Here is a 144,179-nt window from a genome sequence, read left to right as displayed (position 1 = left end):
CCATGACCTGGATGACTGAGAATCTCCATAGACACTTCCAACCAATGTTTCCATTTTGGGGTATAGGGTTTTTAAAAGGCAAAACTGATGCCTTAACTCTACCTTACTGTAGATGCATCTACCCATAACTAATTCAGAACTTTCATGTTAAAAGACTTTTCAGAAATCTTTGTCAAAACAAAAGAGGGAAGTGACATAACGCTCGGCATCTGTTTGATTTCATCAAACACAGAAATGGTAGAAAAGCAGGAAATAAATGTAACTTGGAAAAGAAAAATCCTGCTAATTTATGCTGTCTCATTCAATAAATGAATGCTTTATTTAGATATCAATTTAGATATCTTACAGTTTCGACTCTGAGCAGCATAGAACTAAATCAAGACATTTTGCAATATTTGGTCAGCATAAGTACAAGAATGAGTATAGCTACAAATTGTCAGAGCCTTTTCAAAATATTGGAAATTCTGAAAACCAGAATTCCCATTTCTTGTAACACAGTTATTGAAACAGTACATTACAATATCCATATTTCTCTCTCAATGTCTTATAGAACTAACTTACTGGAACTAGATGATAACCCATCCATCCATCCTAGAGTCAGAGCCAAATTCACATGATCACAAACTGAAACTGGATCAGTGAGATTGAATAAACTTTAGTTTCTCAGAGATCAGTTCTTGGGCTATGCATGAAGCAGCAGACTGGCAAAAATGACTGAATCTAAACAGAATTTTATTTCTTTGGTAGGTTTTAAGAAAAATGCAACTCTTTCTATACGAAGCTGAAAAATTGCCAGAGCAACTTCTTGGCCTTTGAATGATGGATAGATTGTCTTTGGCTTCTACAGTGATTTTTTTTTTTATCTTGCCCTCCCTTGCCCTCTCTTTCCTTTTTTTTTTTTTTTTGAGGGGGCGGGGATATTTTCATGATCTCTTTCATTATTATTTTCCCCATTGTCTGATGTTGCAAAAACAGCATGTGTAAGTAAAAAGATAGGCCTGATTAGCAACCTACACTTCTGAATGTGACTCTCTTTCAATGACAGTGTGGAATGTCATTTGTGACAGAGGCCTCACAGACAGAAGATGAAGTTGCTGGACACCTTGTTCCCTCAAGGTAGCAGAAGGCAGGAGTCCATGCTTTTTTAAAGAAAACTTGTTGAAGGGATTTGGAAAATGGTATAATAATTCTGAGTGGTAAGGTGAGGAGGATTTGCACAAGAAAGAGAAAAGGAGAGCAGCTGATTTCCCTTCTTTCTTTGAGAATAAATATTTAGGTGTGAATAAATAATATGCAGAACCATCTTTTATTTGGGATTAAAATATGGCAATTATAGGCATTTCAGTGAGTTCGATCCTAGGTAGAGGCAGATATTTCTCCCTTTGGGCACACTGAGAATCAGAGGTGGGTTTCAGCAGTTGACCAGTTCTGGAGAACCGGTAGCGGAAATGTTGAGTAGGTTGGAGAGCTGGTAGTAAAAATTCTGACTGGCCCTGCCGCCATCTATTCTCTGCCTCCCAAGTCTCACTGATTGGGAGGAAATGGGGATTTTGCAGTAACCTTCCCCTGGAGTGGGGTGGGAATGGAGATTTTACAGTATCCTTCCCCTGCAGGGGAATGGGAATGGAGATTTTACAGTATCCTTCCCCTGCAGGGGAATGGGAATGGAGATTTTACAGTATCCTTCCCCTGCCATGCCCACCATGCCACGCCCACCAAGCCACACTCACAGAACCGATATTAAAAAATTTTGAAATCCACCACTGCTGAGAATATATCTGCTGAAAAAGCTCCACATTGGCGACAGGAAGGGCATCCAGCCATTAAAACACTTTGCTAGCTCCATTCAGTTGCCCAGACTCTACCCCACAAGGGATTATGGGGTTGTTAAATCAAGATGATGATGAATTATAAGCATTTCGGTAAGAATCCTTCTTTGTATGGATTTTTGTGGTTCATCAATACCATATTTTCATTTCTTATTCCAATGTCAGATTTTGGAGGTCACTATAGTTCTGCCACAAATTCTCTTTCATGCCTGCTTAGTGATTTGTGTCCCTGCCAATGAATGGGTCACTTGGCAAGGAAGATTGGGGAGCTGCTTCACTGGTGAACAGACATGAAACCTTCTACAAAACAGGGAATCAACTAAGCTATGACGATGAAGGGATTGAGTTAAATTCATAAAGCAGAAAAGAAATTGTGGCCTGGTTATGACAATATGTAAAAGCATAATGTGGTTTGTTAGATTTTGGCATAGTATATTGAACAAACTCAGCCAAATTTATGGTTTACGGTCATAAACCTGGCCAACTCCAGATATACCAAGGAATGGTTTTATTTATTTTATTCAGTACTGTAGTCAGATTCATATAGCTGCTTATAAATTCACCAGCTTAGAACAGTATGTGAACCAAGCCATGCAAACTCTCCATAAAGTATGTATCTTTATGTAATGGTTAAATACTGCATGTAGGTATCTGCACAACAACCTCCCTCCCTCCCTAAACTGTGTTCAAATTAGAGGAACATTTCATTTTATTCTGCTAAGAAATCTCAGCAAGGACCAAGAGATCCTTCAGTGCAAGAGTTTTGGTGCTAGAAGTGGTTTTTGCATGCCTTTTGCTGACAAGAGCACAATGTGTGTATCAGTCGGCGCATTTTACATTGCCATAGAAACCCCAAATGCCCGTCAAGGCAGCATTCTCCTTCCAATCCATTCTAGGGAAGGCATAATTGCTGACAGCTTGTCAAGCACATCTTTGTTACCTGAACTTTAAAAGAAATAATTGTATTGGCAGGATTTTTTTTTTTAAATATCAGCAGTCAGGTTCATTACCTTGTCAAGTCTTACCACCTTTAAATTAAGAAAAGGATAGTAGTCAATTAATATTTTATTTCTCTTAGCATATGTTTATTTGTAGAAGAGAAGCCTTTTGGAACTTATGAAATATGTTCTGTCAATATTAGCTAAGTATCAAACTGTTCCACTTGATAATATATTTTGAGATGACAAAACGTGTTAAATCTTGGTCTAATTTTTTTTCAAATGGCAGTCCATATTTCTTGCTTACTGTAATTAGCAGCATGAAATTTAACAGAGTCAGCTTCTTACTTAGGAAACAAAATTAAAATGAGGGATGAGGGACTGGGCTTTTTTGAAATGCGTAGTGAGATATTAAAAAGCAGATTTTATGAAAGATGTCTTACATTTTAAACAGGAGAATAAAAAGTTGCAACAAGGTGATCTCTCTGAGTGCATGTATGTGAGAGAGAGTCTTCACAAGGCTTAGGAAGTATTAATTTCTAGTTATGTCCAAAGAGTGCCAAAGTCTAAAAAAAAAAAAGTCATTTGTAAGGATTAACATCATTACCGTGTTTCCCCGAAAATAAAACAGGGTCTTATTTTCTTTTGACACCCCCCCCAAATAGGGGCTTAGCCTTATTATCGGGGGTCTTATTATTTTGGGGGTGCAGGAGGCGGTGAGTGTGGGACTGGATGTCCCGTTGTTGCCGTTGCCTCCCCACCCTGTTCTTCGTGCCAGCCGAGTGGCCCAACATTTCCCGTCCCACCCCAATGGCAACAGCAGCCTGGCTGCTTCCCTTCCCCACCGTCTCTTTATCAAGAGGGGTGGCAGGTAGGGGGGGAAGAAGCAAGACGAGTGGAGCAAGACGTGGCTCCCCTTGCCGTCTCTTCTCCCTCCCCTCACCGGGCATGGCAGGGCTCCTGCCCCTTGCTTAGCCACTCACCCCCTTTAGGGATGCAATTTGGGAGTGGCAGGTGGGGTGGGCATGAAGCGGGACACAGGTCTTACCTTCCAAGCTCCATTACTTCCTTCGCCATTGTGTCCAGGGAAATACACTGTAAAAGAAAGCCTTCTTGTCAGTTTGAGAAGTTTGAGGGGGGGGGAAGAAGAGACGGCAAGGGGAGCCACGTCTTGCTCCACGCATCTTGTTTCTCCCCCACCCCACCTGCCACCCCTCTCAATAAAGAGACGGCGGGGAAGGGAAGCAGCCAGGCTGCTATTGTCATTGGGATGGGGTGGGACATGTTGGGCTGCTTGGCCGGCGCGAAGAACAGGGAGGGGAGGACATGTCCCCCCTCTCCCCGTCCAGCCTCGCCTCCTCAACTCATTTTGGTTGTGTGGCAAGCAACCAGAGGAAATGGTGGGAGCGGCTGCGAAAGCGTGTAAGTAGTTGGTGGGGGGGCTTATTTTGCGGAGGTGGCTTATATTATTGCATGCGCTGAAAAGCCTGATTGGGCTTATTATCCAGACATGCCTTATTTTTGGGGAAACATGGTAATAGAATAAAGGTAAGGAGTCCCTGTGGATTTCACTCTGCTAGTTGTTGCGTATTATAGGGGCCCCTGCTCTTCTCTGTTTCAAGGGCCGTTGAGCCAGCACTGTCTGAAGATGTTTCTGCAGTCATGTGGCCAACATGACATCATGGAGCGCTGTTACGTTCCCACCAAAGTGGCACTTCTTTATCTACCTGCACTTGCATGTTTCGAATTGCTAGGTGGACCAAAGCTGAGGTGAGGAAAGGAGCTCACCCCATCGCATAGCGTTCAGGTCTCAAATCTGGGCTGCCAGATTTCTCGCTGACAAGCCCAGCTAATCACTGAGCCACTTCCGGCCCCCTTAACAGAGTACCTGTACAGCTGGTTCTCGACTTATGACCACAACTGAGCCCAAAATTTCTGTTGCTAAACAAGACAGTTGTTAAATGATTTTACAACTTTTTTTGCTACAGTTGTGTTGGAAGAAACATCCTTCTGGGTTCTGCTCCAAGTGGGGAAAAAGACACTGGAAACATGGAGACTGCTTGGAAAGATGGTTTAATGGTGAACAGGATCACATGGCTTGAGTTCCTGAACAGAAAAAGGGCAGATACAGTAAATCCTCGGGTTTTTATGCTCTCTCTGGCTTTGCATTTCTTGGGGCCCCGAAAGAGTACCTGATTGGTTCATCCAGGGAAATATAATATTCTGCCTTTTTCATATTTTCTAAAATATTTCACTCTTCCAGGAAAGGGGTGGGTGCTAACCCCCTACAGTTGTTAAGTAAATCACTGCAGTTGTTAAGTTAGTAACACGATAGTTTAGTGAATCCAGCTTCCCCATTGACTTAGCTTGTCAGAAATTTGCAAAAGGTAATCACATGACCCTGGGACACTGTGTCTGAATTTTGATCACGTGATTCTGGGAATGCTGCAATGGTTGTAAATGTGAAAAACAGGCATAAGTTACTTTGTTCTGTGTTGTAACTTTGAATGGTCCTTAAATAAATTGTAAGTCAAGCACTACTTGTATTAAATTTCTTATCTGATTCCAGCAATCAGCTTTAGTCCAGCATCTTCAAATCTATGATCTGTAGTCTGTAAATCACTTGATTTGTTATACATTTCTGGGTGTAAAATTTGAAAAGCACATTTTCATCAATTCTATATTATCCACTAGAATGTGTTCTTGAAAATAAAATTTGTTGGAAACTAATGCAATTGAAGAACCAGTTTTTCTTAGACTGGGAAAAGTAAGTTCATATATATGTAGGCCTGAATATGTTTTTTGCAGTTTTTTTGCATAATTTTTATCATGCATGCCAAGAGAGAATTAGCGTCTTCCCCCTTCCCCCATTTATCTTCCTTTCTAATTGTCCATGGCCTCTTTGCCTGTTCAGATATCTGGCAACCCTAACTCACAAACAGTAACAGATTAGGCAGCGATCCATTACAAAATGTGCTAGAGAAAAGAAAGCATTGTATTGTATGATGTATGAATTATAGGAATCTTTTAATTCTGTTTTTAGTTTCCATTTTAGAAGTAGGGCTAAAGGTATTCAAAGTATAGCAAGTTTTATTTCCAAACAAAGTTAAAGTTTGTTTATTTATTTATTTATTTATTTATTTATTTATTTATTTAATTTGTATACCGCCCTTCTCCCAGAAGGGACTCAGGGCGGTGAACAGCCAAAATTAAAAAACATACAAATGCAAAAGTTAAGATAATTAAAAGAATTAAATCATTGGCTACCCAATTTAAAACCCCAAATCCATAAAATTTAAAATCCCAATTAAAAACCATTTAGGCTAGGCCGGCTTGATGAAATAAAACGTCTTCAGGGCTTTACGGAAGGTCCGGAGGTCCGGGATCAATTGTATTCCAGGAGGCAGCTCATTCCACAGGGCGGGTGCCCCCACAGAGAAGGCTCGCCCCCTGGGGGCCACCAGCCGACATTGCCTGACTGACGGCACCCTGAGGAGGCCCTCTCTGTGAGAGCGTATTGGCCGGTGGGAGGTTATTGGTAGCAGCAGGCGGTCTCGCAAATACCCTGGCCCTAAGCCATGGAGCGCTTTAAAGATGAGAACCAACACCTTAAAGCGCACCCGGAAGACCACCGAGAGCCAATGCAGCTCGCGCAGGAGAGGTGTTACGTGCGAGCGCCACGTCGCTCCCATAATCACCCGCGCAGCCGCATTCTGCACCAGTTGAAGCCTCCGGGTGCTCCTCAGGGGGAGCCCCATGTAGAGAGCGTTACAGTAGTCCAGGCGTGACATAACCAAGGCATGAGTGACTGTGCACAAGGAGTCCCGATCCAGAAAGGGGCGCAACTGGCGTATCAGGCGAACCTGATAAAAAGCCCCCCTGGCCACGGCCGTCATATGCTCTTCTAAAGACAGCCGTGTGTCCAGGAGGACGCCCAAGTTGCAAGCCCCCTCTGTGGGGGTCAGTGACTCGCCCCCAATAGCCAGCGATGGCACCAACTGGCTATACCGGGACGCCGGCATCCACAGCCACTCGGTCTTGGAAGGGTTGAGCCGAAGCCTGTTCCTCCCCATCCAGACCCGCACGGCCTCCAGACACTGGGACATCACTTCGAGGGCATCATTGGGGTGGTCTGGGGTGGAAATGTACAGCTGAGTGTCATCAGCGTACAGATGGCATCGCACCCCAAAACCACGGATGATCTCACCCAGCGGCTTCACATAAATGTTGAACAGGAGGGGCGAGAGGACCGACCCTTGCGGCACCCCGCAAGCAAGGCGCCTCGAGGTCGACCTCTGCCCCCCTGCCAACACAGACTGCGACCGGTCAGAGAGATAGGAGGAGAACCACCGCAGCACGGTGCCTCCCACCCCCAATCCCTCCAGCCGGCGCAGCATGATACCATGGTCGATGGTATCAAAAGCCGCTGAGAGATCTAACAGGACCAGAACAGAGGAACAACCCCTGTCCCGAGCCCTCCAGAGATCATCCACCAATGCGACCAATGCCGTCTCCGTGCTGTACCCAGGCCTGAAGCCGGACTGGCACGGATCTAGATAGACGGTTTCATCCAGGAACTGTGGGAGCTGTCGCGCAACCACACTCTCCACAACCTTCGCAACAAAGCGAAGGTTGGAGACCGGACGATAGTTTGCCAAAACGGCCGAGTCCAGAGAAGGCTTCTTGAGGAGGGGCCTCACCACCGCCTCTTTCAAGGCGGGAGGCAAGAAACCCTCTCTCAGAGAAGCATTTATGATCCTCTGGAGCCAGCCTCGTGTTACCTCCCGGGTGGCCAGTACCAGCCAGGAGGGGCACGGGTCCAATAAACATGTGGTTGCGTTTAACCTCCCCAGGATCCTGTCCACGTCCTCAGGAGTCACAGGGTCGAACTCATCCCAGGTAACATTCTCAAGACCAGCCTCAGTAACCCCGCCGGGATCTACCCAGTCAGAGTCCAAGCCTTCCCGGATCTGAGCGATTTTATCATGCAGATACTGTGCAAAATCCTCAGCCTGCCCTTGCAAGGGGTCTTCCCGCGCTCCCTGATGTAGGAGGGAGCGAGTCACCCTAAACAAGGCGGCTGGGCGGTTATCTGCCGATGCAATAAGAGCGGAAAAGTGGTTACGCTTTGCCGCTTTTATCGCCACTAGATAGGTCTTAATATGAGACCTAACTAGTGTTCGGTCGGATTCGGAGCGACTAGCCCTCCAACCACTCTCTAGGCGTCTTTTCCGACGCTTCATCTCCCTCAGCTCCTCGGAAAACCAAGGGGCCGGGCAGGTTCGGCGTCGGGTCAGAGGCCGCAAAGGCACAACTCGGTCCAGAGCACCGGCAGCTGTCCTATCCCAGGCAGCCACCAGATCTTCAGCCGAGTTGTGAGCCAGAGTTTCAGGAACTGGCCCAAGCTCCCTCTGGAACCTATCAGGATCCATCAGGCGCCTGGGGCGGAACCACCTGGTCGGTTCCGCCTCCCTGCAGTGGGGTGCAGCGGTCGAAAGGTCCAGTCTCAGGAGAGAATGGTCCGACCATGACAGGGGTTCAATAACTATATCCCCTATATCCAGACCACTCCGCCACTGACCAGAGATAAAAACCAAGTCCAGAGTGTGTCCTCCCACGTGAGTGGGGCCATGAATTAATTGTGTCAGGTCCATGGCTGTCATGGAAGCCATAAACTCCCGAGCCATCCCAGACGCCTCACCGGTAGATGGCAGGTTGAAATCCCCCATGACCAAAAGTCTGGGGGTATCAACCGCCACCCCGGCAATAACGTTGAGAAGCTCGGGCAGGGCCGCTGTCATGTGGCAGGGAGCCAGGTACGCGATCAGCAGGCCCACCTGCATCCCATGGCCCCACTTCACCAGGAGAGACTCACATCCGGCTATCTGAGGTGCAGTGGCCTCCCTCGGATCAAGACCTTCCTTTATAACGACCGCCACCCCCCCCACCCCTGCCCTGGACCCTTGGCTGATGGAATGCGCGGAAACCTGGTGGGCACATCTCTACGAGGGGGACCCCCCCCCTTGGCCCAGCCAGGTCTCTGTAATACCTGCCAGGTCTGCACCCCCCTCCTGTATTAGCTCACAAATGAGGGGGGCCTTAATTAACCACGGACCTGGCGTTGCACAACATCAGTCTAAGGCCTGGGCTCTGAGACTCTGGACAGCCGGGGAGACGAGAAGAGTCATGGGGGCTGAGGCATGCCACCGCTTGGAGATAGCGGGTGCGTGCCCCCACCACTTGATGTGGCCCCCCTACTCCCGCCATATCTGCCCCTCCCAACCACGGTCCTGATAGAACTGCCCTCCACCCTATCCACACTGAGCTCCTCCACACCCCGCTCCCCGCCTTCCGTTCCATGCCCCTGTAACGAGCCTGACCTATGCCCCTCCCTCCCCACCCCCCGCCCTAAGTCCCTTAAAAGATTACAAAAAGACAATTTTAAAAAACCCCACAACCCCCTCTTTGCGGCATGCCACCTCTCGGGGTTCCAAAGCCCGTCATCGAGGTAGGCCCTCGATAGAGTGGAGGGCCAAGCCTGCGAGAGGGGGGAGTCTCGCAGACCAAGAAGCTCCACTGCGGAATACATCTTGACCACAGAGGATGGGAGCAACCATATCCTAGGGGTCCATATAGAAGGTCCAGGGGAGAGACATGGAGTGGGAGTCTCAAGTTAGTCCTTTCCCTCCTTTTTTCTATTATTATGGGTTTTTATATCAACACGTAGGTTTGAGATTTTTTAAGAACGGCTAAGATTCCAAAATTATGAAAGCAAAGGAATGAAGGAATTGGGGACAGTTTGACAAAGGTTGGAGAAGAAGCAGCTCTGTGGATGAGGAGATTTAAATGAAATTGTACAAAACAAACCACATAACACATGTGGAAATCAGAAAGCAGAAATCAAAATAGTTTTTAAGACTTAGGCTTTTAGGACAAGGAAAGCTTTTTTTCAAGGTATGTTTCAAGCTAGCAGAGTCAGTATGGCCTTTCTTATTTATTTTTCTATCTGTGTTCTCCCCTAAATTCCCGTGGTTTCTAGAACCTGATGCAGCTGTTCATTAACAGATCCCATCTTGTATCAATGTTATTGATTTTACATCACAGTAATCATTGCAATGTTGGTTTTTGCATAAGCAGAACATATTAATTCTTCTCGCAACAAATCCAGGGAACAACCCTGAGGGCTATAGAAAAAAGAACTCTGGTTTATATAAGTAATAAACCTGATAGATGCTCAGTTATGCTCCCATTGGGACATCATAAGGATTATCATCATGATTCTGCTAGAAATGAATATTAAAATTTTCTTGCTCTGTTTTTCTCTGGGGGCCTATTTCTCACTTGCAGGTAAAATAGCAGAAGTGAAAATGGTATTTCTACTTTTATTGCAACCTTAAGGTCTTCCTCATATAAAATTTGTTAGGCCTTGTCACTTATTACATCATCATCATAAGCATATTTTACCTCATTTTCACTGGGGTAGTTTCTTTATCATAGCACTTTGCACTCCTGAACAAAACTGGGGAGTGGGATGACTGCTAGACATACCTCCAAGTTCACTGGATGTGTCCGTAGGCAAGAAAATCAATTACTCAGAACGTATAAATAACTTTGAAGCCTGTCAAGTCTACAGAAAGGCAAGGACACTGTGCATTTTAGCAGCATCCTAAAGGTGGAAAAAGAAGATTTAAATCTTCATCCTAGTTCAAGATTATTTGAATTTTGTTTGCAGTGATATATTGCAGTAAACGACATTGACAGTCTTATATCAAAATGTTGGTTCAGAATTTCTGTATCGTGAAGGAAGAGTAATACTTGTACTATACTACCTACAAATTATCTGTTCGACCAAAGACTGCAGAATTTTTACTTTAGTAATGACAACACCAACTGTGAATGAATTTCAACAATTCTTCTGAGTGAGGGAGCCATTTGTCTTAGACAAATGGTATTTCTTTCACAACTGGAAATATGTTGGTTCTAGTTATTCTCATTGTCAACCTTGGTTAGGCATAAGAATCAATTAGGTAACATTTGGGTTAGTTACTCTTTCAGGCCAGCCTTCCTCCACAAGGTTGTTGTTGTAGGGAAAAGAAAAGCATTCTGTATGGGTTGTACAACATACAAATACACACACTGTATTTTTATCACAGTCACTAATCAGCATGTTGAGTTTTTCAAAACAAGCAGGTAATGATAATAAAGAGAGCCAGTGGTTGATGTAGTGGTTACGGCACCAGGCTAGAAAACAGGAGACAGTGAATTCTGGTCCTGCCTTAGGCAGGAAACAAACTAGGTAGATTTGGGCCTGTCATTCTCAGCTCTAGAAAGAAGTCAATGGGAAACCACTTCTGAATTCTTGAAAAGAAAATTAATTACACTTATACAGTCAGTCACCAGGAGTCAACATGCCAGAGGCTGATGCTGACACCACCAATAATACTAATTTATTTATTTATTTATTTATTTATTTATTTGATTTGTATACCGCCCTACTCCCGAAGGACTCAGGGCGGTGAACAGCCAACAATAAAATACATAAATACACAAAATTTAAAAACCCGATAAAATCAAATTAAACTTTTTGGCCCAGACAAATTAAAATACCCCAATAATTTAAAAACAGATTAAAATTTACATATTTAAAAAGGGAAGAGATCAGGCCAAGCCCGCTTGATGGAATAAAAAGATCTTCACAGCACGGCGGAAGGAGCGCAGATCCGGGATCCTCCGTATCTCCAGGGGGAGCTCATTCCAGATGGTAGGTGCCCCCACAGAGAAGGCTCTCCCCCTAGGGGCCGCCAGTTGACACTGTTTGGCTGACGGCACCCGGAGGAGTCTCTCTCTATGGGAGCGTACTGGCCGGTGGGAGGCTATTGGTGGTAGTAGACGGTCCCGTAAATAACCAGGCCCTAAGCCATGGAGCGCTTTAAAGGTGGTAACCAAAACCTTGAAGCGCACCCGGAAGACCACCGGGAGCCAGTGCAGCTCGCGCAGGAGAGGTGTTACATGGGAGCGCCATGTCGCTCCCATTACCACCCGCGCGGCCGCATTCTGCGCCAGTTGGAGCCTCCGGGTGCTCCTCAAGGGGAGCCCCATGTAGAGAGCATTACAATAGTCCAGGCGGGAGGTGACGAGGGCATGAGTGACCGTGCGTAACGAGTCCCGATCCAGAAAGGGACGCAACTGGCGAATCAGGCGGACCTGATAAAAAATCCTCTACTAGGATTATTACTAATAATAATCTCAGATGGTAAATGCAAACCAGAGGGAGTCAACAGTAGAGGAAGCTGCATAACTATTGAATAATTTTCATTTCCAAACCAGGGAGACTTTCTGCTGTCTTCTTTTCAGAAAGCACAAAGCCCTCTTAGTAAAAAAGAAGACTAGTTGAAACAATGAATAATTGGACACCTAGAACAACACAGCACAACAGAATAAGAGTACCTACATTGAAACATGTTCCAAAGAAATAGCTAGCCCAAATATTAAAAGATGTCAATATTGTAATATCCAATACCAGCTCACTGTAAGAAACAATTAATGAATAGCATGGCTGCTGTTATAACTGATTACCTTGAATGCAAAATCAACAAAGAAGGAAAAAAGTCAAACACTGCATCACCAAAATGAAAAATCAGGCTGGAAAAAAAGACCACAAGCTAAAATCAGATGCACGCAATCTAGAACAGGTGAAAGAAAAAAAAAAACCCTGAAAACAAGAAGACCAAAGAATATCTGATTAAGAGATATCTAGAAACAAGGAAGATTAAGGAAGCAATGGAAATAATAAAGCAGCAAATAGCAATAGCTAAGCAGATCAGCAGATATGAAGCTCAAATTACACATTATAGGTAGAATCTCCAATTTCAGAAATAGTTCTACCAATTCATCAATGGAGAAACTGCAGTGAAACAGTCAACACCTAGCAAAGAGGAAACAGTGCAGTTTTGGGTGCAGCTATGGGAAAACCCAAAGTAATACAACAAGAATGCATCTTGGATAAAGGAGGTAGACAAGGTTTTTTAAAAAGGAAGGAACTGAAAGCACTTTTAATAATAGCAGAAATAGTGAAGAAAAGGGCAAGAATTACTCAGCACTAGGTAAAAATGACTTGCATGGTTTTTGGTTGAAATGTCTGACTGGTTCACGCCTACTCATTGCCCAGCAGTTTCACAACATACAGCAAGAAGATGAAGTTGAAGATTGGTTAACATCTGGCAAAACATATCTGATAATCCAACAACACAGCCAGCACTAGGCAACTATCGATTACTGCAATGCTCTCTACATGGGGCTGCCCCTGAAGACCACTTGGAGACTTCAGCTGGTGCAGAATGCGGCCGTGCGGGTAGTGATGGGAGTGTCCCAGCACTCTCATGTTACACCCCTCCTGCGGGACCTGCATTGGCTACCAGTTGCCCTCCGGGTGAGATTCAAGGTGCTGGTAATTACCTATAAAGCCCTACATGGCTTAGGCCCGGGGTATTTGGCGGACCATCTGCGGCCAGCGACAGTTCCCCATCACCCGGTGTGTTCCCACAGGGAGGGCCTCCTTGAGGTGCTGTCGGCCAGACAATGTCGGCTGGCGACCCCTAGGGAGCGGGCCTTCTCTGTGGGCGCACCTACCCTGTGGAATCAGCTCCCCCTGGGGCTCCAGGTGGCCCCTGACCTTCGCTCTTTCTGCCGTGGCCTTAAAACATGGCTATTTCGCCTGGCTGGCTGGGACTGAAGAGGTTTTAGAGGGGATTTTAATGGTTTTTATAGATTTATAGTTTTATTGGGCATTTTTAAAAGGAAGGATTGGACTGTATGTGTTTTATTGTTGTGAGCCGCCCTGAGTCCTTTTGGAGATAGGGCGGCATAATAAATAAATAAATAAATAAATAAATAAATAAATAAAAAATAAAAAATTAATTAATTAATAAATTAATAAATTAATAAATTAATAAATTAATAAATTAATAAATTAATAAATTAATAAATTAATAAATTAATAAATTAATAAATTAATAAACTATAGGCCAGTTATCAACTTACTAACAACTTTCAAATTGCTAACTGGTGGGGTAGCTGATGCAGTCCAACAGCATCTAGTTGACTATAAGTTCTTTCCATCTGAGCAGAAAGGAAACTGCCCAAATAGCAGAGGAACAAAAGATCAGCTCCTAATTGACAAGATGATTGTAGAAAACTGCAAGAGAAGGAAGATCAACTTGAATGTATCTTGGATTGATTACAAGAAGGCATTTGACTCTCTGCCACATGATTGGATAATCAAGATCTTAGAAATAATAGGAGTCAATAGAAACATTAGGAACTTGGTACAAAGATGGCACAATGGAAGACACATTTGCTAGTCAATGGTGATAGACAGGGAGAGGTTAACATCAAGAGGAGATGCACTATCACTGCTTTGTTTGTCATTCCACTGATTCTTCTTGTCAGCAATACTGAATAATTCAGACTCTGGCTATCAAACATCAAAGGCATCTCCTAGGCTAGCCCACCTCCTTTACATGGACAATCTGAAGCTGTATGGAAAAACGCTATCTGAAATAGTATCGCTCCTCAACACTGTCCATATATATAGCCAAGACATTGCAATGGAGTTTGGATGGGACAAATGTTCCACTCTCAGCATCAATAGAGGAAAACTAATGAAAACTGAAGGAATCGAGATATTCTTTATCTAATTTCTTTATTTTTGATTTATTTATTATTATTATTTCTTTATTTAATATGTTTATCTTTATTTAATAAGGTCAAGAGTTTGGATGAAGATAATCAACGCAAATACCTGGGCAGCCTTCAAGCAGACATGAAAGTGAAGAAGATATTAAAGTCCAAACTCAGTGGAGGAAATACCATCAAGCAATTAAATCCTGGGCAATTCTAGCCATTAGACACACAGCTGAAATAGTGGACTGGACTCAAGCAGAACTGGAGAGGAAGACTGGAAAATAATGACAATGAACCATGCCCTTCATCCACATAGTAATCTTGACAGACTCTACCAAGGAGAATAGGTGGGTGTGGAATGTACACCAGACAACTGACAAAGAAAAAAGACCCTAAGTTTAATATTAATTTTAAGTGGATTATATTTCCTTTGAGAGGGTAAAATATCTAGTATGACTATTATCTTCTTACTACATGAAAATTATTATAAAATTATTAACAGAGGCCTTTGATATTCTCCTATAATGTGAAAACTCAAATTATGGATTTTTGAAACACTATTATTCCATAACATTGCTACTGTCCTCAGAATAGATATGTTTTCTGATGATTTTTAAAATAAAACTTATAAACCATATCATGATTTATTTAATAAAATAAAATTAAAACTTATGTTTGAAATTACATTTTAATGAAAAAAAAGTTATGAGGCCAATCCTAAATCAGATCCTGTGCAATTTACTTACCCTGATCAAAGACTTCAAAAATGTTTTAAGTCTGCATTTTAAAAACAATTTCCCAAAGTTTCACTTTATTTGAAATACAGTTCCTCCAGTTCCCTCTCTCCCATATATCTCAAAACCAACTTCTGAATTATGGTTTCAGTCAGAACAACGGAAGCTACCTACCTTAAACCCAATTTCTTAAAAGTTAAGAATAAGCAAACCTCTGCAAAAAAACAAGATATTCAATATTGAAATATAAGTCCAGATAAATAAATAGTGTTTTATTATTTCCGGTGCTGGTGAAATCCTTCATGAGGAAAAGGGAAAGAAGCATTTGTTAAAAAAATTAAAATACTGAAAAATTTAAAATAGATGCCACCTAATGCCCAAGTAACACTTCTTGTTCCTTTTTTGTGTTTTCATAGACGTCTGAAAGTTTTCAATACCACATGTGGCAGATGCAAGGCTTTATGATACCTTATGCCATGTCAATAGATGATTTGACCCTGTGGTTTCATCCAGGGGTGAAATCTACTTACCTTCCCTACCGGTTCGGAAGTGCTTGCGCTGCACGTGCATCACGTGCGCGCTTGGACCCTCTGCGCATGCGCAAACCCTTCTGCACATGCACAGAGGATAAAAAGCAGGTTACTTCCTGGTTAAAACCAGGAAGTAACGTAGTCTGGGTGGGTGGGTGGAGTCTCGCGCTGCTGCTGCTACTGGTTCTCCAAACCACCTGCCGCTACCGCTACTGGTTCGCCCGAACCAGTGTGAACCAGTAGCATTTCACCCCTGGTTTCATCTAATTGTTAAACTGGAGCAAGATGAGAGTATGGAACTCCACAATCTTATAAGCAAAGCCCTTGGATTTGACCTCCCTCTTATCAACATTGACTGGAGCTTGCCCTGGAGAAAGAAGGGGAAATACCATGCCACTCACTCCCAACCGTGAGCCAATCTAGAAGGATACCATGATTGATGATAGCAAAGACTGTTGAGAGATCAGGGAAGCCTGGAAAGACAGACTAACCCCAACCTGTGCTTACCAGAGGTTATCAATGAACACAATCCATGCTCCTTGTGCTATAAACAGGTCTGAATATCATGGAAGTGAGAACTGAATATATCAAAAAAACAAAAAGTAAGCTCAGTGTAACTGGCATTATTTAAGTGTGTGGTAAGACAAGGAGAGCAATAAATGAGTAATAAACGGATGTGGGTTGAATGCATAAGTGACTCACCAGTAAAGACAGAATTTAACACTAACATATGAGGAATGGTTTGAGAAGAAGGGGAAGCTCAAGAAAATCAGGTCAATGGAGTTGTGTGTCAATGGTCAAAATGGCAGAGATAAGTGGACAATAGAAGCCCTGCCTGTTGTTAACAAGTGTTGCAAACATTGCATGCACATAAAGGGGGTGGGGTATGGTTTCAGTCACCAGGTAGTGTCTGACATTTTCCATCATTGACCATCCACTGCAGAGACTCTTGGGTAAGAAGTTTAAAGTTTACATTTCATTCTTAAACTTGGATGAGAAATTAAAAGGACAAAAGGCAACATATATAACAGTTGCATTGAGGTCACGAAAGCAAAAATCATTGGGCAGGATAGATGCCCAATAAAGGGGTATAATAAACAGTATTGATGTAAGCTAGATTTAATTAATTTTCCTTATCTCTCCTCCGCCCCCCTTTTAGTTCCTCTCTTACACGAGTTCTCACTGGTTTTCCTGCACTTTGCATAATGTTGCTTATCCCAAAAGGAAGAGCATGACGTGTGGCTGTGGCTGTGTTAGAAGCCTAAAAAAATCTTTCCTCAAAAAAAATATATTAAGATGTTAAAAACTGTGGTTGAACAAAATGAAATAATTCTTCACAAAATAATGAGATGACTTGGTTAATCTGCTACAACTGATTTCTGTATGCCAAATTTCACAAATAGGCCCACTTAAGCCCTTTCCCCATATACAGGTAGTCCTCGACTTATAACAGTTCGTTTAGTGACCGTTCAAAGTTACAACGGCACTGAAAAAAGTGACTTAATATGACCTTTCTTCACAGTTACGACCTTTGCAGCACCCCACAATCATGTGATCAAAATTCAGATGCTTGGTGACTGATTCATATTTATGACCGTTGCTGTACACCAAGGTCATGTAATCACCTTTTGCGACCTTCTGACAAGCCAAGTCAATGGGAAAGCCAGATTCTCTTAACAACCAGGTTACTAACTTATCAACTGTAGTGATTCACTTAACAACTGAAGCAAAAAATGTCATTAAATGGGGCAAAACTCACTTAACAATTATCTCATTTAACAAATATATTAACAACAAAAATTTTGGGCTCAATTGTGGTCATAAATTGAGGATTACCTGTAATCTATGATACAAACATTGCCTGGCAACCTCCCCCCACTTCCTGTGTATGATCCCTAGTCATCGTCAGCTAGTGATGTTCAAGTAGTGTTTCCTCCCTTATTCCAACACATCCAAGGGCAGCTTCGAGGTCACCCATTACCTTGAAGGTGAGTCAGATGACTTCAGTGACTTGAAATGGAGGCAATACAATAGAGGCAGGCTAGATGCAGATAGTACAGGTAGTCCTCGACTTACAACAGTCCATTTAGTGACTGTTCAAAGTTACAACCACACTGAAAAAAGTGATTTATGACCATTTTTCTCTGTGGTCGCACTGACCCTCTGGAATGGTTTACCCATTGGGCTCCGGACGGCCCCCGACCTCCGCACCTTCTGCGCCGACCTAAAGACATGGCTCTTTCAGCAAATTCCCTGATCTGCCGTGCATTTTAATTTGGGGGATTTGGGGTTTTTAAATCGGATTTTAACATTTTAATTCTATTTATTGTTGGGTTGTTTTATTCTGTGAGCCGCCCTGAGTCCCTCGGGAGAAGGACAGCATATAAATATGACAATCAATCAATCAATCAATCAATCAATTTTTCACATTTATGACTGCTGTAGCATCTCCATGGCCACGTGATCAAAATTCAGATGCTTGATAACTGACTCATATTTATGACAGTGTTACAGTGTCCTGGGGTCATGTAATCACCTTTTGCGACCTTCTGACAAGCAAAGTCAATGGGAAAGCTGGATTCATTTAACAACCGTGTTACTAACTTAACCAGTGCAGTGATTCACTTAACAACTGTGGCAAGAAAGGTCATAAAATGAGGCAAAATACACTCAACAAATGTCTCACTTAGTAACATAAATGTTGGGCTCAGTTGTGGTCGTAGGTCGAGGACTACCTGTACTTTCATGTTGGTATGATTTTGAACCAGCACAGGAATGGGTGTGACAAATGCCCTATGTTTATGCCCAGCCAAATGACTACATTCCTAAAGGCTCAATGTTTTAGTGAGAGCTGGCTGAAGCAAATATTCCAACTTTGGTCACTGTTTTGTGAAGCACCAGCAGCATTGCATCAATACAGGTATAATAATAGTTTGTGAGAATGAAAGCGGGAGACTGAGCACAGAGACGCCGGGGAACATTCAGATGAGACACTGCAGAGTTGGCAGCTCGATAGTGGACAGAGAAAGGGGCTCAGAAGACACACACACACACACACACACACACCCTAATTTCTTGGGCTATAAATGAAACAGGTAGAGAATTGCAGACTTGCAAGATTCTGTTAATGTAGCCTACACTAAAATAGAATTAGCTCATCTGGTTTCTGGTCAATCTGGTAAGACTGGTAACAGATTCATTTACCTGCTCCCCCCCCATCCGCCCACAATAATTGTTTTTTTAAAAAATGACAAACTAGCATCTGCACCTGAGTCACTGATGGCTCCTTCCGTAAAGCCATTTTTACTCCAAAACTGGTCCATGCATTTCTTCTGAGGACCACATCAGCTGTAGAGTGCTGCCCTCCAGGATTTCTATTTGAAATCAGTGCTCTGAGCAGGTCCTTGCTCACAATAGTTGAGCTAGAGGCTCATTGGCTCAGGGCCCAGCAGAGACAATGGTGCAGGAGCATAAGAATGTGGAATTAACCCATATACATACAAATGTATAAACAACCTCCCTCCTCTCCCCCCCACATATTCATATCACACTGTTCCTTTTGGGTAAACAATATTAGGCACACCACAGGAAAAAAAGTGAGAAATAGTTGGTGAAATAAATTAAAGACCCAGAATGACGAGCTAAATGCTGTATGTTGAGGTGTCCATATAACAGTCTTGCTGATCGCTGTCATTTTTCTTCAGATATAAAAAGAAAAGAAAATACAGCATATTTGTTCCCTGTTTGCTTTAAGGATAAAAGAATTGGGGGAAAATACTTCCAACAGCATTTTTAATGCCTGCTGAGTGTTTTTATCGGTCAATATGGCACAAAATCATTGCATAATACCACACTGTTGGAGTGGTTGAAACATGTATGAGGCAGCAGGCTGGGGGAAGTTCTTGATTTTCACCAGCTGCTCCAGTATTTATTCACTTTTTTTCATCTTAGTTATATGAACACAATTCGTGAATCTGTTTAAAGGTTTGGCCTTTGCAAAGTTGCTCTAATAAAAACATAGTGGTAGCCCCAAATTCTTAGAATGAAACTATAATTTTCTGGCCTGAAATATTGTCTTTTTGTTATAATTTTAGGAAAAAGGATGATCTGAGGGAGTCTTCTGTAATACATAAAAAAAAAGAAGTCAAGTAGATGTCCAGCTACTATTCTCTAGCGATACCACAAAGAAAACTTTTAACTATCGAATTGACAAACTTTTGTAGGATTCTCCTGTTTGTCTCTTTGTAACCTCCTGTTTGTCTCTTTGTAACCTTCAATTATCCCAAATAGTCCATCATAGTGCAAACATTTTTGAATCAAGGTACCCCAAATTTGCTAACTTTAAAATGTATACAAAATTCGGGACCCATTACTCCTGTATAATTGAAATTTCAAGGATTTTCACATCAATTATATCCATAAAGTTGTGGCCACTGCAACATTGCCACAGTTGGTTATAGTCATCTGAACATATTTCCAACTACACTTTCCACAAACCTGTAAGTTGTGTGGTGGAAGGTAAAATGGAAGGACGTATCCCCACCTTCTTTCCCACCTTCCTCTGGCCCCTGCACCCAATCAGCTGGCAGAAAGTTTTGATGGGCAAGTGATGATTGGCTTGGCTGCTTTGGGATTAGGGCCTAAAACTGAAATTTCTTAATGGTTGTAGGCAGCAAGGCAAGGACAAGAGATTGACTCAGATGCTTGCTGGTGAGATAGGATTGAGAGGCACTGGCATTAAGATTGCAAGTTGTGGTCATATGATAACAACTGTGGGCAATTCACTTAATGAGAGTGTCAGAAGTGAGGTCATATGTCTCTCAAGGTCACATGATCACATCACTTAGTGATGGAGTTTCCAGTCTCAATTGTGGTCATTAGGCAAGGACTACCTAGACATTGTATCACATTCAGCAAACTACTTTCTGATTTATATTCCCACAATATTTAAATCTATTTGCTTTATCATATACTTTCTCTAAATCAACAAGCATACTCTTGTGTCTATTTGAAGGGTAAAAAAGCTGTGAGGTAAATACCTTACATGACATAGTGTCTGCCCACAACCACCACCACACCATCAATTCTAACTATTCCTCTACATCAAGGAATCAAGGAATATTGATAACTGCTTTTGAATGTTTGACAGAATAGAAATGGAACATTTGTTTAGAAGTTTTCTTATTGTCATTGATCTAATGAAAGCTATTGTTGAAGCCATTTTGGCTGAAGATGAAATAAAAGTCCTTTCAGTAAATAAGTACCAGAAATTTCCAGGGAAGAAATGGGAAACTGAAGGCAGTCTGACGATTGCAGTGGAATGGAGAACAACTAATAATTCCTGACCACACAAGAAAAGGACTTAAAATTGCTCCCAAATTCAAGACAGTTGCTCCTCATCTGTGGTGGGTTGCCCCGGGTCGCACCGGTTCTATAGAACCGGTAGTAAAACTGGCGGGAGGCTCTGCCCACCGACCCTGACGTCATTAGAACGCTTCTGCGCATGCGCAGAATAGCATGCGTGCGGGTGAGTGAAGCAAGCGCGTGTGCGCAGCCCCGCTGCAAACCACTAGTAAAGGTAAATACAACCCACCCTGCTCCTCATGTGAGGAGATTGCAGAGCAGTGGTCTCTGGTGGGTTTAGAGTTCTGGGAGACAAGGGAAAACCTTCTTCACTTGCATCATGGTTGCCACATTTTCAAAGGACACTCACTTTGCATACTTCCTTTCCTAATCACTTTTGGAAATTGCTTGTTAACAGCTTTTCAGCTATTAGGAACCCTAGGATTGACAAATTTGAAAGCACTGGGTGAGTTTCCTTCAATCATTAGCAAAAGTTTAGGGTCTTTAAAAATCTTTTGAAATACACAGCAAAAGAGTGATTAGACTTTGATTTTGGAAAGTTACAAACAAAATAAATGTCCATATAGATTTATAATAAATTTTGGAATTAATTATAAGAATCCTACCCATGGGAAAATACTTTTGTTTGGCATTCTTTAAAGAAATATGACAGGAAGGTTCGACACTAGAGGGAAACAGAAGGAACTAAAGATTACAATTAAAGGAGAAGAATGCTTGGATTTAATTTACTAACACAGAATGGAACAAATATTTTAACATTTAACATTTAGCATATTGAAGGGTATTTTTGAACAATGGACCCAGAAGTTCATTTTAAGGGTGCCTGCCATTATACAGGTAGTCCTCAACTTACGATTATAATTGAACCCCAAATTTCCATTGCTAAGTGAGACATTTGTTAAGTGAATTGTACCCCATTTTATGACTTTTATTGCCACAGTTGTTAAGTGAATCATTGCATTGCAGTTCTCAAGTTAGTACATGGTTTTCAAGTGATTCTGGCTTCCCCATTGACTCTGCTTATCAGAAGGTTGCATAAGGGGATCACATGACTCTAGGATGCTGCAATCATCATAAATGTGAGTTAGTTGTCAAGTGTCTGAATTTTAATCATGTAATCATGGGGAGGCTGCAATGGTCGTAAATGTGAAAAATTGTCATAAGTCCCTTTTCTCAGGGCCATTGTAACTTTGAATAGTCACTAAATGAACTGTTGTAGGTTGAGTACTACCTGTAAATATATTATGTTTAAAAATGTTATGGAAGAGGAACAGGTTTTACTAGACAAGACACAATGATCTGAAGGTGGATTTTAAAATGACAGGCTACAAGAATGATATGGAAGAAAATGCTACACTGAATATACAAATGAAACCAATTGATGTCTTAATAGTGTAAAAAATATAGAAATAAAAAACCAGAAGAGTGACTCAGATAACTTTCCCATATTGGATTTACAGACAAGACTTGTTAAAGTCTTGAAAAATTTTGTGAGAAGGGATAAAGAAAAAATTAAAAAATTCAATTATTTGAAGAGATTAAACATCAAGATTGTTAAAAGGAAAAGGAAAGAATATCAAGTTAGTTTATTTGATCAAGGTCAAAATAGATATATTATTATCCCTGGTAATCCTTAATGGACTTTAACTGATCAGGACTGAATGATGAGGTTTATTTATAGATATAGGATACGAGGGGGGGAAGAGATCATTTATTGTATTTTAACAGGTGATAAAATACTAAAACTGTTTATACTTGTGAAGGAGGAAGTCATTTTTTAAATTTATTTCCTTTTTCTTAACTATACTCTTATTTTTTTCTTTTCTAGTTTCCTTTCTATTTTTCCTTTTCTGCATTTTCTAATTTTTCTTTTTATTCCTTTACTTTTATTTTATTTACTTTACTCTTCGTTTTTATCATTTTAATTGCAATTTTTAATAAAAGTTACTGTAAAATAAAGAAGCAAGTTCCCAAAATCCAGGATGGTCCCCTTTCATAATTTTCCATTTATTCCTCTCCATGGAATTCTCTGCAACCTCACTTGGAGCTAACCACAGGACAATCTTTCCTTTTTGTGCCTTGTCCCCAAGAGGATGCCTTGATTTCATCCCTAGTCCATAAATTATGCGGGCTTTGACTGTCCTTAACTGTGCTTGTATTAAGGCACTGCTTTTTCCTTAAGCTTAAGTTGATAGTATTGAGTCATACGACATGTGAAATTTGTTATGCTTTGCCACCAGTGAGTTCAAAACAGAATTTAGTGCCCATTACAGGCTACTGTGACCAAGCCTTCTCCCTCCAGTCTCTAGTCAACCTCATTTCCCCCCGTTCGGCCACCGTCTCTCTGTCAGTGGTCTTTTGGATTTCCAAGAAGCAAAACTACATTTTTTAGCACAGAGTTTGTTTTGCTTTCCCCTGGCAATGCTGCTCTAGCTGTGTGAAAGCACTTCGCTGCCACAAGCACACTTCTATTGTATAGCATCATAAGACAAGTGGATATTGTCATTTTATGTCCTCTGCAGAATGAAAGAAGCAATTGACAGCTGGTAAATTTAGATAGTCTTTTCTTGGAACTGTGCAATAGGAATAGACTATTCTGAGCAATCTTGTAAGTGCTTAAATTCTACAGCTTTTATGGAGTTAGTGCAAGGCTGAAGTGTAGAATAACAGAAGCAGTTCCACCCTTTGCCTCCCAAGTAGAGCATGGAGGAACCTGAAAGCCAGCATTTATGAGCCATACAAAGAAAGGAGAGGTGAGAGAAATTCTAAGTAAAAATGCTGCTTGCAGCTCAACTCTCTTCAAGACTATAATCTGTTTGTTTGTCTTGTACCAGAATGGGGTGTAGGGAGGAGTCACAAGAAGGAGTCTGAAAGACTGATTCCTAAATACTGGATCTACCTCACTCCGCCAGAATCTTATTACAATGCTGTAATTGGCAAATGACTTTCCCACAGGCTGGAGACACAGATTGGATTGCTTTGCTTATCATACATGATATGTGCGCAGTCTGAACTTGTAATGCTATGTGGGAAAGACCTTGGGAGAAAGGGCCCAGAAATGCTGCCAAGGGAACGGGAAGGTCAGATAAGAGACAGCATAGCCTGCAGCTTGATAGGTGGGTAGGGCAAGAGGCTCAGAAGAGACCATCCCTAGTTTCTCAGATTGTAAAGAGAGAATTGTATTGTCAGTCTTGCAAGATTGATGTCAGCCTCGCGGGGTAAACTAAATAGGAATCACAACTAGGTGAGCTAATTCTACTTTATTGTAAAGTTACATGGACAGAATCTTGCAAGTTTGAAAGTACAATTCTCCTTATCCCACTTTTCATTTACAGCTTTTCAGCTCCTCAAGGATGGGTGGAGCTTAACTCAGCACTGAGAAGGGGCCCTTTAATAGCCACAAATCAGATAATACAGGACACTGTTGTATTCCTTGGAGCAGTGTTTGTTGTCCACGGCAACTTTAAGATGTGTGGATTTCAACTCCCAAATTTCTGGGTGGGTAATTTGCAGACTTGAAATCCATACATGTTAAATTTGCTGTGGTTGAGAAACACTGCCTTAGTGGGATTCTTAATGTTTTCTTTGCCTCTTTGAATATGTACTACATTTCCTTCAAGCGTATTTAGAATTTCTCTAGATTAAATTTCATGTCACAAACTTTTCAAGACAATATTGTAACATCAGATCTGGAAGGCCACATCACTTTAGTGTTTTCTCTTTAAAAGAATGGGTTGTTTTTCAGTACAGGAAGGAGGAAATAGACAATTTTTAAGTACAAGAAAACGAAAAGGTCTCAAAAAGGTCTATGGCAGTAATAAGTCTTGTAGTACTTAAAGCAGTATTTCTGAATTTTAACAATATTAAGATGGGTGGACTGCTCCCAGAACTCCCCAGCTTGCAAGGGAAAGGCTGGACAGGGAATTCTGGATATACACACATCTTAAAGTTGCCAAGATTGAGAAACACTGATTTAAAAGTTTTAAAAATGCAAGGGAGATAGTTTTCTGTTTGTTTGCTTTATTCAAGTATGCTTGTGCTATTCTACCAAAACCAAAACTTTTAAAAGATAGATTGTTAAATGAATACAGAGTTAAGCAGGCAATCTATGCACATCACAAACAAAATCCAAAAATATATTGGCTATTTCCAGAATTCATTTCATATTACATTCCAGTACCAATGAATATTTAAAAGCGAAACCATCCTTTTCCAGAAATAAATTGTGAAGGGAAACAACAATATACCAATAAGTGAAATTATGAATGGTAAGTGCATGTTTTTATCAGTATAAAGGGATTTTCTGGGGAAGGAACAGGGATAAAATTAGTCCTCAGGATGTTGGGGGGGGGTTGCTTTTTAGATCTGAAATGTTCTTAATGTTCTACATGTGCTATTTCTGGCAAAGAAGAATGATGATGATTTTTTTTCAATAAATTTGCAGATTTCTTTAATTTATAATAATATAATAAAGGACCGATGATAAGAAAAAAGAAAGATAGAAAGTCTAGGTTACAGTTGCATATTCTTTGACTAGGGAACCCTCATTTGCTTACTCAATGGGCTGGTTTTACATGTTTCCAGAAATAGGTCTCCACTAAGCACAAGTTCAGCTTTATATCCTGTTTACTAGGGACCACACCCTGGCCAATTCACTGTACAGAATGCAGCCAATAACTCCTTGGTCAGCAACAGTGAAACACAAGTGGGCACAACACTAGGTTTGTCCTCATCATTTAAATCCAACCTCTTCCACATATTAAAACTCAGCAGAACAATTTGGAATTGTTAGAACACAGCAGAAAGCAAAAACCTGTAACACAGGTATTCATTTGCTTATTGAATGAAGGACTGAGCAATCCTTTGGCCATGCTTTCATGCTCTCACACAGAGCAGCATTGGAAATGGGTCGGGGTGACCCATTCTGTCAGAATTCATGAGGATTTTGTTATGATAGACCCGGCAGGAGTCACAATACAGACAAACAATCCTTGGCTCAAACCAACAAAGATGAACAGGAACTGCAGGCAGGGGAGACAGAAAAAGGAGGTCACAAGGCATCAGAGGACAGAGATGCATCTCGAAATGGCATTCAGGGAGACTTAGATGGATCTGCAACTAATTAGAATCAAGGGGATCTTAATGGATCTTCATTAGAAAGCCAGAAGAAAAAAGAGTTACAAGAGTCTGGATTAGTCCATGCTGAAATGACAAAATCTTATGGCACATTAACACAAATACCTTTATTAAAATTACAATAAACCATCAGCTGGGTCAAGGCTTAATGATTTATTCATTAAATTCCTAGTGTTATTGCACAATGTAATGTCATAAATTATAGTTAATATACCACAATGACTTCAGACACACTTTACCATTACTCAGAAATCAGCAAGCTATGTCTTAATATGTTGTATGAACCAGCAGATCATACTTTAACTTTCTGAAAGTCGTTTGCCAGTAAGTTATTAACCATTAACTAGGGCTACAGGCTGGTTAGTTTACGTTCAGAATACCTGAGCTTTGGATTATTAACTGGCTATATTAAAACCTAACATGGAAATAGGAGCCATGGTGGTGCAGTAATTAGAATGCAGTATTGCAGGTTAACTCTGCCAACTGCTAGGAGTTCAATCCTCACCAGCTCAAAGTTGACTCAGCTTTTCATCCTTACGAAGTTGGTAAAATAAGAACTCCAGATTGTTGGGGGCAATATGCTGACTCTGCAAACCTCTTACATAGGTTTAGTGCTGTAAAGCACTATGAACAGGTATATAAGTCTAAGTGTTATTGCTATCAAAATGAATTGGTTTATTGATTTAATCCTTTGGCTACATATGGACTAAATATACAGCTATGAAATAACTAGAAAGTCTCCAACAGTGTTAACTTAATCTAGCCTCTCTCTACCCTGTTTCCCCCAAAATAAGACATCCCCTGATAATAAGCCCAATCGGGCTTTTGAGCACATGGCAATAAAGCCAAGCGCTTATTTCAGGATTCAAAAAAATATAAGACAGGGTCTTATTTTTGGGGAAACATGGTAATCTTAAATACCCATAAATTAGAGAAGGTAGAATTTGAACAACTAAAGATATGCACCAGTTACACCCTTTTCTAGATAGGGACGCCCTCCGTACGGTCACTCATGCTCTCATTATCTCTCGGCTGGATTACTGCAATGCCCTCTACATGGGGCTGCCCTTGGGGTGCACCCGGAGGCTCCAACTGGTCCAGAATGCGGCCACCCGAGTAGTTACCGGTGCGTCCCGCTACACCACTATTGCACGAGCTGCACTGGTTGCCAGTGGTCCTCCGGATCTGCTTCAGGGTGCTGGTACTCACCTATAAAGCCCTTCATGGCATGGGCCCGGGGTATTTGCAGGATCACCTCCTACCAGCCTCCCACCACCCAGTGCGCTCACATAGGGCTGCCCTCCTCCAGGTCCCCTCGGCCAGACAGTGTCGGCTGGCGGTCCCCAGGATGAGGGCATTCTCTGTGGTCGCACCGACCCTCTGGAATGGGTTGCCCACCGGGTTCCAGATGGCCCCCGACCTCCGCACCTTCCGCGCCGACCTAAAGACATGGGTCTTTCAGCAACTTCCCTGATCTGCCGTGGATTTTAACTTGGGGATTTGGGGATTTTAATTGGTTTTTAATATTATTTAATTTTTATCTATTGTCGGGTTGTTTTATTGTTGTGAGCCGCCCCGAGTCCTACGGGAGAAGGGCGGCATATAAATCTGACAAATAAATAAATAAATAAATAAATAAATAAATAAATAAATAAATAAATAAATATTCTGGACTACCTTAGCAGCAGGCTGGGAATGAGATGGAGATGTCAGCATTGAAGTCCCTGAGATACAAATCATAAACCTCTTAAGGCCACAGCTTGCACGAATAAGGTCAAAATTCAGCAGTAATAATAGTTGTAAATTGGGACAATCAAACTTTTTGTAGATGAGAGCCACTCATTTTTATTTTCATTTTTTTTTCAACTTCTGGGAGCTATGGTAAGTGGTAAGGTAGCTGGTGAAGTTATGCGATGACATTTTTACTTATTTTGGGTGAAATGGGAGGATTGGAATATGCAGGTGTTTAAGGGGCAACTGGAACAATAAGTATTTCAGAAACATGAGGCAGTTTTTGCCCTTATCTTAACAGAAAGCAGTGCAAAAATTCTACCTTCCTCACATCAGTACTCATGCTGGTGACTTTTAGTGATTTAATCCGAAAGTCTTTGTAAGGCCCCAAAACAAGTGCTGCAAGACAGCCAACTCCAGCTCAAAGATATGTTGGAAGAAATGTCCATCTGGGTCAGGGGTGGGTTCTACTCAGTGGTGAGTTGCCCCTGGTTTGGACCGGTTCTATAGAACTGGTAGTAAAACCAGTGGGAGGCTCCGCCCACTGACCCTGACATCATCAGAAGCGATCTGCGCATGCAGAGAAGCATGGTGTGTGTACGAGCGATCCCGTTGCGAACCGGTAGTAAAGGTAAGTAGAACCCACCCTGGTTCTACTTACCTTTACTACTGGTTCGCAACGGAATCGCGCAGATCACTTGTGATGACGTCAGGGTCAGTGAGCAGAGCCTCCCTCTCTATAGAACCGGTCCAAACCGGGGGCAACCCACCACTGATCTGGGTTCAGTTCCAAGTGAGGAGAAAGACACAGGAAACATGGAGGCTATTTAGAAAAATGGTTTAATGGTGGACAGGACCACATGGTTTGAGGTCCTGGGCAAAATGAGCACATGAGTGAGAGAGAGAGAGAGAGATTTATACCCTCTCTTGGGCCCCACCTTGGAGCTTCCTGTTCCTGTGTAAGAAATGTATTCTGATTGGTTGTCAGACTCCCATGGGGCCATGTAGGGGTAACTTTGTAGATTGTCTTGAGTCCTAGGTTTTGATTGAATCTTGCTGGGTGATGATGTAATGAAGAGAGTTTTGGGCAATTCCTTTTAGGGCTGAGGGCTAATCCTACCTTTGTTGCATCTTGGATGAGGGTATTTGCTTATGAATAGACCTAGCCATCTCTTTATCTCTTAAGTACGGACATCTGCTATGGGCTATTGAGGAGGGTGGAGGCTGTTAAGAGTGAGTTTGCTTCCTGCCTGAAAAAAAAACATTTCTAATCCAGGGAAATATAATATTCTGCCTTTTTAATATTTCCTAAAATATTTCATTCTTCTAGGAAAAGGGTGGGTGCTAACTTTCTACAGATACAAGTCACTTCTTCCATTTTTTAATCTTGTGATTCCCTCATCATTGTTCTAACTGCTGTAATGTTAATAGATACTTCTTCAGTCAAATTGCAACTAGTGCCAAAAAAAAACCCAAACAGGGTTCTCCCAAAATCAGAACATGCAGCCAGACATAGACAATGAGGCCACACAGCTAAATAATGCGATGCTGAACTGTGTATGTTCATTTTCTTTGATAAACTGAATAATAACATTTTAATCCATGATCACAGGACAATATTGTTTTTAAAGCAAAACAGTCAGAACAAAAACACTGTAACTTAAAAGAAACAAACAGCTGTTTAATATCTCATCCTCACATTTAAGCAAGTGGATTGCTTAAATCCACTTCCTTTGTCAAGAGGTTATGCTTCAACATGAAATCCATCTGTCCTTTGTAAAACATGAAATAATGCCATCATACTGAAGAGTCCTTAAACAACTCTAGGAAGTAGGTCATTCAGTAATTTATGTTTGGATTGTTGGAAGAAATCTCCTTCTAGGTTCTGCTCCAAGTGGGGAAAAAAACACTGGAAACATGGAGACTGCTTGGAAAGATGGTTTAATGGTGGACAGGATCACATGGCTTGAGTTCCTGAACAGAAAAGGGGCAGATACAGTAAATCCTCGGGTTTTTATGCTCTCTCTGGCTCTGCCTTTCTTGGGGCCCCAAAAGAGTATCCTGATTGGTTGTCAGACTCCCAGGGGGTGGGGGTCTTAGCTAGCCTTGCTGTCTGATGGTCACATGTGCTTCCCAGGTCACATGCTTCCCAGGTAACATGTGGTGAGTTTCGGTTGCTAGATGGGGCTCATTGTGTTAGTTTCTGTTGCTATTGTGTTGCAAATGTCCTTTGACAAAGGATTGGGTTTCTGCCTCTGATCCATTAACAAAGGGTGGGGGGCAGGAAGGTGGGAGCTGCTTTGTCTGTAAAATATGCTTCTCCATTTCTCATCCAGGGAAATATAATATTCTGCCTTTTTAATATTTCCCAAAATATTTCACTCTTCCAGGAAAGGGGTGGATGCTAACTTCCTACAGGATTATTAGAGAACTGCTAAGGGAAAGAAGTACAGTACTAAGTGGCTGTGAGGTTTGTTAGAGAAAAACTAGAGATTTGCTGAAGAGGCAGAGTGTGAACAACATTTCTAGCTGGGAAGATTTTTTTTTCCCAGACAGAACTTGCAGGGAAGTTCTTTTTTGTTGCTCCCTGTCCTCATGAATTTCAGCTTTTTCCTTTGCAAGAAAGAAGATCAAATATTGGCAGGGAGGATGTTAGGAATAGGCCTTGAACCCCCACCCCCACCCCAAATAAAATGGAGTCGACATTTGAAGAAGTTGTTTATCTGAAACCTTCCTTCCCACTTTAAAGTAAATGGTATTCTTTAAGTTGCAATTTTGACATGCATAAAAATTGGAATTATTTACTGCTCTTTGTCATGACAAAGTTATCTTGAGACCGTCTGTTTGAGAAATAATCTCTAATTTCCTTGTACTCTCTCTTTTCTGGTTGTGCTGTGAGAGTTTTAAACAGGGTGGAATTTACTTGGGAGGCAACAATTCAGATGACCACTAGATGGAGATTCAGAAAAATGAATTCTTTCATGCCATCTAATGGTCAATCAGGGCTTTGAGAGCCAGATATAGTATGGCTAACTCAAGAGTGTTATCTTGATACAAAGCAACATCCTGCTGCCAAAAGGTCAGAATATATTTCTCTGCTCAGAAGCTGCAGATCCAGCATATCAAGAAGTTGCAAAAAGGAACAAAATATCCCATTCCTTTTCATAATGCATTGCTCCTTTGTATCCTCATAGCCATCATTTTGTAATGAGCGTGTTGCTTTATAGGATATCGCACTATAATATCAGTATATGACTGTCTTAGTTTAGAAAATTATTTAAAATGGGCAATAAAACTGATCCCACTGCAAAAACTACGCTGACTATGTAGTGGTCCTTCTGCCAAGTAGAATACAGCCTTTATCAAAACCTGAAAACCTGAAAGATTGACATCTCTATTACTATTTCCTCCTTGAGGTCTGCCACGTTACCCTTTTTTTTTTTTTTTTGCTAAACAGCCATTTGAAATCTGCCCTATGGTTTTTCTACATTGCTTTCACCATCTGCAGATCTCAAATAGTTTCAGCATATAGTACATATTTGCAAAGTGAGCACCTTTAGCCAACCATCATTCAATCCAAGCAGCCATCAGCTGCTCCACTCCTACATAAATCAGCTGGAAAGGAAGCTGGTTTCAGAAATCCATCCCAGATTTCAGCTAGGATTTTGTTTTTCCCTCTTTTTTATACTTGTCAGGAAGAGGTTTATGGTTTGTTTGCTTGCTCCCTTGTGCAAACACATACGTCACTCATGGACAGATTCAGTCCTCTCCTCTTCAATCCTTTCTCCTTTCAGCTTTCTCTTCCCCAGAACTGGCCCCTTCAATCCTCCCTGTCCCATTATTGTTGTCTTGCTTTGGTATCAACTTTGAAGCTGCAATGAATTCAGGTGTTTGAATAATGGCCATGCCTCTCAGCCAAGAGCTGCTCCACCTCCACTCCCTCCATGGGAAAAAGAATGTCTCCCACCAACTGCAGGCAGCTGCTTTCCACCACTCGCTCCATCCCATAGAGATGCAGAAGCAGCTGTTTGGGCTTGTTTAGGGATAGTCCAGAGCCCATGCAACACCATACTTTGTGGTGCCTTTTCACCCTCCCACCAGGTGTCAAGAATGTGCTGCATTCTCCATGATCCTTCCTTGAGTGAGAGAAAGTGAGGTTTTTTTTTCCTTTGGGATTTGGTGACTTTTGAAAACAGACAAGACCCATTATTTATGGGGCTTTATAAAAGGATCAGAGCAATAATTATTGGAGATTGGATAACTCTTAGGTTTCCCTGCATCAAAAACAAACAGAAAGGGGGAGGGGGAGAGGAAGGGGGAGGGGGGAGGGGACCAGGAGAAGAGACGAGAGGAGAGGAGAAGAAGGGAAGGGAAGGGAAGGGAAGGGAAGGGAAGGGAAGATCAGTACACCATTTTTCCAGCAGTGGACTGGGTAAAGGTTAATAATTTCACCAGTCCTTCAGTGCAAAATAAAATAGCCATGAAAGACAGGGACTAGTGACTTCCAGGGAAAGGAACTTTTTTGCCACAACATTTGATGACACTTGCAGAGAAGAGCTTTGAAATGAAGCACAAGGTGGAAAATGCTTCTTTTGACGTATAGTAGGAAAAAACGGGCAGAGATTGCCTTCTTGGGAGATTTAGAACATGTAGAAGACGATGTTGTATTTAGGACATGTAGAGGATGCTGCTGCCCTTGAGAAACAGTTACAGGTAGTCCTCAACTTACATTTAGTGACCGTTCGAAGTTACAATAGCACTGAAAATGTGACTTATGACCATTTTTCACATTTACGATCATTGTAATATACCCACAGTCACATGATCAAAATTTGGACACTTGCAATTGGTTCATATGAATGACGGGTGCAGCATCCCGGGGGTCATGTGATCAACTCCTGTGACCTTCAAACAAGCAAAATCAATGAGGAAGCCAGATTCACTTAATAAACATTGTTACTACCTTAACAACTGCAGTGGTTCACTTAACAACGGTGACAAGAAAAGTTATAAAATGGGGCAAAACCCAATAACAACTGTCTTACTTAACAACAGAAATTATGGGCTCAACTGTGATTGTAAGTTGAGGACTACCTGTAGTGGCTTCTACTTGCCCTGAGAGAACTTTGAAATGGAGATCATCCCAAAATATATTTTTTGCCTCCAGCTTCTAGCGGTCCATGAATTAACAAATACTTCCTTTGGCCTTCAAAAAAATAAATTTAAACCCCAAGTAAATAGTATCCCTTTTCCTGCTATATATAGTTGTGCATTTATCACATATATTTCCCTATATTTGTCTGGTGATTTGCGAAACGTTTCTCTCATTGGGGTAGTTGAAAAAGAAACAAAGATTTTAAAAAGTATTAATAATTATACTTCTCTTCATCAGGGTGCCAGTTTAGGATTGAAAAGAACTCTATGTTTTAGCAGGTCCTATGAAATAAATTGCCCACTAAATCCTTGGAAGGTGTTGTCAGAAAAAGTGCACTTGAGTGGCTTTATCTTTGCAGGAACACTAGCTAGAAAGTGGGAGATGAGAGATAAGGGGGGAGGAGACAGTTCCTCCCCAGGGAACAAGATCCTCATCTGCAATACCTTCACCTTCAAGAAAAAGAAAAAGAAAAACATCAATGAAAACATGTGAAAGCATTATAGATAAACGGCAGCCCTGTGCGAACTTCCTGTATAATAGTTAATGAATTACGACCCTTCGTTTAATGATCATGCAACTTTCCCAGCTGGCTTCCAACAAGCAAGATAAATGAAAAAAAGCAGATTTGCTTAACAATTGTGTGATTTCACTTAGCAACCACAGCAAATCAAAAAAAGAGAGAAAAATCATAAAATTGGGCACGACTCACTTAACAACCACCTCTCTTAGCAACAGATGTTCCGATCCCAATTCTAGTTGTAAGTCAAGGACAACTTGTATGCTGATTCCCCAATAAATCATTTTCTGGAAGCAGCATGGCAAAGTGGAAGTTTTGTTATTACTGAAGGCAGATGGAGGCTAATTATAGTTGAATGGCAGTGAGACCACCTTTTGTACTGAAGTAAATAAATAATCTAGTGGCTAGCTTCTAGCCTGTCATAGGAGTTCTGGATTTATGGTAATTTTAATACAAGCAATACAACTGAATGAAAACCTGCTTTTACCCTATTCATCGCTCCTGAGGGAGCTGCAGATTAAATAAGATTTAGGACCCCCCATTTCTTTAAAAAAAATAGTTTAAACTTTTAAGAATACAGTAATACAACTTATACATATATACAGGTATTGTCTGACGTCCAAGGTAAGTCTAGACAAGAAGCACAATCCATGAGTATTAGCACTGCTTTTATTGTAAATTCACAGTAACAGAATATTTCAAGTCTGAAAGTGTTTATCCCCTCCATAAAACTATAGGGAGGGTCCTTTCTCAGGTGCTTCCCATACCCCATTTCCTTCTGTGGGTTGAGATGCCTTTTGCATGACAGATATATATAAGGGTTTTTTAAAGGGCACATCAATGGCATGCTTTCTTTATTATTCATTTTAGTCTCATTATAATCCGTTTATTTTATTTAAAACAAAAGTTATTTTTAAAAAAGACACTACAATATCTGTGAATGAACAGGGGTTCATACAAGGTATTGCTCGATATAACATTAGTAAAAGATGTCAAGCAGAGTATATTAAATGGTTACTTTGATATACTTTTTTTGAACAATGCTAAAATCTCCACTATATTATTGTTTGTACATGTTAAAAAAGGAAAAGGAAAAAAGAAAAAAAACACCTAAAACTAATATAGGTCTAGTAAATATTTAACTTCTTACTTTTTGCTCAATCTGCGGTACCTGTTGGCATAAGCTTTAGAAACCATGCTCTAAACATTTGCATTTCCCTTGCTGCATATTATATAATATATATGGAAGCCACTCTTGCTTAAATTTAATTAAACTTCTGTTCTGTATATACAGTATATATTGTTAGTTTGGCTATTTATTTATTTATTTATTCAATTTCTATAGTCACCCAACTTAACCAAGTGATTTGCTGTATATTCTCCAGGTTTAAATTCTCAATCTGATATTGCTGGTATTGTGTCTTTTTTCCCCCAAGACCCCTATTTTTTTGATAGTTGATTTTGCACTTGCAAATCCAAGTAAATTTGTAAATGTTGCCTTTTGGATGAAGATGAAGATTAACATGCAGGGAAATCTTGAGGTCAGAAGAGGAGTTACAGCAGTGGTTCTCAACCTTCCTAATGCTGCGACCCTTTAATACAGTTCCTCATGTTGTGGTGACCCCCAACCAGGGGTGGGTTCTAAATTTTTTTTACTACCGGTTATGTGGGTGTGGCTTATTTTGTGGGTGTGGCTTGGAGGTCATGTGACTGGGTGGGCGTGGCTAGCTGGTCATGTGACTGGGTGGCCATGGCTATGTGTATAGGGACCACTCAGAGGGCTGAAAAAAGTCATTTCTGACAGGTCCTTGCACTTTTGACGGGTCCTCACACTTATGACCATCCTCACATTTATGCCTGTGCAGCATTCTTAACAACCATGTCACTCATTTCACAACTGCTTCTCTTCAACATGGTATAAGATAGGGCAAAAAACGTAAAATGTGAGGACAGTCGTAAATTCGAGGACTGGTCAAAAGTGCGAGGACCAGTCAGAAATAACTTTTTCAGCCCTCTGAGTAGTCCATATGCATAAAAGGATACAGCAATAGAGAGGGATGAAGGAAGGGAAGGGAAATTAGAGTAGGAGTGAGGGTAAGAGAGGGAGGAAGAGAGGAGGAGAAGGAGAAAGGAAGAGGAAGTAGGGAGAAGAAGGAGAGGGGGGAAGAGAAAGTAAGAAGGAAAGAAAAGACAGAGGTGGTAGGTTTGAGGAGAAAGATTGCTGTACAATAAAAAAGATGAAAGGGAAGAAAGCCAACCCCAAACAAATATAAAGATATTAAGATAAAGAATGAATTGTTAAACTTTAAAGAATAAAAGAGAACAAATAGGAATAAATAGCAATAATTAAAAACACACATACAAACATACAACGTATTTTCTTTGAACAGAGTATTTGGCCGGTTCACAAATTTAAACAGTTGTAGGAGGTTAGCACCCACCCCTTTCCTAGAAGAATGAAATATTTTGGGAAATATTAAAAAGGCAGAATATTATATTTCCCTGGATGAGAAATGGAGAAGCATATTTTACAGACAAAGCAGCTCCCACCTTCCTGCCCCCCACCCTTTGTTAATGGGCCAGAGGCAGAAAGTCAATCCTTTGTCAAAGGACATTTGCAACACAATAGCAACAGAAACTAACACAATGGGCCCCATCAAGCCATGTGATCCTGTCCACCATTAAAACATCTTTCCAAGCAGTCTCCATGTTTCCAGTGTCTTTTTCCCCACTTGGAGCAGAACCCAGAAGGATATTTCTTCCAACACAGTATTTAGTCATTTCAATTAAATTTACAATTTCTATATTTCCTTTTTACCATATTTATTCCTCATCTATTTTTAAAAAAAACCAATATTACCCTTCATCCTCATCTCTAATCTTAATCAAATTCAATTTTTCCCTTCTATTCTATATTATACCCCTTCGCATTGTCATCTATTTTTATATCCATCCTCACATTGGTTAATTATGTAATGCAGTTGTTTAATACAAATTCAACATTTTAATATAAATCAATTAGTTATATAACTATCTTTTTTGTATATTAATCAATATGAACATGAATATTCCAATTATTTCCATGCAATCCAATTTCTTACAAATCAATTAATTATATTTACCAATAATAATAAACCAAATAATTTCCCCCATATATTCCTCCAAACCACAACTTAACCATTTCTGCTTTCAACACAATATACAATTAATAGTATCTCAATTATTACAATTCCCTAGTTAAATAGAGCTTTTTTTCTTTTGTGTTTTAAAATCTTGAACCTCCTCTTGCCCTAAATTTCCCATTGTTTGCAGTTTTGTACCTACCTTTTTTGGTGAGGAAAAAGAAAAAGAAATCTCTCTGCCTCATTTTGTCACGTTGCAGCAAAGACCCTGCTTTCGCTTTCGCTTTTCAGCATAGCTAGGGGGAAAAAAATTTGCTCCAGGAATTTACCTCTTTGCAGCTAGCTCTTTGAAGTCCCGCAGCAAGAATTTAAAGTTTTTTTTCCCTCTAGCCATCAGCTGGGACTCCGGAGGCAGCAATAGATTGGGAGTGGGCGGGGTAAGCGAACGGCCGGCGATCCAACAGAGGCAGAGGGTGAGGGTGACTGAAGGCATGGGGGGGCGAGAGAGGGCTTTGGCGACCCCTGTAAAATGGCCGTTCGACCCCCAAAGGGGTCGCGACCCCCAGGTTGAGAACCGCTGAGTTACAGGATTCAGTTCTACTCTGCTTTGCTCTCAGCATATTATAATTAAAAAAAATAGATTTTCTTTTCTTTTCCCCCACTGCCTTTATTCCAGCAGGAACTATAGTCTCAAGGCTGCCATCAATACCATTTCAAATAACATGTTGATGTTTTCTCCCATCAGATTTCCTTGATTCTCTTATAACCCTTCTGGCTCTTCAGGTCTCTGGTGTAGCACTTCTTCTATGGTATGCTTGAAGGAGCAGTGCTGACAATCAATATTTGTTTATTAGCACAAGTATGAGGGTTATTTGGTTATTATTCTAAAGAAAGGGCAACTGAAAGCATTGCTTTTAAATGTTGCTTAACAGATCACTTGACAGTGATTTGATTAAGCAATAATGATCTGATCCCTACAATTATTCGTTTTTTGGTGATTAAGAATTAGAAATATTTATTCCATCTGTATCTAGGGAAAATATTAACCTGAAGAGGCATGACCCAAAGACATATAATATCAATGGTTTTCCTCCCATTGTAACAAATGGCTGTAATACCTGGATCAGTGGAGAGGATGATTAAGCAAAATGGAAGCTTTTGAGCTGTGGGTGCTGGAGAAATGGTTGAGAATGTTCTTCTACAAGAACATATCATTTCATAGTGGATAAAATAAAACCAGATTGTGGGTGGGATGTAATAAAGCTGAAGCTTAAATATTCTGGATTCATAAGGTAAAGGCAACAATTCATGGAGAAGAACACCAATGATTGGAAAAAATGAAGGCATACAAAAATAAGGCTGACAAAGCATATAGTGGCTGGATACTGTGATCAGTTTGCAAGAACTCAAAAGGGCCATTACTGACAATCCTGGGAGCATCCGTTTTGTGAAGAATTGGAAGTGTCTAAATGACTGAACAACAAAATCCCCAGGAAAAAAAAGAATATTATAGAATCATAAAGTTGAGAAAGAGAATTTAGGTTATTGAATGTAGTCCTCTAGTCAGTGCAGGAATTAAAGTAACAGCACTCAAGATCAATGGTTTCAATTCAGTTTACATACCTGAAAAAGTGTTCACCACATTTCTGGGTAAATGATTCCAATGTTTTTCTAAATCCAATGAGAATTTACCTGTTTGAAACTTTACCCATAGATTGAGAGAGAATGTCCTTCTTTCAAGTACAGTATTTGAAATGCTCTTTTATCCCTCTTTAGCTGTCTTTTCTCAAGGTTAAACATACACTGATAATTAAATCTCTTTTCATAAAATCTGGTTTCTCTGAAACTTTACCAATTTGTCTAAATCCTTTTTGAAGTATGATCTCCAGAGCACAACACAGTAAGGTTGGTTAAAGCAGAATAAAATGAAACAATTACTTTCTTTGATTGGTTTAGTATATTTAAGTTGGTATAGACTAAAATATTTCTTAAAAATCAACCTCTTATAAGTCAAGTCTAGTTTTTATAAGCCAGACTGGTTCAGTTTGCTCCAATACCAAGAAATTGTGAGGAATAGGATGAAAGGATAATATTCACGAATGAAGGCAAAAAACAAAATGAAGGATAATATTAATTTTATTACTTTTACCCAAATCTCTAACCTATGAAGATCAGTTTGATTTTTTTCCTGTCTGTTAAGGTATTAATTATTCCATTCAGGTTTGATGTCCATAGATTGAAGAAGTATTTCTTCCACCTTTTCACTCAGATTATTAATATTTAAGAATAGAGGGGACATCTCTTCCATTGGAGCTATTGATGAGTGATCTTGGAGTAGATTGTTCAGTCATTAATGTATCCACATTTAATTATGTAGCCCACATTCAATTGCCCTGCTAACCAGCATGCCATGAGGTAGTTCGCCAAATGCTTCACTGAAATCGAGATTTGTTTAGAAAGTTATCAAAATAAAAAAATGAGATACGGTTAGTCTGGCAAGATTTGTTTATTTGTTTATTTATTTATTTATTGGTTCAATTTATATGCCGCCCTTTTCCGGAGACTCAGGGTGGCTTACAATGCGTTAAGCAATAGCTTTCATACTTTTGTATATACCTGCGTAGTAGGGCTTTCGCCCCCCCCCCCCGCCAAGCGGTGTTCTTTTTTATACAAAGTCAGCTTATTGCCCCCGGGTCCTCATTTTACCTACCTCGAAGGATGGAAGGCTGAGTCAACCTTGAGCCTGGTGAGATTTGAACTTGCAGTAATTGCAGGCAGCTGGTGTTACTTAACAGTGCTTTAGTCTGCTGCGCCACCAAGGCTCTTGTTGTTGACAAATCCATATTGGTGTCCAATAATTACCATCTTGCTTTCTATGTACCTTCAGATTGTTCCCTTTATGACAAACTGAACAAACTTGCCAGATGTTGGTGTTAAACAGTTTGCTTGCCCAGGTGTTCTTTCCCCCCTTTTCAAGATATGGAAATTGTTCCCTTTCAGTCATCTGGCACTTCGCTGTTTCTTTAGGATTTCTGAATTCTAATATATAAAGCCAGATGATCAGCTACTTCCTTCAGTGTCCTACTCTATGATTTATCTCATCATGGAGGTCTACATTTATTAAAAGTAAAGACTCAGTTCCTGATTGTTTCTCTTAATCTCAAGCAATAAATACAAATAATAAACCAGGCTCATTTTTTTTTTTTAAAAAAAGCACAATAGTTAATCTAGAATAGATCATGATTTTTTCCTAGGACAGATTATTGTCCTATACATGCATTGGACAACAAATGTAGGTTCTTTTGTTGTCTCAACAAGATAGCATAGTGTCATCCTACTTCCCTGGGAAAGTGTCGCATAATTGGGATATTGTCTGAAATAGAATACTTATTAATCTCTTCTATTGGCTCTTTTTTTTTTTTTTCTTATTCTGGAGGCAGCATCATAAAACCTTAGCAAAAGGACATTGGGGAGAACTTTCTGCCTCCCAGATCATTTTCATATAAGAGATTCTTCCATGCAGGGAAGACAGGGAAGAATAATAGAACATCATAGGGAAACAGTCCTGGGAAGATGGGATCCTGATCAGTAGTGGGTTCGCTCGTGCGCACACTCGTGCTTGCATGCAACACTTCTGCACATGCGCAGAACGTCTGGATTGGTGGGTGGAGCCTCCCGCCCCCGCTGTTACTGGTTCACCCAATCTGACACGAACTGGTAGCAACCCACCACTGATCCTGATCAGGAAATTCTCTCCAAGGAGGTCACAAGCTCTAGTAAAATAGAGTTGTCCAAACAAGTTGCCCTAGGAATATTGCTGTGAGCCTTCTGTTCAAAGCTCTCAAAGGAAGCTGAAAAAAAGAAAAGTTTGTAGGCCAGCTCTACAATATCAGCTCTGGCCTGATATTTAGGACAGAAAAGATGATTCCTGGAATGAGTCCTGTGGATATAGAGAAATAAAATGTTTGGATAACTTACTCAGGAAGTCTCATTTTCTGTACAGGGGTGGTTGAATGCATCCTCTGCCCTGCATTCTTCTTGAATGGACCCATAAACTGAAGCAGTTTTCTCCTTTCCCCCTGGCGTCCCCCTGGGACAAATAAGTAAATGCTACGACTCAATCCAGTGATGTTTTCTTTTTCCTGGTAAGTCAAAGATAGAGTGGAGAGTATTTCTATTCCTGGGGAGAACTTTTGAAGCGCTTTTGGGAAGGGAGAGGATAGCTACTGAAGATGGTAAGGTCTGGCTGGATTGATACCTCTTCTCTGACTTGGGTCATAATCCAATTCAAGGAAGGATGTGGTGGGGATTATTGTTTGCTTTCTTTGTGTATCCATTGGTAGTTTTTAAATTTTTAAATTTAAAATATGCTTCCTATCATTTTCCTTTAATATGAGTTGCTTTAATATCTCGGAGCTCTCACATTAAAAAAAATAAGACAAAGTGTATGTAATTATTTTCTTAAAAAATCAAGATGATAAAAATAAGCATGTCATATTCCATATGCTTGCTTTATCTGTCAGTTTATGTGTGTATACACCTCATTATGAAAGATCAGTTGCCTTATGTGTTAGACAATCTAATAGCATTATCTCAAGCTTGCCTGGCAGTGATTCTTCCAAGTCTTAAGCAAGGTGAATTTTCCCACTGTGCTCCTGAATAACAATGAACAAAAGTTGAGAACTTCTGCATGATAACCATCTGCTGATAATTATTGGGCAAAATATTTGAAGCCTAGTCATATACAGTGTTCCACCAACTGTAAAGGTCTGCAAACTCCTTTGCAACCTTGTCCCTTATAAACTTCAGAATGACCCTTGCCAGAATTTCAACTGCTGAATGAGAAATAAGGCTTTTGTCTTTTCTTTCATAATAGGTTGAGTATGTGTGTGTGTGCGCGCACGATAGAGAGAAAAAGAGAGAGAAACTCACCCTACCAGTAGGAGATCTGCATAGGCTTGTTGTGTAAATGATATTTTGCCATAAGCATCATTTTTAATAAAGTATAAGTCTAGTTAAAAACAGACTGGCCACAAACCCTTGTGGCATATGAAGACCCAGGCTTTCCAACTTCATAATTGGTACTTTAATTTTAACACTTGCCTCTTTTTGTAAGACATTCACCGTCATATCTATCCGTGAAAGAAAATTCATGCTGTTTCATTTCTACTGAATGCCAGATGACATCAAAGCATATAACTTGATAATAGAACACATGTGAGCTAGTTTGTTTCAAGCCTTACAACAATGCTTCCCAAACCTGGATAAATTACCCAACATTGGGTAAAAGTGGCTCTTCTTTGGATAACAACATGGAACACCCATTATCTAATCACCACAGAGACATTTATAAACAAAAACTTTCTAATAAATTGTTAAAAAGGACCTCCCGATAAATGGTTTGGTTTCCTTTGGGGTAACAAAGGGAAAAGTTTGGCAAGCACTACTTTATAGGATTAATACTCTATGCTGTAAAAATTGGACTGATCAGTGCATTAAAAGAATTGATTATTCAGGAAAAACTTAAGCCTCTCAGACCAAATGTTCAATAAGTACATCTTACTGAAGGAGTCAGCACATCCCCCATGTCTTAGAGCAGAGGTCTTCAAACTTGGCAGCTTTAAGACTTGGGGACTTCACCTCCCAGAATTCTCCAGCCAGCTATGTTATGCTGGCTGGAGAATTCTGGGAGTTGAAGTCTACAAGTCTTAAAGCTGTCAAGTTTGAAGACCTCTGTTTTAGAGGCTTAGAGGTTATCATCACCTCCCAAAATCTCCCTGAAGCAATTCTCTTGCAAAAAGGGCTTCTCTACCATTATTGGTAGCTTGGGACCAGAACGGTTCGCCCAGCAGTGATTGTTGTGGCCTGTTGGCCGCTGGCCCCTCCAGCAGCCAAATCAGAGGAGGAGGAGGAGGTGTGGGAGTCAGGGTCAGCATCAAGGCAACCTGAGAGCTCAAGGGGGGGGGAAGGGAATGGAGCTGGCAGAGACAGAGGTGGAGCCTGAACCATCTGTCAGCCCTCAGATAGAGACTCAACAGCCCCCAGGTGTGGAGGTGGTTGATGAAGAAGAGGAGGAATAGCTGGGTCCAGTGCCTGATGCACGGCTGCGCAGAAGGCATAGAAGAGCAGTGGAAAGCCGTGTGCCGATCCTGGAGAAGGAAAAGACACCGCTGCTAGCAAGGTCCCACCCTAGCTCTGGGGATAAAAGGCAGGGGGCGGAGTTGAATAGATGTGGCAGACAACTATTCATCTTCCGGATGGACGGAGTTGTTAGCCTGCAAGAGAAACTTTTTGCCGGGGCTGCCGGCACTCCTAATAAAGGAATCTTTTGAGTTCATGTCAGAGGGTTTGTCGTGTTTGGGGAGTTGGGTCAGAACAGTGATGGAAAAGGAGCCAGCATCTCCTTCCACCTAGAGAATCTGCTCCAAATCATTGTTTCCGCACCACTGCTTACATACTGTGATACGTATCTGCCTGCAGCCTAGCAATAGACTCATCCGCTGAAAATAGATGAGGCTCCCAGGAGCTGTAGCTTAATATGCCAAAGGCTGTGGGAGACCCATTTATGTACTGTAAGTTGTCTACCTCAGGAACGAATGATTCCAGTGGATTTAGGGCAAAGACCCAGAGAAGGAGACTCTTCTTTTCTTACATTATCAGCAGAATTCCCAGTCATACCAGGCTTATTAAGGGGGAGGGGAGAGAAACTGTGCTGTACAAGACAAATATAGGCCTCCAACCCATCTGTGCATCCTAATGGTAGGGGCACTTTCGATAAATAATTGCTGATTGGTTGGTATTTCAAACTTCCCTGAGGGCTGATTCTCTCTAAGAGTTCTTTCCCCTGCAGTTTTGAGGGCAGCCTAAAGCCCTGCATTTGGCCTTATGAAACACATTTCCTCAATATCACTGGCTGGGCACCATAGAGAGAGGAAGGCTTTTTAGGGGCCTCTCAATCCATTTGTTAATAATTTTCTTGCACAGCCCGTCAGGAGGAAAGATGTGCAAAACTATCAGGCAAATGGACACAAAATATATCATAAAATTGTGATAAAATGTATGGGTAGTATAGTATGCTTTTCTTTCGGTGAAGGGAGGCATTATTTGTTAATTCATGAAGCACTGGCAATTCTCTGTGGGGTGAGGTAATAGCTGGCAAGTTAGATGCAGAGATAGTAAGCACTGATTGGCAGCAAGTTCCAGACTTGCAAATATATGGAAAACATTGTGCAAAACACATTTTGAATGTAGTAAGAATGTGTGACCAATGCAAGGTGCTTTTAAAGTGTACTAGGATTTATTTGTAGGTACAACAAATGCAGTTATGGCAATGCTCTCCTTATGAAAACCTCAATGGTTCTTCACTTTGCCTTTTCTTATACACTGGATATGCCACAACTGTTTCTCAATTTAAAGGGAAATTGAATGTTTGCCCTTGAAGGTCTAGTCAGTGCCTCAAGCTAGGCCATAGAGAACTAGATACGTCCAGTTGAAACTTGGGATACTCTCTGAAATATTTGGTTCTATCCAATCTTAGGAATGCAAAATGAAATGCACAAGACAAATAACTCACAACTCTGAGCAGTTAGATGCATTTGTTGGACAAATAGTGCAATTAATAATCTCTTGGGGCCCGATTTAGGCATACATTAACTGAATTCAGACTAAAACAAGAAACAGCTTAACACTGTTCCTCATGGATATTATTCTGATATTAACTAGGAAAGACTAGAAAGCTTTGTAATTTTTCATTTTTCAACCCTGGGCCTTATCTGTTTAGAATATCTGCATCTAGAAATTTAGATGTAACTAAGACCCGAGGAGTCTGAGCAAGTGTTTCTCAACCTAGTGCCCTACTGAAGTTTCAAAACGTAGATCTTGGGATTCACTCTCCTTTTAAATGTGAAAATTTGCATGACTGCCATTAAATGGTGGCCTAGAATAAATGCAGATTGGGAGATGCACATGTTACAGGATTTAAATAACTTGTAGCTGCAATACAGCAATGTTTGTTAATTGATAGCACTCATCTAATATCCCAAGTCTAAACAAAACAAACCACATGGTGGTTTAATGTGGTGTGTGGATCACCTTGAAAGCTACATTGTTCACTTTTGTATTGCCTATGATGACTAGACTATGAACAGACAATCATCATTTAGGAGAAAGAAAGCTTGCATTTCCCCATCATTATTTCTTCTTCTGCAAAGCATTAGTTCCCTTTCAACAGGAACATTTTCCATGACTTCATTCTGTTTCTACACAAAACCTAATATTTTGGGAGCCCTATATTCGTGTTGCAGTTTCCTTCTTTAAATTAGGAAAGATGTAGTTCAACCTCCAGCGAATGTCCAAAAAAACCCTTTGGTGCAAGGAATAGAAATTGCTCAAGACAAAACATATAAGTATGAGAAACTAGGAAATAGCTATAGAAAAATTAAACCTTTTGACTCTTTAACCCAATTCTTTTTGTGTATTCTTTTCCAGATATTTACACATTTTGTGTTCTGTAATATTTGCATTTACAATTTTCTTATTTGTATGGATGCATACTCCTTATTTATTTTTGTTATACTTATTATGTATGATGTTACAAGCATTTACAGCTCCATTTTTAAATAAAGTGTTTCTGGAACTTTATACAATAATCAAAAAGAAAAAAGAAATTGCTCAAGACAATAATAATAATAATAATAATAATAATAATAATAATAATAATAATAATAATAATCCAAAAAGAATTTGACAGTGTGATAAAAATGTAATATAAACCTGAATTATATAATGTGATGTGATGTGATGTGATAATATAATATAATATAATATAATATAATATAATATAATATAATATAATATAATAAAATAATAAACTCCTGAAGTTATTTTGAAGCTAGCCACCAGAAAGCAGGGCATTGAGGAATGCCTCATCCTCTGAGTGCTAGTCCAACCAGCTCTAATGCCAATACTTTTCTGGGCTCCTGACTTCATTGAACAATGAGTAGTCAATTACAAGATTGATTCCTTCATAAATCTAAAGATTCAAACATCAAGGAGAAGTTTCCAAATATCAAGGAACATTGCTATTCTTTTGTTAAGCCTTTGCATGTTTGTTCTTTGGCAAAATATATCAAAGTATTCAAAGTGATTGCTTTATTTATATTATAACTAGACAATCAATGATCTGTTGGGTTATAACTTCAGAGATATTTCCTTATCTAAACAGAAACATGCATTGACTAAGGGCAAAAAAGCATGGGAACAAGAGCAACATCTGACTTCTTGCTGATTGACTACATCTGACTGCCCTTCAGCAGTCTACCAGACCTCCAACAGGGAAGAGCAGGATTGGTCTACTGAATCTCCAAGCAGCAATCTGGCAGCCCAGAAGCACTGAAGTGACCACAAATTTGCCAAATTTTAATCCCATGGGGTCCTGGAGTATGGATGCCTTTTGTAAGTTAACTCATTTGAGGTAATTTGATTCAAAAATTGTTGCCCTGTGATGCACTGTTTCACCCAGTTAAAGGTTAAAGACTAGAGAGTTTTAATAGTGCATAGATGTGTACCAAAAGATACAAGTCAATAGAAATGTGGCTGTGGTCAGAAATTGCTTGCAGAAAGGCAGCCGGCCAAGTTAAAGCTTCTTCCAAACAGATGGCCTTTATATCTCCCAGCCCATTTGAATTCTATTTAAAATGTCCCCACGACTGATCCAATCTGCTTTGAGTATTTTCAGGTTTTGTTTTTTTATGTCTATAAGCATGGGCATGTTCATGAATTTAAAGCTTCTAGGTATCATCAGTCAATCAGCACTTGTCTTTTCTGAGCCCAGAGAACTTTCAGTTTAATCAATGTTCAGTTATTGGACATATATGCCTTGTCATATCTGATCATGACCAGAACTAAGCATACATCTCTTCTTCTCACAGAAAGTAAAACAGAATAAATAGATGTCTGAGCTTCTGTGCTCATCGTGGTTGAAGTTTGTTGTCTTCCAAACTTCTAAGGTTGACAAATCTGTTTGGCACCCACTAAGTACATTCTGACAACACACTGCTGGAATGGTATCCCAGGAGCTGGCAGGTGGGACAATCTCCAAAGCTCCTCCAGTGAGAGAATAGAGTTCCTGTTCAAGCATAAGACACGTGTTGCCCTTCCCAAAACTATATTTTTTGCCTCAACATAGTAATTTCTCTTCCCAGACTACTGGTACAGAGGTATATTGAAATTATTCATAATTGCAAGCCCTTGGTACTGGCATTATGGGCTAAATGGGGAGAAAATTCATTTGACCTACTAACGGTTTTGTGCCATCATGCAATAGAACCCAAAAGTCCAGCAAAACATACTTTTGGCTGAGGTAGATACTTGGTGGGGTGATGATGATTGTGGTTTAGTACTAGCCTAAAAGATCAGTTGGCCTAAAAGAAAATTATGAATAATTTCAATGCTGATCCATCCATGGGGACCTCTCCATTGTATGCAAGTAAAGAGACAATATGGAAAGATGATTTTATACATAGCTATTTCCACATAGCTTAAGGGGAATAAGAGAAGATTAGTATAAAGGTACTCAGATCATGTTTATTAACTCACACTCGGACCAAGATTTAACCTCTTATCTGTCCCTAAAACTCATAGAAATCCTTCAGAATTTTGGGATCTATGACAAATCTCACATCTTCATCCAGAAAGCTTATGCTATATTGAAATTCTTAGACACATTTTCACAATCAGATTCAATTCTGATTCAAGCATACCAGTCTTGTGAGGTTTCATGCTCAAATCAATGTTGATGTTGAAAAGGGGCACACGGAGGTTTTTGTGGATATATCAGCTGCCCTGGTATTAGTATTTGCAATACTTATTTGTATTACTCAAGTTTGCAATAACGAAAAATGAGGTTTGGGAAAATATGGGGTATGCTTGTAGAACTGAATTAACAAGCAATGTCTTTTTGAGTAATGATTTGAGAAAATAGCTTAGAAATGAAAATATTATTATTACTCTATACAGGAAGAAATATTTAAATAATGCAACATAAAGCATTAGGAAACAGCAGCTGAAAGTAGGGAATATTTGGAGGGAGTATCACCCCACCTAGGAATCATGGTTGCCATTTTTTTTCAAGTGCCTGAATAAAGAATGAAGTGATCTTCTGTCTAAATCTAGCGGAGTAGCTTTCATGATAGCCAATGTGGTATATAGTGCTTAAAAGATTGGGCTGGGAATGGGGAGGCCCAGCAACATTTTTTTTTAAAATTTGATTTATATGCCGCCCTTCTCCGGAGACTCAGGGCGGCTTACAATGTGTTAAGCAATAGCCTTCATACTTTTGTATATTTGTACAAAGTCAGCTTATTGCCCCCACAATCTGGGTCCTCAATTTATCTACCTTAGAAAGGATGGAAGGCTGAGTCAACCTTGAGCCTTGGCGAGATTCGAACCTGCAGTAATTGCAGGCAGCTGGTCTTAATAACAGGGTGCTTTAGACCACTGTACTACCAAGGCTCATTTGTCTTCATGCAACTGTAGGTTTAATGATCAAAACATTCTGAGTGAAAATAATTTGGCGAAGAATCTTAGAAGATGACTGTTACTGCTACCACCTGAAAGCCCCTGTGCAGTGTGTGTGTGTGTCCCATCTTTTTTATTTTTACAAATAACTCAAGGTGGCGAATATATACAACACATTTTCCTTTTTCTATTTTCCCCACAACGCTGTGAGGTGGACTGGGGCAGGAAAGAGTGACTGCCCTAAAGTCACCTAACTGACTTTCTAGCCTGGTGCCTTAACTTCTAGACCAAACTGGCTCTTCTAGTCTGGTCTTTATCTCCTGAATAGATTTTTTTTTTTTTTTTAATGGTAAGAAAATAATTTAAAAAATATGTGGGAAATGACAAGGAGAAAAATTTCAAATGAAAGATAGAATCTTTTCCTTACCAGGTGCATGATAAATGCCTTGCGCATCAGCACCAAGGGGAGAGCTTATTTGTTCAAAGGGCAAGTTTTTCATAGATATTACATGCGTAAGTTAAACAGATACTTCCTGGATGGCAAAGACTAAAATTGCACTGTGCTACCACAGCATCAGCTAAAGTTGGGCCAACAGGGCAACAAACAGGAAATGATGAATCCATTGACTTCATAGCTTAATACAGTGGGAATATAAAGGCTCCATTTATACACCCATTACAGTCAGACAGAATCCTTTTGAGATTGTGTATTTTGAAGGAAACATAATATCAGGCGCAAAAGACCAGGTCCACACGTGAAGGTTCAATTAAGCTGATTTATTGCTAAAAGCCTATGCATGGGAATCTTTTCAACTATGGATCAGCACCTGGTCAGGTTTAGATAGGAACCAATGGCAGTAAAACGGGGGTTGGACTTCATTCACTTGCGGTTATGTAGGGATTCTAGACTGATCCCTCTTTTCACTCCACCCTCAGGTTCTGCCATTCCTTCTACACATAAAGTTAAAAAGAGTCTGGGATAACAAGGAGAGTGTCGTGCTTCTTATTCGCGAGATCTACCAGTCAGCAAAGAGGAAATTAAGGAATAGTACCTGAAGAATAAAGGTGTTTAATTGCATATGTCAATTACAGTTTAGCCAGTGTCATACCAGGCCCCTGAAGTATGCTGGAAAAGAGAAGCAAAATTTTAGTCGAGACAGTCTTTCCAAGAGTCAAAAACAAAAAAACAACAACATTGCAGTCAGTCTCATCCTCAGTTTTAACAGCTAATTCACCTACCTGTTTTAGTGTGATGGGTGAACCAATTCTATATGACTTTCCCCAGACATATACACAAAATGTTTCTTGATACTTGGTTTTGTTTCTCTATAGTTCCATCTCCTGGCCATACATACACAGTCTAAATTGTAACATTATGTGTCTCATTAGGATTTAGCATCATATCTTGACTATTAAGTATAACTTCAGAATAATTTACACAGAGACCAAGAAATAATCTCATTCTGTAAATGATTCCTATCTGCTTTTCTCTTACCTTTTAGTTTATTGAAAGCAGATTCACTGAAGCAGTCATTTCTGTTCAATCTGTATGGGCTGAGTACAGTATATACATATATACACAGACATCACTAGCTTTCATCACTGTGCCATATTATATAACTTTCAGTCACCCAAAGAAGAATCAGAGCATCCCTGTGTTTTATGCTGTATTATTTAATATAATATATATTAAATATATTATATTTAATTATATTTAATATATAATTTCGGATGGATAAAGTATAAAATGGTTCAGAGATACATTTTTGTCCATGAACATGCAATTTGGAGTATTTAAAAGCATGGTGGGCAATCTGAACAGCACATACTGCTTTCTCTGTTTGCCTTGATTGTCTGATTCTCCAATGGTTAAGCCTTGACTTTGCCTTAAACAAATGTGGCCTTGAGTCCAACATTCAGTGAATATTTTTGCTACTGCTAGGGCTTTTCCTAAGGAGATACTTGTTTAGGAAACCTTTCTATTTTGTACATAACTGCTAAGTGAAATTTTCTTCCAGAGCAGAATGAAGGCAAGGAACTTGGGACCATTGCAGACCTATGATTTCATGTGTCAGAGGCCAGGGCCGGCTGTGCCATAATCAACAGGCACGTGCAAAATGCCACTTTAATTATTTCATGCACAAAAACCAGAGGGGAATCTCACTGGAGTCAGTATTCTGTGCTAATTACAGCACTCCAAGGTATATGATCTTGCATCCTTTAAAAGCACTTAATATTATCTGCAAGGTTAAGCATGAGATATAGCAAAGTATTCTACATATGAACAAAGTAAGAGAGAAGGCATGCATATACACACACACACAAACTCTCATTTATATGCATAATTGCTGACAGACTTGGGGCATGTGGCTAAATCCCATATCCTGAACTCTTTATATTTGTCTATCTCATGTAAGGTAAAGCATTCAAGGAGCATCACAGATTCAACGGCAGCCAGTGCAGGGCAATTGTATTTCTCAGATGACATTGTTTGTTCTGAGCCTCTTTAGATCTCTTGCATGCTGGATGTTAGATTTTAGCTTTGTGGCCTAAGGTTCACCAGTACTTGAGAACAGCAGCTTTAGGCCAGCCAAGGAAAAGCAAGTCAGCAAAGAGGCTCAGCTCCAAGGCAAAACAGGCCAAATAGTATTTGCCATAATTCCACTATGAATCCTGCAGCTTTCATTTCAGTTCAAGTAATAGCATGCAAATGTTCTTATCTGAAAGCCCCAAGGTCTGGATGCCCTGACTTGAGAAGTGAAAGAACTGGTTATAAAAAAAATTTAACCAGAGATACTCTTCTGCTTTTTTTAAATTCAACGTACTCGTTTGCAGGTGAGGTTTCAATCTTTGTCTGAAATCTAATTTGCACTTGGAAAAAGGAAATAGCAACTGAAAAACAAGTGTGGCCAATTCAGATTTGAATACTTGTATTTTGTATTTCAGTGTAAGTTTCAGAATATCCAAAGCAGTAAAGCAGAGTATAAAAGATAAACAATTAATATCAAATAGGCCCAGTGGAGTCATAATTCACCTACTTAGGAATTAATTAAGGGTTTGGAATGATGGAACTCAGAAGAAGCAGAACAAGGCCAACTTCTATTACTTTGTCTCTGTAACTGTACAGTATTTGGGAATGACCTTGGGAGACAGGAGGGAGAGAGAGAGCCACAAGTATTTCTGCCCAAAGATGGAGGGAGAGCATGGGAAACATTTTTAAAAAGACCCTCCATAGTTTTCTGGAGAGTAAAGGAATTGACAAGAGAAATACTTCTAGTCTAGTAAGCTTCTATCAATATATCCTTACAATAAAAATAGAGCTACTGTCAGCGTTCCGAGTGACGCACCCATTGAAAGCAGAATTCCAAGGCAGGTAGATTCCTCAAAGAACATGTTTATTGGATACATCATATCGGCTCAGCCAGTGAAAACCAACTCTAAAAGTTCCCATGGTTTTCATATAATTAAAAGAGTAACCCCCCCCACCAGGTATCACCTGTCTCATTGTCCAATATCCAATGAATATAGCTGGCAGGATCCTGTTCTCCTTCACCATCCACCTGTTATGATGATCTTGGTTCCCATAGGAAAACTTTTTGTTTTGACTGTTAGCTGGGCTATCTACTTCTCCCCTCCCTTCCCTCTCTCAGGCTTTGTGGCAACTATGAGGCAGCACAAAATGACTTCAGCCAGGTTTGCTTCAGAGTTGACAGCTAGGTTGTGCTTCCTGTGTGGATCACCCGGCAGGGTTAACACCCTCAGTGGCCTTCCAGCAAAACTAGCTGCTCACTTGCCCATTATATGAGAACAGCATCTCCTTATCTTAAATCATGCAAAACTCATTGTTGGGATCTTTCAAGAGGTTATGGAAATAAACTAGGTTTTGGGAAGTTATTTATATCATTAAATGTTAGGGTGGGGAGACAGGGATTTATCTCAATATATAAAATTTAGAAACATAAACATCTTTTTCTCCATAGAACAAGGATGACAGTAAATCCATTGCCTTGGAAAACATTTTTGGTCCAAACAGTTAGCCCTGGGACAAGCCAAGTCATGAGAACGTATCTTGGAGCATAAGACCACATTTTTCTTGTTGCTGAGATTAACAGTTATCTTCATCACCCACTTTGGAATTATTTAAGATTTTCAGAGTGTCTCCAGAGTCTTCTCATTTGATACCACCTATTTAAGCCATAAAACTCTGAAACCAATCCAGAAATATATTTTCTATTCCTCCTGAACACATTTCAAGCTAAATTACAGAATAGGAAAAAGTCCATGTTAGAATAAGATCACAAAGAATAATCCAATGAGGAGTCTGCGTTTTCAAGATAATGGCTTTTGATTTAATTGTGTGATTTAATTGTCAGAACTATGTTTAAGGAAATTTCCTTGAGTGGATGAAGCATTTTGTGTGAGCAAAGCCTTTCAGTATTGCCTTAAATGAGTATTTTCTTGCTGCCAAGTTTTAAAGCTAGTTTTACGGTTTATATGTAATTTACTGTTTTAAGTCAGTGTCAGACTTCTTTCCTGTCCCTTTTTAAAGCAAATTGCACACTGAATGAAAGTAACCAAACCTCTGGAATGTGTTGGTATGTTTTGCAGGCAATTAGGAATTGTATTTGAAACTTTAACAAAAAGCTCATGGGAAGGGCAGGATAAGAGAAACAGTCTTCTCAACTACCAGCATGTTAAAAACCAAGCAAATTTGAAAATCTCAAATGACAAGATGAACAGGTTTCTCCAGTTATTATCTTTTCATATTGCTCATAATTCCATATTTCATTAATAGTTCATGAGTGAGATATTTTAAAAATGTGATGGTTTTAAGAGTCAGTCCAAGAATGAATTTGAACTTTGGATATTTTAATCATGCTTTAAAACATATATAACAAAATTAAAATCCTTTGCAGAATCCTTTGAATTTTAAACCTTTCAAAATATTTTGACCAGGCTAAGAACAGCTCATATTTGCACAGCCTGGCTCTGAAGCCCAATTCTTAAGTAACTGGTGCAGTATAATTGCTGCTGAAAATCACTAGCTGGTAAAATATAACATTTTCTGATCAATAAAATACTTAAATGCTGAGATAAAACACTATTTCCACAAAGCATATAAATAAGTTCTCCAGATCAGCTCAACCTTAAAAGGTAAGTATTTTTTCTAAACTTTCCCAACTGTCTCAATTTTAATAAATATGTTATTTGTTTTGTTTTATTATTTAATTAATTAATTTCAAACCAATTTGCTCTTAGCTTTGCTTTGTGATATCATTATCAGATTAATGATGCAATATCATTGTGACATTCAGAGCGGGATATGAAATATTGCTTTTAGTCTGAACCAGCTTTGTCAAATTATGTTTTAGCCAAGTCTGAACTATGATGTGATGATTTTCTGTTTAGCTTATGTAAAATAGTCTGGAAAAAAACCAGGTAGTTTTAAAGAAGGGTTTTGGGTGTGAATGGAGTAAGAGAACTGAGCAAGAGATGATTTTTTTTTTGTAGAAACCCTTAAACACAATTTAAAATCCCTGAGATGTTACAATTCCTTGATTTTTTTCCACACTAGAAATAATGAAAAGGCTTTGAGGTAGATAATAAATTTGGAAGTTATTACAAAATGCATTTCAAGCTTCCCTTTGCTTCTAAATGCTTCCAATCCTTTCCAATGGGAGCAGCCCGTTCCATTTTACATCCCAGAAGTAAAATACAACAGGTCATCTGTCAAGGCTACTTCTTTATATCCTTAATGCTATGATATGATGTGACTAAGAAAGAGAAGAATTGGCAACTGTACAAGTAGTAACCTCTGCTTGTCCATCCCATCATCTTCCACTTAAGGCAGCTGCTTCATTCTAGCTAATGACAGAGTTGGCCATAATTAGAATATAATTAGACCCAATATTCCTATTGTGTCTTTTCTTCTTTAGTTGTGGTTCTCTTCCTGACCAGTCTTAGGCCTTTCTATTTCACAGTCTCCTTTCTTCCAACCTCTTTTTGAATTTTTCATCAATATTTGCTTCTTCTCAAATAATGGGTTTTTCGTCTACTCCGAAGAACCTAGGGGAGTGATGACGCGTGGAAATGTTGTACGTGTGCACTCGTGTATGCGGCCCAACGATCAGCTGGCCGGCGTGCATACGCAGGCTGGTTTCGGCACTGCTGCACGCGTGAAGGAATCGTGCTCTGGAAAAGCCGAACTTTTGGGTTTTGGCACACATGTGCACCCGACAATCAGCTGGCTGGCATGCATTTGCACACTGGTTTTTGGCACTGCTGCACACATGAAGGACATCTGATTGGCACATGCGCATGTGGGCCACAAACCCAAAAGACAAACAGGCAAGGCCGTGCGTGCCGGGCGACATGGTTTCAAGTGCCACTTTGGGCATGTGTGCCATAGGTTTGCCATCACAAACCTATGGCATGTAAGGCATTATCATAGTATATGTGTGGATCCAAGCAGTGGGGCCTTTTGTAATTGACAAATGGAAATTTTGTCAATTCACAAATGTCAGGAAAATGATGCATGCTGAATAAATGGGTAGGAGCAAAAGTCACCGTGTGGCTTTTGCTCCTACCCTTTTGCAAGAGCCTGGATAGCTCTGCAGACAAGGCATTGTAATTTAACATCAGCTGTCTGCAACTAAAATAAGTTCAAATCTTGCCAGGCTCAAGGTTGACTCAGCCTTCCATCCTTTCTAAGGTAGGTAAATTGAGGACCCAGTTTGTGGGGGCAATGAGTTGACTTTGTATAAAATATACAAAAGTATGAAGGCTATTGCTTTAACGCACTGTAAACCGCCCTGAGTCTCCGGAGAAGGGCGGCATATAAATCAAATTTTTTAAAAAAACCAAAAAAACCCTCCAAACCGTGTACTTTTCTCAGTTGCTGAGGGCAGAATGGCTCCTAGTGTCTTGCTAGTTTTGCCCAGCAAAGAAAGTAAAATAAACCTCATGGTAGTGCCAAGGCTTCTGCAGTTTCATCGAACCTGCCATTCCCTGTAATGGGGCATGAAGGGAGAGGAGAGGATGTGGTATGGGAAAACCCAAGAAGAGCGGCATGGAGAACTGGAGAAGGATTGAGAGACAGAGCTTCCCTCTCTCTGTTGAACTGAAATGGAGAGAGGGATAAAAGAACAGTTTCTACCATCTGGGGGGGAAAAATACAAGCTCCAAATCACCACCAAAGGGAATTCTAAAGAGCTGCAGTATAAAGCTGTCTGAGAATGAGATTTAAAAAATTGAATCTCTTGCACAGATAAACAGATTAACTGGAGAACGGGTTAGTAGGTTAGTGTACTAAAGTAATAATTAACTAATATGCAGTAATAAAATATCTTATTAAGATACTAATATTTTCACCCACAAAATGGCAGCACATGTCCCTTACAGAGTATGAAATTGGAGAATTGCTATACACACCTTCATGAAGGAACAGCAAACCCTCAGATGAAAATATTTGTGACTGAGAATGAAGAAATGGCCAAAATTGACTTTCCGTAGTGTTCAATGTGACAGCCCACTTAAAAACAACAGCAACAACAACACAATGGTCTAAGTCCCACTAACTTCAATGGGAATATGAGTTTTTTTAAAAAATTGAGAATCTGGCGGCCAGCGCAGTGCTTATTAGGCCCACTGTTGCTAGGACACCCCTGTTGCTTGGTTATTCCACCAAGAAATCGTATTATGTTATATCGGGTGGATTTAAAAAAAAATACTTTTAATTAAGTGTTAAGAAAATACATAAAAATCAGAAATTTAATTACATAATCAAATATTCCAAATCAGTGTACTTAGTCCTTTCTAACTTCTGTAAACGGATCACAAAAGGTATGCAAAGTTATACATTTAATATATTGACTGTCACTTTTCAAGTTTGCTGAAACTATGTGTCCCCTTACCGGCCACCGCCTCTTGCACTACTTAGCCAAAAGATAAAGAAGCTAGCTCCTACAATTACAATTCCTGCATGCAATATTACTTCTTGACATTTTGGCTAAGTTTCATAATATTTCTGTGTGTATCACAAATGAAAATATTATCAATATCAATTATAAGGAACCTTGGTGGCGCAGTGGACTAAAGTGCTGTTAAGTAGCACTTAGCTGCCAGCTGCCTGCAATTACTGCAAGTTCAAATCTCACCAGGCTCAAGGTTGACTCAGCCTTCCATCCTTTCAAGGTAGGTAAAATGAGGACCCGGATTCTGGGGGCAATAAGCTGACTTTGTATAAAAAAGAACACCGCTTTTGGGGGGCCCAAAAGCCCTACTAAGCAGGTATATACAAAAGTATGAAGGCTATTGCTTAACACATTGTAAGACGCCCTGAGTCTCCGGAGAAGGGCGGCATATAAATCGAACCAATAAATAAATAAATAAATAAATAAATAAATAAATCAAGTAAGAAAGAATGAAGTGCAATCTTGTGAACCTGACTCTCTTCTGACTCTGATAAATTGGTAAAGCAAGAGGAATACTAAAAAGAAAGAATTATTTTCATGTATCCTTATTCAGTCTTCCTTCAGGCTTAAAGTTTATCTTCCTAAAAGCCTAGAATGCCTTGTAAATAATCCAGATATTTAATTCATTTTCCCTAAATGAATGAAGAAAATCCATTTTAATTTTATGGTGGTTGTATCACATCAATTTATCTTGCTTACACACTCTCTTCCTTGCTTTCTTTCAGAACTTGCCATCCACATACCACATCCCACATTTTCTTGGTGCCGTGCACAATTTTGGGATTTTGAAGTAACTGTTCTCAATTAAATGTTTGAGACCAAGTAAAATTCTCACTCAGGAATTTCCAATTCTAAGTATAGAAAGGATTCAGTTTAAAATAGTGGTGAAAAAATAAGCAGGTTGCCAACTTGAAAAATCATGAAATTAACTTCCAGAGTCTACATTCTTCTCTTTTGTCATTAGATGCCAAAACATTAATGAGACATAATTAGGCATAGATGCAAATAAAATAAATGCTGTGATGGTATGCAACAGCCTCAGAACTATCTGCCATCTTGTCACAAGGCTTGTTGGTTTCACAACAGGTTTTGGAGAAGATAACTAAATAATAATAATAATAATAATAACCTGTGGCTGGGCCTGGATGGCTATCGAGTGTGGTCCCTATGATTATGGGATTGCCGGTCTTCAGATCAGTAGTAGCTTAGCCACCATGAACCAACATTGCCAGGCACCTACCATCACCAATGGTGAGAAGAAAACAACAAAATTACATACTGGATTGGTCATTGCCCGGGTCAACAAGGACCACATCAGATGTTATGGCTCCTGGACATCTGTCGAAAAATGGGCTATAGGGCTTAGTTGCTACTGCTGGGGAACCAGGATGTGCAACTGTAAAGCGACTAGGACAAAAGCGCAAAACTTGGACAACCGAAGAAAATCGAGAAATCATCAAATGTTACTACCAGGCAGAACCAACAGCCAGGGGATTTCAAAAATGAATGATGCAACTGATGCAACTGATGGAAGGAAAAACACCCAGAAAGCGACATAACTGAACAAAGATTATTGGATCAAAAACGTTTCATCATCCGTAATAAAGTTTTTACAGATGTGGAAATGCAACATCTAGAAACATTGGCTAGAAAGAAAACAACAAGTAATGATGAACAGGCTGAAGAAACTGTTCCAACAGCTGAACAAACTGACCAACCAATGGAAGAAATCAATATACAGGATGAAGATCTTCCTGGGCAACAACTCAAAAGTGTAGAGCTAAGTGATCTAGTGAAAATGCTGAAAGAAAAGATTGAAAACCACATCAAAGAAAACACAGAAAGAAAAAGACTGCCTGCCATTTGTGAAGTACATAGCAAATGAGTGAAAGATCTACTAAATACCATGAACAACATTTTAACTTAAAGGGTTTTAAATTTTGGGAAGCCGATTTGATTTAATTCTGTTTTAATTTATTTTAATTTTTATATTGTATGTATTTTAATCTTGGCTGTTCACCACCCTGAGTCCTTTGGGAGAAGGGCGGTATACAAATTTAATAAACCTTAACCTTAACTTCCATCCCATCTAGCACACTATATGAAACAAACCAACTAATGTACAGCACATCCGCTAGTATAACTGCACAATTGGGTTATAAAATACCAAAAAAGAAATCCACTGGAATACCAAAGTGGAAAATTTGACTTGAAAATAAAATTTAAAAAATACGAGGAGATGTCAGCAATTTGAAATACTTGAAAGAAGGAAAACTAAAGAATAAAAAGCTGAAAAATAGTTAACACAAAAACAGACAACCTGGAGGAAAAAACAATAACAGAAATTATGGAAGAACTAAAACAGCGTGTAATAGCAACAGCAAAGAAAATCAAAAGATACGAAGGACAAATAAAACAATATCGTGAAAATGTCCAGTTCAGAAGAAGTCAACACCTCTTCTACCAGACACTTGATGAAAGTTGAGACCATATTAATGTTCACCCATTTAAAGAAAAAACTTTGAACATTTGGAAACAACTGTGGGAAAATCCAGTGGAACATGATAAAACTGCCTCCTGGATCAAAGATACTCAAAACAAGCAACACGAAACAAAATGGATAATATTGTAATAACAACTGATATGGTTGCACAACAAGTAAAGAAGGTTAAGAACTGGGGCATACCTGGCCTGGACGAACTGCATGGATACTGGTTAAAACACCTAAACAGCCTCCATCACCGCATGGCGACTCAATTTGATGAAATGTTTCAAAATGCAACAAGCGAAGAATGGTTAACAGCTGGCCGAACATACTTGATAATGAAAGATCCAGAAAAGGACACAGAACCAAGCAACTATCGCCCAATTACTTGTCTGCCAACAACATTCAAGCTTTTTACAAGAGTATTAGCAAATTCAGTATTCAATCATCTGATGGAAAACAGTGTGTACCAAGTAGAACAAAAAGGAAATTACAAAAAATCAAGAGGAACAAAAGATTAGCTGCTCATTGACAAAATGGTACTAAAAATGCAAAACGAAGAAGAACAAATTTAAATATGGCGTGGATAGATTACAAGAAGGCATTTGACACACTACCCCACAGCTGGATTAACTCCTGTCTGAAAAACTTCGGTATCAGCAAAAATATTTATACATTTTTGAAAGCAAATATGCAAAAATAAAAAACAGTTCTAACAGCAAATGGGGAGAACATTGGCAAAATCAACATCAGATGAGGAATCTTCCAAGGGGACTCACTTTCGCTACTACTGATCAACATCACATTAATTCCATTGTCAATAATCCTACGAAACACAAAACAGGGCTACCAAATCTCAAGCCAACATGGCAAGATAAACCATCATGGGTGACTTAGTACCAGGGGTGAAATGCTCCCAGTTCGGACCGGATCGCCCGATCCGATAGCGATGGCAGCGGGTGGTTTGGAGAACTGGTAGCAGAAATCCTTGCGCCCACCCCCATGCCCAGGCTTTTTTTTTAACTTTTAAAAGCATTTTTTCTACAACATCTTCGGCTGAAAAAATGCTCTTAAAAGTAAAAAAAAAAAAAAAGCCTCTGATGATTGCGCGGCTCAGCTGGGATCATCAGAGGCTTTTAAAAGCATTTTTTCTACAACTTCTTTGGCTGAAGACATTGTAGAAAAAAATGCTTTTAAAAGCCTCTGATGATCCCAGCTGAGTTGCCTGATCATCAGAGGCTTTTAAAAGCATTTTTTTACAACCTCTTCAGCCAAAGAGATTGCATAAAAAAATGCTTTTAAAAGCCTCTGATGATCAGGCAACTCAGCTAGGATCGTCAGAGGCTTTTAAAAGCATTTTTTTAGAACCTCTTTGGCTGAAGAGGTTGTAGAAAAAATGCTTCTAAAAGTAAAAAAAAAAAGTTGGCCACGCCCACCCAGTCACATTACCCCCCCACTAAGCCACGCCCACAGAACCAGTAGTAACAAATTTTACATTTCACCACTGCTTAAAACTATATGCAAAAAGCCCCACTAAACTTGAATCAATACTCAACACAGTTCAACTGTTCAGCAGTGATATCAGAATGAACTTTGGACTTGAAAAATGTGCTATACTATCCATGCAGCGAGGAAAAATGGAAAAAATAGAAGAATAGACCTGGGAAATGGAAGCATGATGAAAGCATTAGCAAAGGATTGCGGTTACAAATACCTAGGCATATTGGAAGTAGATAACATCTTGAATGGAAAAGTCAAAGATTCAACGCAAAAGGAATACATCAGAAGGGTCCGCAAAATATTAAAATCAAAACTGAATGCTGGAAACATAATTAAAGCCATTAATATATGGGCAGTTCCAGTGATATATGGGCAGTCCCAGCTGGAATCATCCCAGCTGGAATCATCAACTGGACTGTGGCTAAACTGGAAAACCTGGACCAGAAAACACGTAAACTTTTGAATATGTACCACGCTTTACATCCATGAAGTGACACCAACAGGTTGTACCTGCCAGGAAGAATAGGGGGCAGAGGGCTATTTCAAATCCATCAAACTGTAGAAGAAGAAAAATGAAGTTTGAATGATTATGTGAACCAATGCACAGAAAGATTGCTGCAGGCTGTGAAAACGGAGAACATTATAAAAACAACAGAAACAAAGGCAGAATATAAGGAAAAACAGTTGGATGACAGATTAAAAGGATGGAAAGCCAAAGCTCTGCATGGACAGCACTTGAAAAACATTGAAGGAAAATGTGATAACAACTTGACATGGGCATGGCTTAAGAGAGGAACCATCAAGAAAGAAACGGAAGGTTTAATACTTGCTGCTCAAGAACAAGCACTACAAACTAATGCCATGAAAGCGAAGATACAAAAATCCACTGACAATCCAAACTGCTGACTTTGCAATGACATAGTTGAAACTGTTTCACACTTAATATGTGAGTGCAGCAAAATCGCGCAAACTGATTACAAAGCTCAAGTTGCTAAAGTAGTCTACTGGTCACTATGTAAAAAATACAACATACCTGTATCTGAAAAGTCATGGGAGCACAAAGTGGAAAAAGTTATCGAAAATGAGATGGTGAAGATCTTGTGGGACTTTTGAATACAGACAGATCGTCATTTGGAACATAATACGCCAGATATTACAGTTGTCGAGCATACAGTTTATTGATATCGCTGTACCAGGAGACGCCAGAATTGAAGAAAAAGAACTGGAAAAAATCATGAAATATTATGATCTGGCCATCGAAACTACATGGCTATGGATGAAACATGTAACAGTGAAACCCATTGTCATTGGGGCACTTGGTACCATGTCCAAGAATTTTACAAAACACATGAAGAAATTGCTGCTTCCTGCAATAACACCAGCGGAACTGCAAAAAACTGTGCTACTTGGAACATCATATTTTTTAAGAAGATACTTCGTTGATACCTAGGATGCTGGCAGCAACCCGTATCAACCATTAGTACCAGTCAATCATATTTGTGACACATTTTTAAATGTTCAGTTGACTGAATTTAATGTTTAATGAATAAAAGACCTGCAAATTGAAGTTGAGTGACTGTGGAAAAAGAAATTGTGTGTTGTCCCGATTGTAATTGGAACCCTTGGAGCAATACCCAAAGGGCTACCCCGCTGTTTAGAAATTCTAAATTTGCCAGATTTGAACATTTTGACTCTACAAAAAACCACTTTACTCGGGACAGCTTACATCCTTTGATGATACCTTAACAGTTCCTAGGTCCTTGGTTAGGAGTCGAGCTGCTGAGCTATTAACCAGCCTCAAAGGCTGTGAATCTCACTAAAGATTAACCAATAAATAACCTTTATTGTCATTGTACTTCATGTATACAATGAAATTGGTTTAGCCTCTACGGGTGCAATCCATAACAGAAAATACAAGAAAATACAATTCTCAATTTATACAAGTAATTGGGGAAAGAATAAAACTAGTCATATGTTTCCATATGTACATGGAGTGATGTGATTGTGTTTAGGAGTCTTTAGGAGTGTTTAGGAGAAGCTGTTTTTAAATCTGTTTGTCTGGCTGGCAATTTTCAATGTCTTCTGCCCGATAGTAAGAGTGAAAAAAGACACTGGCCAGGGTGTGAGTCATCCCTAAGTATCTTCCTTACTCTGCTGAAACAGTGAGACTTGCCGATGTCATCCAGTGGTGTTAGAGGGCAACCAATGGTTTCTTGTGCTGAATTGATCACTCTTGGTAGAGCCTTCCTCTCCGCAGCTGTTAAACCAGCATACCATACTGTTATACAGTATGTGAGGACACTTTCTATTGTGGACCGATAGAAAGAAGTCATCAGCCGTTGTTCCACCTGATTTTTCCACAGGACTCTAAAGAGTTGTTGTTTCAACAGTGTCCCCAAAAGAGGGGGATGGCTGCTGAGAGATATTGTTTAATATCGGACCTTCTTCTGCTGTCTCATGTGCTTCTTCTAAAATTACACCAAAACTATTATTTACTATTTCTTTTTCCTTCCCAGCAACTGCTTGAAAATGTAGCCTGAGACAGAGAAATTCATTGAGCATCAGCTAGCAAAATGACAGCTAAATGCCCTTCCTCCCATCTGCCAATAGTCTCATTCAAATGGTGCTCCACACACACTGGTAACACCTACTGTATTCGTTGAGACCATATGCACTACCCTATCAATTCCCCTATCAGTTCAACTAAATCAGCCTTTGTTTGCTCTCATGACATTGTTTCTATTCAATCCCCACTTGCATAAGCCAACTGCTGACAAACTCTAGAGTCATTTATGGTGATTCCAGCTTGGAACTGAGCTTTACTTCTTCTCCCAACACTATACTTTCCATGCAGACAATTTAAGGTGCCTTAGGGATGAATTTGTGAATGACATATTCATGGATAGTGATCTGCTGGCCCAACAAATATGCTGGAAAAATGGCCCTCCCCATCTGTTTCCTGGGCACTGCCTTTCTGTGGTTTCTTCAGGGACAAGAGAGACTCAATTCAGGACAAGTAATGGCATTTTTCTCTTTATATATTGGAATATTGGAACTTTCAAATGATCGATCGATCTTCAGTCAGAATCTTGTTATTCAATTTAATAGATTGTGTGTGTATTCTCTGTGAAAGTTATAATGTTGAGCAAATATATGAAGCACATACATACAAATACATAGAACAGAGTTGAAACAATGAATTTACTGTATACCTGATCCAAAATGATTTGCAAGAAAATTTGTCTTAAGGGGGAAAAAAGATCCAGTAGCACAATAGCTCTGAGAACTGTTCTAAATAGGCTTCTCTACTTTGTATTTCAAATCAGTTCTTCTCATCACACCTATAAAGTTGAGGAGAGTATTCAAGATAGGCATATCAATGTTATAACTTTATGACAAAAGTATTGATCTCCCAGAGATAATCTGATTAAGTTCTAGGTGACACCATCTATGAAATTATTTCCCAGGACTGTCAACCTCCTGGGTAATAGTGATAAATTATACTATTATAATAAACATTAAAAGTCTAAACAAATCAAAATTAAAGGCAAATAAATAAGAAACATTAAGAGTTGTAGCTTCAAAGCACCAACTATGTGTTTAGCGGAACAACTGGTTCAGTGGTGGGTTACTCCTGGTTTTGTCTGGTTCTATAGAACCGGTAGTAAAATCGGCAGGAGGCTCTGCCCGGACGTCATAAATGATGATCTGCACATGTGCACATGCAGCCCATCAGCGTTCCAGCGCTGACATATTGAAAGGAGAGGAGATAGCATTGAAACCTGACAGCCCCGTTGCGAACCGGTAGTAAAGGTAAGTAGAACCCACCCCTGAACTGGTTCCTGATTTTCTTGCTGGTGGGTGCTGCTAGATGGGAGGAGACAGGATGACAAGGGATCCACCAGGAATTGCCTTGAAACTATTAAATCATGTGAGGCCAACACCCTGCTTAGCCTCCCTGAAGAACAATAAAGACAGACTACAGCAAAAACACAGTTAATATCAATATACCTTCTTCCTAACTCTTGGATGGATGGAAAATATATTAATATGGTGGTAAGGATGATTTATTTGCTCTGTTCTCTATGGACAGCCTTTTAAAAAACATCAGCTATATTTATTTCCAGAGCAGATGCTTCTATTCAGTAGAATTAAGTTAAAGGAAAAAGACATATGCAAAATTTGCAGAGCAATGAACTCAGACTGGAAGCACTCCTACTCCATTCCCTAAAAGCTGGGGATAATCTCTAAAGCAAAGCTCCTCTGGTTTGAAGCAGAAGATTTGGTCAGTGCAGAGTCCCAATTAACTGGCTTTTCTGAAGATAACCAACTGATCTCCCCTCACTTGACAAATTATATCCTTTACAGAATCCTTCTTTAAAACAAATGAGCAAGAGGGAAAATCTACAGGCTAGCAGATAAAATCTCATATGCATAATTAAGAAATAAATATTCTGCGGCTTGAAAACTTTTGAAAAGTATGCTGATTGGGTAGGGGCCAACTGATTATGTAGCCATTGTTAAGTTCATTGCTGTGAAGGCTGCCATTTCATTTGAAAAACTAGGACAGAAATTACACTGGATGTCCTCTCTGCTACCAAAACCATGCTATTTTTTCCACATGAAATTGCTTTTTGGTAACACATTAAGAACAACTATGCTAAAATACCTACTTTGCTACGAACATGAGCATAAACCACACAACAGCATTTTGTGTGCAGCTGTGAGTGAAGAGAAAAAGTATCAGAACAGGGATGTTGCTTCTGATGGAACAAATTGAGGGAATCTCCTGGATCCAGAATTCCATCCAGGTAATCAAGGAATTGATGTGGCTAGAAATACGGTTCTTAAGATTTAGTTGGTCTCCCTGTAATTGTGCCTGCCTTGAGACTACTTTGTATGAGGCTTGTGGGCAGACCCAGGGTTAGCAGGATTTCATCTCAAAGAATCAGAGGATTTCAGCAGGTCTTTGGCAGCAGAGCTTTTGATTCAGCTGCAAGGCAGGAGAACATTCTGCGGCAAAAACATTGGAGCTTCAAGAATAGCTTGTCCTGTCTTCCAGCTGAAGACCAAGTATTGTAGCAATTTGTTCACATTTTTCTCTGCTTTCTAAACTGAAGGAACATTTTCATGCACCCAGTAAAAAAAAGGCAGAGTGTGCCAATGAGGACAGAGGGCAAGGTGCCAACTGGATGCCTATTATCCTGTCCTCTTTCCCATCAGTTAACCAGAGTATAAATCAGCTCACAGAAAGATAATTAAGTCTGCAAGCCTGACAGTAGTGAGTACATTCACCCGAAACTAGAAATGTTTCTAAAAATTTGAGAAATAAAATAGCCATCAGTGGCTATGGAAAAGTGCCTTAAATTACATTTGGAGTATAACATTTTAATGCATTCCACTTAGAGTTGTCTTTCAATGATTTTCAAAAACTAAACTGATATAGGAAGTGATTATGGGAAAGCTCAGAATGAGATCAGACTGATGAGGAATATAAAAATATCATATGGAGAGGATTTGTGGGGTGTGATTGAAATAAAATCTGTCTGTGTTGTATTGCTGTTCATATAGTTTCAATTATATGGTGACCCCTAGGTGACCCCTAGGGGGAGGGCCTTCTCTGTGGGGGCACCTACCCTCAGGAATCAGCTGCCCCCAGAGATAAGGAGAATCCAAGACCTCGGTGCCTTCCGCCGTGCCCTTAAAACTTTCTTTTTTCAGCAAGCCAGGCTGGCTTAACATATTTTTTAACATATTTTTAATTTTTTAATTGGTTTATCTTAAATTGGGGCCAAATTAATATATATCCTTTTAATTGTTCTTTAATGTTTGTATTGTATGTTTTTATCTGGCTGTACACCGCCCTGAGTCCCTGGAGAGAAGGTGCGGTATATAAATTCGAAATAAAATAAAAATAAAAAAAATAAACAGGCAAAAAAACCTCAGTTGATTGGTGAATGGACTGCCCACTAAGTAGTAGCCGAAGTAGATATCTAGTATCTTTTAGCTGCCATCTAGGGGCAGTTGCTGGATAAGTTTGAAAAAGGGATTTGGCTGAGGGGATTGGTATGGAAGTTATAAACTACTCCAAGAATATTACACAAAGAGAGGAAGTGATGAACCAGGCCCCTGGGAGCAATGATCTTCCAGGCAGGTTACAGAAGCACAAGGAATGAATCCTTTCACTTACAATTACAATTATATGCATTAAGCCAGGGGTGAAATCAGCAGGTTCTGACAGGTTCTGGAGAACCGGTAACGGAAATTTTGAGCAGTTCAGAGAACCGGCAAACACCACCTCTGGCTAGCCCCAGAGTGGAGTGGGAATGGAGATTTTGCAATATCCTTCCCCCAGGAGTGGGGAGGGAATGGAGATTTTGCAGTATCCTTCCCCTGGAATGGGGTGGGAACGGAGATTTTGCAATATCCTTCCCCTGTCACGCCCACCAAGCCACGTCCACCAAGCCACACCATGCCCACAGAACCAGTAGTAAAAAATTTGGATTTCACCACTGCATTAAGCCAATTTCAAGGGTTTGCAAACTAGGTTTACCAATGGATTGGCTGACCGATCCATTAAAATAAGGGTGTAAAAGCCAAGATTCCAGTCCTTTCAGAGCCAAAAGAAGATTGAGCAGTAGGGGAAGAGTTTAGGGGCTGCATGGATGGATGGTCCCATCAAGAAACTGGGAGAACCAATCAAAGGTAGAAGTTTGCCAACATCAATACATCTTTCGAAACCACCCTCACATGCTCCATATTGCCTGCATGGAAAGTTTGGGGGTAAGATAAGAGAGAGAAAAAAGTAGAGCACTTAAAGCCAGCCTTCTGTTGCTTCAGCTACATGTGAACAGTAGGATACAGGCAGAGGCAAGGAGGCTGTTTATATTATAGAAGGCACGTTATAGGTCCCGCTACTAAAATGAGGAAGGGAAGCTGATTTGAGGCAAATGAACAATGATGATGCTACAAAGAAGTAGCTGCACACTAATTGCAGTGATATGGTTATAGATCAATGATGGCTAACCTTTTTGCCATCGCGTGCCAGGAAGTTTGGGGGTCGCGCACGTGCGTGCCCACACCCATAATTCTATTGCCCCGCCCCCATGCATGCATGACCCCCTTCCCCCTGCTCCTGGCACGTGATTTATTTATTTATTTTATTTGATCAAATTTGTATACGGCCCTACTCCCGAAGGACTCAGGGTGGTGAACAGGCACAAAATAAAACACATAGATAAAAAAGTTAAGAGCAGAATTAAAACCAAATTAAATATTTGAGCCCAAGACAATTTAAAACATCCCAAAAATTTAGAACAAATTTAAAATTTCAATTTAAATTAAAAAATTAAAAAATTAAAAGGGGGGAAAGGTCAGGCCAGGCCTGCTTGCTGAAATAGAAAGGTCTGTAGAGTGCGGCAGAAAGTGCGCAGGTCCGGGATCCTACGTATCTCCGGGGGGAGCTCATTCCAGATAGTAGGTGCCCCCACAGAGAAGGCCTTCCCCCTGGGGGCTGCCAGTCGACACTGTTTGGCCGACGGCACCCGGAGGAACCCCTCTCTATGAGAGCGTACTGGCCGGTGGGAGGTTGATTGTGGTAGTAGGCGGTCCCGTAAATAGCCAGGTCCTAAGCCATGGAGCGCTCTAAAGGTGGTAACCAGAACCTTGAAGCACACCCAGAAGACCACCGGGAGCCAGTGCAGCTTGCGCAGGAGAGGTGTTACGTGGGAGCGCCATGTCGCTCCCATAACCACCCACGCGGCCGCACTCTGCACCAGTTGGAGCCTCCGGGTGCTCCTCAAGGGGAGCTCCCTGTAGAGAGCGTTGCAATAGTCCAGGCGGGAAGTGACGAGGGCATGAGTGACTGTGTGTAAAGAGTCCTGATCCAGAAAGGGACGCAACTGGCGAATCAGGCGAACCTGATGGAAAACCCTCCCGGTCACAGCTGTCAAATGCTCTTCTAAAGACAGCCATGAATCCAGGACGACGCCTAAGTTGCGAACCCACTCCGTGGGGGCCAGCGATTCGCCAATAGTCAGCAATGGCGTCAACTAACTATATCGGGACGTCGGAAACCACAGCCACTTGGTCTTGGATGGGTTGAGCCTGAGCCTATTCCTCCCCATCCAGATCCGCACAGCCTCCAGGCACAGGGACATCACTTCAAGGGCATCGTTGGGGTGGTCTGGGGTGGAGACATACAGCTGGGTGTCATCAGCGTACTGGTGGTACTTCACCCCAAAACCACGGATGATCTCACCCAGCGGCTTCACATAAATGTTGAACAGGAGGGGCGAGAGGACCGACCCTTGCAGCACCCCACATATGAGGGGCCTCGGGGTTGACCTCTGCCCCCCTGTCAACACAGCCTGCGACCGGTCAGAGAGAAAGGAGGAGAACCACCGCAACACAGTGCCTCCCACCCCTAACTCCTCCAACTGGTGCAGCATGATACCGTGGACGATAGTATCAAAAGCCGCTGAGAGGTCTAACAGGACCAGGACAGAGGAGCACCCCCTGTCCCGAGCTCTCCAGAGATCATCTACCAACGCGACCAATGCCGTTTCCGTGCTGTACCCGGGCCTGAAGCCCGACTGGAATGGATCCAGATACGTCGTTTCATCCAGGAACTGGGAGAACTGTTGCGCAATCACACTCTCAACAACCTTCGCCACAAAACGAAGGTTGGAGACCGGATGATAATTAACCAACATTGCTGGGTCCAGGGAAGACTTCTTGAGGAGAGGCCTCACCACTGCCTCTTTCAAGGCAGCGGGAAAGTCACCCTCACCCAATGAAGCATTTATAATCCCCTGGAGCCAGCCTCGCGTCACCTCCCGGGAAGCCAGTACTAACCAGGAGGGAAACGGGTCCAATAAACAAGTGGTCACATTCAGTCTGTCCAGAATCCTGTCCACGTCCTCAGGGGTCACAGGATCAAACTCATCCCAGATAACATTCTCAAGACCTGCCCCAGTCCCTCCCCCTGAGACTACCTAGTCAGAGTCCAAATCTTCCCGAATCTGAGTGATTTTGTCATACAGATACTGAACAAAATCCTCGGCTCTACCCTCCAAGGGGTCCTCCCGCGCTTCCTGGTGGAGCAGGGAGCGGGTCACCCTAAACAGGGCGGCCGGGCCATTATCTGATGATGCAATAAGAGCAGCAAAATAACTACATTTTGCTGCTTTTATCGCCACTAGGTAAGTCCTAATATGGGATCTTACCAGTGTCCGGTCGGATTCCGAAAGACTGGCCCTCCAACTACTCTCTAGGCGTCTTTTCCGGCGCTTCAACTCCCTCAGCTCCTCAGTAAACCAAGGAGCCAAATGAGATCGGCGCCGGGTCAGAGGCCGCAAAGGCACGACCCGATCCAGAGCTCCAGTGGCCGCCCTTTCTCAGGCGGCCACTAGGTCTCCAGCCGAGGCGTGTGCCAGAGCCTCAGGAAATGGCCCAAGCTTCATCTGGAACCTATCAGGTTCCATCAGGCACCTGGGGCGGAACCATCTTACTGGCTCCGCCTCCCTGCGGCGGGGTGTAGCGGTTTGAAAGTCAAGACGAAGGAGAGAGTGATCTGACCATGACAAGGGCTCGGTAACTATATCCCCTATCTCAAGGTCACTCAGCCACTGTCCAGAGAAAAAAACCAGATCCAGGGTGTTTCCCCCTATGTGGGTAGAGCCATGAATTAACTGGGTCAGGTCCATGGCTGTCATGGAAGCCATGAACTCCCGAGCCACCTCTGACGCCTTGCCCACAGACAGCAGGTTGAAATCCCCCATGACCATAAGCCTAGGGGTATCAACCTCCACCGCGGCAACGACATTGAGTAGCTCAGGCAGGGCTGCTGACACGTGGCAGGGAGCCAGGTACGTAATCAGCAGACCCATCTGAACCCCATGACCCCACTTCACAAGGAGGGATTCACAGCCGGTCGTCTGAGGAACAGTGGCCTCCCTCGGTCTCAGACCACCTTTAATAATAACCGCTACCCCCCCACCCCTACCCTGCAACCTTGGCCGATGGAATGCGCAGAAACCTGGTGGGCACATTTCAACGAGAGGGGCCCCCCCTCTTGGCCCAACCAGTGATGGCCCGGTAGGCCCGTTTTTCTTTTTCACCTGGCTCTAGGGCCTCTCTAGGAGTCTGGGGAGGGTGAAAACAGCCTTTCCCACCCCCCCCGGAGGCCTTCCGGAGGCTGAAAATGGGCCATTTGACAACTTCCGATCCCACCAGAACTGAGCTCGTGTGCCCACTGATATGGCTACACGTGCCACCTGTGGCATATGTGCCATAGGTTCGCCATCACGGCTATAGATTCTCTTCCAACCCCTTTTTAGTTCCCCTTTTCTAATCTATCACTTCAGATGAAGTCATTTTAGGCTTTTACTTATTTTCCATCCAGTTCTATGTTCTCTAGCATAGAACAGAAAGTAATTCTGGATTTCCAGATAGGTGTTAAATTAGGCCAGGGCTAATTGGTCTGCCTTCTGTGACATCACCTTGTCCATCTATCCAAATTGAACAGTTTTTCACCCTAAAGAAAAAAAAAGTGCAAGAAAATGAATAGTATTTATTATTTATTTATTTATTAATTCAATTTGTATGCCGCCCCTCTCTGAAGACTCAGGGCGGCTCATAATGCATTTAAAATCATTATAAAAAACATTTAAAAATTAAAAACATTAAAACTCATTCACACCATTCATGGCCGGATCTCACCGGATCGCAAGAGCGAGATCAACGGCCCCAGGCCTGCCGGAAAAGCCAGGTCTTCACCGCTTTTCAGAAGGCCAATAGGGTGGGGATGGTCCGGACCTCAGGAGGTAACTGGTTTCAGAGACCTGGGGCAGCCACAGAGAAGGCCTTTCCCCGTGGGCCCGCCAGCTGGCATTGTTTAGCTGATGGGACCCGGAGGAGATCAACTCTGTGGGATCTTACCGGTCATTGGGAGTTATGTGGTAGAAGGCGGTCTCAAAAATACTCTGGCCCTGAGCCATGTAGGGCTTTAAAGGTAATAACCAACATCTTGAATTGTGACCGGAGACCAATAGGGAGCCAGTGCAGCTCGCAGAGAATTGGTGTAATGTGGGTGTACCTAGGTGCACCCACGACAGCTTGCGCGGCTGGATTCTGGACCAACTGTAGTCTCCGTACAAATAACCTTGGAGTTGTAATTGTCAATACTGAGGTTAAGTTCCTATGAGTGTTGTTAGAGAATGTAAATTTTATTTATTACTGTTTTGTTTATTGCTTTTATGCTGAAAAGTCACTTTATAGTACAGCAGTACAGAATTGTGATAGACAGATAGATAGGTTACAATTTATAGCACCATAAAAAATAACAAAAGGCATCGTTCTAGAGACAAAAAAAGGAACAAGATTGATGGTTAACGTACTTGCCATAAACACTCTTCCTTTCTTTGTTGTCACCTATTCTTATACTGCTCTACCATCCACATTTCTATTGAAATATTCTAAGCATTTCTAGACTTCAAGCACTAGGTGTCATCAGCATTCAGTTTTATACAACAGTAACTCTAATGTAAAACTGTGGCGTAGATCGTAGATCGTATACAAATACCTTGGAATAAATCTCATAGAATTCAGGCAGAGGTTTTGCTTAGGCAACTTAGGTTGTTTTAGGTTCATGTAGGTTCATCAATAGTTGCAGTTAGCCAGAGTTCTTTCTGAGATCAAGTTGAGGAAATGCTTTCAATGTTTGTGTGTGTGTGTGTTTCTGTGGGTCAGTAGTCCGCATAGCTTCAAAAACTTTTTAGATTTTACTTATGCACGAGTACATAAGTGTCTATGTTTATTGTCACATTTCCCTATATCTTCTTTTCTTGTGGCTTTCCAAGGTATCTGTGCAACAGATTCTTACGGTGAGTTTCACTGAGCTAGTTTTAGTGTCTCAGCTCAAAACTTTGTCGTTTTTCTTGGTCTTTGAAGGTGTACAGGAAGTGAGACACAAGGTAACTACAATATTCTCCATAAGCAAGAAACAGGAAAAACATGTTTGGAACCAACTGATGAGATCTGTATTTCACAAGGATTAGGATATGAGCGGGCAACTTGAGGCCTTCCAGAAGTTACAGAATTATATTTCTCAGCATTGCTAAGAAGTGTATCCAAAGTGAGGAGGAAGAAGAAGATAATAAATGCCAAAACAGTACATTTCATGCATTGCCCTGGACATTCAATATAACACACTGGTCTAATTTCTAGATCAGAAAGTGTCATTTGCATAGAATAATGTTGGCATGCTTGGAATAAAATGGGTCTTTGATGGTGCTGTGGCAGAAAGCAGTGTGAGCTAAAAATGCAATAAGGTTATTGTGACATCTTCAGAACTAACAAAGCATGTCATTTGACATTACTTTTTGTAGCCTTCAGCCATTTCAGCAGAGGCAAGGAATACAATTCTGTGCTACAAGTATATACACTATAGAAAGATGGTGATGAATTATAAACTCTGACATCAGAAGCAAATGAAATGCAGAAAATACAGATCCGGACTAAGGTTTCCTTGCAGAGTTTTGCTGCAACTAAATAGGCTACCTATCTGGAAAGAAAAGTAAATGTTCAAATATTTAAACAGAACACTTACAATGCTAGCCCATAAAGTAAGAATTATGAAACAAACACAATGCAATTCAATAGGACGTATGCTGAATTTATATACTGTAACATACTTCTCCACTATGGCTGGGAACGTTTTAGACTCCAACTCCCATACCACCAATCCAATATAATAAATTGTCAACAATGCTGGAAATGGCCACCTAGTTCTTATGAGGGGGGAAAAACAATTTAAAACAAAAATCTCAAAGCTAAGTTTGCATCCCTTCACAATCTACACTCACATATCTTGGTGAGTGTCACGGCTATTATGGAATTCAATTATATTTAGTCCAGTCATTTCTTTGACACCAAAGGAAATCTTGTACATAGAAATATATGACTTGGTATCCTCTAGTACCTCTTAACCTATTAAGAGATGTATATAAGTAGTGCCTTCTCTTTTCTACCCTGTTTTCCCCGAAAATAAGACCTCCCCGGATAATAAACCCAATCGGGCTTTTGAGTGCATGCACTAAAATAAGCCCTCCTGAAAATAAGCCCACCCTGAAAATATTTAAGCACATGCGCAGCCAGTCCCCACCATTTCCTCGGGTTAGGGTTAGGGAGACAGAGGTGGAAATCAAGTAAGATGGCAAGAGGAGCCCCGTCTTGCTCCATGCACCCCAAAATAATACCTCCCCCAAAAATAAGGCCAAGTGTTTATTTCGGGGTTCAAAAAATAAAAGGCGGGGGCTTATTTTCGGGGAAACATCGTACGTATTTTAGGAGTAGGGTTAACCAAAGAAATATTTCATCAGGATACAATACAATTCCATCCCTTAAATATTGTTTCCTTAGACTTCACTGTCACTAATAGTTAAACTGGAAGAAACTACTCTATGTTTCATATATTTAAATGAAAGAAACCCCATAGCATTATTATGGGTTCTAACCCAATTTGTTTTTCCAAAGTACTAAATAAGCTGAAAAGATTTGAAATGGTTTTCTGCCAAGAAACCAGAGCTTCATCAAAATGCATACCGTGTTTCCCTGAAAATAAGACAGGGTCTTATTTTCTTTTGAACCCCGAATTAAGGGCTTGGCCTTATTATCGGGGGGGGGGCTCTTATTATTTTGGGGGCGGAGGCAGCATCGGCATGAGCTTCATCATACCGGCACAGCTGGCATCCTGCTGCTTGCGGCTGCGCTGGTATGTTGAACTTCACAGCAGTGCTGCCATTCGTGCTTGCAACAGCACAAGCCTTGCAGAGTCCTGCTCCATGAGGCGGCGGCGGGATGAATCTCATAAAGATTCATTTCTGACAGGTGGGGTGGGGGAGAAGCAAGATTTCTCCCCCCCCCTCGCCGGGCATGGCAGGGCTCCTGCCCCTTGCTTAGCCACCCACACCCTTTAAGGATGCAATTTGGGGGTGGCAAGTGGGGCGGGCAAGAAACAGGATGCGCGTCTTACCTTTCAAACTCTGTCGCATTCCTCGCCATTGTGTCCAGGGAAACACGTTGTAAAAAAAAACTTTGCAAGTTCAATCAAACTTCTCGAACTCACGAGAAGTTTATGTTTACAACGTGTTTCCCTGGAAACAATGGCAAGGGACGCCACAGAGCTGGAAAGATAAGATGTGCGTCTCACGGCCCAACCCGTCCAGTCCCACCCCAATGGCAACAGCAGCCTGGCTGCTTCCCTTCCCCACCATCTCTTTATTGAGAGGGGTGGCAGGTGGGGTGGGGAAGAAGTGAGACACGTGGAGCGAGACATGGCTCCCTTTGCTGTCTCTTCCCCGCCCCCCTCACTGGGCATGGCAGAGCTCCTGCCCCTTCCTTAGCCACCCGCCCCCTTTAGGGATGCAATTTGGGGGTGGCAAGTGGGGCGGGTGTCTTAACTTTCAAGCTCCATTGCTTTCCTTGCCGTTGTGTCCAGGGAAACATGTTGAAAAAAAAACCCTTCTTGTGAGTTCAATAAAGTTTTTTTTTTACAAAGTGTTTCCCTGGACACAACGGCGAGGAACTGCCATGCCTGGCAAAGGGGGGGGGGGGAGAAGAGATGGCAAGGGGAGCCATGTCTCGCTCCATGTGTCTCACTTCTCCCCCGCCCCACCTGTAAGAAATGAGTCTTTGTGAGACTCATTGTGCCACCACCGCCACCTCGTGGAGCAGGACTCTGTAAGGCTTGTGCCGTTGTATGCATGAACAGCAGCACTGCTGCAAAGTTTTGACATACCGGCGCAGCCGCGAGTGGCAGGATGCCTGTTGTGACCTAGGCCCACTTGTGACCCAGTTGATATTAAATGCAAAAAACAAACAGATTTTATTAAAACAGCTGAGAATTAACTCATTCTCAGAGTATTCTAAATGAAATGAAAACAAAGTCCTTAAGACACCAGTCTGTAATTTATCTCTGACCTTGGAATAATTAGGCAAACTGCCAAAGCCTTTTCTTGGCAACAGTTCAGGAACAGAAGAAATAATTACAGCCAAACAAGAAGCAATTCTCTCAATAGTTGTTTTCCGGCAAAGAGGCCAAGAGCCATTGCTGGCCTTTTAAGCCTTATGGGATGGGCCAATCATCTCTTGGCCCAACTCCCGAGTTGTCCTCTCTGCTTTAGCTGCTCCTGTCTTCTGGCAGCTCTTCTCATATGTGCACTAGGAACAGGCTTCTCCTGTTCCTCTGCCTCTCTACTGACAGCCTCTGGAGGCTCCGAAGTCCGCACATCACTCCCCGATGGCCCTGGCCCCATCTCTGCCTCCGATGGAGAGCCCTCATCCAGGCCTTCCCCAGCCTCCAGGACTGGCCCATGTTCTTCCTCAGCCTCATTGCTGTCCGACTCCACTGCCAACTCCGCAGGCTGCTGGCAGACCACAACAATGCCAGCTGCCGGTATGATGAAGCTTGCGGAGGTACTGCCATTCGTGTATGCAATGGCACAACAAGCCTTGCAGAGAAACTGCTCCACGAGGCAGTGGCGGCGGCGGCGGCAGCAGGACATGTCAGGGCAGCGGCGGCCAGCCTCTCGGCCAGTGTGAAGAACAGGAAGGGGAGGGCATGTCCCCCCTTCCCCTCTGGTCTCGCCTCCTTACCTCGTGTTGTTTGCGTGACAAGCAACCATAGGAAATGGCGGGACCAGCTGCGCATGCGTATAAGTAGTTGGTGGAGGGCTTATTTTGTTGGGGGGGCTTATTTTAACTCATGCGCTGAAAAGCCCGATTGGGCTTATTATCCACAGGGGTCTTAGTTTCAGGAAAACACAGTATATACCACAATTTTAAAGATCTTATTCTTTTCCTTTGATATCAGATATCAATGCATTTTTAGCAGCTTAATTAACATACACTGAATTATTGGTTTGTTTGGAAAAAATTAGATTTGGATGAGTTTCGCTAACGTTGTGTTAAGGAGAGAATTTATACACAAAAAATTATCAGCTCACTCAGAGCTAAAGATGTCAAGTACTGTAGCCCTAGAATGAGGGAAATGAATGGAAGGGAAGATGAAGATTATCTATTGCTTGCATACCAGCACACTTAAAGAGGGAAGGGAGACGTGATGGGGAATGATCCTAGAGGAGCAAAGCACATCACTTTCAAAAGCTTTAAAACAGATGTAGTTGACTAACTAGCACATTACAGATTTCAGATTGTTTACTTTAAGTCATTCTTTCTAATTTATTTGTCAATATGTGCTTTGAAAAAACCATACATGTCAAACTGTACACTATGAGCAGTTGCCACAAATGAACTTTCCTTCCTCCAAAGGGAATCTCGCTTGTTCAGAACTCTCCCATCACTTTAAGATGCAAGAATACTGAATGGTGTATAGTGAAAAGCAGTAAAATAAGAATACAGCCAATTTACTAGATAAAGCTTAGGTAAAGGTATCAGGAAAGAAACAAATTATCTGGTATAATTAGAGTAGAAGCATAGTAAAGATAAAAGGTTTCTTTGTCCAGTCGTGTCTGACTCCAGGGCACAGTACTCATTTTCTTGCCCGAGGGAGCCAGCATTGTCCGAAGACAATTCCCTGGTCATGTGGCCAGCATGGCTATAGCCAAAGATGCATGGAACACTGTTTCCTTCCCACCAAAGTGGTACCTATTAATCTACTTCAATTTGCCATGCTTTCGAACTGCTAGAGGGGCAGGAGCAGGGGCAAGTAATGGGTGCTCACCCCATTTGTGTGGAGCTCAGGTCTCGAACCTGGGCTGTCAGCTCCAGTTGAGAAGCTGAGCGTCTTTAAGCACTGAGCCATTCCGCCCCTGTAAATAGGCACATCAATAAAATGTACATGGTATAATAAGCTGTGAAGCCATTCAAAAATGTTACAATATTTTATATGCAGACATACAGTGAATTGCTGCTTTTTATCTAGGCATGAACATGTATTCATATTTTTTTTTTCCAGAAAATGAAGCCGGAAAGCCTACTGTGTGGATTAACTTCTGAATCCTTATTGAATCATAGTATTTTTTGAACTAGTATATAGCTTTCATTGGTTTGACATAGCCATACGGTACTGTAAATGTTTCAAAATCATCCAGAATTACGTCTGCTAAAACATCTCTTACACTGACTGACTTGTATATTAAAACCTCATGCTGACATTTACAAGCTAGAAGCTTCCCACCCTAACAGAAAACAAAGGCTGAGTCCTAGGAAAACAAAAGTCCTCTGTTGGCTATTTTACAGAGCACCACATGCCTCTGTGTTTGCTTCCCTGCCCCCAAGTGGAGACAGGGAGTGCTGGCAATGCTTTATACAATCATCAAGAGTGGCATGACACTTTCTGAAAGAAAAAAGCTGCTGCTGTTGCCGCCATTGAAAGACCACTCCACCTTGCCTTTTCCCCATGGAGCCTCTTTTGCTCAAGCCATTCCTGTGAACAGCTTTGACCAGGTCCCTCCATCACTTTCCTGATGCAACTCTGGAACAGGTGGCATTCAAGGAGAATGGAAGATTGTTCAAAATCTAAAATGGCCACTGCACACACATACACATACAAAGCAGAAAAACTCATACATGTGTTGTCTTGAGCATTATCAATCAGATGGTGTTATCCTCCTATTTATAACAATGTAAACTGGGCATCTACACGTTTGGTGTTTTGCATATGCTTTAAGGAAAGGTAAACATCCCAGTTCTGTCTTAAATTAAGCCAAATGCTGAAGGAAAGAAGGGAGGGAGGGAGGGAGATTGGTAGTGTCAATATGCTTAAAACCATACTTATTTTGTATATTTATTTTATTTGTTTTTCCTAAGAGCACTGAAGGAAATACCGGTATGTATTTTTTCATCTATGTCCAGCTTTTAGAAATCTTACTGAAACAATCCTGGTTCCTAAATTTTCATCTTAATAGTTTGTTCAAACTGTTTTTGTGGTAATAAAAACTAGAAATTTTCTAGGAACAAAAATGACCGTTAGGATGCCAAATTATATTCTCAGTAATGCAAGTTGTTTTGTGTCTTCCCAAAATTGATAACTGTTAGCATTCAACCAAATTGAAATGTCCAATTACCACATAAATAGCATGATCCTTCAGATCACCAATTATCTTGCTGACTACCAGCAAACAACAGCTGTAAAGCTTTTGGAGGGAGGACAATTTCCAGACAGGAAGCGGATTGGAAGAAATTATAACTCTCTTGAGAGGTTGTTTGGCGCAGTGATTAAAAGCACAGGGCTAGAAACCAGGACTCTCTGAATATGAGTCCCACTTAGGTGTGAAGTAAGGGGGGGGGGCAGTCCTAGGAAAAAGACAATGGCAAGAAAACTAAAAAGACTTATCTTTTGGGTTGGCACACAAAAGAAAGAAAAACCTCTTAAATTCCACCCTCATGATCCAGACTAATTGGAATTGTTAAATATATAAATTTACATTAGTGGAGGAGGAGAGAATAATGTAAAGTATCTATTCAAAGATGCATTTGACACTGTATCTACTTTGATAATAGCAGCTGGTAAACAAAGCAACTAAAAGAAGGGTCTTTCCCACTTGCAGGGGAACAAACCTCTCTTGTCATTATGTTCTTTTTCCTATGTCTCCCTGGGGTTGCTTTCATCTCACCCCCAATCTGAGTAAAATATCTTATATTATCCTTAGCTACACAGGTTTAAAGTGGCATTTTCGACACCATCCAACAGCAGTCTCAAAGTGTGTCAAGTCTGTTAGATTTTATCTTCCTTTATCTTGGAAGAGGAGTCTGCAATAACACGAAAGAAAGACAAGACAGTTGGAGAAGGAACATCAATGAGAATAGCAAATTTCATGCTAGTATAGGTTTCTGCTGACTCAAGAATGAGCGGAAAACACTTCAACAATGGTGAAAGCCCTATAATAGTTTGGATTATTATTCCATTTAATAAATAGCATACGTCCTCTTGTCTCTAAAATCCTTCTATCTGCTATGTCTAAAGGTATTTAGATCCCAGCTTAATTACTGGCAAATTTAAGGCTTTCCACACTATCATTATTTTCATACACAAATCCCTCAAAAGGCAGTCTGAAGATAACCCATTATAAATGTTCTGGGGAAAGGAGTAGATTGCCTTAATCTACTTAACAGGGAAATAAAATTAATTGCCTTTTAGCCTTCCTTCAAGATTCATATTATTCATTTGTTCCATCATTTACAAGAAGAGAATAAAGCCCAGGAGTTCCTATGAAGAGGATCAAAATGGCCTGAAGCCCTGGAGCTGTGAGGATTGTGAGGAAAAAGTTCCGGCAAATGGAGAAATAGTCCATTTACAAGCTCCACAGTCTCCTGGTCTTTTTTAAGGGCTCATGTTGTTGCAGTTTCAAATACACTGCAGTTAATCCAGAAATAAATCAGTTCAGCTCTCGATCTCAAGCAGAACTGTGGAATCATAGAGACCTGGAACTGTTTTTGAATTGGCCCCAAATCAATCTTACAACAAATTCTGTTTTTCTTATTCTGGGGGGAAAAATCTACTCAGTCAAGTATTTCTATACAGCGATTTACCTCAGTCTCTTCATCATTCTAATGCCAAATGTAGAGAATTGAGCAGCTTTTAAAATTGGCAGAAATGCAGCACAGCAGCTATTCAAAAAACAGGAAAACTATATATAATATCCAAGCTCGATAAAGATCACAATCTACACAGGCTTCACATTTTGGGTAAGCAATTAAAAACAATAGAGAAAGGATGCAAGAGTAGAGGTCAATTTAAACCTATTTGGTGAGTGGAGGTGGAGGTACAGTTTTGAAATTCAAGTAAAAGATATACAGACAAGAGGTATTACTAAGTAATTAACCACTGCTGGCCCACTGTATGCAGGAAGAGGGGAGGAAAACAGTGTTTCCATGTAACTGTCTTGTCTTTCTTGCTGCTTTTCTCTCGATTTTGGGGTGAAAAGCTACTTCAGCATGTGTTCTTCTTAACTTTCCAAGTATATGGCAGATAATTCTGAAAAATAAACCTGAATAAAATGGCTCCACCAGAGCTGTTCTAATCTGGAAAATCCAAACCACAGATTCTAAATGCTCCATTGTGAAGTTAACAAGCACACGCTGTGCTTGTTCTTTTGAATTCAGAAGCCCCCTATAATGCTAATTCCTTCAGACAGCCTGTCTCTCCATAAGAGCTTGCAGAAAGTAGTAATAGCTTCTCCACTTGCCTAGAAAGGTTCTGAGAAAGCCAATTGAATAGCATGTGACACACCAAATCTACTAGAATATTCATAAGGCAACATAAATCAAATCACAACAGCCTCTACCTTAAGAACTACCTGTCACGTTCTTGCCTTCTTGAAACTGTAGCTGGCACAATGTAGAGCTTACCATAAGTAATACCAGTTACAAGGATTTGCAGCATTTGCCTTATTTTACTGCTGCTGGACACAAGAATCAACTTGGTAGCACCTTATTGCTAAGTAAATTAACTTAACTGAAATTAAGTTAGGAAGTTAAATATGATATTCATTGAAATGCCTTGAGCAAGACTTGATCTCTTCGTTTTGTTTCCCATACAACATAGTTGTAGGGAGAATATGAGATAACCCAACATACAGTTCCCTGGTGGAAGAATGGGATATAAAAGTTACAAATTAATAAAAAAAACACCTTGGAAGCATTACTATACTAAAGCTTTAACTGAAAACACTTGCGCAGGAGCTCTTGGAACATTCCAGAATTAGCACTGCATCTCTGGATTCACTTGCTATCATCTGTTTAATAGCTGAGCTCATTTCTTGGTTCAGCTACAATGCAAAATGGAGGAAAAAAGCAATTTTTATGTGTAGTTCAGCAAAATTTGTGGGTGGATGTTTTTGCCCTTGGTAGGAACATCGTTACTTGTCCCAGCTTCTGCCAACCTAGCAGTTTGAAAGGACGTAAAAAATGCAAGTACAAAAATAGGGACCACCTTTGATGGGAAGGTAACAGCGTTCCATGCGCCTTTGGCATTTAGTATGCTGGCCACATGACCACGGAGATGTCTTTGGACAGCGCTGGCTCTTCAGCTTTGAAACAGAGATGAGCACCGCCCCCTAGAGTCGAGACCGACTAGCATGTATGTGCGAGAGGAACCTTTACCTTTTTAGGAACACTTGCATCACTGTCTTCCAGCTTCCAGGTTTCAGCTGACACTGAATTTGGTTCTAATTCTGAAAGGGAAACAATGCACCGAACCGAACAAAACAGAACAGAGAAGGGACCTAGGAGGTCTTCTAGTCCAACCCTCTGCTCAAGCAAGAGACCCTGAATCATATCAGACAAATGGTTGTCCAATCTCTTCTTCAAAGCCTCCAGTATTGGAGTGTCCACAACTTCTGAAGGCAAGCCGTTCCACTGGTTAATTGTTCTCACTGTCAGGAATTTCTCCTTAGTTCTAGGTTGCTTCTCTTGCAATATTCCAAGAGTTGTCTTACCAAGGCATTATGAAACAGTATTAACATTTCACGTGATCTGGATAATATCCCTCTATTAATGCAGACTAGGATTGCATTGTGTTTTTTTGGCGGCTGCAGCACATTACTGCCTCATATTTAAATGACCATTCACTAGGACTCCAAGATCCCTCTCGCAGTTACTGCTGTTGAGCTAAGTTTCACCTAATCTGTACCTGTACAAGTGGTTTTTCTTGCCTTGTTGTAAAACCTTACTTTTCTCTCCACTGAATTTTATTTTGTAAAATAGGGCCCAGTGTTCAAGTCTGTCGAGATCCATCTCAATCTTGTGTCTATCTTCTGGCTATTCCTGTCAGCTTGATGTCACTTGCAAATTTTGACCCTTCTATTCCCTCATCTAAATTGTTTATGAAGATATTGAAGAATACAGGGCCTAAAACAGAACCTTGGGATATCCCACTGCTTACTTCCCACCATGTAGATGTAGTTCCATTAAGGACTATACATTGAGTGTGGTTTGTCAGCCAGTTACAAATCCATCTAGAGGTGATACTGTCTATCCCACATTTTTCTAGTTTACCAAGAGGTAAGCTAGAAAAGTAAGCTTGTGGTCTACTTTGTCAAATGCCTTACTAATATTAGTATACTAATCCAAGTATACTACGTCCACAGCATTTTGCTGGTCCACTAATTTAGTCACTTTGTCAAAGAATGAAATAAGATTTGTTTGGCATGATCTGTTTTTGACAAACCCATGTTGTCTTCTGGTTATAACTTTGCTTCCTTCTAGGTCAGTGATGGAGAACCTCTTCAGCACCAAGTGCCCAAACCGGAATGTGTGTGCACGCATGCGCGCACCGGAGTGCTGGAAACTCGAAGACCAGGTGGCCGGTGCGCACATGCGCACTGGCCAGCTGATCTTTGGGTTTCCAGTGCTCTGGCAGTAGCGAAGACCAGCTGGCCGGCCACCTCTAGCATGCGTGCCATAGGTTTGCCATCACAGTTCTAGGTGTTTGCAGTTTTGTTGCTTATCTTTTCCAGGATCTTCCCAGGCATTGATGCCAGGCTGATTGGTCTGTAGTTTCCTGAATCTGTTTTTCCCCCCTTTTTGGAAGATGGAAACCACACCAGATCTTTTCCACTCCTCTGGTAGTTCCCTGGTGTTCCAAGTTCTTTGAAATATAAGGTTCAATGGTTCCAAGATGACATCTGCCAGCTCCTTCAGAACTCTGGGATGTAATCCATCAGGATCTGGTGATTTGAATTTGTCTAGAGTGGATAGGTTTTCTCTTACTATTTTCTTGCCTATTTTAATTAGCATTCCTAGTCTGTCTTTTACAGTTTTTGGTAGGTTGGGCATTTTTGTTTTGTTTTGTTTCCTACATCTCCTACTTTGTATCTGAGTTTTTCTTTCTTCCCATCACTCTCTACCTCTTTGTTTGATTGATGGTCTTGGCATTTATACTTCGTATTAGGTCCTAAAAATCCTAAAGATTGCTTGTTGATTGCTTGTTACCTTTAGAAATTTCCTCCAGAGCAATTGCTGAGATATTCTTGCATTTACCAGACAAATGCATATTATTATAATACCAAGCAGTTCAGAACTTTTTGAATCATGCTGTCTTACATCTATTATTGCACAATAGCATGTACAAGGAAGCCAGTTTGGTGTAGTAATTAAGGGACCAGGCGAGAAACCAGGAGACTGTGAGTTCAAGTCTCACCTTAGACATGAAAGCTAGCTGGATGACTTTGGGCCAGTCACTCGCTCTCAGCCCAACCACGACACAGGGGGAAAAAGAGGAGGAGGAAGCAGTATTATGTATGTTCGCTACATTGTGTTACTTATAAATAATAAAGGAGGGATAAAAATCTAATCAATAAATAAAATAAGGAAGCTGAAGTGAAATTGACAAGACTCTGTTGATCTGATCTTCAGCGGTGCCCCAGTCCATGATCAAGGAGCAGAGCTAAGCAATTTCTTCTTGCTCTTACATGTGAAGTGGAGAGGGGTGATAATGGAATTATAGTTACTGAAGCAGGGGCGAAATGCTCCCAGTTCGGACCGGATTGCCTGATCTGGTAGCGATGGCGGCGGGTGGTTCGAAGAACTGGTAGCAAAAATCCCTGCGCACCCCCCATGCCCAGCTGAGCCGGGCGATCATCAGAGGCTGTTTTTTTTACTTTTAAAAGCATTTTTTCTACAACCTCTTCTGTCAAAAAAATGCTTTTAAAAGTAAACAAAAAAAGCCTCTGATGATCGCGCGGCTCAACTGGGATCGTTAGAGTCTTTTAAAAGCATTTTTTTCTGCAACCTCTTAAGGTTGTAGAAAAAATGCTTTTAAAAGTAAAAAAAAAAAAAGTTGGCCACGCCCACCATCACATTACCCAAGCCACGCCCACAGAACCGGTAGTAACTAATTTTAAATTAAACTCCTGTACTGAAGTGTTGTCTTTTTTTAGTCTATTTATCTTTTTTATTGCAGTAGCTTACAAATATTGACAAATAAACAAAGAATTAATAAACATTTGCCATCTTGTTTCTAATACATGCCTGGTATCAGGCATTGTTTTAAAACTTCTACTCTTGTGACTTTGGAAGATCTGGGGAAAATGTTTGGCTGAAAGATTAATGACACAATATCATGCTGCCTTCACAGTTCTCAATGGAATTTTTGGTATAGAAGAAATGTTAGCTTAATAGCCTGTCAAGCTTTAACACACACACACGCCCCATAAATGTGGAGGAGAAAAGAAAGGGTTTTTTTTAAAATTGATATTTTTATTGCCAGGTTTCACAAAACCTTCACATTTGTCAGTTGTGGTTTAAGATTAGATGGGATGATTTGATCCTAAAATAAATTGAGGTCTTTATTAACACTTCAAGGAGGGTTGTTTTTATTTATTTTCTTCCTGACATTTGAAAAATCACTTACCCTATATCTGAGGGACTGTAGATGTTGAGACTTTAGAAAGAGTGCAGAGAAGAGCAACAAAGATGATTAGGAGACTAAAACATACAAAGAATGGTTGCAGGAATTGGGTAGGTCTAATTTAATGAATTAATTAATGGATGCGGTGGCTCAGTGGCTAAGACACTGAGCTTGTCAATCAAAAGGTCGGCAGTTCAGCGGTTCAAATCCCTTGTGTCATGTAACGGGGTGAGCTCCTGTTATTTGTCCCAACTTCTGCCAACCTAGCAATTCGAAAGCACGTAAAAAATGCAAGTAGAAAAATAGGGACTACCTTTGGTAGGAAGGTAACAGCGTTCCGTGCGCCTTTGACATTTAGTCATGCCGGCCACATGATCACGGAGAAGTCTTTGGACAGCGCTGGCTCTTCGGGTTTGAAACGGAGATGAGCACCGCCCCCTAGAGTCGGGAACGACTAGCACACATGTGCAAGGGAAACCTTTACCTTTACCTTTAATTTAATGAAAAGGACTAAGGGTGACATGACAGAACTGCAGAAAAAACAATTACTACCAACCTGCCTTTCATTGAGGATCTGTATACTGCACGAGTCAAAAAGAGGGCTGTGAAAATATTTACAGACCCCTCACATCCTGGACATAAACTGTTTCAACTCCTATCCTCAAAACGATGCTATAGAGCACTGCACACCAGAGCAACTAGACACAAGAACAGTTTTTTCTCGAACGCCATCACTCTGCTAAACAAATAATTCCCTCAAACTAGTTATTAAGTCTGCATTACTATTAATCTTCTTATTGTTCCTATCACCCATCTCCTCCCACTTATGACTGTATGACTGTAACCTTGTTGCTGGTATCCTTACAATTTATATTGATATTGTTTCCTGATTGCTTATTTGTACCCTATGACTATCATTAAGTGTTGTGCCTTATGATTCTTGATGAATGTATCTTTTCTTTTATGTACACTGAGAGTGTATGCACCAAGACAAATTCCTTGTGTGTCCAATCACGCTTGGCCAATAAAGAATTCTATTCTATTCTATTCTATTCTATTCTATTCTATTCTATTCTATTCTATTCTATTCTATTCTATTCTATTCTATTTTATTCTATTCTATTCTATTGCAATGTTACAATATCTAAGGGGCTGCCACAAAGAAGAGGGGTAAACATATTCTCCTAAGCATCTGAAGCAGGGGTGGGTTCTACTTACCTTTTCTACCGGTTCGCAATGGGAGCGCACGTGTGTGCTCGCCTTGCACGCGCTTCTGTGCATAAGCTTCTGTGCATGCGCAGATCGTCAATTATGACGTCTGGGCGGGTGGGTGGAGCTTCTTGCCACTTTTACTACTGGTTCTAAAGAACCGGACAGAACCAGGAGCAACCCACCACTGATCTGAAGGCAGAAGCAGCATTGGATGGAAACTAATCAAGGAAAGATCCAACCTAGAACTAAGAATTTTTCTTATAGTTAGAACAATGAATCAGTGGAATGCCTTGCCTCCAAAAGTTATCAGTGCTCCAACACTGGATATTTTTAAAAAGAGACTGGACAACCATTTTTCTGAAATTGTATAGGCCAGGGTTTCCTGCTTGAGCAGAAGCTGGACTAGAACACCTCTATGGTCCCTTCCAACTCTTGTTATTCTGTTATCTCTGCTCATCTGGTGTGCCAGGTCCCATCAATTACACAATGTCATCACATGAGAACCATGAAGCATACCTACTCTGTTGCAATTCCTGCCCTCTGGAATAATCTCCTCCTAAGGGGTTTTTATGGCTCCACCTTGATGTAAGACTAAAACATTTGAAGACCAGGTATTGGGGACTGGGTGACTGTGCAGCCTCCTTTTGTTCTTTTGCCTGTCTAGTTTTATCTTTAGTCTTGTTTTGAACAATTTTCCTGTCAGTTGTATATTGTTACACTGCACATCTATTTCCAGTCATCCATCCATCTATCATATAATTCATATGTAACATTGTGTGTGTGTGTGTGTGTCCTTACGTCACACACTGCGACCGCTGAGACGAGGTTGTTCTTTTCCCCCCATCTGGGAAAGCCAAGGAGAAGCCATAACTTCCGGGCTCCCATCGATGACGTTTTGTTTGAGAAGCGTGGAACGAGGGGCGGAGAGCCAGAGGGAGAGGCTGCGGAGGAAAGGCGGGTCTTTCTGCCAGATGGCGCCGATGCTGAATGGAATCCTGGGCGGAGCTTAAGAAGTCGAGGGGCGTGGCTTTGTGAAGGCATGTGCTGTGGTGGGGGGGCAGCTGTGTTTCTTTCCATTTGCTTTCATAACGCGCGTTCCTTCCCAGCGGGCCCGTCGGACGGAGGTGGGATGCGGCAGACTAACCTGGGGAGGGTGGACTACTTTGCTCGGTGCTTTCTCAGGCTTCCCTTCGGGGGACGCGGTGGGAGTCCCTGGCCTTGCTACCTGTTGGGACTGCTCTGGAGGTGCAGGAAGCGGGCGGGAGGGGGGTTCTTGCGGCTCCTCTGACTTGGGAGTGCGTTTTGTGCTTCCTTAAGGACAAAGCCAATGCTGAGGTTTCTAAACCTTTTGCAGGGAGCTTTGCCTGACTCTTGAGTTAGTGCCTTCCTTCTCCGCTGGCGAAATACCGCAGGCGCCGCGCTGGCCAATTTCTTACCACTCCCCGTCGGCGAGGGATGAGTTGTGACTGGAGTTTGCACAGTTTCATCGTGCGCTGGCAAAGGGCGGGATCTTAAGTTTGGCTTGGCAGGGGCTTCGCCGCTGTTTCGCTTTTTCTAGCCCCGATAAATAGACCGGCCGCTTCTACTTTTTCTCTCTCCCATCCTCCCCCTTAAAATCTAAAGACAAAAGTAGATCTTAAGGCGGCTTTCCCCAGCCTGATGTGCCCCAGATGTATTGGACTATATTCCCCATATTCTCCAGGGCACTGAAGGCAGGACGGCGAGGCTGGGAAAATAGCAAGATCCTAACGATTGGAGTGATCGCCTGGAGCTGCTTAGCTGTTCTCACATTCTGCCTCAAGTGTGTCACTGCAATTCTAAAAGTAGCATTTTAAATCGCGGCTCTGCCTGTTCCTGATGGGATGCTGTTTTATCAAACTGCTTTGATACTATTATATACAGTGCCAATAATAGCACATGGGGGAAGTGTTATTAATTGAAATAAGAAATCTGAGAAAAGAAAATCACTTGCATCGAGTGTGATCCAGGATGAAACAGCAGAGCAAGACAGACATAAAGAATGCATCCCTGGATAATCTCAGTGCTCTTGCCCAATTCAGAAGCCTTTCCCCTTACAATTCAGGAGTTGTTTCAGTCATAATTATGTACTAGAAATCATTCAGAAAATACTGTTGAGAAAACATCCTGACGTTGAGAAATGAATGAGCTATAGTGTGCTGTTTAATAATTTGATACTGGATGCGTTGGCTTTTTTTCCTGGTGCGTTTTGCTTTAAATGTTCTATTTAAAAAAACAGTATACCTAGCAAACCATGCAGAAATGTATTGACATTTATATAACCGTGAGTAATGTATAGATAGGCATGCAGACTTAAAATTTCTATACTAGTTCAGAGCATATTAACAAAAGCTTATCTTCTCCTGACTCCTGTACATTGTGGTCTGTTTGAATTAAATTCATCCACTTTTTGTCCATGCTTTGTTGCATCATTTCCTTGAAGTTATGGCACTTTTAGCTAAGGTCCATTTAGTTATTTTACATGTAGTTATTTTGCTATCAGGAGGATGAGCTCTGAAGAAGATGTTTCTATAGCCTTCTGATGCTGCACTAAAGCCCCTTTGCAATGTATATTAAAGTTCTGAAAAATAAAGGTGTGATACAAATTTAATAAATATTTTTTTGTCTGTATTGGTCATCTAAAAGTAGCATTAAATTCTGCATTGATACTAATGCTTATCCTGGTCATCTAACAGTACAGAGTATCTTCCAGTATTTTTACATGCTGAAGTATAATCTGAATAGACCCTCCTCCCCCAATTTTTTCTTTGATTGTTGCAGTTGGAAAAGGCTGTTGGGACTTGAAATTCCTGCAAGATACTTATATTTGTTTGATGCATTTTTTTATGCATTGTGCTGATAACCAGCTCAGATTGCTTATCTACTTAGAAAATGTTTGAACTGGTAGTAACTGCTGACATAAGCTATCCATTCAGCTATCTAAATTGCAGTACAGATTGAATCTATATAAAGAATGACCCTTGGGCTCATGGCAAATCTGTATGTAGCATAGCAAAGCAAGTGTTCCTGTGTTAACTGGGCACAAAGAGCATACAATTGTATCTTTAAGATGGGCTGTTATGATCTGCCTGTTTTATAATTTGGGCCAGTTCTTAACTAAATCCTGGCTGTTTCAGTTTTACGATCCAAGAACAAGGCATTTTGGTTGCCTCTAGAAGAATTTCTGAGTATTAGATCAGCTATGATTTTCTTAAGAGTACATGGGTTTGTCTGAATTATTTAGCCATGTATAGTATTTGCTATTCGATTGTGGCATGCTTGAGGCCAGATTCCATGTGTTGGATCAGTAGTATGTAATGTTAATATGTTAAGTCATCCTGCATTTCTAAGATGCCATTTTGTAAGGGACTCTACTGTAGATTCTTAATATTCTAAAGGTGCCCATCAGCTAGCAAAGCCATGGATTTCTTTTGTCCTGTCTGAAAGGCACAAAAATCATGGGTTTTTTTTTCTTGAAATAACCATTCTGTATAGCAATAACATAAAGTCCTTTTCTTAAAAACTGATAAATAGTCTTAATGTTTTCTTTCTACTTTTTATTTCAGGCTTTAAAATATTCAGGAATTCTATCAGGCATCCAAAACATCATGTTGTTGCTTGTGATTAATTCTTTGCTTTTTGCTTCTTTTTATCCAGTCTTGGTCTCACAAGGACTGAGCAGCTGATTGTATAACTTTTGAAGACATGCTGTCCCCATTACCTTCTCTTTGCTGAGAGTATGTGTTACAAGGTAAGGAAGAAGGGAGAGCTTCCCCTTCCTTTGGTATAGTATCTTCCTAATACTGCATTTAAAGTCAAAAACATTGGCTTTGAAGACACATTCAAATATTTAACTACCATATTTTTCGGAGTATAAGACGCACTCCCCCCCCCCAAAGTGGGTGAAAATTTCGGTGCGTCTTATAGACCGAATACGGGCCTATTTTTGGCCTCCTGAACCCTCTGCTTGTTTTCGGCCACCCCAGCCCCCAGAAGCACTCTGTAAGCCAAAAATGGGCGCATTTTTTATGAAAACAGGCCTGTTTTTGTTTTTTTTTTAAATTTGATTTATATGCCGCCCTCCTCCGGAGACTCAGGGCGGCTTACAAAGGGTTAAGCAATAGCCTTCATACTTTTGTATATTTATACAAAGTCAGCTTATTGCCCCCATAATCTGGGTCCTCATTTTGGTGAAAACATGCCAGTTTTTGGCCTGTAGAATGCTTCTGGGAGCTGGGGAGGGCGAAAACGCGACATACAGAGACCAAAAACTATTTCTTTTCTTGTTTTCCTCCTGTAAATCTACATGTGTCTTATAGTCTGGTGCGTCTTATAGTCCGAAAAATACAGTATTTAAAATATTTAAATTTCAACCCATCAATGAATCCCAGAACAAATGCAATAATAATCTGCAGGTGGAACTTGAATAATGGCCATGACACTTCACTGAATGTAACTATGGAACTATAGAATTTAGTAAAAAGGATTCTTTTTTTCCCCCCTAATTGGAAATTTTTAAGGCTCACTTAAAATTAGGTCAGGGTAAGGGCCATTCAAACTGTTCCAAGAACAAGGTGGTTATGTGTGTAATTCTTTTTATTCACTATCTACGATATTTTAGGGATTCTCTGGGAATTTTTTGAGAATAAATAAAACCCTTTTAATATACAAGTAGTCCTCAACTTACAACCACAATTAAGCCCAAAATTTCCATTGCTAAGCGAGGCAGTTGTTGAGTGAGTTGCATCTCATTTTACAACCTTTTTTGGCAGTTGTTAAGGGAATTGTGCAGTTGTTAAGCAAATCTGGCTTCCCCCATTGACTTTGCTGGTCAGAAGCCGGCTGGAAAAGTTCCAGGGAGTGATCTCATGACCCTGGGACAGTGCAACTGTCAGAAATACATGCCAGTTGCCAAATGCCCGAATTGTGATCATTTAACCATGGGGATGCTGCAACGGTTGTAAGTGTGAAAAACTGTTATAAGTCGCTTTTTTCAGTGCCGTTATAACTATGAACGATCACAAAATGAATGGCTGTAAATCGAGGGTTACCTGCGGGCCCCTTTCTTGCTCTATTGTTATAGTAGTTTAATGGGGGGTATTTGAAAGCTAGTTGAAAAGCCAACAAGCCTTTCTTGCATGAAGAACTACGTTGTGCCTAACTCATGGTTTCATGGTTACTTTTTCTTCATGGAACAGAATCAGAAAAAAAGAGAGTACAGTGATAGTGTGACTAACAACAGGCTTTTTATTGTTAATATTATTATCCTAGAGAAATTTGGTTTTTCTCTGTACTTCCATTCAAAACAGTTTCTCTCCTCCCACACACATCTGGTGTTTGTAGCTGTGAGGCCTGTTTTTCAGAAGCCAGTTTATTTTTGTATTGAGATATTTGAGAGAGCCTTGCTGAAAATCAATGCTAAGAAAGTAGCAATAGCACTTAGATTTATATACCGCTTCACAGTGCTTTATAGCCCTCTCTAAGCGGTTTACAGAGTCAGCATATTGCCCCCCCAAAATCTGGGTCCTCATTTTACCAACCTCGGAAGGATGGAAGGCTGAGTCAACCTTTATGATTCTTTATCGGATTATTTAAAGTGGTTTTAAACATAAGGGAGCAGGGAGAAATGTTGAAAGGTGTATTGTATATTTTGGTTGCATAATTTACAGTTCAGTCCAACAGTGAAGTTCAGTTTACAATAGTTTTGCAAAATACAATCTTTTTCTTTATTTTTTTGTATATAAAAATTATGACTATTCGTAATTTAACAGAATACTATGGTGGACTGTGTTAGAGGGAGTAGAAGCTGATAGAAAAATTAAGGTATTTGCAAGAAAAGGTGTGAGAAAATGTGGCTAGAGAGGAGCTGCTTGTTGCAATTTGTAGAGGATACAAGGAATGGTCTTGGAGGACCAAAGAGTGGCTGCCCAGACAACAATCAGACAAGAGTGGCTTAAGTCCATTTCAACAAATTAATTTGAGAAAACACCTCAGCCAGGCCCCTTCCTAATTCATATGAAGATAAAATGAGGGAGGAAGAAAGCACATCCAAGATTCTTTTACTATCACTGGTCTAATAAAAGTAGTTTTAGACTTTTATGGCATTGATTTCTTAGTCCGGTGTACCCCTTAGAACTGACAAGTATTTCATTCCGCTAAGGCACATTAAAGGTACTTTCAGAGCATTTTTTCCAAAATCATATTAAAACATTTGATGCATTGCCATAAGAATAAGGAAAACGTTGTGGCCTCCAAAAGCTAACACACCCTTTTTTCAAATATATAAACATAAAACATTTTTGTTAGAAAGTTAATGTCTGTAACAATACTTCCTCTAGTTTGTTTGCATTTTGGTGTGCAAGACTAGAGAAATACAGTGATAGTTCCTCTTCAGAGGGCCAGAAATTATGCTATTCACAAAATAAAGTAATATAAAGTAAAATATTATTCACAAAATAAAGTAATATCTTTATTTTCTGATGACTTCAGGTTAGGAATATGCCTTATAAAATACTGTGAGAAATAGTTTTAAAAAGTGAGAGTTTTATCTTTCTTAGGTTCTCTTATTTTAGTGCTTTGAGATTGTTGCTTCAGTGCTTTTTCTTAGCTTTCCTTATACAGAAGCTCCCTGATTGATCTGAGCCCAATTCTTATCCCACCTGTTTAGATTGGACCACTATATCACTTGTCTTAGACAAATTGGGCTTCCATCTGGTACAAAGAAGAAGCAATAAGGGATGAAATTCTGAGCAAGACGTTATTTTTCATGAGGCCATATTTGTATGCAAAGCACTTCACTGGAATGAAAAAAAAGTGCAGTGGGTGAATGCTCTGAAGTAAAGTCCTACTTTGCATTGCATAAGATTATTGTGTCCCTTCCTTTCATTAGTGTCGATTCCTGCATCACCCAGCCATTTATATCTGAACTGTGTGAGACTTCAGAAACTTTGATTAATCAGTGTGAATTGTGCTTCAAGACAACCATTTATCTATGCATGTGTGTTTATTTCTTCTGGAAATGTTCAACCATGTTTAAGCGTATCTTTGGGCTACACCTGAGACAATTTTTGGAGTATCTCAGGACCTTATTTATCATCTCCATCTCCTTTCCAGTTACCAATGGTTTTTGACACATTCCATATTTATAATATTTCCCTGATATGCCACCTAACTTTAGAGGATATTGGATCAAACTACTTTATAAGGTGGGAATTGCAGTGATAATAAATCCAGCAGCGGTTGCCATGTTGGAGTGTCTGGGCCACACAACATAGCAATTCTGTGAGTGAGCATAAGATCCATAGTTAATTAATGATTGCTTCTCCAATACTCCCACCCAGTATTGTTTTGGTAACTGTCTAGTCATTCAGCTGTGATTCACATTAACGATGCAACTCTGATCTTGGTGGAGCTTAAAGTGATTGGATGTCTAGGCATGCCAGCTCTCTTCTCTGCCTGGCTATGGAATGTCACTTCCCATCCCCCGCCCCCACATGGTTGTCTTTTTTGTTGATGAAAATTAGCAGGGAGGGGGGGCGATTTGTATTTCTTGTATGTAAATTAATGTGTAATTATATATATTCCATTACAAATCTGATATAACTCATTAATGAGGAATCCTTGGTGCTCCCTGAGTTTGCTTGTTTTCTTGCAAATGTTTCATTACCCTAACTAGGTATTATCATCAGTGCTTGTAAGGAGTGTTGTTTGCTGTCAGTTTATATTCTGGTGTCTATAAACTGACAGCAAATAGCACTCTTTACTAGCACTGATGATGTTATCTAGTTAGGGTAATAAAACATTTGCAAGAAAACAAGCAAACTCAGAGAGCACCAAGGACCTTCATTTCAACCCTGAGCTATAAATATTATCCTTTATTGATATCATTATCTATTATAATACAGCTCTGGAATTTATTAGTGTTAGGTTTCCCTCCCATCTCCCCTCCCCTTCTTTTAAAGTAGATTTCCAGAGACTGAAAACCCTCAGTAAAGATAAATTTGCTTGGTTTCTGTTTTTTGTTTTTTGTTCTGATACAGGTTCAATAGCTCCACTGGCAACTGGAAATGCATTTGCATTTTGCAAATGCTGCTACAGTAAAAAAAATTGGTTGTTGTTTCAGTGTGGATTTCTGCAGTAGCGGTTGATTTTGTAAAGAAAGTAACTCAAATGTTGAAACTTAAATTTAGCAGGGAATTTAAACCTGGAAAAGTTTGAAATCAAGCGCGTGATTTCTAGGAACGTTATTCAGGTTTGCTGGCTGGAATAGTTACTTGTCCAGAGAGAAGAAAGATTGTAGTGAAGAAAATAAGTTGTTTCACATCCTGCATATTCAATAGGGCACCACTGACAGCGCTAGTTCTTGGTATGCCACAATGAATTGCATGTGTTCAAATATATGCTGATGTATTGGATTTTACCCACATGTCAATGGAGTCCTTTATTTCTTGAAAGAGACAAGGTTCAGTGGAGGCTTTTCTCTGCAATAAAGGAGCAACGGAGAACATTCTTGCATGGTTTGCAATATTTCTTGGCAACTTCTTCCATACTATTCTGGAAAGCATAGCTCAGTGCACATCTCAGAAGACTGTCTCATTTTCTCCAAGCAGGAGTTTCCTGTGATCTGACTGCTGTTTATAGGAACTCCAGATGTAATGTTATTGGGCCTTACTGTTAGAGTTGAGAGCTTAGATACTTCCCTGTCTAAGTGTAGTGTTGTGTTTTGGACTATAACTTGCATAATTCCCAGCCAGCATGGTCAGCTTGTTACTCTTCTTGTAAGAAGAATTACAAGACATGCTGCCCAATGCATCTCAGAGGCACCAGGTAGAGAAGGCTCATAGATGCCTCATGTCTTGAGTAATTATGTTAATGTCACTAGACCAAAAGGAAATTAGTGGGATCTTCATACTGATTCTATCAAGCTGCCAAACACCAGAATTCACAGTGTTTTGAATTGGCTGCTATAAAGGAATGGAAGGATAGGCTATTACTTTTTAGCAAATATAGCCGGGAAAAGTCCACAATAAATACATGACACTTGATCTTGTGTAAACAGCCTACAAGCAAAGAGTTCAAAGTCCTTATCTGGAGGCTGTTCCTCTGAATCTTCGAAGTTTGTGTAAATCTTAATTGCAATGAATAAGATCAACTATCCAATATCTTTTGTCAGAAACCACAAGGTGATGTTTCTGAACCTCTGCTTAATATCAGCATAAATGCAGTCTAGAAAAGTATCTGTTATGTGATATTAATTCACATGTTCTTGATTCCAGTTTGGTTTGATAAGAAATGTTCTTTGTGCTCTCAAGCCAATTCTATTTTTTTCAACTTGCAAATGGCTAAACTTTCAAATATATTTTCTATTCACATGTAATCCTTTAATTGCAAGTGGTTGCCCCATTTGTAGTTCCCTTGAATAGTTAATTAAATGTGTATCTCTTATTTGGATTTTGTGACCTTTTGGTTTTAATATTTTGCTACACTACTTGTTTTTTTGTGACCTCTTACAGTAATTTCAAGCATTATAATATGCTTATATGTAACACTGGGAGACTTACCTAGATTCCCGAATGTCAAAAACCCGTGGCCTAGTCACGATTGTGTACTGAATTATCTTCTGTTTAAGCAAAAGTCAACTTGCATCTTTACTCCACTCCAATATTATAACTCAAGTCCATCCTCTGTGTTAACAAGCATTATTTGTAGATGAACACCTCATCCTGTTCCTGACACACACGAGTTGAGACTATTGGTGTGTCACAAAAAGAGATTAAATTAAAAAGAACATTTTTGGGACTTCCTGCATCATACTCTGTTTATGCATAACCATGAAAAATAAGCATGTATATTCATGTTAGGTTTTGGTTTTGTTTTGTTTTATGAACAATTACAATCAGCTTGGGTGTAAAGTATGTTGGAACGATGCCATATGCATGAGACTAGCACAATAAAGCCGTTTATATTTTATTAGTATATGACGAGGGCTTAACATAACAGGTCTTTTTTTTAATTGAGAAGCATCCAAATGTAAGTAGCCCTAATCACCTCATGGCTTGATTATTGCAATACATTCTACATGGGACTGCCCTTGAAGACTGTCCAGAATGCAGCAGTATGATTGGCATGTTTTATATGCCCATGTGACATCTTTGCTTTGTGAGCTGTGCTAGCTGTCCAGAGTCAACTGGAGTCAGGTGGTGTTCAATCAGAAAAAGAAAATTCTTGACTGTCTTTTCGTTGGTAAAACCTCTTGCAGCGGAAATCCTTAATAAAAGGATTTTAAAGATAAAAGAGGTGGGGGGATGACTAGCAAGTACAGGTAGTAACCAACTTAGGGGCTTAGGGCCGGGGTACTTACGGGGCCGCCTTCTGCCACCAATTGCCTCCCACCGGCCAGTTCGCTCCTACAGAGAGGGCCTCCTCAGGTGCCGTCGGCCAGACAATGTCGGCTGGTGACCCCCAGGGGGAGAGCCTTCTCTGTGGTGGCACCTACCCTCTGGAACAATCTACCCCCAGAGATACGAGTGATCCCAGACCTCCGGACTTTTCGTCGGGCCCTAAAAACCTATTTTTTTCAGTTAGCCGGGCTGTCCTGATTTTATGGTTGGTTTTAAAATTTGATACGGATTTTAATTGAAATGTTTTAAATTACGGGCCAAATTTATTTAATTATTTTAAACCTATTTTAACTTCTGTGTTTAAATGTTTTATCCTGGCTGTTCACCGCCCTGAGTCTGAAAGGAGAAGGGCGGTATAGAAATCTGAAAAATAAATAAATAAATAAATAAATAAACAAATAAACAAACAAACAAACAAACAAACAAACTAACTAACTAACTAACTAACTAACTAACTTGTTTAGCGACCACTCAGTTACAACGGTAATGATAAAGTACAGTAGTGACCAGTCCTCATGTTTGTGAAAAGATGAAATAAGACCATAAGCACAGTCATGGTTTCACTTAGTGACCAAGTTGCCAGGTCCCAATTGCAATTGCTAAATAAAAACTACTGTACCTGTAATAGAAAGGAAACACTAGACTCTCCAAGATGTAGAGGACCCGCTGAAGCTTATTCTTCCTAAACCTTGAGCATTCAGGGACTGGTTGAAAACAGACTCTTTGGAAATTAGCATGTCAAAGTAGTACGGAAGTAAGTAGATCTGGCAGCAAGAATTTGAGATTTCTTGTCCTGCTGTCACACCAACACACCAATAAGTGCTCCAATCTCAGTCTTTGAGCATATAAGCAACTTCTTGAGTAGTCTCTGGCTGCTGCTTTCTGAGTTAAAGGTCTCCAGTATGAGGAACCAGCTCTCTTCTCTGCCTAAGCAATGAGCTGAATCCTGGCTGGGAGTGGGAAATTTGTTTAAAACGTCTGATAAGGGTAATCCCGCAGATGCTCTTTGTCATCCTCTGACATTTCCTTCAACCTTTTCTAGCCTCCACCTCCCTCTTCTTCTGAGCAGCTTTTATGCTCGGCAGGCATTGAGTCTGCAGGTACTCATGTTTTGCTGCTGTGGCTTTTAACACTAGCAGGCTGGTGTTTTCCCTTCACCACAGACAGATACTTATCCTAGACACTTCCTCCCCCCTCCCCCCCCACATAAGAGATAAGATGGGCTTAATATCACACTATGCTGTAATCTTTGCTTTTGGCTTAGCAAACCCAACCCACAGATTTGAGGTTTATTTAATAAATCGTGATATGGCTGATCTTGTTCTTGAGAAAACCATATTGACTTGTAGTAGTTATATGTTGTGAGGGGACAGTGGACCGGTCCTGTTGAAAATGTTCTTGAAACTCCCATTCCATGTCTCTCCCCTGGACCTTCTATATGGACCCCTAGGATATGGTTGCTCCCACCCTCTGTGGTCAAGATGTATTCCGCAGCGGAGCTTCTTGGTCTGCGAGACTCCCCCCTCTCGCAGGCTTGGCCCTCCACTCTATCGAGGGCCTACCTCGATGACGGGCTTTGGAACCCCGAGAGGTGGCATGCCGCAAAGAGGGGGTTGTGGGGTTTTTTAAAATTGTCTTTTTGTAATCTTTTAAGGGGCTTAGGGCGGGGGGTGGGGAGGGAGGGGCATAGGTCAGGCCCGTTACAGGGGCATGGAACGGAAGGCGGGGAGCGGGGTGTGGAGGAGCTCAGTGTGGATAGGGTGGAGGGCAGTTCTATCAAGACCGTAGTTGGGAGGGGCAGATATGGCGGGAGTAGGGGGCCACATCAGGTGGTGGGGGCACGTACCCGCTATCTTCAAGCGGTGGCATGCCTCGGCCCCCATGACTCTTCTCGTCTCCCCGGCTGTCCAGAGTCTCAGAGCCCAGGCCTTAGACTGATGTTGTGCAATGCCAGGTCCGTGGTTAATAAGGCCCCCCTCATTTGTGAGCTAATACAGGAGGGGGGTGCGGACCTGGCAGGTATTACAGAGACCTGGTTGGGCCAAGAGGGGGGGGTCCTCCTCGTAGAGATGTGCCCACCAGGTTTCCGCGCATTCCATCAGCCAAGGGCCCAGGGCAGGGGTGGGGGGGGTGGCGGTCGTTATAAAGGAAGGTCTTGATCTGAGGGAGGCCACTGTACCTCAGATAGCCGGATGTGAGTCTCTCCTGGTGAAGTGGGGCCATGGGATGCAGGTGGGCCTGCTGATCGTGTACCTGGCTCCCTGCCACGTGACAGCGGCCCTGCCCGAGCTTCTCAACGTTATTGCCGGGGTGGCGGTTGATACCCCCAGACTTTTGGTCATGGGGGATTTCAACCTGCCATCTACCGGTGGGGCGTCTGGGATGGCTCGGGAGTTTATGGCTTCCATGACAGCCATGGACCTGACACAATTAATTCATGGCCCCACTCACGTGGGAGGACACACTCTGGACTTGGTTTTTATCTCTGGTCAGTGGCGGAGTGGTCTGGATATAGGGGATATAGTTATTGAACCCCTGTCATGGTCGGACCATTCTCTCCTGAGACTGGACCTTTTGACCGCTGCACCCCACTGCAGGGAGGCGGAACCGACCAGGTGGTTCCGCCCCAGGCGCCTGATGGATCCTGATAGGTTCCAGAGGGAGCTTGGGCCAGTTCCTGAAACTCTGGCTCACGACTCGGCTGAAGATCTGGTGGCTGCCTGGGATAGGACAGCCGCCGGTGCTCTGGACCGAATCGTGCCTTTGCGGCCTCTGACCCGACGCCGAACCTGCCCGGCCCCTTGGTTCTCCGAGGAGCTGAGGGAGATGAAGTGCCGGAAAAGACGCCTAGAGAGTGGTTGGAGGGCTAGTCGCTCCGAATCCGACCGAACACTAGTTAGGTCTCATATTAAGACCTATCTAGTGGCGATAAAAGCGGCAAAGCGTAACCACTTTTCCGCTCTTATTGCATCGGCAGATAACCGCCCAGCCGCCTTGTTTAGGGTGACCCGCTCCCTCCTATATCAGGGAGCGCGGGAAGATCCCTTGCAAGGGCAGGCTGAGGATTTTGCACAGTATCTGCACGATAAAATCGCTCAGATTCGGGAAGGCTTGGACTCTGACTGGGTAGATCCCGGCGGGGTGACTGAGGCTGGTCTTGAGAATGTTACCTGGGATGAGTTCGACCCTGTGACTCCTGAGGACGTGGACAGGATCCTGGGGAGGTTAAATGCAACCACATGTTTATTGGACCCGTGCCCCTCCTGGCTGGTACTGGCCACCCGGGAGGTAACACGAGGCTGGCTCCAGAGGATTATAAATGCTTCTCTGAGAGAGGGTTTCTTGCCTCCCGCCTTGAAAGAGGCGGTGGTGAGGCCCCTCCTCAAGAAGCCTTCTCTGGACCCGGCCGTTTTGGCAAACTATCGTCCGGTCTCCAACCTTCGCTTTGTTGCGAAGGTTGTGGAGAGTGTGGTTGCGCGACAGCTCCCACAGTTCCTGGATGAAACCGTCTATCTAGATCTGTGCCAGTCCGGCTTCAGGCCTGGGTACAGCACGGAGACGGCATTGGTCGCATTGGTGGATGATCTCTGGAGGGCTCGGGACAGGGGTTGTTCCTCTGTTCTGGTCCTGTTAGACCTCTCAGCGGCTTTTGATACCATCGACCATGGTATCATGCTGCGCCGGCTGGAGGGACTGGGGGTGGGAGGCACCGTGTTGCGGTGGTTCTCCTCCTATCTCTCTGACCGGTCGCAGTCTGTGTTGGCAGGGGGGCAGAGGTCGACCTCGAGGCGCCTTGCTTGCGGGGTGCCGCAAGGGTCGGTCCTCTCGCCGCTCCTGTTCAACATTTATGTGAAGCCGCTGGGTGAGATCATCCGTGGTTTTGGGGTGCGATGCCATCTGTACGCTGATGACACTCAGCTGTACATTTCCACCCCAGACCACCCCAATGATGCCCTCGAAGTGATGTCCCAGTGTCTGGAGGCCGTGCGGGTCTGGATGGGGAGGAACAGGCTTCGGCTTAACCCTTCCAAGACCGAGTGGCTGTGGATGCCGGCGTCCCGGTATAGCCAGCTGGTGCCATCTCTGGCTATTGGGGGCGAGTCACTGACCCCCACAGAGGGGGCTCGCAACTTGGGCGTCCTCCTGGACACACGGCTGTCTTTAGAAGAGCATATGACGGCCGTGGCCAGGGGGGCTTTTTATCAGGTTCGCCTGATACGCCAGTTGCGCCCCTTTCTGGATCGGGACTCCTTGTGCACAGTCACTCATGCCTTGGTTACGTCACGCCTGGACTACTGTAACACTCTCTACATGGGGCTCCCCCTGAGGAGCACCCGGAGGCTCCAGCTGGTGCAGAATGCGGCCGCGCGGGTGATTATGGGAGCGACGTGGCGCTCCCATGTAACATCTCTCCTGCGCGAGCTGCATTGGCTCCCGGTGGTCTTCCAGGTGCGCTTTAAGGTGTTGGTTCTCATCTTTAAAGCGCTCCATGGCTTAGGGCCAGGGTATTTGCGAGACCGCCTGCTGCTACCGATAACCTCCCACCGGCCAATACGCTCTCACAGAGAGGGCCTCCTCGGGGTGCCGTCGGTCAGGCAATGTCGGCTGGCGGCCCCCAGGGGGCGAGCCTTCTCTGTGGGGGCACCCGCCCTGTGGAATGAGCTGCCTCCTGGAATACGATTGATCCCGGACCTCCGGACCTTCCGTAAAGCCCTGAAGACATTTTTATTTCATCAAGCCGGCCTAGCCTAAATGGTTTTTTAATTGGGATTTTAAATTTTATGGATTTGGGGTTTTAAATTTGGGTTGCCAATGATTTAATTCTTTTAATTATCTTAACTTTTGCATTTGTATGTTTTTTAATTTTGGCTGTTCACCGCCCTGAGTCCCTTCTGGGAGAAGGGCGGTATACAAATTAAATTAATAAATAAATAAATAAATAATATCACTTTTCAATGAACCTACAGACTAAATTTTTTGTAACGTGTTCTAAAATCTCCTAGATATTGATGTTTATCTGGTCTGTAATTCTGTGGATCATTTGCCTTATGTCGGTAGTCTTTCAATTCTCTGGCTCCTGTTTCCAGGATTTTCAAATATAACAGGTAGTCAGCAGCTTTAGCACCTGCAATTCTACCACTTCAAGGTGCTCACTGCTTTTCACCTGTTCTGAAAAAAGATTATCCAAATTAGAAATTAAGCAGATCCATTGACCTCATTGTCACCTAGTATTTTCACTAAACAGCTATTTTTATTTTTATTTTGGTTATCTTGCCACCTTAAGCTGATTCTTGGATTTAGAGTTTTGGGGTTTTGTTTGTTTATTTTCATTTGATTTAAACTGTTTGCAGTTGTAAGTTGAGGTGGCCTATAAGTTTGATTAGTAAATAAGCATTGAGGAAATTAAAATTCCTACTAACCATCATGTGAGCCCTGGTGGCACAGTGGTTAGAATGCAGTATTGCAGACTATCTGCCCACAGCCAGGAATTGATTCTGACTGGCTCAAGGTTGACTCGGCTTTCCATCCTTCCGGTTTTGGTAAAATGAAGATCCCAATTGTTGGGGGCGATATGTTGACTCTGTATACCACTTAGAGAGGTATGTAAAGCACTGTGGAGCGGTTTATAAGTTTAAGTGCTCTTGCTATTACTAATTTCATGGTGTGTCACAATTCACTTGTGGAACACATCCATTTATCTTCTCTGTGCTAAGTGGTCAGTAATACATTCTAGCCACAGTACTGTTTTAAATGTCTTTTTCCATTTCTTTCACCTAAACGTTTTCCAGAAGACTTATATTTTTTTATTTATTTATATACAGGTGTGGGCCCTTTTAGCATATGGTGCAACACCTTTTTATTTTTTGTTTAAACAAATTAAATTTAAATTACCATAATTTAAATTATTATATTCTGTTCATGGGTATCATCCTACCAAGTTTGTCTCGAAAATCATGTGAAGTTCTTTAGAAACTTGAGCTCATCCTTTTGATTGCTCTGTACATTCGTATAAAGATGCTGAAAATTGTACAATTTCTGCCCGGTGAAGTCTGTTGTAGGTCTTCCATTGACATTTGACAGTCGGACTCCTCTATTAGGGCCAGGCAATTCTTCATTTTAGTAGTTCAGCGCATTTTTAAGTCTCTTGTCCCTGACAATTATTCCCTTTTTGCTCTTTGATTGGTTGCTCAAAAAACATGTTTCATGTGCGCTATATATTTTATTTTTTTAAATAAGATTTGCTTCCTAATATGCCCAATATACTAATAAGTAAATGCATTCAAAAAAGTGAGAATAAATAATTAAAAACCAAAAGTTACATCTTGAAAATGTTGATTTGTCCTAACGTGGTTCTTGAAATACGTTTGCATTTACTTTTTAGCAGTACAGTGAGAAAGTTGATGCTAAAATAACAGCTTGCTTAAGGTAATATCTTAATAACCTTCATTTTTCAACCATTTGTACCCCTGGAATAAATTAAAGCCACAGGAAAGCCACAAGACTTTTAGAGCATTTCAGCAGAAGCAAGGCAAGCCTGTAAATCATGCCTCAGAAAGAAAGAAAGAAAAATGAGAGGGGGGAGGGGAAACACACCTGTAATTGGGAGATCACTTTCTGCCTGAATGCAGATGTCAACTAGGGGTCCCTCGTGAGCTGAGCTTTGCGTTGTAGCTCTTTCAAGTTCCACAACAGGGTATGAAAAGCAAAGAATTTCTTCCCAGATGGATACTGTGCATTTTAATTTCACTTGTGCTTTTCAGTCTTGTTTAGGCCGTGCAAGACAGTAGTCTGGTTTCAAAGTAGATTTTTATTCCTTGTTGGTGTTTATATTGATAGTTTTATTGTCTAATTCTGCTTATTAGTGTCATTGTGCTTAGCGGTTCATTTTTCTTTATATTAAACGGAATTATTTCAGATATTCCAGACCAAGTCACATCACAAACTGAACTGTACCCCAGGATTTTTTGCTGGAAATTATCAAAGAGCAATGGAGCCTAGAAGCTTCTAGAATGTTTTGGTGAACAAAACAGTTTTGAAATGTGGAGGGTAAATAAAATCTCTCTACTAAGAGGAATGATCCAGTAGACCACGGGTGTCAAACTTGCGACGTCACATCATCACTTGACGTATCACGACTTTTTTCCACTTTGCTAAACGGGGGGTGGGCATGGCCAGTGTGTGACGCATCTGGCCCGTGGGCCGCGAGTTTGACACCCCTGCAATAGACCACAGCTTTTGTACACAGATAGTATGCTTGATTTTGAGCTTGATTTGTGCTCTGGCCTAATAGATATCAGTCATCTAACATTCTGCTACAAGTGTGTTTATTACTCTTTTTTCTGAGATAATCTTCCTTAGGGAAAGATGAGTTTTTCTCAGATGTTTTGTCTCTTGAACTTGGTTTCATAAAAAATAGATAATTTCTCAGATGTGCTTAATCAACTGGAATCGTTTTGATTCCTAGCCATTTTAGCTAGTGATTAGAAATTCTGGAAGTTGTGGCTTTAAAGCACTTCTTAAGGGCACCAGTTAGGGGAAAGCAATTTTAAGATGCAAACTTTGTGAGCTCTTTTTTTTTTTTTTTTATTGCAAAAGTTTTACAATTACATTTTTATCCCCTTTTTCACCCCCCACCTCCCACCCCAAACTTCCCATCCTCCCTAACCCTCCCTAACCCTCCCCCCCCAGACTTCCCTATTACATACTCATAACTAATGACACTAATATATAAGCCTGAACCCGTCCCTCCCCCCTATATAATTTTTCCTCTTTATCTCTTTACATTAAAATATTTCTAATACATTATTTTCAAATAAAAGCTATTTGATACTTTCTAGTTTGGTATTTGTTCTGAACATATTCTATCCACCTTTTCCATTCCCATTCATAAGTCTCTTGTGAACAATCTTTTAAATACGCTGAAATCTTCGCCATCTCTGCAAAACTAGCCATCTTCAAAGTCCATTCCTCGATAGTAGGCAAAGCTTCATTCTTCCAATATTTACCTATCAACAATCTTGCTGCTGTTATCATATACAATATTAGTTTTATTTCACCCCGTGTAAAACCCTTAACTATACCCAATAAGAACAATTGTGGAGAAAATTGAATTTTTTTCTTCAAAACATTCTGCATGACCCACCAAATTTTTATCCAAAAAGCCTTAACTTTCCTACAGGTCCACCAAACATGATAATACGTAGCATCCAAACATTCGCATCTCCAACATTTTGGCTGAACATTAGGGTACATACATGACAACTTTTTGGGATCTAAATGCCATCTATAAAACATTTTATAAAAATTTTCCCTCAAGTTCTGGGACTGTGTAAATTTAACATTCTGAACCCAAATATTTTCCCATGTTTCCAGCATCACTGGTTCTTCAAAATTTTGTGCCCACTTAATCATACAATCTTTAACTAATTCAGTTTCTGAATCCCTTTCTAGCAAAACATTATAAAGCCTTTTAACATGCATTGGGCCTTTCTCTCTTATATGTCTAACCAATTCTTCCTCATGCAACATAATACCAGTTTTTTGGTCCTCTTTCCATCTCAGTTGTAATTGATTATATTGTAACCAAGTTAGATTAAGCCCTTCATCCAACAGTGTCTGTAATGTCTTCAGCTGCCATCTGCCCGCATCTGTAAAAAGAACCTCTTTGTATAAAAACCCCCCGAGTGACATTATATTTGTATTCCACAAAGTATGACCAAGATCCAGCCATAGCGGTATTTTGTAATCCCATTTGAGTCGGTGCTTCTTCCAAACTCTCATCAAGGAATCTCTAAGTATATGACTTTTAAATACTTTATCTACTTTGTCGTCATAAAATAAATAAGCATGCCATCCAAATTCGAGATCAAAACTTTCTGCGTTCAGTATTCCAGTCTTTTTACTTCCAAACCAATCACTTGTTAAAGTTAAAGCTGCAGCATCATAATATAACTGTAGGTTTGGGAGTTTAAGGCCTCCTCTTTCTGGAACATCTTGCATAATTTTCAATTTCACTCTCGGCTTCTTCTCGTTCCAGACAAACTTATTCACACCAGACTGCCAAACTTTCAATTGTTTATCACTTTTAAGCACCGGAATCATTTGAAACAAAAACAGAAGTCTTGGCAAAATGTTCATCTTAACTGCTGCTATTCTTCCAAGTAAAGACAGTTGCAGCTTTTTCCAGGTCTCCATATCTTTCTGGACCTCTCGCCACAACACCTCATAATTATTTTGAAACAATTTCAAATTTGATTCTGCAACCTGAACTCCAAGATATTTTACCTTAGGTACAATTTCAAAACCTGCCCTCCTTTCAAGCTCATATTTACGATCTTGTGTCATATTTTTAACTATCATTTTGGTCTTTTTTGAATTCAATCTAAAACCTGAAACTCTACCATAGTCTTGTATAATGTCATTCATCAAGATTATTGATTCCATTGGTTGTGATAGGGTAACCACCAGATCATCTGCAAATGCCTTTATTCTATAATCCTCTTGCCTTATCATTATGCCTTTCAAAATTTTAGAATCCCGTATTGTGTTTAACAAGACTTCCAATGTTAAAATAAATAAAAGTGGGGACAACGGACATCCCTGTCTTGTTCCTTTTTCAATTTTAAACTCTGTCGTCAAACTTCCATTAATAATAATCTGTGCCTTTTGCTCTTGATAAATTGCTGAGATTGCCTGTATAAATTGGTCCCCAAAGTCCATCTTTTTTAAAGTCTTTAATAGAAAATTCCAATCCACTCTATCAAAGGCCTTCTCTGCGTCCAAAAAAGCCAGCACTGCAGGAATCTGTTTATTCTTGTCAAGATATTCCAATAAGTCTATTACTTGCCTTACATTGTCCTTCATATATCTGCCTTCAATAAATCCCGCTTGGTCCTCATGAATCACCTTTTGAATTACTGGCATCAACCTGTTGGCTAATACCTTCGCATAAATTTTATAGTCTGTATTCAAAAGAGATATTGGTCTATAATTCTCTGGTTTTTTAGGACCAACTTGTTCTTTTGGTATCAAAGATATATAAGCAGTTGTCCAAGATGGGGGTATTTTACCCCCTTGTTGAATGTTACAAAATAAATCTCTAAGTTGTCCCACCATTTCAGCTTGCAAAGTTTTATAATACACTGCAGTCAAACCATCCGTGCCAGGAGCTTTGGCTGTTTTTAACTGTTTAATTGCTGCTGTTATCTCCTCCTCTGTTATGGGATAGTTCATTCTTTCCTTTTGTTGATCAGTAATTTTTGTAACTCTCTTATCATTTAAATATTTTTCTATAAGTCCATTCTGCACCTCTTCTTTAGCATATAATTTAGTATAATAGTCCACAAAAGCTTCTTTAATTAATTTTTGTTGAAAGATTTCTTTCCCGCCAATATCAATACTATCAATAGTCCGTATACTTTGTTTTTTCCTCAATGTGTAAGCCAACCATCTGCCCGGTTTGTTAGCGTTGCAAAATGTATTATGCTTCGCATATTGTAGGCTTGTTGCAACTTGTTCCGCCATAAGCATTTGAAATTGGTCTTTCAGAAGTTTTATAGCACTTCGAATTCTTTCATCTGTTGGATTTTTAATAAGTAACTGTTCTTTATTCTTTATTTCCATTTCCAACTCAATTCTTTTCTTTTGTCGGAACTGTCTATGTTTAAAGTTCATATAGATAAGTACCCCTCTCATATAAGCTTTACTTGCATCCCAAACAATTTCAATTGGAGTACCTTTATTCAAATTTATTTCAAAAAATTCTTTCAAATGCTTTTTAAGTTCTATTGTATTTTTTTCATATCTAAACAAGTTCTCATTTAATCTCCAGGAACGTCTCTCAACCTTATCCATCTCAATTTCTATCCATACAGGGCTATGGTCAGTCAAAGTTCTTGGAAAAATCTTTGTTCTTTTGGTCTTAACAAGTAGATCATTTGACAACAGGATAAAATCAATCCTAGAGAAAGATCTATGTCTATCAGAAAAAAAAGTGTAATCCAATACGTTTGAATTATGTATTCTCCAAACATCTTTTAATTCCATATCTTCTTTCATATCAAAAAAAGTCTGTGGTAGTCTAATTCTAGACTTTGCCAAGCTCTTTTTATCTAGTTTAGAATCAATTACTCCATTCCAGTCTCCCATAATTAAAATAGATCTATAGTCCCATTGCAATATTTTAGTATGTAATATCTTATAAAAATAATCCTGTTGTTGGTTGGGAGCATAAATTCCAATCAGAAGAATTGGTCCATTTGCTGTAAACAATTCAATTGCTACAAACCTACCATCTTGATCTGCTTCTATAACTTTCGCTGTTAATTTTTTATTTACATAAATAACCACACCATTCTTTTTCTGCGAAGTCGAAGATATAAAATGTGCTCCTAATTTTGAATTTATCAAATATTTTTGATCTTGAGTAGTTATATGCGTTTCTTGTAAACATATTATATCATTATTAAATTGTTTCAAATATGTAAATAATTTCTTCCTTTTCTGTGCTGAATTCAACCCATTGACATTCCAAGATAGACACTTAAAGGTCATCAGCCTCTTTCTGGAGCGCGGAGCAATATCTTTGAAGTTCATCCGAAAGCTTCGATCTCGCTCCTCCCATAGCGCCACTCTCTTGTACGGTGCTCTTAACTGCCTTCTTGTCTTGTCTTTCCTGTTGTTGTTGTTGCTGTTGTTTAAATAGCTTAGATTGAGCTCTAGTTATACGTTGATCTTTCACTTCAGCCAACTGAATCAAATCCAAAATTGGAGAAGAATCCAGCAAGGGCTCACTCAGAAAACCTCCTTCTGCACCTTGCACTGTTTCTAATTCCTGCTTAGACTGTTCTTCCAATTGCCTCTCTTCACTCTCCTTAATCTCCAAAACTGTAGATGTACGTGGAGATGGAGTTCTTTCCTTAAGTATAGTACTATAAAAATGTTGTGCCTTCTCCACGGTATTCAACCGATATCCTTCTCCCTTGTATCTAAAAATTATCCCAGCTGGTGCGTCCCACCGGAAGGGTATCTGTAAATTTTTCAATTCCTTAACAAGAAAACCAAATTCTTTTCTAGCTTTCAGCATTTTAGGAGGTAATTCTTTAAAAATTTCAAGTCGTGAACCCCCCACTTGTACAGAGGTGTGAAAAGATTTTTGCAGGATATGATTTCTAATTTCTCTATCAGTGAAATATATCACCACATCTCTAGGCAGTTGTCTTTGTCTGGCCACCCAAGAGTTGACTCTGTAGATTTTATCTATTTTATGAAATACCAAATCAGGATTAGCTTGTAAAATCTTGGCCAAGGCTTCAGAGCAAACTTGTCTCAAGTCCTGTCTCTCCTCCTCTCGAATTCCCCGAAGCCGTATAGCAAATTCCATCGCCCGAAATTGTATCATAACAATCTCATCTTCAATTCTCTGCATTTTATTGTCAACTTCATCAATTTTATAATCATTGTCTTTCATCTTAACATTAACTTCTGATCTAAATTCTTCAACTTTAAAATCAACTTTCCCAATAAATTCTACCAGGCCAGACGCCACTTCTGATATTTTTTTGGTCACCTTTTTTTGATTCTGATTCACCATGTCTTTAACTTCATTAATTTCCTGCATAAATTCCTGATGTGATTTTTGAAGTTTATCATCTATCTCCTGTTGGGATTTTTGAAATTTATCATCCAAAGTTTTAGAAATAAATTCTTTTAAATCTCCCACATCAAATTCTTTTTTCTGAGTTTGTAACTGTTGAGCAGGGGGAGGTTGCTTTTCATGTTTGTGTGTGGGGGATCCCCCCCCTGATGCCTTCCCTTCCTGCTTCTTTGAAGCCATCCTGGCTCGTGATCTAGTTTTTCTAAAGAGGGAGGTTCCTTTTCCTTTCCCTCCTGCACAAAAACTTCTAAAAAAGTCCCCCAGATTTAATCAAATAAAGACTAGAATAAAGCAAAGTCCAGTATTAAAAAGGGAGAAATTGTTGTTTCTCTTATGACAAGCAAGGCAACTTTGTAGCAACTTGGAAACTTTGTAACAAAACAAGATAACTTCACCAATCCACATTCACTGGCTCGTTAACTCTGAGGCTAGGCGCCATGTTTTTTTCTTTTCAAAGCACTTTCACTCACTCGCATTTCTCAAATTGAAAGTCAATAAAGTGCTGATACTTGCGTTTCCAAGTTTCAGGATTCAGGTAGTTTCGCTGTTTATTAAAGCCGGTTCTTTCGCTTTAAGTTTCCTGCAGCCGGCTTGTTCTGCAAAAGCAGAATCGTCCCACGTCGCCCGGAGTTTCAGCAGGCTGGAAGGGAGCCACGCCTGTTCTCTCCCCAGAAACTTCCCTGGGGGGTCACAGGGGCTCAACCAGTGCCCTGCGGTCTCTCTTCTTCAATCCTTTAGGATTTAGAAGTTTTCGAGCCGCTTCTTCGTTTCGAAGCGGCTCTACTTCCGGTTTCCTTGTCTTCGGCGTCGGCGGCGCTCTTTGAAGCTCCGCCAGCCCCGCCGCCTGTAGAGCTTTGTGAGCTCTTTTTGTTGGCATGCATAAACTACATTTTATGAGATTGGTTTATGAGCTTCTGTCACTAGATACATACAGTTTTGGTTTAACTATGCTAATTGAGAGTGGAAACTCAATATTTAAGCAATGCAATCATAAGCCAAGCAATCATATTAACCTGTCCACATAGCAACAACACTTCCGGAAGTCCCAGTTGTCATCATTAAAAGAGGCCTGTGCAGGTTGGTAAGTGAGGATGTCATGTGACCATGACTTCTGACTTCCTACTGGCCTCTCCATTGACTTTGCTTGTGGGAAGCCTGCAGGAAAGGTCAGAAATCACAATAATCTGATTGCAGGGAAGCCGTGATATGTACGTATGAGGTCCAGTTACAACTACCACGTGTTTGGCAGCATTGCAGGTTCAAATGGTTGCTGAATGAGTGGTTGTTGCTGTGAATTAGAAGATTGCTGCTAAGGTTGAAACATTTTGGAAAGATATTCAGAAATATAGTTCTTAAGAATGAATTTCCACATTAATATACTGCATACTAGGCTCATCTCTATCACAATTTTTTATACTCCACATTCAAGCTTGAAATATTTTGTATTGCAATGAGATTTTAAACAAGGAGCCCAATTCTTACAGACCTGGCTGGTTTCCTTTTCAGTAGCGTGTTTCCCCCAAAATAAGACCCTGTCTTATATTTTTTTGAACCCTGAAATAAGCACTTGCCTTATTGCCATGCCCTGAAAAGCCCGATTGGGCTTATTATCAGAGGATGTCCTATTTTGGGGGAAACAGGATACTACTTGGCATCCCAAAGGATCCCTTATCTTACTTGTAGAGAAAAATTCTGCCTGTTCCTCAGTTCGAAGATAAAATTATTTACCTGTTCTATGAGAGTATTTCTGTCATTGAAAATGCATAATGAATTCTATTGTGATTGCTGTTTTAAAAACTTCGGCCTAATGGGTTCTATAGTAGCAGATCTACTGGGAGACCTAAAGTAGTCTCTTTCATGATGTATTGTCTCAATTCTTTTTTAAAAGCCTCATTCTGGTGTAAGAGGCAGATGAAAATGCACACATATCCTAAAGCTTCGTGCATTTGAAGTCACTGGAATTTTACTGCATTTGCCACCTATAGATACAAATGCCAATTGTTGCTATTTCAAGCATCTTTTTTCTTCCAGGCATACTGTGCTATGCCAGTCCGCCAGATGTCAAGTACCAGAATAAAACATTTAGAAAGATTACCTTCCTTTTTTTATATTTTAAAAAAGAATGAAGCCTGTCAACGCTATAAATAGCTTGCTTTTGCCTTGTATAAAGTTTTTCAAATGGACTACGTCAAAGAGAGTTATTAAAGTTTCAGAGAATATATTATTGCTTCTTGGTTCTGCTTATATTGTCTAGGTGCTAAGGAGGTGACTTTGGAGCTGCTTTTACGTTGTGAGATCATTCTGTCCTGCATGGCTAGCATCAAAATTCTTCTTGCAATAGTTCAGCCAACATAGTTAAGTAGCGATTCAAATGCCTCCTAGCCCTGTGTTGGTAAGTATGAATTTCCAAAACAGTGGAATGAAAATTCTTAAAACATTTTGAATTTTATGTTTTCTTGCTGACTTAGCCAGGTGATTACATATTGCAATTGAAGAATTCAAGCCAACCAATTAAATTAGGATAATACCCTGTTTTCCCAAAAATAAGACATGCCCTGATAATAAGCCCAGTTGGGCTTTTGAGCACATGCGCTAAAATAAGCCCCCCCCCCAAAAATAAGCCCACCCTGAAAATATTTAACCGCATGCGCAGCCGTTCCCCACCATTTCCTCTGGTTAGGGTTAGGGAGACAGAGCTGGAAATCAGGTAAGATGGCAAGAGGAGTTCTGTCTTGCTCCATTTGCCCCAAAATAATAAGACCTCCCCAAAAATAAGGCCAAGCGCTTATTTCGAGGTTCAAAAAAATATAAGACAGGGTCTTATTTTCAGAGAAACACGGTAGGCAATCTGAAAAGCATTACAAAGTGTTCTCTATGACTATTGCTGTCAGTATAGGTAGTCCATGCCTTAAAACAGTTCATTTAATGACCATTCAAAGTTACAACAGCACTGGAAAAAGTGATTTATAACTGTTTTTCACACTTATGACGATGATCAGAATTCAGATGCTTCACAACTGACTCATATTTCTGACCATTGCATTGTCCCAGGGTCATGTGATCTCCTTTTGTGACCTTCCAACAAGCAAAGTTAATGGAGAAACCAGATTCACTTAACAACTCTGTTACTAACTTAACAACTGTAGCAAGGAAGTTCGTAAAGTGGAGCAAAACTCACTTAACAAACGTCTCACTTAGCAACAGAGGTTTTGGGCTCATTTATGGTTGTAAGTCGAGGACTACCTGTACATCGGAATAGTTACAATATTATTATCTATTTTCCAAAACATAATTTTAGCATGCAGAATCCAAACTGGGTAGGTCAATAGCATAAGATGCTTTGAGACATTGCTGGTTGCTTTATCTGAATGGAAACAATTTACACTTAAAATAATCTTAGATTTGTTGAGAATATTTTTTTTAATTTGTGTGTCATATTTATGAACTGCCCATTTCTCTCACGGAGGGACTCTGTACAGTAAAAATGATAAAGAAATGACTGGTAGGCTAAGTGGGCTTCTTAAATATAGGATTGTATTTTGGATAAGTAAAATGCTTGAAACAAGAGCAAATCATTACCTCTCAAGATAGCCTAATGTACAATTGTAAGGATTCTCTGCTGGTGGCAAGAATGCAGGTTCCCCACCCTTCTCCAAAAAACCCCCCAAAAAACGAAAACTAAAAGTGCTGTTCAATATAACCAGTGGCTGTGGGTCATGAACTGCGTCCCATGGTATGAGATGGGATCTCTCCCTTGCAATTTCAGAATTTCTATAGTTCTTAGTTTTCCAACTAATTAATCGATGTTCCTAACTATCTAGATATGCAACTTAATGAGAGAGAGAATAGAAAAGTGCCTAAGGATTTTCCACTGACTTTATTTCCTCCACACAAGTAATTTGTTCTTCCCCATACAATCTTCCTCACTCCCAGCTTTTATACAGCAGAGTTGAACAGCAGAGAGGGAGGAAGGGAGGAATTCAGAGCCACATGCAAGCTGCAGACTGTGCAGTGTCATTGGTTGGAAACATAAAGAATGCAGGTAGTCCTCAATTTACAACTATAATGGAGCCTGGAATTCCTATCATATGTTATGATAGTTGTAAGTCGAGGTACCCGCATGACTGCTTCAATTCTCCGTAGGAAGGGGGCGACGGTCAGACTGGGGTTGACTTCCTCTATGCAGCAGGATCGAGTTGAATCAATTTGAATAACTCCGCCCTCCTGGCCCAGTGTTTCGACTCGATCTATGCTGGATAGACGTGTCTTCCAGTCTGGACAGTTAAAACTGCTCTAATTTAGCCCTTTCAGCAATTTAAAAATGTTTTTCTTCAGCGGATAGCCTGGGATCCGGCTAGGAGGCTCAGGGCTGCCTTCAGTTCCTGTTTCCTCGTTATCGGCTTTTCCGATCGCTTTAACCCTCGGCGCTGCGTTTAAAAGGCTTATTTTTGCCTAGCAGCCTGTTTATTCGGCTTGAGCTTGTCTCGCTGCATCGGATATCGCAGTAATAGCCTTTGAGCTAGCGATAGTATTGGAGCTGCCTGCCTGCATTCCTCCCTGGAGCCTGCCTCATTCTGTGAGTACTGACAGTTTAAATTGGCGAGCCTTTGCCGCGGCGGCCATTTTTTTGCCTCACAACACTCCGGGCCTCCCATAGCTTTGCAGGGACTTTGAACTGCTTGTTAGTTTGGCGCCCTTTTCTCCCGCCGGCCATTTTACCCTTTGGATCGTGATAATGGCGGATAGCTCTCACAGGCACAAGCATTCCGGGCGTTCAGCACACCGCGCCCGCCCCATCGAGGATCCCTTAGAGGGTTCTTCCTCTCAGCCTCCCCCAGCCAAGAAGTCCAGGTCTGTCAAGACCTCCTCCTCAGCCATTCCCCAGGCAACGAGGGATGAACAACGCCGCCATAAGGCCATGGAGAAGGCCTTCTCCAAGGCCTCGGCTCAGGCCCAACCTTTTCCTTCTGCTTCAGCCTCCCAGATCCACAGTTCTGAACAGGAAGTCTGGGATCTCTCTCCAGACCGTCCACCTTCTGAGGGGCCTGTTCTACCACCTGGTAAGGAGCCGTTATTCCAGACTGCGTCTGAGGCCCCTTCATCAAGGAGTGCTTCTCCATCACCGGAGGTCGTGGTTCCTCCCCCTCAGGCAGCTCCCTCACAATGGCCTGAAGCCTTCGAGTCCATCATGACTCGTGTCATTAGGGAGGGTTTTACCCAATGTATGCAACAAGTTGGGTTTCCGGCCAGGCCTGCAGCTCCCTCTCAACAGCCTCCTCCCCCCCAACGCAAGAGTCTTGAAGACCAGTCCTATGACCCAGAACCAGAGGACTTTGAATTTTTGGAGGACCTAGCTTCCCCCTCTGAGCCTGAGGAAATGCCTGACGCGGCTCTTTCCGACGATGAAGGCCTGGCTCCTGATCAATCCCCATTCATTGGTCTCTTTAAACCTCAAATGTTCCGGTCCTTACTGTTTAAAGCTATTGCCACCACTCACCTGGGGGAAGTTCCAGGGGCTGCCTCGGCCCCTGCTCCTCTGGATCCTGCTTCAGCCTTGTTCGCTGAACCGACTGTGGCCCCAGAAACTATTCCAGCACCTAAACTCTTTCTGGATGTGCTTCGTCGTCAGTGGTCGCTTCCGGGCGCGGGCCCTAGCCCTAATAATTTGGATAAGCGCCTATACAACTCTGCTCCTGCGCTTGCGGATCTTCTTCAACCGCCACCGGTTGATGCACCTATCATAGCCTTGGCTAACCCGGGCCACCCCACTGGGCCGCCCGAAGATTCTCTCCGACCGGAGGATAAGCGAGCTGAGAAGACCCTGGTCAAGGGCCACCTGGCTGCATCGTGGTCCATCAGAGCTTCATCTTCTGCATCTTTTTTCAATCGCGCCGCCCTGCTTTGGCTCAAACAGCTCCAAGACCGTTTGCCACGCTCAGACCTCAGGGCTCATCAAGACATCAATAAAATTACGGCCGCTCTAGAGTATTCTGCCGACGCAACTCTCAATGCCACCAGATTCGCGGCCAGGGCCCTTGGTTCTTCTGTCACCTCTCGCCGCCTGCTCTGGCTCCGGAATTGGCAGGCTGATATGCGCAGCAAGTGGCAGCTAGCTTCAGCTCCCTATTCCTTCGGCAGTCTCTTCGGTCCTCCTTTGGAGCCTCTCCTGATTGAAACACGGGACAAACGCAGGATTCTTCCTTCGCAGCACAGGCGGTCGGATTCCCGCTACTTTCCCTATCCCCGGCCTCATTCCTTTCGTGGATCTGACTACAGCTCTTCCCAGTCTCGTTTTCAGCGACCCGCCTCAGCTCGAACCCAGCATTTCGAGCCTCAGGTTAGATCGGGCAGCAATCAACCACCGCGAAGGCCATTTCGGGGAGGACGGGGTCGTTTCAATAGGAGAGGTAGATAGATCTCCTGATAGGATTCCAATCGGGGGTCGTTTGTCCCTTTTCTACAACCAGTGGCTCTCTTCTATTTCTGATGCCTGGGTTTTGTCAACTATCCGTTCAGGTCTCCTGTTAGAATTTATACGGCCCCCCCCTCCTGTTTTTATTTCCTGTCCACTTTCTCGTGATCCGCAAAAACGGTCCTTGTTGGCCGCGGCAATTGACCACCTTCTGGCCATTCGGGCAATTGAACTGGTTCCCCTTGACCAACAGGGTGAGGGGTTTTACTCCCGACTATTCATAGTTAGTAAAGCCTCGGGGGGTTGTCGGGCCATCCTGGACCTTAAGGCCTTGAACCGATACATAACTTACCGCCGGTTCAAGATGCATACCCTTTTCTCCATCTTGGAGTGTATTCGCCCCGGGGACTTTCTTTCCTCCATTGATTTGACGGAGGCCTACCTCCATATTCCTATCCACTCCTCTCACCGAAAATTCCTTCGCTTTCATTTCAGGGGTTCTCACTTTCAATATAGGGCATTACCCTTCGGCCTCTCTTCGGCCCCTAGGGTTTTTACTAAGGTCATGGCCGCCCTGATAGCTTGCATTCGGTCCCTTCCTATCAGACTACAGTTTTATTTGGACGACATTCTCATCCTTTCTTCTTCTCTCTCTTCTGCTCGTACTGACCTCTCTACTGTTCTTTCTTTCCTTCAAATTCACGGGTTTTCAGTTAACTGGGCCAAGAGCCACTTATCCCCGGCCACTCGTATCATTCACTTGGGTGCCTCTATTGATTCAGTTTCGGGCCTAGTTTTCCTTTCTCCGGATCGCCAGGCCGACATTCGGGCCTTAGCTAGTGAGTGTAGTAAGGAGGGAACGATGTCCATCAGGAAATTATCCTGCCTGTTGGGCAAGATGGTTTCCACCTTTGGAATTGTTCCCTGGTCTCGCTTACACTGCAGGGAGCTACAGTGGCTCCTCCTACCTTACCAGCGCTCCGGACGGAGCTCCTCGCTGTCTCGCATCCGCCTCCCTCCGATGGTCGTCTCGTCTCTTCGGTGGTGGACTTCAACAGCGATTTCAAAGGGGAGCTGTTATACGGAACCTCCTCGGCTAGTCCTCACGACGGACGCCAGCTTGACCGGGTGGGGCGCCCACCTAGACCATCACATGGCTCAGGGCCTGTGGTCCTTCCGGGACCGTCAGCACAATATCAATTACCTGGAATTACGGGCCGTGCGTCTAGCCCTCATCCACTTTCGACATCTAGTACAAGGCCGGGATGTCCTGGTCCTTACGGACAATATGTCCACCAAGGCGCACATAAACAAGATGGGGGGCACTCACTCCAAGGCTCTTCTTGCGGAAACCATCCTCCTGGGTCGATGGTCCGAAGCTCACCTTTCCTCCATCAGGGCAGACCATATTTCCGGGACGGCGAACGTACAGGCGGACGCCCTGAGCCGCTCCAGAATAGACCACGGAGAATGGAGCCTGTCCCCCTTCCTGTTTCAAAGAATTACCCTCCGCTTCGGAACTCCGGTACTCGACCTTTTCGCCTCGTCGTCGAACCACCTTCTCCCGAGGTACTTCTCTCGCTTCCCAGACCCTCAGGCAGAGGCCACCAATGCTCTTCGCAGTTCTTGGCCTCGGGGACTGCTTTACGCCTTTCCCCCGCTGCCCCTCATCCCGAGGGTCCTCCGGAAGATGCTGGAAGAAAAAGCAGAACTCATTCTGGTGGCCCCTCACTGGCCACGCCGACCGTGGTATGCGGACCTGATCTCACTATCGGTGGCCCCTCATTGGCGCTTCCCGAACGACTCGGTGACTCTATCGCAGGGAGCACTTCTCTACCCGGATCCCGCTTGGCTCCATTTAACCGCCTGGAGGTTGAGCGGGAGCTCCTAACCTCCAAACGTATCCCTCCTGAAGTCATTGACATCATGCAGGCTGCTCGCCGGCCCTCTACTAACAGGATCTATGGAGCCACGTGGAGTGCCTTCGTTTCCTGGTGTCACCGATCTTCCATAGACCCTCTTTCTGCGTCTGTCATCCAGGTCCTCTCCTTCCTCCGGGACGGCTTCCATTCTGGTTTAGCGCCCAACACTCTACGCCGACAGGTGGCTGCTCTCGCCTCGGTCCTCTCCTGTGGTTCTCCGGATTCCTTGTCACGCCATCCCTTCATACGTAATTTCCTAAGGGGGGCGACTAACCTCCGCCCTCCTACGGTCCATCGTTTTCCTACCTGGAACCTGAATAAGGTTCTCACGGCACTGACAGCTTCGCCATTTGAGCCTCTCCGGCAGGTTTCTCTCCGCTTCTTATCATTCAAAGTCTCCTTTCTAATCGCCATCACTTCGGCCCGCCGAATTTCGGAACTGGCTGCCCTGTCCATCCGCAGCGACCTCTGCATATTCCACAACGACAGGGTTGTCCTGCGGCTTGATCCGGCATTTCGCCCAAAAATTAATTCGCTGTTTCACAGGGCTCAAGAGCTCGTTCTACCGGACTTTTGTCCTCGGCCATCTCATCGTTCGGAGCGAATTTGGCATCGTCTAGATGTTCGTCGCGCCCTTCGTATTTACATCGCTAGAACGGCGCCCTTTCGCAAGACAGAGGCTCTTTTTGTCTCATTCCAGCCAGAATCTATTGGGGCACGAGTATCAGGACCCACCTTAGGCCGGTGGATTAGGGCCACCATAGCCACAGCCTACCAACAGTTGCAGCTGCCGGTGCCTCGCCATGTTACCGCCCATTCGACCAGGAGCGCTGCCACCTCAACGGCTTGGGCTACGCAGGCCACTCTGGAGGAAGTCTGCAAGGCGGCTACGTGGACTTCCATCTCCCCATTCATTCGACACTACCGGGTGGACGCATACGCATCAGCTGACGCGGCTTTCGGCCGCCGGGTTCTGCAGGCTGTCGTTCCTTCCTGAGGTCCTTCGGGCCGAGGTTTCCCACCCTAGTGGACATGAGGCTTTGGTATGTCCCCAGTCTGACCGTCGCCCCCTTCCTACGGAGAATGGACGTTGGTCTTACCTGATACGTCCGTTCTCGAACAGGAAGGGGCGACGGTCAGCCCCACCCTTGGTTACGGCCCTCAGGGTTGGTCGGGGAGGGTGGTTATTAACTCTCTCTCGTTTCAGGAAGACACGTCACCTTTCGCATACGCCCTCGCCGAAACACTGGGCCAGGAGGGCGGAGTTATTCAAATTGATTCAACTCGATCCTGCTGCATAGAGGAAGTCAACCCCAGTCTGACCGTCGCCCCTTCCTGTTCGAGAACGGACGTATCAGGTAAGACCAACGTCCATTTTCTGACCTTTTTTTTTTATTTTTGCAGCAGTTGTTAAGCAAACACTGCAGTTGTTAAACGAACCCATTGTCCACAAGTATTGGCAAGCAATATCATAAATTGTGACTGTGTGACACTGCATACAGCCATAAAATGTGGGCTGGTTGTTGAGTAAACACGTGACCATGGAGTGGGATGGTTGGAACTTTGAATCTGGGTCGTAATATCTTTTGGGGGGGTCTGTTGGAACTTCAAACGGTTGCTAAATGACTGGTCGTAAGACAAGGACTACCTGCACTCTATAAATGTGAGCTGCCCGCTGCTGTTGAATTGGTTGCATCATTTGACTTACAACATTTGCAGATATTTAACAGTTGTAAAAACCTTTTTTTTAAAAAAAGAAACTAGAAAGGAAAGAAGCAAAACTGTTAAAGAAGCCTAAATATGCCACATTAAGTGTTTGAAAAATGCAATGTGTCTTTTTCATTTGGCAGATTGCGTCAGTCAATGTCCAAGAGTGGCTGGTAAATCTGGAAAACGATTTCCAAGTTCCCTTCCAAGTCCAGCCTTGAAGATGAGGACCGGGGTTGTATTTTCCCTGTTGCTTTCTTTATGTTTGTCTGATCACGGGAATTCCATTTTAAAAGAGAGTGGTGCTGAAATAGCACACATATACCCGCTCAGTAATGAAAAGCATTGTGAACAAGCTTGTAAAGGCTCAACAGATGCAGGTCAGTTTACCAATATTCATTTTAAATGTTTTTCTTGGGAGATGTAATGTCCTCGCCACTTTCCATTGTTGTAATTATGGTTTCTATAAATGATAGCTAAATTATTTTACTGCATTAGTTAGATCGGAAGCAAGCCATTATTTTCCCAGGGAATGATGATTCTACAAGGGCTCAAATCTAGAACAGCTTGTGTGCATTCCATTAGTTTAAACAGTTGTTTTACATTGCTTAACCTGCTCTCTAACCAGATGTTTCAAACTTTGATAAAAGCTCATATCTTTCTGTCTCCCTTTCACCATATTTACCGTGCTTTGGGACCTGCAAAGCCCTTAAAATCAAAATTGACCTTAGGTTCAGAAATCATTCCATCCAATACTATGTAAAAGTAAGGACTTGAAGAGTTAAATCAAGCCTGACAAAGATCTAGCTTCTTTTTCCTCTTTCTACAAAGTCTTTGGGAAGATGTTGACCCATTGTTAATTCCATGTCCCCTGCTATATTTCAGCCCAGTAGCCCACAGATTGTCTTCTCACAATCTTATAGCAATTTTTAAAGTCACTCTTCATACCTTTAATTCTCCTTCTGTTCAAGTTCAGTTGCCCATAACCATTTGTTTTTTCTATGCCAAGATGTGTTCTTCTGCAGACAGCTGTTCAGTCTAGTTAGTCCAGTGGTGAAATCCAAATTTGTTTACTACTGGTTCTGTGGACATGGCTTGGTGGGTATGGCTTGGTGGGCGTGGCAAGGGAAGGGCATTGCAAAATCTCCATTCCCACCCTATTCCAGGGGAAGGATAATGCAAAATCCCCATTCCCTCCCCACTCCTGGGGGAAGGATATTGTAAGATCTCCATTCCCACCCCACTCTGGGGCCAGCCAGGGGTGGTATTTGCCGGTTCTCCGAGCTGCTCAAAATTTCCACTACCGGTTCTGCAGAACCTGTCAGAACCTGCTGAATTTCACCCCTGAGTTAGTCCAATGTTACCTGTTTCCATCAAGTTTTTCAAGTTTGTGGGTAAAAGATACTAGGAACATTTGCACAAAATAATATTTTGATTATTTTATCCCTGGCTGAAGTACAGAACAGACATGTCCTTTTGGCTATATTTTCTGTCTATTTTCCTCTCTTTAGTTAGATACCGGTAATCAGGGGGAAAATTAAATAGCTGTTCAGTGCCAGATCCCTTGCACTGTTTAACATGGAAAGCTTACTGAAATGTTTTAACTAATACTGCAGTGGACATTTTCCTGAATAGCATTTGCTTATAAATAAGTACAGTATATAGAATCTTAATCGTAAGGAAGATGTTTAGTGGATAAATACAGTGTGATATAAAATATTTATGGGAGCTCCATTTTAATTCCAGTTCCAAGTGATTGCTGAAACAAAATGGTCACAAAAGATTTGTGGGGAGGAAACAGATGAAAAACTGAAACAGAAATGGATGGTGGTCATTTAACTTTGCTAAAGTATAAATAAATCCTTGTTTCAGGAATTCAGCCCTCCTTACACTGGCCTTACTTTTAGCCTTATACATTTTGTGTCATCCCTGATCCTTTTCAGGCTGGCTGAGTAGTTGGAACTGTATCTCAAAGCATCTGGGAGGAGCTAAGTTGTCTATTTGTTTTTCTATACATTGTTTGACTTACTCCAAATGATGTTATTTCTTTACGATTCACCAGATAATCCTTATTGCTGGTCGGTGCTGTATCAGAGCCACTGTGTCCTTCTCCGCTGTCCTCAACTAAGTGCGTGTCAGAATACCAGCAGACAAGATATTAAAGAGCTAATGGGAGGTAATGTGGATTTAGCAGAATATTTTTGGTTTTAAAAATAATTTATAACAAGCAAATGACAATTTCACAAGACTTTTATATATACCATTTTATATATACTTTTATATATACCATTCATATATTTTTGGAGTTTAAAAGTAGCTCCAGAAGAGCCTGCCACTCACATACACACCCCAGGCCGGGCCACCAAGATTGAAAGGTTGGGGACCACCGCTCTACACCACACTCTCTGTTCTAAGTGTGAGACCATTGAGCTAGGGAAATAACCTTGTAACTGACTGCCCATGTGTTTCTAATGGTCAGTACTGCATAGGTTTTTTTGATCCTCAAAAGATTTCCTGCGTTTTAGCAACTCCGTTAGATGGAATAGATTCCTGAAGACAACAGTAGTATAGTATAGATCTTTTTCCCCCTTCTGTTTAAGCACATTCCTCCCCATTTCTTTTAAAATGTCTTTCTCTCAAATATTTAAATGAACTAAATTATGATTTTCACATTTATATGCTTAAAGCATGAAGAGCCGAAAGAAAAGCAACTGGTATCCCCAGAATTAGTCCCCATGAAGTATCTAAGATATCCCTTTGTTCCAAACCCTCAGTAAAGGTATTTGAAAAAATTCACTAGGAACTACACAGGCATTGGCTCCAAAGGGACATCTGGTGTGTTTGAGAAGTGTTTTGCAAACAGGGAGGGCACAACCATATTTGTGGGGCGAACTCCCAAAATACTATTATTATTAAACTTGTATGCCATCCAACTCTCAAACAACTCAACATGAGGACTTTTAAAGTTCTATTGCCCTGTGCTGTGCCTAGGGCAAGAATCAGCTGATTGTTCCTGTTCATTGTTTGCCTTCAAATTAATGACCTTTTGAATGTTCTGCCAGCCAGATGTGGATGAAAACAACAAATTTTAGAGTAGCAGCTGCTTGCATACACCTGACTTTTTTATCAAAGCTATCTGCTTTTGTAGATGCAGAATAGCCCTTGCCACCTGTTTAGGTAAAAAAGATGATTTACATGGCCAGTTATTAAAAATATCTCCGGAATTTATCTCCTTAATAAATAGTATTATATGTAATATATATATTAAAATATATACTTCTTTCTTATTCACAATAATTGCTCCTGAGCAGATTCTAACATTAAAATTTCTAAAATACATTTAAAAAAAACAAAAATGATTTAAGAAATAATACAAAAAAATAGAAAGCTACCTGAACCTATAGGCATAGAATGCAATCAATTCAAAAGTGCTGTGCACAAATTCATACATCCAGACAGATAAGTAGGTGTGTGGTGGCTGGGATTTTCATTCATAGTAAGCAAATTGGGGACGAGTCAGTTATCTTTTATGTACCATTCTTGAATCTTGTCTGTTGAAACTTGTGCATGAACATTTTTGTTGGTTCTGATTATGGGTCTGGTTTTTGTTTTTTAAGAATTTGTGACTCGTAAAAGAAGAGAACATGATGCACCCCATGAGATAAATGATACAGGAAATGTGAATGAAGTGTTAGAAGTGCTGAAGAGTTCCAAATCAGTTCAGAAACCCACAGAAGTGCCTCTTTTAATAATATCAAGGACTATAATGGGAGCTCCTGCAGTAAACTCCACAAACAATGCCAGTTTGGCAAAACAAAATACTTCCAGTTTGAGAACAACCACTGCCAGCCTTGTGAACACTAATGTCTCCCAAGATGTTGCAGGATCAACAGCCATAATCAATATTAGTAATAGCACAACTAAAATCCAGAATACTTATACTGGTAGCATCCTAAATAACACTCTAAGTATTCCAAGCAACCGTCCTTGGGTAACTCCCACGAAAGGAGTAGACAGTACTACTGACATTGCAAGTACTACAAAAGCAAAAGGGACACTAGAGAGTAAATTAATATCAGGCGTACCGGAGAAAACAATATCAACAGAACTGCTTACCAGGACTATGACAACCACTGCTTTGACTACAATAGCAACTTATCCATCGCTTCCCACAACTCTCCAAAAGCTGCATAGAAGTAGCATTCCTGCACCAGTTAACATTGGAAATGGTTCTCAGTTAGCGGTAAACTCATCTACAGTTGCATCCACCCTCGCGGCGTCAGCATCAACAGCCAAAAGCATGTTTCATACAGTTGCAAGTACAACCATGGCAGCAACTTCTACAGTAACAATAAAGTCAGCTGAATTCACAACAGTTACAACAGACAGGATAAAGCCTACTTCAGATAAGGTAATCCCCCCTCTGTTGACTAAAGCTGCTGACATTACCACTTCACAGCAAATATTGTCTACTAGTCAACCAGTGAAGGGGACAACCTCTGTACAACCCTTGTCAGTGGTCCCAAGTACAAATCCAAAAATGTTATCCAAACCAACAAGTACAATACAAAGCAAAACCCAGAAAGATCTAGATAGAGAAAATAGCTTTCGACAAGTAGACGTCAGTTTGCTTTTAGCAGTGCTTCTCTTTGGTGTTCTCTTTTTTGTAACAATTGTCATCTTATTTGCCATACAAGCCTATGACAGCTACAAAAAGAAAGACTACACTCAAGTGGACTACCTGATCAATGGGATGTATGCAGACTCAGAGATGTGATGAAATATATGTAGAATCTGATGTGAAAGCAATAGAAATGAAAAGAAATATCGTATCCATGCACACAAATAGAAATCCGAATCTATATCTGAATGAACATGACTTGATTGGGACAAGTAGAAAGGTAACGGTGGCTTGTCGTTCAGTCCCCTGTTTTGCCTATAAGACCACCTGAAAGTGCTTCCAAATTACTTTCTGTGCAATGAAGGAGAAATGCCATGTATCATGCTTTTAAAGTACTTTTTTTAAAAAACCCTCATAGTTAAAGGGTGCCATTAATGTATTATTTCTCAAGCCACAGTATTGCTTCTGTAGTGCTGGTTTTGTCTGCTAATGCCAAGTGGGGTTGATGTGGTGAGTCTTCCCAGGTGGTGTCTTCCAGATTCCTGAGGTTGTTTTTCATCCCCTGTTTACAACAAATGGAGAAAAGGTGTTTTGTTTTTTTACATGCCAATTTTCCTGAAAATTCCAGCTGGCATGAAGGATGTTAGCTGTTAATGCAAACAAACGGCCAAGGATTAGCAGCATTAGCATAATGGAACAGCACAAAAGAGTGCCAAAATCTTTTGGGACCGTTTCCTTAGGTATGATATGCTTCATTTAGGTACATTTAAAAACCTTCCTAGAACTGCTAAGCACTCTCATTGCTTTGTCCTGGGGGGCAGCATTTGTTGTAAGGTTAGAAAATCTAATGGTTAAAAATGTATTTACCATAATCTGTTTAATGCTATGCTATTTCCAGTCATGTTGATTCTGCACCTTTTATATGATTTTATTTTTGTATCCATTCACTTAAAAATTGAGGCCTGAAGTCAATGTCAAGCTTTGTTGGCTTTGTTTCTTCCCTCCTAGATGTCTATTTCTCACAAGCATTTTTATAACATGAATTCACATGGCAATTCTATTATTTTTCTCCAAAGCTCTCAATATCTTTTTCAGCTTGATCAAAGCATTCGCAGTCATTTCCTTTCGGTAATTTTTCCAAACTCAAAATCTCTTGGTTCCGGTGTTTTATATATGACTTCTTATATGACAGTATATTAGTTTGTATTTTAATAATACTTGTAAAGATGGACCCGTGAGGAGGCTTAGAACTCCTTTAAAACCTCCATCCATCTCTTGATCCATTCAGAAAGAAAACATTGCCCCTCTTTTGATGATCTTTTATATTTTGCTGTACACATTTACATCTTCAATTGCCAAAGATAATGGAATAATCAAGCCTTAAAAAGCTACTTTAGTGAGGAAACTAGCTAGACAGAATTTGCTTAAAACATCTACCAGGAATCTCTAAAGAAGCAAGCAACAATTATCTAGGTTACATAAATCCAATAGCAATTGTTCAGATGTTTGCTGTCTATTTAGGGGAGCTTAGCATTTCCTGATTAGCTTGAAGTCAGTTCACACATGATTTGAATTTTCCAAAATCCTAAAATTTGTCTGTAAAATTCCAAAGGTGTAGAGTGACCTGTTAAAGCATAAGAGTTTTGAAAACATTAAAGTTACACTTAATTCCACAAGAAAGGAGAGGTGGCTGAAAACCTTGTAGTGTACTTTGGTTATCCCCAACAGGACAGAAAGAAGGGTGGCGGATACTACGTTCTCAATAAGCTTAAGAAAAAGGCAGGAAGAGGAAAGATGAAAGCAGCCATTGCCATCTTTTTAAGTTTCTTTGCGGGTGACCCCCCTCTGCACCAAATTTAGGGGAAACCTCCCATCTCTGTGCTTAATTTGTATTTTCAAATGTTTCTTGCATCTCTAGAAATGAGCCAATAGGGTATGCTGTTGAGCCGTTCATGAAACACAATTCCATCTTTGAACTGTGTCAGAGGACTTCCAAATCTGAGCTCCCACCCCCACCCCTTGCCCATTTCTCTTGTGCTGCTGCTCTTATTTACCAGTATTTAGCCAAGACTTCTCTTCTACCACCATAAATCTTTATAAATTATGTTTGAGTTAGACATACCCTACCGTTGCAGTGAGAGGATCCAACATCCTGCTGACCCCAATTAAAGTGAAGTAAACTATTTAGATAGGAATGTGCAGCTATTTTAAAAAGACATAAATGGCAAGTGTTTACATACATGCTTTGCTCAGTATCAAAAACAGATCTACAAAGCTGGGACAGGCAGAATTATAAAAATATAATTATATGTTCCCACCTTCCCAAGCCTAGAGAGAGTGCTTAAGGATCAGGGAGACTCTGGTTCAACTTGACCTTCAGCCACAGAAACTCACAGAGTGACTTTGAGATGGTCATTCTCTTTCAGTCCAGGCTATTATCTGTTAAAATGAAGACAGATCACAATATGAGACACCTTTGAGCTTCTGGAGGAAAGGTGCCATATAAATTAACAACTAAGTTGACATTTTAAATTTGTGTTAACAATTCACGGTCTGTAGAAGGATAACCCTGGGTTCCAAGAAACTTGCAATCTGAACTTCAACATGCAGAAAAACTGGAGGCAGGAATAAACATGAGAAGAATATGCAGCTGTTTGGCTCACATGTTCCAAAGCTTGTTCAGAGACAGAGTTATTTATACATAGGCCAGCCAATAACAAAATTCTGATAAAATGAAGTAGCTTAAATGTTTCACAATAAAATTAAAATGCAAATTAAAATACAAGAACAAAAGAGGACAGCAGGCACCACGGGGAACCAAGGAAAGAGAGAAATCCCAAGTGCCAAGAAAGAGGAGGAGAATTTCAGGCGCCAATTCATTTAAGCCCAGCATATTTTAGAAATGTTGTTTTTCAGGGTCACTTTTGGAAAATAATAAACTAATTGACTAGCTCTTGGAATTCCTCAGCCCTCCCTTATTAAAACAAAAGGGAAAAAAAGAAAGATTAAATCAATAAAGCTAAAACAGAGTTTACATATTGGAACAGGTATCAAAAAAAAAAAAGAAAGAAAATATTTTGCTCTGTATCAGAAAACATGGGTGCCTGGCAACCTTCTCTAAGGGAAGGGTCTTTCCCCACTTGGATTAAAATGCAAGACAAATCTTTTCCTGCGTGCCCCTGTGATGTTGCCTTCATCCTGCCACTAACCTTAACTGTCCTGGTATTACAGAGATGATTCTTCTCTTAAACCGATAACCTGTGTCAGTCTCAAAGCCTGCACATAATGCCTGCCAGATGTCAGCAATGAAATCAACCTGGCATTTCAGGCTGGTGTGGGCAGAGGCTGTCCTGGCAATCTCTGGCCTTTCCCTTTTAGTGGCAATCTTCTTCGTAAAGCTGAAAGTCCAACTCTTTCAGATCAGGCTCTTCTAGCAAAAGCCAAACTATTGAACCAATGCATTGGTTTAGTGCATACTGCACAGCTCAAATCAGGACGGCATCATGTCATGGCAAGCCAGAACAAAGGCTGTAGAAGCCAGATAGGGATCGGGCAATGCATAGAGTAAATTTAATGCCAGCATAATTGTCTCCAGAACAGGAAGATAGCACTTTGAGCCACGAGGAAAAGTCAAAACAAGGATTTCTGGTTCAGAAGATATGCCTTTGGGGCTATATGATCATTCAGAGATAGTCATAGGCATAGTCCAAGGACAGAAACTGATCAAGCTCAGACTGGAAGCTAGAAGCGACAAGAAAACAGTATTGTGTTCATGTTTTACTTAGCCTATTTTGTTCATGTTTCCTTCAGAATCTTCTTGGAAAGTACTGTAAAATAGCTGTCTTTTTCTAGAAAGAGAGATAGGCAAGGCTGAAAATGAAGTCTGTTCACAGCTACAGCTATGAAATTAAAGAGAAATATACCTTCTGTCTACTACATCCTCAACAAAATATGTGATTTTTGTTTTTTGTATTCAAAAAAGATAAAAACATTTGGGTCAAATTGATGGTCCTGCCCTTTACAGGGACATGTCAGATTGTTTTCTTGGCAAGGTATACTCCTTTCCAGGATGAGTTTTTGACTTCCAGTTCTACCTCACATTCTTAGAATTTCCTGGTGATCTCCTATCCTAATCTGACCCTACTTAGCTTTTTCAAGATACTCAAGGTCAGGTATGTGCTGCTGTCTATATTTGCAGGCCATTTATACATCAAAATTATTCTCAGTGGTGCTTATAAGAGAGGGACTCCCTAAATTTTAAAAGAAATTTTAACTTTTTCTTGTAAATAAGTTCATCCATTGCCTGACAGAACTTATTCTTTGGAAACATGGCCATGATTGCAGTCTTAGACAAACTGGTGTAACTGAAGTCGGTGCTGAAGTTTAAAAAAAAATAACACTGGGTATTTGATAAGACAACATTTCTTTGGAACAGGTGGTCAATTAATTTTCTCAATGGGCCACATACGAACGTGGGCCTGTTGTGGAGAGCCCCTCCCCCCCCACATACACTGATGCTGCTGCAGGCTGGATAAGGACAACCCTAGGGCCAGATGTGGCCCATGGGCCATAAAATCCACAAGTCTGGTTTAAAAAAAGCATTGCCAGCTGTGCCCAAGAAGGCAGAATGCAGTGTATAAGTTTGTGGGAAATAATTTCAAGTCCCACCTTAGCCTGAAAACTGTCTGGGTGTGACTTTGGGCCAGTCACTCTCAGCTCAACTCATCTCACAAGGTGGTGGTTATGGAAAAAAATAAGACGAGGACAGAGTATTAGGTATGTCCGATACCTTGAGTTAGTTATAAAAATAATAAAGGCAGGACACACATACACACAAACACATAAATATTCTGAGTGGAAGTTAAAAAAAAAAATTGGTAGAAGGTAATCTCAAATCATATTTCTCTTGTTTCCAGAAAACAGTATGGATGTGGATGTGTAATCACTGGGAACCAAATGGAAATTTTACACTTTAAAAAAGGACTGCAGACTATTTAGATAAAAGATATAGACTTTCCACCTATAGAGCTTTCTCTCGGCTTTCATCTCTCAATATACTTGTTAAATAAAGCCCCTCTTGCCCTGTGGAGTCACAGTCTTGTGGTTTACTGCTGGGAAAGGAAGAACTACCCATCTTGCTTGCTTTACTTCTTCCCCATCCCCTGCAAGAAATAGGATTAATAAAATATCCATTAGTTCCAGTAGAGGATTTGTGAGGTTTAATTATCACGGGAGAAGGGGAGTTCACAGTTAAGGAGAGAAGAATTAATCCTCCTACAAATGTACTATAGTCTGCGAAAGATTCCGGGGGACTAAGGTAGGGTAAGGCACTTCAAACTGGGTTTAGCAAAAATAAAATATCTGAGAAATAAAACTTGTTTGCAGTTTTTTAAACCAGTTCTACTTTGGAATGCTTTTCAAAGAAGCCCAATTCAGATGTCTATGCAGGGGAAACAGCACCTGACTGACCTTGATGGAATAAAGGTGGGCCTGCTTGGTACTTTGATGGGAGGATAGGAATGAGAAGTAAAATAGGCAATACACGCACACACAGGGGCAATGGCAAAATATTTCCACACTGCTGTGAAGGAAACTATGCGAATGTGTTCCTGATATTACTAAGTTGACTTTTATAAGATGCTTAACAGTGTACAAATGATCATATCAGACTTGTGTACTATATAGCTAGATTTTTCCTACAGGTGGGATGTTGTATTTGATGTGTCAGCACTCAGGAGTGCTGTCAAGGAAATCTGATCTCAACCAGAATTCCACTGTCATGTAGCCCATCTGATTCCAGACACCTGCCCAAAACATCTGGGCCACACCTGAACCCAAGGAAGAAAACAAAATAGAGCTGAGTATTATCATACCTATAGCATGGCAGTTCAAGTCCTTAAGTGACTTTACCAGTGTTTTCATGTAGATTGAAAACACCATGGGAAGGAAGACTAAACATCAGCTAACGCAAGGACCTGGGAGTAGCTCTCCTTCAGATGCAGCAATTCAACTATCTGCCAAGAAAGCCAAGAAGTGTAAAACAAAGCTTTTGCTCTCAAAGAAGACGCTTATCACAACCTACATTTATTGCCTCCTCCAACCCAACAGCTCTTCACCCATTTTATGTCCAAAAACTACTTTTAAAATATTTTTTAAACAAAAAAATAATCCTAGGAATAGCAGGAGCACTGTCTTTAACATGAATTTCACTCAAACTGGATTTGAGAACTTGTGATTCTCATCAAAAGCTTTGACTGAACACTTACTTTAACCCATTTCCTTATGCAGTTAATCAGTCTCTCCCTACTTAGAACTGCTTTAACAGATGGCTACCCAGATACCCTTAAAACCATAGAAAAGTACATTTCCTTTGCTTCCACCACCCACAAAAAGGACTTAAAGTGTTCTCTAGCCTACTGGATAGCTTGCATCCTCAGCCTTCCCCCACCCACTCAGATTCTAGCTGTCCTTGCATTCATGTTTTATTGCACCAGGCAGCCAAGTATGCTTTTGATAGGCTGAGATAGCTGATGTGGACCTTGTATCAAGCCCTTGATAGTTCTCTGTTTCAGAGATCTGAGTTTTGATAGGGCACCATAGAAACCCTACAAAAAAGACAGTCTGCATCTCTTAGTTTGCATAAACTTGGGCAATCTGATCCAGACTATCAAAATATAGATCACTAGAAGGCAGCAAAAAGAGGAGTTTGTTTTTCCTGTTTTTGCTGCCATCTAGTGATTGTCTAGATTTTTTTATCTAGTAGCCTTAGTGTAACCCTCTGGTCGTTCTCTAACAATCGAAGCAAGTTGTAAATCAAAACACCTCTGCTGAATCATTTGCCAGACGTATAAACTGAGATAAATCTTGAATGAGGCTGGTGATTAATCAAGAGAACCATGACATTCTGCAGACAAAGAGAAGGCAGGTAGGTGCAGGGAAACACACAGCATGGATAAAACACCTCAGCAAAAGTAGGATAGTGGAACCTTTTCCACCGAGTACTCTTCTATCTGAAGAATCTTGTGCTAAATGAACTACTAAACATTAGGGGGAAACAGGTTACCGAGAAGGAATGCAGAATGCACATTTTGAAATAGCTCCTAAGCAAGAGATTGATTGATTGATTATTGCTATCAAGTCAGTGTCTACTCTAAACAACAGACGGTTAGATTTTCTCCATGAAGATCTGTCTCTCATCCAGTCCTTCAGCTCTTCCAATGATAACATTTATCAATGCTGTAATTGAGTCCATCCATCCTGCTGCAGCTCATCCTCTTTTTCCTTCCCTCTTTCCCGGCAGTATTAACTTTCTACAGAGAGCTAAGTCTTCGCGTGATGTGTCCAAAGTAGTGTTGGAAGAAACATCCCTCTAGGTTCTGCTCCAAGTGGGGAAAACAGACACTGGAAACATGGAGACTGCTTGGAAAGATGGTTTAATGGTGGACAGGATCACATGGCTTGAGTTCCTGAACAGAAAAGGGCAGATACAGGGAGTTCTTGGGTTTTTATGCTCTCTCTGGCTCTGCATTTCTTGGGGCCCCAAAAGAGTATCCTGATTGGTTGTCAGACTCCCAGGGGGTGGGGGCCTTGCTGGCTGATGGTCACATGTGCTTCCCAGGTCACATGTGGTGAGTTTCTGCTGCTATTGTGTAGAGGGCTAATCCTATCTTTGTTGGATCTTTGGCAATTCCTACTATGGCTCTGCCTGAAGGAGGCAGATCTTTGTTATGTAGAATAGACTGGCCCAGGCCTTAATGGCCCATTGACAAAGGGTGGGGGGCAGGAAGGTGGGAGCTGCTTTGTCTGTAAAATATGCTTCTCATATTTCTCATCCAGGGAAATATAATATTCTGCCTTTTTCATATTTCCTAAAATATTTCACTCTTCCAGGAAAGGGGTGGGTGCTAACTTCCTACAATCCCTACTCTTTTTTTTTTCAAAACGTGAGTTTTGAAACAAGTTCTTGGCAAAAGATTAAAATTGATCACATCAGGGAGGCTTAATGGGTGCTTTTAATTTTCTAATGCAAAGGGGAAGGCATTGATAGAGGCAACAGAAAAGGATTCCTTCAGTGGCTTCCAAAAGCTTTCAACCATGAAGGTCTAGCAGCCAGGGAAAAATTTCTGGTAAGAATTTTACAGTATCCAATTTTCCATGCCAATTAATTTCAGACTTCAGATATTACTTTCTGTGAGCTTCCAGTCAGGTTTCAAGCAAGCACATGTCCCAAAAATTTTTCACAGCCATAGTTTTCCTTTAAATTACAGGCTGCCCATTTCATGGGTTGGTTACTAAACCTGCCCTAGCTCTTAGTTTAGTGCATCCAGGATTTGTGAGTCCAAATTGAGGTTAGCCAGTGTACAATATCCATTCTTTTTTTTTTTTTTTGGTGTTACACATAATGAGCCCTGGGATTTCTACTCATGAGACCACCAGTGCAATATATCTTCCTTTACTGGGCAACTGGGCAGCATCATTTGTGAGTCACAGTCAGGGCTTGGGTTTTGGAGATCACTTTTCTGCTATCTCTTCAAGTGAGGGAATTGCCTGAGGGGTATTGCCCCCTCCCCCATCGAATTAGCAGGGAGATATGACTCCTTGGGCTTTTAGTGCTACAGAGCAAAAATCAACCTAGGAGAAGCTTTGTGTGGAGGTAAGTGAAGGAAATAGTTTCAATCTAATTCTGAATAGTATGTCTCTCTGTGTGTGCATGTGTATGCAGCTACTTTTACAATACAGGCAATACAAACATTTTTGACACATTTCTCCTCTCCACCAGACAGAAATCTTAAGGTGTACATAACTTGCTGTGGCAACCACTCTCAAATACAATTCTTACAATAAACTGATCACAATATGCATGAGAGAAGAAAGAAAACCTTACAATGAATTTCCACCCTCCTCATAGTCTTTCCAGCTGTCTTCTGGGAATTGAAAAGAGTCTTTTGGTCTTTACTTATACATCTCAGGGTCTTTTCTTTCATGTCTGCTGGGTAGCATGCTTGGTGGTAAGGCTGGTCAGTCAGGCTTGGGAAGGTCTGCTCCACTCTGGTTGCTGTGCTGACTTTCAGTGGAGACTGGATTCAAATCCAATTCCTGGTTCAAACAGATGGAAGGTCTCCTCTGGAGGCAGCATCTGGATCCATGTGCTCTGCTTCCACAGGTTGCAGAGTCCTTTGTGCAGGGCTGAAAGACATTAGAACAGGGTCCCCTCCCCCCTTTGTGGGTAATCTTCTCAGGAAAGGCATTGTAACAGGATTACAGATGCGGGGGGTAGATAGCTTGCAGAGTTTGAAAAGAAACAACACAACAGTATTGCAGTTACTAAACAGATAATGCAGTTTCAACAAAATGGAGACACAACAGATAAGAAAAAACTGGATTCACATGCTTCAGGAAAGAGATGAACAGGTAAACCCATTTAAACACATACAGTAAATGCAAGACTGATTTTTTTACTTGTAAACAAACTTAAAACGTTTCCTCATAAACTTGAGTTGTTACTTTAAAATACAGAGAGAGGAGGAGAAAAAAAACAGAAATGAAATGAAATGCTCTCTTTAATCTGTGTTTGTTGGCCAGACAAACACAGGGCAAAGGCTCTTTCTTTCTTTTTTCTCTCTCTCCCCCATTTTCATTGCTTCAACCTTTTTTTTTTTCTTTTCTAACAATTTAAAATTCTTGTCTCTAGAGATCAGATACATTTTACAGTTACAATTACCTCGAGGGTGCACAAAGACTTAGACACACACACATAAAAAGAAGGAAGACAAAGAGAAGAAAACAGAACTCTGAGATTTCACACACACTGATCATTCCCACATAAATCTCAGTTAAATTAGGGAAGGCACAAATCTTAAGAAACATACCACGTGGTTGCATAGAAGACAGAGAGACAAACAAACAAACAAAACAAACAAACAAAACAAAACAAAACAAAACAAAACAAAACAAAACAAAACAAAACAAACAAAAACCCCCAACATTCCTATTTATATATTTCCCTTTTCTTTTAAGTACCTTTATTTAGCCAAATTTGTCTCCCGGTGTTATCTCTTAGCAAAGCCCATTTTTGACACAATTTTCCTAATTTCCTTTTATCCATGCCCCTCAATATGGGCACCCGCCTGGCGTCCCAGGCCGCGAGCACTTCATCTACTGGGGTTCCCGCCACCCGCGAACTATCGCTACCCATGACCCTTTCCTTTTCTCCGGAAGGATCACTTCGACTTAGCCGGGTGGCACGCTCTCAGTTTTCAGAGGAAAAAGCTCTGGGAAGGACTTCGATTCCCTTGCGAAGTATGGGCCCCTTCCTCCAGGGAATCACCACAATTTTTCGGATCCAAAAAGGGGATCCGCGAGGACCTGCTGACCCCTGCAGCCAGGTGTGGGCACCTCCTCTTACACACACACACGCTCGCCCCGTGTCTGGGCTGGACAAAACCGGGTTTCCCTTTCACAATTTTATTACCACCCCCCCTTCACACGCTTCTGTTCGCTCGGCTTCCATTCCTTTTAAACACAAAGTTCCATGTTTGGCAACCCCCCCTTGCTTTCTCTATCCTACCGGTCATGGCTCGGTGGAGCTAGCAGTAGGCAGAGGTGCGGCTAGAGGTCGCTCAAAGAGGTGAAATCAGACTGTTTTCCAGGTGGAATCCCACACACACACATCCTCCTTCCCTAACAGAAGGTCCTGTGCTCTGGCAAAACCCCCATGCTCTCCAGACTGTTAGTCTTTCTGCGGTTAGGAAATGCACAGAGGAAGCAAGATCCAGCTGTGATTGGGAGAAGGGCCTTCACTACACACATGCAGGCATACACAAATTTCCCATGCTTTTCCATACTTCAAAATTAAAATTTAGAGGTACTCACCTTCTTTCCAAGCAGCCTTTGAGCTCAAACTCAAAACCCCTTTAAAACCTAGTTCCAAATGGCCAAGGTCCAGGAAAACATACCCACAGACTCAATGGGTCTGCTGCTAGCAAGGGAGGCTTACCTGGGCCTGGTCCATTGGTTAGGTTAGCTTGGAGTCCCACCTGGGTCGCCAATTGTTGGAAGAAACATCCTTCTAGGTTCTGCTCCAAGTGGGGAAAACAGACACTGGAAACATGGAGACTGCTTGGAAAGATGGTTTAATGGTGGACAGGATCACATGGCTTGAGTTCCTGAACAGAAAAGGGCAGATACAGGGAGTTCTTGGGTTTTTATGCTCTCTCTGGCTCTGCATTTCTTGGGGCCCCAAAAGAGTATCCTGATTGGTTGTCAGACTCCCAGGGGGTGGGGGCCTTGCTGGCTGATGGTCACATGTGCTTCCCAGGTCACATGTGGTGAGTTTCTGCTGCTATTGTGTAGAGGGCTAATCCTATCTTTGTTGGATCTTTGGCAATTCCTACTATGGCTCTGCCTGAAGGAGGCAGATCTTTGTTATGTAGAATAGACTGGCCCAGGCCTTAATGGCCCATTGACAAAGGGTGGGGGGCAGGAAGGTGGGAGCTGCTTTGTCTGTAAAATATGCTTCTCATATTTCTCATCCAGGGAAATATAATATTCTGCCTTTTTCATATTTCCTAAAATATTTCACTCTTCCAGGAAAGGGGTGGGTGCTAACTTCCTACAGTAGGATGCAAGTAGTCCTCAACCTACGACCACAATTGAGCCCAAAATTTCTATTGCTAAGTGAGACAGTTGTTAAGTGAATTTTGCCCCATTTTACGACCTTCCTTGCCACAGCTGTTAAGTGAATCACTGCAGTGGTTAAGTTAGTAACATAGTTGTTAAGTGAATCTGGCTTCCCCATTGATTTTGCTTGTCAGAAGGTCGTAAAAGGTGATCAAATGATCCCCAGGACACTGCAGGTGTCATAAATGTGAACCAGTTGCCAAGCATCCAAGTTTTGATCAAGCGTCCATGGGGATGCTGCAATGGTCGTAAGCGTGAAAAAAGGTCATAAGCCACTTTTTTCAGTGCCATTGTAACTTTGGTCACTAAACGGATTGTTGTAAATCGAAGACTACTGGTGCCTGTAATGTGAGTCTGTTCATTTGTGCCTCAGGTGAGAAAGGAAGAAGTAATCCAGCTAAAATGTAGGTTTCATTCAAATCTTCCACACCTTTCAGATTAAGGGAGGAGGCAAGAAAACACAGTGGCTCCATCCTCCCACCCCCACCCAAGCCCATGCAAGGCTTGAATGAAGCCTTCCATTCTCCATCCAGTTCTTAAATCCTGAGTGGCAGCTTCTCCCTTTACCCACCTTGCATTTACAAACATCATTTTAAGGCAGATCAGAAACCCTTGGTGGCAAGCAGCTCTTTTAATGAATTCCCCCTGCCCATCCAGAAAGACAGTTTCCATGGTGAATGGCTATTAGTCAAAATATAAAAGTATTGGGAAAGAACAGTGAATACAAGATTTATATAGATTAATTTTAATTTTTTGGATTTAATTTCAACTGTATTTTTATTTCTTTGACACCCCTCTGCTTCCCAAAACAAATCCTAGAACCTATTCCAGGCATCTCTTGGTAAAAAAAAGAAAGAAAAAGAAGAATAACTTAATTACAAAGGACAATAATTAACCTGTCTGTGTAGTTTCATAGGCTCATTAATTTCCGAGACATGGTGACCATCCGGATTAAGAAAAAAGTACTTGAGAAAACATGTTGTTCTAATTAAGTGGAGGCTCACAGGGGGAAAATGCTGGGAGTGGGAGCTTTTTTATTATTATTTTTAATGAGAAGGGGCAATGATGTCATTAACTCCCCTTCCCCAGATTTCCCTGCTCCCTCTAAATATACAGTGGAGGGAGGGAGAGTGACTGGCTTTTCTCAGTAACAATAGATTGTTGCTATCCACCTCTTGTAATGCAAAGTATTTTGGGTGGGTTGGTCTTGAATAGGCAATTAAGACCCATTAGCTTCACAAAGGGCCTGTCCCTAGCGGAGATGAAAACTGCTGGAACTGGACAGTCTGTCTTTTATCATGCAATCTCCCCCTTTCAACAGCAGCGTGTTTTTGTCTGCATCCAGGGTTTGTGTCTCTTGTTGCAGAAGTGTTAAAGAAGAACTTTAGTTCTCTGCCATTGATTTTAGAATATGCCTTCATCCCTCTAGCAAAAGACTTTTCTTGCACGTTCCTTTAAGATATGGGGATGCTTGTTCTTTTACATGAAAGGCATTACAGCATTATTTAAGTTACACAAATTTTATATTAACAATAAAAAAAATCTATTCCACTAGTATAAAGAGCAGATTGTACAGCAGTTATGTATGTGTGGGTTTTCAGTTAATATAGACCTCTATTATCTACAGTAATCTTTTTCTGGATCTGTCAGAGAGATATTCAGTTAGAAAAGAACATAGAATAATAGAGTTGGAAGGGACCTTGGAGGTCTTTTAGTCCAATTAGATCAGAAGTGTCAAACTCCAGGCCCAAGGGCCGGATCTGGCCCATAGGGTGGTTAGATCTGGCCTGCGGGGCTGCCCTGGAAACAGCGAAGGACTGGTCCACAGTGCCTCTGCCAGCGAAAACAGAACTTGGGAGGGCTGCATGCAGGAGGCCATCACAGCCAAAAATGGAGCTTGCAAGGGCTGCAGGCTGTACTCCCAAGCTCCATTTTCACTGGCAGAGGGTTGCAGGAGGCCGTCGCAGCTGAAAAACAGAGCTCGGGAGCCCATTTTCACTGGCAGAGTGCTCAGGCCACCACAGTAGCCTCCAACATGAGTGACGTCGAGCTGGCCACGCCCACCCTGGCCACACCACCCTGGCCCCCAAGGTCAAACAACCCTGATGTGGCCCTCAATGAAATTGAGTTTGACAGGACTGCACTAGATACACAGATAAATGATCATCCAGTCTCCTTTTGAAGCCTCCAGTGAGAGAGCACCCACAACTTCTGAAGACAAGTTGTTTCATTGGTTGATTGCTCTCACTGTTAGGATAAGTTCTCCTTAGTTCTAGGTTGCTTCTCTCCTTGGTTAGTTTCCATCCATTGTTTCTCATCTTGCCTTTTGGTACTTTGGAAAATAGTTTGACCCCTTGTCTTTGTAGGAGCCCCTTAAATAGTGGAACTCTGCTATCATGTCACCCCTAATCCTTCTTTTCATTAGAGCAGACATAACCAATTATGCCCCACACTCCGATTGTAAGGCTTCTAAGAACTCTGTGCAATTGGCTAGGCAGTAATTGTCCAGTGGTGATGAGGGCACCACTGGAAGACCTGAAAGGCCAACTTAGAGATAGATCATCCTGGAGAATGTAGTCTATCCATATACTGTAGTTGCTAGGAATTGAAAGCGACTTGATGGTACATAATCATTCAGTAAAGGTAATGATGAATCAAGAGTAAGAATCCAGATCTGTCTGGCCACTATCCAGCAATCTAATACTGTTCTGCCTGTTAACAATTTCCACTTTTTTGATTGTCAGCTGATCATGATAAATTGAATATTATGTTCTGTACTGCCATTCTTTGCAGTGTGTGTGTGTGTGTGTGTGTAATCTCTCAGTGTGTATTTATAGTTATAGATGCAGACAGCTGGTTCTTGAGTACATGCCTCGGGGGGGCTGTGATCACGCATGCCTACTTTCCCAATTTTCCCACATCACCACTGCTGGAGGAACCTGACTTCAGCAGAAGAAGCCAAGCCATGAAGCAAAATGCTGCAGTGTAGGTTGTTCAGCTCAATTACGTTTATGTTTATGTTAGCAGTTGCCTGATTTGCTTGTATGTGCATTGGTTGACCAAAGTAAATACAGCACCAATGCAGAATGTATTGAAGTGATATCAACATATGCAATTGCTATGATTAAATTTCACCCCTTGAAAAGGACAAATTATACACACACACATTAATTGCATGATCATTGTTTCCATATGCCAATCTTCCATATGTCTTTTCGCATATTATTTTATCTGCTTGCCTTGTTCCTCCTACATTGATGCTATAATAATGAAAAACCGCACAAGCCACTTAGGTATACTTGCTTTTTGTGTAATCACAGACATTTTAATGATCTTTGCATAATGGTGCATTTCTTTCTGACATTTTAAAAATAATCATCACCCACTCTCAACCAAGGAACTGTAATAGCTATTCATACACTAATAGCCAGAGAGCAGCAATTTTGGCATGAATCTATAGCTCTGCCTCCATTAACAGTCCATGAACCAATGTATAATTCACTAGCAGTTTCAAAATTCAGTTACAAAGTTGAATCAATACAGTGTAAATTCATGCAACTGAAAAGAATATGAGCTATTAGAGACTCGGCATTTTGTTTGATGTTGGATGAAATTGATTTAGTAGGTCATGTTGCTGAAAGCTAGTCCTAGTGAGGTGTTGTTGGGTTGTTGTGTTTCTTTTTGGGGGGGTGGGGGATGGGGACAATATTCAACTCCAAAATTAGAAACACTACATTTGAGCATCTTGTAGAATTTTTTTTCTCCTATAAACTTTAAAAGTGACGGCATATTTTATTTACACAATTCTTAGGTAATACATACACACATTCTGGGGCCCACTTATGGGTTTGCGGCAGGGGTGAAATGCTCCCAGTTCGGACCAGATCACCTGATCAGGTACTGATGGTGGCGGGTGGTTCAGAGAACCGGTAACAAAAATCCCTGCGCCCCCCCCCATGCCCAGCTGAGCCACACAATCATCAGAGGCTGGTTTTTTTACTTTTAAAAGCATTTTTTCTACAACCTCTTCGGCCGAAAAAAATGCTTTTAAAAGTAAAAAAAAAAAAAGCCTCTGATGATCGCGCGACTCAGCTGGGATCGTCAGAGGCTTTTCAAAGCTTTTTTTTCTGCAACCTCTTAAGGTTGTAGAAAAAATGCTTTTAAAAGTAAAAAAAAAAAAAAAGTTGGCCATGCCCACCCAGTTACATTACCCCACCACCACCAAGCCACGCCCACAGAACCGGTAGTAACAAATTTTAGATTTCACCTCTGGTTTGCAGATTGGAGGAGAATGGACTGATGCCAAGATAAAACGATTAAGGTAAATTCTTCATGATACATTTATGGTTCAGCAAATCTGAACCAAAGATTTCTAACTCATAACCTTCAGATTCTATTTATTAAGATAATTTTGGTTTCAGATTGCAATCCATAGGTATGTGGCATTCCCAATTTTATTTTGTTTCCAGATTTCAAAAAGACTTTATTGTTGTAAAATGTGTTTGCCCCAATTGTTCTGATCTTTTCTCTTGGGCTCTAAGCAAGCATGGCTGATGAATGCACAGGTGCCACCTCACCATTTTAGAATTGGAATAAATTGAATCCAGTGTTAGCAAAGGAATGATGTAAATTCCCTATATGGGGAGAAGTGGGGTAAAAGCAGATAAGCTCTGTGGGGTCTCTGAAAATCCTGAAAGTACTGAATAAATGGAATTCAGTCTGTGTTTCCCCAAAACGTGTCTGCCAGACCTGTCCAAAATAATGAAAACTACACTGTGCTTTTATTATTCCACCAAAGGTTTTAGAAATATGGCCGTAACTATTTTTCATTACTGACTTGCTAACTAGACCTACCGATAGATGGGCGCTGATTTCTCCAATTTGGCAGATTTCAGGTATCTTCCATGGTCTATAAAACTGAGGGTAATACTTCAAAACAAAAATAAAGAGATAAAGAATAAAACATTGGTATTGATTGCCATTTTAACTAACGTTTGATTGTAAACTACTCTGACACTTTGTGGGATAGGTGGTCTTTAACAAATTATTGTAAATAATTATTATAAAGGTAAAGGTTCTCCTCGCACATATGTGCTAGTCGTTCCCGACTCTAGGGGGCAGTGCTCATCTCCGTTTCAAAGCCAAAGAGCCAGCGCTGTCCGAAGACATCTCCGTGGTCATGTGGTCGGCATGACTAAATGCCAAAGGTGCACGGAATGCTGTTACCTTCCCACCAAAGGTGGTCCCTATTTTTCTATTTGCATTTTTTAAGTGCTTTCGAACTGCTAGGCTGGCAGAAGCTGGGACAAGTAACAGGAGCTCACCCTGTTACGTGGCAGTAGGGATTTGAACCGCTGAACTGCCGACCTTTCGATCGACAAGCTCAGCGTCTTAGCCACTGAGCCAACACATCCCATAAATAATTATTATACATAGAAATACAGATGGCTTCTTGTCAGCATCCAAGCAGGAAGTCCAAATCTCTCTCTAGCCTTCATTGCTGAAATTAAAGTAATAAACCAGACTCTGATAGTATCTTTTCCAACAATCAAATTTTATTCAAAGGCATAAACTTTCCATACTCTTAAAGTTGCTAAGGTAGAGATACACTGGATTAGAGTAACTAGGGGTAACCTTCTCTTTCGTATGCAGTATTTTTCTTACTATAATAAGGAATTCTTGGAAGAAGAGCTCTGCAATGGATGTTTTAAATTATCACCCCATCCAGTGTGTAACATCAGCTCTGCCTGTTTTATGCCCAAGCTGTCTACTACTTCTATATGTCATATCTGGGCTGTCAGCAGAATTCTGAGGAGATTTTGCAGAACCAGAAGCAGTCAAGACCAAAGTCAAGCACAGAACTAAAGAGGTCAAACCAGGAGGCAGGCACAAAAGAAGGCTGGAACCAAGGACTAAAGGACTCAGGAAACTCGAGAAAGCTTTGATACTTAAGCAAGCTTTAACTGAGATCATCCCCATTTAGTCCCTTGCTGGCTGGCTCTAAACTTTTAGAAGAAAAGTTTAATACTTCCCTAATGAGTTTGAAGTAGTGACACTGAAGATTTAGGAACAGAAAGATGGGTCCCTTGCTACAGCTATCACTGACCCTTTTGCCTGGCAAGTCCCTCTAAGAAAAGGAACTGTTAGCTTCTCTGATGTAATCTGTGTTCAGGATGCCTATAAACCTAGAGTTAGTCTGATTTTCTACCAGGAGTTCTTAGGTGGGTGGGATCAGTTAAGGCTTGAGGATACAAAACAGTAAAGGCTGCAACATTACTGTTACGCTCTGTTTGGAAAGCACCAAGACCCCTTCAGCAAGGGCAGAAATAGTAATAGAACAACTAAAGAACATGAAAGAAGAAGGGAGAAAGAACATGAAAGAGTAAAAACCATTTTCAGACCTAAGCAAAGCATCAAGGGGTCTACAAAAAAAGAGAGAGAGGAGAGTTGGAAAAAGGCATCCAGTACAGTACTAGCTTCTGTCCCCTGGCTGTCCCTTTCACACTTCTTCAGAGTGCAGAGCAATTACCTTCAGTGAAAAAAGGCTTCTCTAGCCATGAAGGCTCTTCCATTAATTAGTATCCTGGGGAAATTAGGAGCCTCAATCTTAGCAAGGATCTCTGTAGGTAGATGATGCTCCTGCTGCATGACAAGATCTCCTTGGGGAGAACAGTGCAGTAGGTAGAGGCAGTGGGCTTCTTCCTGCTCCTCCTTTTAATCAGGGGACTTACACGGGTTCCAAGGAAGCCAAAGAAAGGATACTGGTTACTATTTTGTATCAATTAGTGACATCCATGGCAAATAAGAACCTGCCTACAATGACAAATGCTGCCCTTGGTTATTTGTCACCTCTTGCCTGACATAAATAAATTAGTTGTGGCCTCTGCATGAAGACATCATCATGCACACATCTTAATTTGCCTTCCTTTTGCTGCCCCCCACCTCCCCAGACACCCGTGATAGACAGACAGACAGACAGGCAGGCAGACAGGCAGGCAGGCAGGCAGGCAGAATTCTTTATTGGCCAAGTGTGATTGGACACACAAGGAATTTGACTTGGTGCAAACACTCTCGGAGTATATAAAAGAAAAGATACATTTGTCAAGAATCATAAGGTAAAAGATGACTGAATACATGAAAAGATAGTTGAGGCGAAGTATTGGTCAATATTATCCTGAGTAGAGTGACAGACCTCTGCAATGCTGTAATTTTGGGATGTGAAAAGGGCCTTAAATTGTTGGATTGGAATTATCCATTTTGGACTTTTTTTTTTTTTTTTTTTGATAAATATATCATGCTTATCCTGAGCTATATGGCAAGAGAGCTATGCTGGGGCATGCAGAAGATCTGGTTGTTACCCCATTATGATGGTGGGAATTAATAATCCTGAAGAAATCCACTACTACAGATATTATATGGAATACAATTATAATGTCACTCGGGTGGTTGTTTTCCTTTTTCATATACATGAAGATATTTATTATTGATGGGGGCAGATGATAACTGAGGATTTTGAACATTCTGCTGCAATCAGGATGCTATGTTACCCTAATATGGGTGATGGAGTTAACAATCCAGTGGAGAGACATCAAAGAAGATATTATATTATATGGATTATAAGTTTAAAGTCATTGATTTTATCTATATAAGGGAATATTTTTTTTTAGTAGGGTGGGCAGAAGAATAAAGATATTAAGAATTGTTTTGTATGGTAATTTTGTAGGAAAGTGGGTGGAGACAGGTTAGTTTATTGATTGTTTAGTTTAAGAAAAGGGATGTTTAAGAGATACATTTATGGGAGTGGAGGAAATGGATAGAGCTGAATAAATGTTAAATTAGGATTTATTATATAGCTTTTTAGGGGAAGGCTGTTTTGAAATGTTATATTAATATACATTAAAGATTAAATGTTAAAATAGGATTTATTATATAGTCTTAAAGTGGAAAGTTGTTTTGAAATGTTATATTAATATATAGATATATGTATGGGGGAGGAGAAAAAGGGCAGATTATTGCTAAATTGGGAGTTATAATAATGTTATTATGCTAAACCAGAAGTTATTATACAATGTTACAGTAGAATGTTATTTTGAAATGTATGGTAAAAGGGGGATGTAATAATATTATTAGAAAGAAAGGGTCAGTATTTGAGGGATGGAGTAAGGGGATGGTAAAATATTATATAATCTGTTACGAATTTGGATTTTATTTTGAAGAAGTCACAGGGGGACGGGTGGTGAGGGGGGGTTAGGGAGGAGGGGGGGGAGAAAAAAGGGGGGGAAATTTGTATTTGAAAAACTTTTTTCAATAAAAAAAAAAGAATCATAAGGTACAACACTTAATGATAGTCATAGGGAAACAGTCAATATAAACCGTAAGGATACCAGCAACAAGGTTAGAGTCATAGAGTCATAAATTGGAGGAGATGGGTGATAGGAACGATGAGAAGATTAATAGCAATGCAGACTTAGTAACTAGTTTGACGGTGTTGAGGGAATTATTTGTTTAGCAGAGTTTTTGATTTGGGTCTTCTATATAACACTCATAAATTGTAAGCCACCCAGAGTCGTCTTGTGTTGAGATGGGCAGCAAACAAATTAACTAAATAAGCAAACAAATAAATACACACACACATACATACATATGTAAAAATATCACTTTGATATGTGGAACAGAAAGATCTTCTTGTTTTGTGACACAATAAAGCGAACTCTGTTTACTGTAAGCAAGGTCAATTTATATTTGATTCATGTTTACTTCCAAACACAGTTAGCCAGAATCTCTTTTTGTAGCTCAGCCTAAAATGATATGCATAAGCTAAAAAAAAAGGGAGGGGGAGTACCTGGGAAACATGGCAACCGCATGGGAAAGTGGATGTCTCCCATGAGACATTAGCCAGACCCCTCTTTCGACTTGGGAGGGATCGAGTGGAGAGAAGGGCTGCTCAGAGGCTTATCACTGAGAGAA

General features: G+C 41.2%; 1 protein-coding gene across 3 annotated transcripts; it reads left to right on the top strand.

The window, feature by feature from the left end:
• The first annotated feature begins 86,879 nt into the window (after window positions 1-86,879).
• Window positions 86,880-124,487, top strand: CUNH11orf24 (chromosome unknown C11orf24 homolog). Of its 3 annotated transcripts, XM_070932406.1 has the most exons (7): window positions 86,880-86,922; window positions 89,474-89,567; window positions 111,126-111,263; window positions 117,906-118,563; window positions 119,056-119,292; window positions 120,975-121,088; window positions 122,530-124,487. In XM_070932406.1, exons 5-7 carry the CDS (start codon window positions 119,136-119,138, stop codon window positions 123,687-123,689), a joined length of 1,431 nt encoding a protein of 476 aa, XP_070788507.1. In that variant the 5' UTR covers window positions 86,880-86,922; window positions 89,474-89,567; window positions 111,126-111,263; window positions 117,906-118,563; window positions 119,056-119,135; the 3' UTR covers window positions 123,690-124,487. The 3 variants fall into 3 exon arrangements, with proteins under 3 accessions (XP_070788507.1, XP_070788517.1, XP_070788526.1); XM_070932416.1 differs by lacking the exon at window positions 117,906-118,563; XM_070932425.1 differs by lacking the exons at window positions 86,880-86,922; window positions 89,474-89,567; window positions 111,126-111,263 and having other exon boundaries at window positions 116,900-118,563.
• The last annotated feature ends 19,692 nt before the right edge of the window (window positions 124,488-144,179 follow it).

Source organism: Pituophis catenifer, unplaced genomic scaffold (genome assembly GCF_029215685.1).
Source record: "Pituophis catenifer annectens isolate HBS135680 unplaced genomic scaffold, rPitCat1.0.hap2 SCAF_1, whole genome shotgun sequence".
NCBI lineage: Eukaryota > Metazoa > Chordata > Lepidosauria > Squamata > Colubridae > Pituophis > Pituophis catenifer.
This window is presented reverse-complemented; position numbering and strand designations above follow the sequence as displayed.

Bases quoted from the DNA above. Each gene is read 5' to 3' on its own strand.
- CUNH11orf24 (XM_070932416.1), top strand. From the start codon at position 119,136: ATGAGGACCGGGGTTGTATTTTCCCTGTTGCTTTCTTTATGTTTGTCT. The intron at 119,293-120,974 runs GTCAGTTTACCA...ACGATTCACCAG, and splicing joins TAAAGGCTCAACAGATGCAG to ATAATCCTTATTGCTGGTCG. The intron at 121,089-122,529 runs GTAATGTGGATT...TTGTTTTTTAAG, and splicing joins TATTAAAGAGCTAATGGGAG to AATTTGTGACTCGTAAAAGA.